Genomic DNA, 127,984 nt, shown 5'->3' with positions numbered 1-127,984 from the left:
ATGTAGGTAATAATAGACAGTTTCATGCCTTGAAATTGCATTTGGTTGATTGTCTTTAAAGTTAATGTTGCAGAGTCCGATTGTAATTTTGGGGAGATATTCGGTAATAATTATATGCATGTGTGTGGTTTTGTGAGTGCGTGTGAAAGGTGAGTAAATGCGGCAATATTTTATTTTGAAATATATCACTTTTAGATCTAGGTCGGAGAGGGAAATTCCTACTTTCCAGAAAATTTATAACAGAATGATAAGATTTCGGAATGAAGAAAAAGAAATTGCTCTAAAAAGAAATAAGTTGGGATTACATTTGCTGAAATGGGAAAATGTTTCTGAAACAAGGGCCTAAGTATTCTGTTTTCTTTAGTATTTATCATTGGTGAAGGCAATATTATGTGTTATTGGCCGCGCGCGGGGATGGGTAAGCTGTTGCTGGCAAAAAGTTTATATTGATTTTATCAGCAGCCATGAGTTTGATGAGTTGTTTGACGAATTTGGAGCAGTGCTTGCGTGCGGGCGGATGCTGCTTTTATGCATACGGTCCATTACGTTTTACGTATCAACATTTGGAAGTCGTTTCATCAGGAAGGAGGGTGGTATCGGTTCGGGTGTGTGTGTGTGTGTGTGTGTGGGTGTGGGTGTGTGGGTGTGTATGTGTGTATATGTGTCGGTGTGTGTGTATGTGTGGGTGTGAGTGTGGGTGTAGCTTAGGTTTTGGTGAATCGGGGTTGGTGGGATGGGGATTTGATTTGAAGAAGGATAGTTATAGATTGTATGAAAGATATTGGTGTGATTTAATATTTAGGATAGATGTAGATTTGTTTTGGTTGGGAGGGAAAGGGTTGGTTGGGGTTTTTTCATGAATGATTTCATTCTATAGATTTGTATAATGTATTATTGGATTTTTTTATGTATATGCCCTTGTAAGTGAGAATGAGTTACATGAGTCAATATATTCAAGGGATATAGGTTGGGTACATGTCAATACTTTCTTGTGAAGAAATGGTCAGTAGGGTTGGTTTATAATCAAGTTATTGATTTTGAAGAGAGATTATTTGCAGTATAAATTGACAAATGGATTTGTTTGTGTTTTGAATTGCATTTGTACCGTTTTTGTTCATGTTACACCCATAATGGGTTAATTTATGAATGATTTGAATGAAATCAATAAACATCAAGGAAAAACAAAAACAAAATATCAAGTAGAACACAATAGTAAAGTTTGAGGGAAATCATACAATCCTTTTAATAGCTATGACTTTTTAAAGTTTCCGTGCTACATTTCGTGACGTCATTCATGGACAGTGATGTAAACAAAATATGAATAGAATTCCATAAGATTTTATCCTTTTTTTAATGATAAGTTCACATTCACTCCTCTTGATACAGAAATGTATAATTCCCCTGTTTTCTGAAATAGGTGAGCCAAATGCTTTTTAATTCTGTAAAAAAGAAAACAGTTTGGTGTTAGGCGTTGTTGTGTCCTTTTATCTGTGATTGAAAAATTGACTGAGCGAGATATAATTCAAATGAATAAATGTGGAAAATTATATTCACTGTAATCGCTCCTTATTTCAATGTACTTGTATTAATGATGTTTGCATAAAAGAATTTCGTTTGCATGGGGTTTAGTCCTTTGGAATACTTATTGATGACAGATTCATTGTATCACGCACATACAAAATTTGCACTAATATCTTATATATATATATATATATATATATATATATATATATATTGAATTGAATTGAATTGAATTTATTTCCTCTTCATGGGGTGGAACACCCTGATCAGCAGAGCTGGTTTCCATAGGGGTCCACATACATACATACATAATGGTATAAAGCGAAGAATACATACATCTAGAATTAAAACAAAAATCATGTACACGCAACAATACAAACAGAACGATACTAAACACATAAACAAGCTTAGATTCAAAAGTTAAATACATGTAACACAACTGTAGCAACAAATTTTTGGCAGTTACACCTTGATAAAAATTAAAAAAAACAGTAAAAACTGTTAATTCCATTACAGTCCCTAAGATGAATGAAATATATAATATACTGCACATCATTAAAAAAATGGATTATAGATACATCATGAAAGAAACAGTAAAAACTGTTAATTCCATTATAGTCCCTAAGATAAATAAAGTATATAATATACTGCATATCATAAAAAATGGATTATAAATACATCATAAAAGAAACAGTAAAAGCTGTTAATTCCATTACAGTCCCTAAGATGAATAAAATATATAATATACTGCACATCATTAAAGAAAAATGGATTATAAATACATCAAGTAAAAATTTAAATAAAAATCACACAGAAATTGCACAACTGAAAACAAACTTTCAAAAGCGAACGCTAAACTGAAATAGAGTTTAAAAAAAATAAAACCATATAGAAGAGAACGATAAAAGCAAATTTCACTTTAACAACGGGGCAGTCATAAAACACAGATACCATAAATCAAACATAGTTACAAGGCGATAAAACATCTTTAGTCAGTGTATTTATATAACGCTTAAATGCCTCCAATGACATGGACGGAGTTACTGATCTTTCAATTTTGTTCCACAGTTTAGTGCCTCTATATGCGAACCTACGCTTACAATAATTGGTTTTGGGTCTAAGAAGCTTCAGCTGAGAATGTCCAGAACGTGTATTGTAACTAGCGTCACGAGGAATAAAGAGTTCACTGATGCACGGGGGGCCAATCTGCCTCACAGCTCTAAAGAGAGAGTGAGCTAATTGTTTAGACCTGCGAACGTTTAAACAATCAAGACGTAAAGTGTCATACAAATCGTTCGAAGGAAACATAGAGTCAACCTGCAAAACAATTCTTAGGGAACGGTTTTGAAGAACCTGCAATTTATCACAGTTACGCTTTCCTGTATTCCCCCAGACTACATTACAGTAGTCAAAATGTGACTGTATTATAGATCTATAAAATAACAACGCAACACGGAAATCAATCATATTGCGTACTCTCTTCAGAAGATATATATATTTGGCAACTTTCTTATGAAGGTAATCAACATGAGCGTTCCAATGCAGATTCTCATCTATCACTACTCCCAGATATTTACACGTATTTTTCCTTTGAATTATACAATCATCAATAAGCACATTCATTAACCTGGCATTTGATTCAATTTTCTTTAAGCGTGATGGCGTACCAAGAAATATAAGTTCACACTTCTTCTTATTCACAAATAGTTTGTTATCCGATAACCAGTGCGATACCGAAGCAAGATCCTCATTTAACTGTTTAATAATTTCATCAGGTTTCCTAGCAGAACAAAATAAACAAGTATCATCTGCGTAAAGCGACAATTCACTATGCTTGACAACAGATGGCAATTCATTCACATACAAAGAAAAGAGGACAGGTCCAATCAGGGATCCCTGTGGTACACCACAGTTTATACTTTCCTTATCTGAAACAAAACCATTCGCATATGTACATTGCGTCCGGTTCGACAGATAATTTTCAAACCATCTTACAGCATTTTCATCAAAACCATACATTTTTAATTTTTTAGTTAAAATACAATGATTTACAGTGTCGAAAGCCTTTTTTAAATCAACCATGACTACCCCGACCATATTACCAGAGTCAATGGCATCAAACCATTTTTCTGTTATATTTAACAATGCATCTTGGGTGGAGTGCTTCGGACGAAAGCCAAACTGTTTATTTGTAAGAATGTGGTTTTCAGTCAGATAAGCCTGAAGTTGGTCATAAGCGACTTTCTCTAAGATCTTGGCAAAGATTGGGGTAACGGAAATAGGTCTATAATTGCCGATATCATCCCTGCTTCCTCCCTTGTATACAGGTGTAACACGAGCCTCCTTCCATTCATCAGGTACTATGCCCTTTTGTATTGACAGGTTTATTAGAATAGTTAGCGGGGGAGCAATCAAGGAAGCAATGCAGCTCAGTAGTTTGGCCGGTATGTTGTCCGGACCCGTGGCACGATCCATGGGTAGTGACTTTAACAGATCGCACACTTTCTTATCATCTATTGTTTTGAGGGAGAAATTTGCTGCAACCTTCGCTGAAGAAATACATTCCGCTCGTTGATTAACTGCTGAACTCTCTCTCTCTAATTTCTTCCCTATGTTAACAAAATAACGATTAAACAAATCAGCTAAACCTTTACCACTAACTATCTCATCATTTACATTGATTGAAGAGATTTGTGAGTCTGTTTTCTTTCCTGGTAACACATACCTCAAAGATTGCCAAATTTCTCTCGTACTATTTCCAGCTGTTTCAATCTTATTCATAATAAATTGGCGTTTAACTTGACGAATTTTGAAAGTCACCTCATTTCTAACCTTCTTATAGTTTTCCCAGTCCGAGGGCAGCTTCGATCTTTTTGCCTTTCTTTTAAGCTTGTCCCTATCACGAATCAGAGCGAGGATGTCACTTGTCATCCACGGAGATTCTTTTTGTTTAACGCGCACTTTACGCATTGGTGCATGGCGATCAATGACCTCGTTTAACAGTGATATAAACCTGTTATACATCATTTCTACATCGGTTGCTTCATACACAGAGTCCCATTTGATATCTCCAATGTCTTGTATAAATGTTTCTTCATCAAATGTCTTATAACTGCGAACAAATTTGCATTTATGTACTTGGGGTTTATCTGAAGTTTTACCTTTACTGTACACACAATATATCATGAAATGATCAGTCATAGCCAGCTCATATACACCGCTGGATGCTAATTTAGATGACACATTAGTTAATATCAAATCAACTGCGGTTGAGGAAGTTTCAGTTACTCTCGTTGGGCGTGTTATTAATTGGGTACAATTATATGCTTCCATAATATCAAATAACTTCTTCGTTTGCCATGATTTACACTGACTCAAAACATCACAATTCAAATCTCCAATTACTATGAAATCATAATATGTTTCATCCAATTTCTGCATTACACATTCGAAGGCATTAAACATTTCTAATGACGAATTGGGGGGCCTGTACCAGCAAGTCACTAACAATGGTTTTTGTTTTACCAATCTCAATTCTATAACAAGTAACTCAATCATTACGTCTTTCGTTATATCACTTCTCACAACAAAAGAAATGTGATCTTTTATATAGAAAGCCACACCTCCACCAAATCTATTCCTATCTCTTCGTATCAAAATATATCCAGGAACATTGATTTCACTGTCATCAATCTCTGCACAGAGATGTGTCTCGCTAAGAGTAAAAATATCCAAATCCAACCTATGAATTGTTTCTCTAATTTCATCAATATGTTTCAACAATGACAGACAATTCAAATGGGCTATCTTTACCCCTTTCATTTTAGAAATATCAAGATTAATCGCGGATGCCGATTGAGAGGAAGGTGCTGGTATAACACGCCCAGGCACATGATTAATTACCGTTTCTTTACAGTTGCCATTACTGAAAACCTCATCTTGTGTACAATTATTACTTGGTAACAGTTTCCAAACACACAAATCACATATCCAATCTTCATCTGATTTGAATACATTATCGGATATGTTTGCGCACTTCAAGTGACTCCATTCATTACAGTTTACACATAAAATAGCATCCTGATTATTTCTGACTGCTTTATCACAAAATAAGCAAGGAAATTTACAATGAGGCATATACAAAATACGAATTAATCACTCTACCAAAATTCAAAAGGTGTGATGATTAAACACCATAAAAGAAGACCTGTTGAGCAAGTAGCCTCAGATCAAAACAAAACGAAAAAAAAAACAACAACAACAAAGCATCAAATCAAAATTAGGTGTGAGGCAGACCGGGAATGGGGGTGGGGGGGGGGGGGGGGTGTGGAGTGAAGTCAGACTTACAGGGATTCTAAATCTGCAACGTTCCTGATCACCCTATTGATGGTTCTCCCATTCGTCGCGTTGACTCTAGCTATGATCTTGCCGTCGCTTGACCAGGCAGTCACAACTTTTTTTGCTTCTCAGTGTCTCTCTCAGGAGTTGTTGGTTTTGTTTGGTCAGTTGTTCCTGTATCACAATGCCGGTTCCTTTCAGTTTGCGTCGCTGGGAGATAACGGATTGTCGCTGTCGGTAGGAGACGAACTTCACGACAATTGGACGTGGGCGCCTCTTCGCGGAATGGTGCGCGGAGGTGTTCGATGTCTGCTGTGCAGATTCGCTCGTCGGATATCCGGTCCGGTGTGATCTGTCGATATCCGCCTTTGACAGCGTCACTCCAAGCCGGGCATTCGCGATTTCACATACAATGTCGTCTGTGCACTCTTCGCGATTCTCAGGGATTCCAAAGATCTGTAGGCAATTACGTCGACTGTATTGTTCCAGGTCTGCGATGGAGTTTTGAAGATTCTGAATGGTGTCACATTGAACGTCGACCGTGGCTCGGAGTTGGGCAATTGTTGACGCCTGGTTTTGTTGGGCTACTTCCAGGTCATGAATTTGCCCTTGTTGCTCGTCGAGACGGTCGAGTAGCTTCGTGAATTCCTTGCTTACAGCTTCGTGAATAGTTGCATTGATGGATTTCAGCATCTATATATATGGGGCAGAGGAACTGTTTATGGGGCAGAGGAACTGTTTAGGGTGGGGGGGGGGCTTTATGGTCAATGGTACCCTCAACACTTTCACGAGAAGATTCTCGTGGAGGAACCCCCGGGGTGCCATGGGTTCTGCTGTCATCTATATTTTTTTTTTCGATCATTTCTTCTTTCTTTTCTAGAGCCAAAAGTGCCGGGAGAGGTGAGAGGAAGCCCCCCCTCTCCCGTTCCACGACCCCTGCCTAATTACGATATGCACGAACACATTACAGACGAACGCGTAAAACGGTGCCAGTGATCATAAAGAGGTTGACGTCACAAAGAGACTGACAGATGTGCTGTCATTATCCAGAAACTGGACTATGAAATTCCCATCATTATTACGTTCTCTACAGAATAACGTAAAATGCTATCATGTACAAAACGGAGTTCATACATCGAATAAAATCTTGTCTTGTGCGTCGAAACCAATACTCTTGTTTGCGTCGATATTTGAAATACGGTCCTCCTTTACACTGACAGAGATAAGATGGGGCATTGTCAATAGTATTATTTCCACGAGATAAGAAGGGCACGGGGCGTGTTATTGCACACTAATTAAGCGCGTTTCCAACTATCTATGGTACAAATCGATATACCTGACTGAGCTATTTTCATTTCACACATTAATTGGTGATAATGAGCTTCATGTTCTCAGCATGATCAGAATATCTATATACAGCTAGTGCGCGAACAGCTTCATAATTATACTTGTGACGCCAGTGTTAAACGATTCGAAGATTTCACTCCCGGAGTGGTCAGGCAGACTGTTCGCAAATGGCGGTGAACTGCCCCACACTTTGCAGAAACTGCCTAAGCGGGAACTGGCGGCGATATTCCCGGCACATCTTCGTGGTCGTCTATCTTCTCCTGACCGTCACGGCGTTGGCGTTGACGATATGGGTGACCGTACGGTTCAGCGACGATTCCCAGGTTTACTTCTGGTTCGTCGCTGGTATTTCAGTTCAGGTGGCCCTCGCCGTATCACTGTGGAACATATTCAATCACCTTATATACTACACTAAACCAACTCTACAGAAATACATCGTAAGGTAGGTCCCTGCTAACGGCATTATTGTTTTTACCACTTCTAATATCGATGACAATCAGTAGTCACGTGGTAATTTCTAGGAGGAACTGCAACATTGTACAGGAGAAATTCATGCCCGTTATTTGTCACCACCTTTACTTTCATCCTTGGACACAAAAGTTTTCCACATAGGCTATATTGTCAGTATGTCCCTTACTTATCATTCTAAGCACAAGTGGCGCCTGTCTTATTCAGATCGGCATCTTTCTGCCATTCGTAGGGCACCACTGATCTCTACCGGCCCGGACTGCGAGAGATCAGAAACGCCCACCGTAAACACCTCCGAGAAGTCCTCTATACTCTCGTGATAATTGGAAATCTCTGCGGCATCGTAAACAAAACTCAAAGATTGCCCTAGACTGGTTCAGCTCGTACCCGTTGGTTGGGTTCATCTCTGAGCTTTAGAATACTAGTATGTTACAGACTATGCTGAGATATGATGACAGTTGGTTGTATACCGGTATTCCCGATTAATGAGACCACAATGTGAACGTCACTGTTAAACCAAGGTAGACTTAGTTTTGATCGATATTCAATGTCAACCTCATCTAGATTTAACAAAAAAAAAAACACCTCCAACATGATATTCATTTCATAACCTCTAGGGTTTGCTAAGTGTCACCTCAAGTTGAGCTATGATCTCTAAGAGTGACATGTCATGTATTTGCAAGAGCGTTCCCAATAAGAACATGTGTATATAGACTTTCCACCTGTTCATGGAATGATGTTCTCTACTTGTCAACTTTCGCTTCTGGGATTTCCCTTTTGTCGCATCACAGACTACCCGAGATATACAAGAGCGTATTTTTACCAACTTGGAATTCAGCTTTGCGGTTACTGAAATGGCGCATATAAATTATCCCACTGAAGACGAGTACCGGTATACACAATGACAACCCAACAACGTTTTGATAAACGGCGCATAACATCCATCATGTCATGTTCTATGCGTGTTTTCCTTGATTTTCTTCACTGGAAAGAACATGTAATAATTCAGAAATTATCAAGCATGATCACTCCACCATTAATTAGTGCGGGAATATAAAACTTTGTGAAGTGTTGTCATTTTGGTTGTGGTCAAAGTTAAAGTGTTATGGTCAAAATTGATTATTAGTGGATTGATGTTAGTGAATGAAACGACATTATAGTCTGCAGAACACTCACATATGATTATAGAGTATATGTAGGCCTACAGAGTAATAGTTAGCCAACAAGAAAACCTCCGATTTAACTTTGAACTTCAATCGGCAGACATACCGATTAGAGTGACAACCGTGTGCTAAAGACTACTTCTGTTTTCTTTGCATACTTAATTGATAACCAATGTGGACTTTGTCCACTTCTATAGGACTTAATTGAAATGGCTGTCTCTCTCTCTATCCCTCTCTTTCAGTATATGATGTGTGTGTGTGTGATGGTGTTTGTAAACACAAAAGACTCTTAAAGCGTATATTGCTCTCCTGATTCTGACTGTCATAAAGCCGTTATGGAAAAGACTTGGTAGATCTTAGTAAGGATTTTTCTTTGTGTATTATTTTGATTCTCTTTCCAGAATGGTTGGGATAATCCCGGCTCACAGCATCAACTGTGTAAGTAAGCGGGCATTAACATGGTATTTACATTAATCTTTATATCTTCACAAAAGAAAACAAAATCAATACATATTATGACGAACTTGCATGTACACAAACGTAATAAAACATCAACAATAGCATCCATTAACAACTATAATACGTAACACGATAATATATTGTACACACACACACACACACACACACACACACACACACATACATATATATATATATGTATATCGAAACAAAGAGAGGGAAAACTGACCAGAAACAAATAATAAATAGTGAAAACTTTGAGCATAGAAAATCGGTTTTCATCGGGATTTTCATCCCGATGAAAACCCATTTTCTTTGCTCAAAGTTTTCACTATATATATAATATTATATGTACATATATATATATATATATATATATACATATAAACATAATGGTGATGTGATAAGATCATTACATGAATGATGAAATGTCAAACAATGTGTTTGTTTGAAATTGGTGTAAAACTTTTGATATCAATACAAAATATTTACCTCCGGAATTTTCAGCTGTTACCGCTACATCCTTCATCAGCGGAACGACCCGTTTTCGCCCTGATCACGTGACGGTCAATAAGCGGGTCATAGACTTTCGGAAACTAGTTTGTACCCCCACCATCTTTGTTGAGAGAAGGTTAGGCCCTGATATAGATTAATTGGTACCTTAACTCCCCTTTCAAAGTATCGAGGTTCCCGGTCTAGAAACTCCACCTTCTCCAGGTCCACGTGATGGCCTGGCGATTCGATGTGGATGTGTTGTGATACTTCAGAGGAGGTGGAGCTGGGTCGTCTGTGTTCAAGAAATCTGGTCCTAAAGGGGGTATCTCACTGAGCGGCGAACGTTTGCGAACGTAGCGAATTTGGGATTTCGCCAGGGTTCGTAAAGGGTTGCAAAAGGTTCGTTAACAGTCGCAAGAAAGTTCGCAAACGGTTTTTATTGTCGCAAACAGTTTTTCTTGTCGCAAAGAAATGTTGAACATGTTCAAAATTTCTTTGCGAACATTTGCGAAATTGTATTTTCGCTAACAGTTGCAAACATTTGCAAAACACTCGTAAGAATTCGCAAACGGTCGTAATACGGTGTCGCTAACATTTTTATTTGATTCGCCACTGCTAGCGAACAAGTAACCATATGGTTCCTATATAAAAGCTTCTGAAACAGACAAGGTTCCACTCTAAGAAAGTTCTTGAAGCTCTTGACATCTCCATCATGATTGTAATTGCTGCAAAAGCTTTTCATATTGACCAAAGTCTGTCCTCTGCAACAACCACTCTCTGACCCCAACAGTCTTTCTTTTCTTCTTCCTTTCTTGTTTTTCTTTATTTTCTTTCTCTTATGCTGCACAATAGCTGTAGCAGCAGCCAGACAAAGCAGCTCTTAAAGGATAGCAACACGTTGAGCCTCTTCTTGGCAGAAATTTATTTCCATATACTGGAAATCCATCTTGAACGGTTGTCACAAGAGATCTGAATTCAGGGGAAGGTTTTACGTTCATTTTATGGGTCTGACTACTCGCCTGGTACTTATCTAGGTCCAAGAACATTCGCAAATTGTCGCAAAGGATTTGCAAACAGTTGCTAATATTTGCAAAAACTGTCGCTAACATTTGCAAAATTGTCAACGGTCGTAATACGGTGTCGCTAACGTTTTTATAGGATTCGCCACTGCTAGCGAACAAGTAACCACATGGTTCCTATATAAAAGCTTCTGAAACAGACAAGGTTCCTCTCTAAGAAAGTTCTTGAAGCTCTTGACATCTCCATCATGATTGTAATTGCTTCAAAAGCTTTTCATATTGACTAAAGTCTGTCCTCTGCAACAAGCACTCTCTGACTCTCTTTCTTTTCTTCTTCCTTTCTTGTTTTTCTTTATTTTATTTCTCTTATGCTGCACAACTCTCTAAAAAAGAAAGAGTGAAAATGTTCACTCTTGAAGGAGTGAATTACAGAAAAGAGTGAGTTTTGAGTGAAATTGGAGTGAATTTTGAGTGAAAATATCTATTTTCACTCATTTTGGAGTGACCTCAGGGATCACTCGAAAATCTTGGAGTGATCCCTGAAGTCACTCCAAAATGAGTGAAAATGAACATTTTCAGTCCAAAATCACTCTAATTTCACTTGAAACTCACTCTTTTCTGTTATTCACTTCTTCAAGAGTGAACATTTTCACTCTTTCTTTTTTAGAGAGAATAGCTGTAGCAGCAGCCTGACAAAGCAGCTCTTCAAGGATAGCAACACCTTGAGCCTCTTCTTGGCAGAAATTTATTTCCATATCCTGGAAATCCATCTTGAACGGTTGTCACAAGAGATCTGAATTCAGTGGAAGGTTTTATGTCGTTTTATGGGTCTTACTATACACAATCGCCTGGTTCTTTTCTAGGTCCAAGAACATTCGCAAAATTGTCGCAAAGGATTTGCAAACAGTTGCTAATATTTGCAAAACTGTCGCTAACATTTGCAAAATTGTCGCTAACGTTTGCAAAATTGTCGCTAACATTTGCTAACATTCGCTAATAGTCGCCACCTGTGTTCGCAAACACTTTCGCAAACATTCGCTAAAGGGTTGCTAATTGTCGCTAAACATCGCTAAAAGTCGCTAACTGTCGCTAATGGCAGAAGCGAACTTTGATTTTTCGCAAACATTCGTCAGAAAAGTTGGCGAATCTCAAATTCGCTACGTTCGCAAACGTTCGCCGCTCAGTGAGATACCAGCTTTAAGGGATCGTGATCAAACTTCCGAAAGTCTATCACCCGCTTATTGACCGTCTCGTGATCAAGGAAAAGACGGGTCATTCCGCTGAAGGCTGTAACGTTAACAGCTGAAAATTCGGGAGGTAAATATCTTTTATTGAGATCAAAACTTTGACACCAATTTCAGTTGAATTTCCAATGAAGATGAGCTTCTACTCTAATTTGTTTGTTTATCAATGAAAGAATATAAAGAAAGTAAGATTGATATCATTAATGACCCTGAATTGGCGATAAAACAACTTTTGCAATCAAAATGCAATTTGTGAACAAATAGAATTATTTCAGTCCCACTCAACCATTGACAAGCACCATGTATTACCAATGTGAATATGTATATTTTCATTCATTACTTTCAACGCTTCATTTTTATTAGATTAATCATCAAATTATGTTTACAAATCGCATCCACTAAAAGATTATTCTTTAAAAAGGGACAAAATCTTTAAATGGTTTTATTTGCTCACTTCCCCCGTCAGTGGTTAGCGATTCGCTACAAGGGGACGACACTTTACCTGGATACCATTCGTAACTTCTACCAGGCTCTGGTTATCTACAGCTTTATGTCGCTTCTCCTGGGTTATCTGTCCGAGAATTACGATGACCTGTCGACTGTCCTGGCTAGAAAGCCACCGTTCAAATCGAGACCTCCATGTTGCTGTGTCAAAGCCGTCCCTAATAAGCGGTAAATGATACAGCTTCTTTACTCAACTCAGTAAAGCTGTTAAGCCCCCAAAATCATGAGAATTATTGTGCGAAATTTGACTAATTAAAGCATGAAACTTTCACCAGTGTTAATATATACCATAAGATTAATTTCAAGATGGGGAGTAAGTCTGACATGACCTCTGATGACCTCCTGAGGTCAATGAACTTTAAATATCAGAATACTAGCTGTATTGATGTTTGGAGGCATTTGTGAATGGCTATACAATGAACTAAATATGCTTTTGTATTACAAAGAAACTAAATCTTCCGATTCCACAGGACATTGACAGGTTTCTACCTTTGACCTCTGATGACCTCAAAGTATCATAGTATCGATCTGTGATGTCATTCTTTAATGATAAACATGGTTAAGATGTACAGAACGAGCATATTTGTTTTACAATAATGAAGTTGTCTTCATATATTCCAAAGAGCACAGACAGGTTTCTATCTTCTACCTCTGATGACCTTGAGAGGTCAATGACCTCAAAGTATCAGAATATTGATGTTTGGCATCATTGATTAATGGTAAACATGATGATGTTCTAGAGAGCTTAGGTATGTCCTATTTATTAACAAGCTATTACCTTATGACGTATGAAAAACACACAAGGTCAAAGACCTCCTAGTCTGTGGCCTAAGGCAGGGCTCGACACTAACGGTGGCCCGGTGGCCCGGGGCCACCAAAAACGCACGTCGGGCCACCACAATTTTAGAAATGAAGAATTTGGTAGCCTGATCGGGCCACCAAAAAAGGTCGGATATTTGCCTTTGGGCCACCAAAAATAAAAGTTAGTGTGGAGCCCTGCCTAAGGGCATGTATAGGGTGTTTAGTTCAGATTCTTCCAAAAGCACCAAATTTGGCCTACAGGTCTCTTATATTATACTTTTTGCGATTTTTGATGGGCGCCAAGACTGGCACCTCCTGGAGCGGCCATATTGGTTAAATCCAATATGGCCGCCATCCACGCTAAAGGTCAATTGTAATTGCCAAACTGAGCTTGTATTAGAAATATTTCCACTGAAGAGGGGTTTTGGTGTTAGAGAATATGATTCTTGTATCATTTCAACAATTCAAGGTCAAGTAAAGGTCTCTTTCAAGGTCAAGTCTGGGTCAAGTCAGGCAATTTGAGGCAATTTTTAATGACCTCTGGTATGTCACATCCTTCCGCTGAATAAGTGGAACTCCTATTTGCCCTAATTGTCTTCTTTTTACTCTATACTCCTTAACAGTGCATGGAAAAATGCATGGAAAAATCAAAATACATGTTTATGTATTTTACATGGCATCAGTTCCCGTCTGTTGTCTTGTCAGAAATGTATCAATCTTGTAATGTTGTTGTTTACTATTTTCCCTCTCCATCACGGGTAAATAATATGAAATGTGTTGATCAAAGTTGGTGTGATGTCGGAAAATGCGAGGCTATATTGCAGGTTGCCTTCAATTTGTTTTTCACAGTATATTGGCATGTTTTAACAGACGGTACTGTAACACACCCGAGATGCCTTTTGAAATATTTGATTTCTGCTTGATTTCACATGAGCAGATGCTTAGCAGTAGCATTTTTGATATCATCTCGTGTGAAACGAAAGCATTGTTTCTCTTCAAAAAATAGCGTGCCAATAAATCTGCACTTACGGTTGTGTGGTGCAGAGCGGGATCTTAACATCTCTCATGAAGCGAGACTTCTCTTTTTTCTTTTCTCTTCCGCACTAACAAATAAGTTTAGCAAGAAACATAGAAGCATAGAAGCACACTGCTATTTACCGCTAAACCAATATGGCGGCCATATTGGATTTTACCAATATGGCTGCCCTTGAGGGTGCCCTTCTGGGCGCCCATCAAATATCAAAATAGTATGGTTTTGGCTACATGTGTGCCAAATTTGGTGCTTATGGAAGAATTTGAACCAAAAAGTCCATTACGCCCTCCATTATCCAGACATGAGAATAATATTGATATTGCAATAGTTAATTGTTTATAGTGTAGGACCCACAAACCATGCATTTCTGTTGGGAAAAGAGTGGCGACTCATTCCACAGAACTTATTTGACATCGGGTATGTGCACATAGCAATTAAGTGGTGTCCATCTGTTTTCTCGTTGGGAGGGGGGGGGGTGAAACTTGGAAAATATGTGCAAGGGAGGGGAGCGGAGGGGAGGGTGTGGGTGGGGTCGGCTTTTTGATCTTTAGAATTCAAATCAAAATATCCCGTAAACACATTTTTCATAGTTAGGGAAATTATCAATCCTTAAAGTGTGCTACATCTATGAAAGGTACCAAGCAGGAGGAAGGAGTCAATTGGAAGGAGATATCCCCTCTCAAAAAAGGGGGATTTTGCATTTTCAGAATTGAATTTCAGCAATCTGATGCACATTTCAGAGTATAAAATTTGGGCAGTTTTCTCTCTCTCTAAAAAAAAGCAAAGCAAAAAGAAAAAAAAATCAACATCTCAGGAATTATTGGGGTGGGGATCAAGTGCCCCCTGCCAACACCCCACCCCTCCTCCAAATCGACGCCCCGGTGTGTGCATGAGTGTTTTTTTGCATTCCACTGGTTGAAAAGAAGAGAGAATTTTAAGAAACAATATTGTTCATAGTGTTCAATGTGAACAGTATGTGCGAATGCTTCAATGTTTCCTGCCAAACTTATTTGTTAGTGCGGAAGAGAGAGAGAGAAAAAAGGGAAGTCTCGCTTCATGAGAGATTGTTAAAATCCCGCTCTATACCACAACTAAAACGCCTACGCTTTTAGCACCAGCCGTAAGTGCAGATTTATTGGCACGCTATCTTTTCAAGAATAGGAAAACGACTAAGTTGTAACACAAATGAATTTTATTACATCGTTATCATGTTTATCATCAAGCAATTGCTCTAAATATCAATATTCTGATAATTTGAGGTCATTGACCTCTGGAGGTCATCAGAGGTCAAAGGTAGAAACCTGCCAAGGCTCTGTGGATCTTTGAGGCAATTGCACTGTAAACAAAAATGAGTTTTTAGTACGTCATTACCATGTTTAACATTTAATCAATGACGCAAAATATTGATTTTCTGCAATTTTGAGGTCATTGACCTCTGGAGGTCATCAGAGGTCAATTCTGACTTACCTGCCGGTCTTAAAATGAATCTTATCGCATGTACTAACACTGGTGAAAGTTTCATGCTTTAGTCAAATTTTGCACAATTTTTCGGCTTATCTGCTCTACTAATCAAGTTCAATGTCAGTTGTAATGCGTCTTTAGCAACAACGGATTATGTGGTTTGTTGTTTTGCTATTGATTTCGCTTTTTCTTCATTTCTTCCCAGATCTTGATTGATTTATCACTTTTCGCTTTCATCATTCGGCTTTTAAATTAATGCTACAAGTTTTATCACTCTACATTATCACAAAGTTCACATTTCTGCTAACCTATTTGATGATCGATACGGTGACGTGTCTCGATTTAGGACAACCTGTAAACATATGACTCTATTTAGGATAGATTTCGTCTGGACGAGTTTCAATGTGTGTATTGCAAATACTAGTATCGAGTTTTAATGTGTGTATTGCAAATAGTTAATGTAATTGATGCTAATGTGTGAGGGAGTCATGTTCTAACCGTATCACGCTATCCCACATCATCCGATTGCTTGAAATGTCCATCAGTGTCCTGATATAGATAACTTAAAGACTATTTGTAGATAGCATACAGATGAGACTCAAGAAATTAATTTGATACGAGTTGATTTTGAAATAGTAATTCGACTAAAAGCCATCGTGGCCAACAGCCGAGTTGCGACACATGTTGGTTTCTTTCTTTTTTCAGTGTTCAACAGGAATAGAAAACATAAAAGATGCAAGAAAATAAACATTGTAAGTTGACAAAGTTACTAAGAAGTCCTTACGTTTACTGGCTCATGATGTTTTGCATTGCGACAGGTTGATCAGCAGGTGTCGAGCTGGAGTATTAAACTACACTATTATTCATCCTATCATCACCATCATCGCCATGTGAGTATAAAAAATACCAAGGTTTCTCTCTTTTATCATCTTCTGATGACCTTTGAACTTTTCAACAGTCACCCACGTCACCTGAAAAAAAAGCTACCAGAATAAAAGGGTGAGGGAGTGGTAGAAAACTGTTGTTTTTTCAGAACCCTATTTCCTTTCATTACGGCAAAGAAGATGGTAAAAGCTTTATATGTGGGGAACTATGGTTGAAGATCGTTATTCCGGAGGTACGTTACATTCCGAAGGTCCGTTTATCCTAAAATGAAATAAGGTTCGTTATTTCGAAAGTAAAATAAGGTTCATTATTCCGAAAGGATCATTATTCCGAAAGTGAAATAAGGTTCGTTAGTCCAAAGATGAGGTGAGGTTAGTTAATCCGAAAATGAGGTAAGGCTAGTATGCACATTTTTTACATTTTCGGATTAACGAACTTTTCATTCTCAGATTAACGAACCTTCGGAATAACGAACTCTGCTATACATTGTACCTGGAAAATACAATCTAGACGCAATCCCTTGAGAAACCTGTAATCAAGGACATTGATATCTATGTATTTGTTGAAGGAATACATATTTCAGTAATCTATATTCCCATCATTATCATTCGCTCTGTCGCCTCTTTTGCAGCGCCACTGAAATTACGGGTCACTACGTAGAAGGTAATTTCACCGGTTTGTGGATCTGGCTCACCATCGTAGACGCCGTGTCGCAAGTTGTACGTAGTCCAGGACAAGTCAAACTCGTTCCTTCATTGTTGTTGTTGTTGTTCTTTCTCTTTTTCTTGTTCTTGTTAAATATATATAAGTAATGCATATACATATCGAGGGTTCCATGGGTCTGGAGTGTTCATTACTGAAATAAATGATGGTCCATTTCTTTTCTAACCTATAGTATTCAAGCCTATAGCGAGACTTAAAAGCGTAATGGTTTCGAGTAAGCGATTATGATGGCCATGTAGTATCCCATGAAATCATGACACTTTAAAGGCTTTGAAGTAATCTCTGTAATACACCGCTGTAATTTCATTTTACGATTATTCTTTTTATCAATACTCTTTAGGTCTTTACCTTTTGTTGATGTAAAGAAATGAATATATATATATATATATATATATATATATATATAATATGTATATTGTGAGATATGAAAAAGGAAGGAAAAATTGGTGCGTAGCTTTGACATCATTATTCCTCTCACTATTCCTCCTTTTCGGAAAAGTGCAAGAGTTGAAAAATTGGTCTCCGCCGGGAATCGAACCCGGGTCTCTGGCATGGAACGCCAACGCCTTAAACCGCCTTAAAAATGTATATATATATATATATATATATATATATATATATATATACATATATATACAGTGTATATGTGTGTGCATATACCTACACACACACACACACACACATATATATATATATACATATTATATATGGCCTGTAATAGGGTTTTTTTCAAATTAGGCCTTGACCCGTTGATGTACCAATAAATGAAGTACAATAGAATGAACAAGACAGGATAACACTTGAACTACTAGTAGTATACTGTCATTAGTTCCATACAGTATTTCTTGTGTTTCCCCTCCCATCCCGGCTTTGATATCCTCCCGATCAGTGGGCCATGTACTGTCTGATGATTTTCTACCGAGCCACCAAAGAGGAGCTACAGGGGCTGAAGCCGATTCCCAAGATGGTTGCCGTCCAACTGACAGTCTTCGGATCCTTCTTCCAGTCCTTCATCATCAACCTCATCATCGGTATCGCCCAACCCACGCTCAAGCCGGCCTGGGGCTTCGAGAGCGTCGAGGCGTTCACCAGGTTTATCCAGGTGCGTGCTGATCTCACCCGTGAATCGTGCGTTCATTCACTTCGATTTCTTATCGTACAGTATTGAACGCAGACATTATGGGGTTTGTATAAGACAATATTGATTGTTGTTTGTGGCCATACCTCTTGGCCCTGGTGAAGCGATAATAGAATAATAATGCAATAGCAAATGAAAAAAGTCTCAGATTTCATCTCTACCTCTGATTCGATCTCCTTTTCTCTGTCACTTGCTTGCCCGTATCAAATAATGTACCGTGCTCGCAAGATGAGACACCACATATATATGTCCTATGAATGGCCTCTTACAGTATTTTTTTTCATTCTATCAGCCCTCCTCCTACGAACCGATCTTTGTTTTAATGACAATTATTATTATTCTCTTCTAGGGCTTGCATTTCACTCTTGTTTGTTATTACACAATAAAAAAAAAAAAGATATACCAACAGACATGCATGTATGACGGAGAAGCCCTGCTGTACTTGTCTTTGTTCCAAAATCGAGGATATCTAAGACACATTCACAATGAAAACAACAAAACTACATAAAAGCTACATCTCCACTTTCTTTTCCCTCGTCTTAAGTTTGGGGTGCTAGTCTCCAAATTCATGAAATAAATCTTGTATGACAGCACTCCCCTGGATGTCTCCATCGTCTATACCTCTCCGTTTGTCTCGGCCTCTTTCAGGACTTTATCCTATGTGTTGAGATGAGTCTGTCAGCTGCAGGTCACCTGTACGCCTTCCCCTACACGCCTTACATCCAGGAGGGTATCCCCAGCAATTTCTGCAAGTCTTGCATCGCTTGTTGCTCCGTCACCGACATCACTCAGGATGTGTTCGTCCATGTCAAGAAGATGGCGTGTAAGTCAGGGATGGGAAATTGGCGTGGGAAGGTGCCGGGGATTGTCTCCTTGAACTCCCAAAGTACGGGGAAATTACCAACAATAGCAATGTCATTGTCACTGTATTTTGATAACCGATCAACTAGATTACACGAAAACACAAGGCGACATAATCGAGAAGTGGGATTGGCTTCGTATACACGTGAAACAATACGCCATGCATACATTGGGGAAAATTGATTACCTGGTGGAGATGGGAGCAAACATATTGCACACGAATCAGTTCTGATTATTGATTTTTATTCATTGATTTTTTGATTTTTTGATTTATTTATTTATTTATTTATTTATTTATTTATTTATTCTATTTATTTATTTTTTTTATTATTATTATTTATTTATTTATTTATTTATTTTTTTTTTTGGGGGGGGGGGGGTAAAAAATCCATCTATCAGAATGGCAGTCTTAAGAACAATTTGAAAAATGCGATAGATAGGCATTCCACGAATGACTCATCGCATCTTTTCGTAAAATTGATTTTTTTTTTTTTTGGTCATGATTCATAGTTGTTCGAATCTTCTCCGTTTCCAGCTCAAAAATCAAAAGTTGCACGAGACATCGAATACGATGACGATGATGAACAGCCAGTGATCGAATTAGACGCCGTGGCGATGGTCGTCCAAGAGGACCCGGGCCCTCTGGAGGTTGACGAGAAAGCCATCGTCATATCCGAGGGTCAGGACACCACCGTTCCCGAATCAAACGAAATCAGCGTCAATGACAAGGCGGACGACTCGCGAAAAGCAGATGGCGATGTCGGCAACTCACAGGATTGTGGCGGGCTGAGCGTGCGACGAGACAGCGGGGCGTACTCGGCGACCAGTGATACCGAACAGGGAGACGTTGACGGATGGGCAGAGGCGGGGATATCACCCGTTACCGTGACTGTCGAGCGCCATTTAGACGCGGATGTCGAAACAGAATCACGCGATACTGCGGCCACGCCACACGGAATCACTTTTAGTGCGAATGGCGATCCCGTCGGGAATCCTAACGAGGAGTCGCTTGCGTAGTAGGCCTACACTGTGTGAGGACTGGTTCAAATATGATAACATATAGCAGCTGTAGAATCATCTGTTGTTTGTTAGCTCGCTTTTTTATTTTTAGGCAGACTGCCTTCAGTCTTGGCTATAGAAACTGACATTAAACGTTCGGGAAATGAATGTTGAGGGTCATTTTTTCTTTCTTCTCAATACACGAAGCTACGTTGATTTAATTCATATCAATTTTCCATTCATATAAATCATGGGGGAGAAGATTATATTCTAATTATAGTATGTTACCTGTAATACCCTGTGATAAACAGGGAAACGTAGGTACGTTAAGGATGCCCGTCGGAATCAGAATAAATATTCTTTTAGCTAAAGAATGCTCGGTTGGAGTATCCCTTTTCATTAAAGTGCACTGAAGCTCATCAGGTGCAAACACATTACAGGTATAAGGCAAAAAAAAAAAAGAGTTCGATATTTTTCTTACATATTTAAACATCGAAAATGCTGAAAGATTGCTTGTTGAAAATAATCTCAAGCAAAAGTCCTCGTCAAATATCCATGGATGTCCGATACTCGTGCAAGCATTTTCTTCGCCTGCTTTTTAATTTGTGCTTGTTAGAAAGCGGAACGCACATAGAAACGAATCACAATCGGAATAATGTAAGAAACGAGACCATGCGACTCCCTTGCATTTACGTTAACAGTCGTTTTTTTTTTCCCATTGCATTTTTACCATTATTACATGTCAGTAATATTGTATTTTGTTGTTAGTCTGCATGCATATACATCAAAATGTTTATGTGCTTATAAACGTATCTAAATTGTATATATTGTAATGCTTTAGTTTATGCCGGCATAAGCATTAAGAAAGTTAAGTTAGTATAAAAATTGAGGTGCCTTTTGCGTGCCTCCAACTATTGTAATGTTATGATAACAAATGCATATTTATAAAAAGAATAAAAATGATAAAACCTGCATTAAACATCGGGCATTATATTCAATGGCCTTAATATAACTGAACCTTGTTGTAGTCGTGTATTTGTGTCTGTTCGCGTATTGGTGGTAACATTACCATGCACCTCCCGTCATAATGAAGTTCTGGTTCCTTTCGTTCTATCAACATTTTGTTTTAACCAAACAATTCAGTATAAAGAAAACAATTTACTTCGTTGGAACGAGATTTTCATTATGACCATGTTTGTTATAACGTGAGTGCACCTGGCAGAGAAAGGAAAAATTAAGAAGAGAAAGATAGAATTGGAGAGCAACAAAGACATGGAGGTCGGTATATAGACAGACAAACAGATAGATAGATAGATAGATAGATAGATAGATAGATAGATAGATAGATAGATAGATTAGATAGACAGATATAGGTAGATAGATAAATTAGATTGACAAATAATTATATAAATAAACCCATAAATATGTAGATCAGTAGATAAATTAGATAGATAGATAGATAGATAGATCAGATATAGGTCGATAGATTAGACAGATAGATGAATATATAGATAAACTGATAGATAGGTAGATCAGTAAATATATTAGATAGATAGATAGATAGATAGATAGATAGATAGGACAGACAGATAAATACATAGAGAGACAGATACAGTGGAAACTTAGTACATAACGAGATCCATTTGACCGAGACAGGGTGGGATATAACAAAGCCCTCTTACAAGCTGATTTTGCAAGCCCCAACGTTTATATTTCTTTGTTTTTGCACCCCGACATGGTGAGAAACTTGATTATTGCCATGGTTTTTAGGCCTTCATTTTTTTTTGCAAACAAGGTTCCCCTGTAGATGGATAGATAGACCGAAAGAAAGAAAGATAGAAAGACATATATATATATGTATATAGATAGATAGATAGATGGATAGATAGATGGATAGATAGATGGCTGATGGATAGGTAAGTAGACAGACAGACAGATAGATTGCTGATAATGAATGAAGAACAAGACGGAGGAAACAAAGGCACTACAATATATCCAACACCACAATATTTCCGTCAGAAAACAGGGTAATTATGTCGAAACCCTGTTATAGATCAACACTGGTTTACTTCATAAAGATTTTACCCCTTGAGCACCTGAAGACGGTCAACAGTCGCCCACATACATATTGAACGGATCAAAGTAGATGCTCACAGCAGGGCCTCAAGACCCTCTAAATTCGTAACTACATGTTTGTCTTCTGGTCAGTGAGGATCTGTGTCTAGTTTTCAGAGAGGTTAGAGCCGAGAAGTAATCTCTTCGTAGAATGCGTGCCCTATCTAGATTTGTAGGCACACCATTGTTTACCAACTCCTTGTGTTCCGTGATGAACCCAGTGACTTCTAATTGGGAATTGTAAAAAAAAAAAGTAAGTTGATACATCTTACAAATCTCACCAATCTTGACATTATCATACCCACTCTATAATCACACAAACACACCCCTTGAGAAAAGTCACTACATCAATAAGCAGCATTGCTCATTTTCTTGATAGGCTTATCAACTCTGAATGGGCGCACTTTGTGCACTTTGCCTTCGTGTCATTATATGTAAACTGTCAATACAAATAACCTTTGATAAAAAAATTTTGTGTTCAGTTTTTAAACGGGTAGATTGTGATATACATGTATATAGCAATCTGTCATAATTTGAATGCGTCAGACACAAACCATTCTTGGTTACACACATAAGGGATGCTTACATACAAACACATTAGTTAATATACTTAAGAAAGAAGCACCCATTCAGTATCCACACAAAAACATTCACCTGTGTATTCACAAACTTGGGACCACTAAACCTGGCCTTTTCCTTCACTTATTCCAGTACAGTGGTGGATCCAGGGGGAGCACACCAGGTGCACCCCTTCCCCCTTTATTTTTTGTTTTCAAAAAAAGAAAGAAAAAAAATAGGAAGTGCGTGCACCCCCTTTAATTTTGTAAAGGTGTACCTAGTATTATGATCTTTTCCAGGCCACACAGTGTGGAGAAAATACTAGGTTTCATTCACAATATACCTCCAACAATCAATTAAGCATTTGCTTGCAATTTTAATCAACAAGGTAATCTGACACGCACAATTGTCTGATATTCAGAATATCAACACAATACATGTATTCTTTTCAAGCAGTGATATATCTCAGCAACAGTATATACAATTTCAAAGCTCTACTAACATGTAATTTGCACACATTCCTGAACACAGACAGATTGCAAAATATGACAAATTATTATTTTGTGCTAAACAAACCCTCACACAACCATTGAGGACTCCATGTTGTCAGAAGCGGATCTAGAGGGGGGATGCAATCCCCCCCCCCCCCAAAAAAAAAAAAAAAAAAAAAAAAAAAAATCCAGGGACCATTTTTTTTAAAATCTTATCTCTTTTTTTTAACTTGTAATTTTATTTTTTTCTATTTATGTATTTATTTCATTTTTCATTATCATTATTATAAGTGGTGTTTTAGATGCAAGAAAATGCCATTTTCACACACAGATTTTCAAAAATTCTCCCTACTGTGGGAGGGGGGACACCCCTCTCCCACATCCTCCCCCCCCCCCCCCCTTTATAAAAAGCTAGATCCGCCCCTGGTTGCACTGGCATGTCTGTTCACTGGCAAGGAGTGTGATCATTTCAGCAATGTGTATCCAACTGTGACAAAAAGATGACCTATAATTAATATGTATAATCATATTATTGGGCTTGAATGTAAGTAAGAAATGGCTGACTGCATTTTATGGTAGACCCAATTAAGCAGTCTGGCAGCATGCAAAAAATCCATTCCTTTTGCAGTACCTGCATACAGTGCATGTATGCAGGAGTGAACGCTCCATGCAAACGCAATGAGCTGGAGCAGATTATTTCTAAATCATGTATATATATGTCATAACTACAGTTTAAGCTGCATATGGTGGAAAGTCAAGGGAAGCATACCAAAGTTGACCTTCAAGGACAGGTGTCTGCTACAAACAAGTTGGCAGCCATTTTGATTTTATCGTGTAAAAGCCTTAAAGTGTCATGCACATGCCTCCAATACACACACTCCTGCAAAAGGTCAGAAGCTACTACAACATGCAGACCTACATGTATTTGCCATTTCTCAGAAAAAAAATATGAGTGCAAGAAACTGTGTATAGATGCTGGTTTCTTTAATTTTCAGCCAGCAAATTAACAATATGTGAGATCCAGAAACTCTGCCAAATATAGTTGGTAATCAGTGCAGTAACAAACAGGACTCGACCTAGAGTCTGTAGCCACTATGCACAGTGCAATTTTGATCACAGAAGACTAATTAATTGGCCATTGGCTGGCTGCATCTAACAAGAGTCTGCTCTGCAAGATTTCTAATTCCACATGATGTCTGCCAGTCACTCTAGACAGGTGGCTTCAAAGTTTGACTGTGCCATGTATACACTGTATTCTGGCCCAATTGCAATCATCTACACTTTGGCCCGAATTCACGAAGGTGGTACAAATGAAACCATGGTTTAAACCAAGGACAAAAACCATGGAGCGCCAAGTGTCGCATGGAATATCTCGTTACAAAATCAGTCATTTTGTCGATGAAATGATTACTGTATTTTGTAACGAAATGACAACATTTTGTAAGTAAATGAACATTTCGTCCTCGAAATGAAAATTTTGTTAACAAAACGGTCATTTTGTCGACAAAATGACCAATATTGTAACGAAATATTCCGTGCGACACTTGGTGCTCCATGGTTTTTGTCCAAGGTTTAAACCACGGTTTCATTTGTACCACCTTTTGTGAATTCGGGCCTTTGCTTATCTAATCAAGAACGACAAGAGCTGTATGAGGATACAAAGCAAACTGGAAATTTGCCCTTGCAACAATTAGGACTGTTTTGCAAGAGGCACATTTTCAATTATCAGAGCATTAAATAAAGTTCAAAGTACCAAAGATGTCTGTATATCTGCTGCTGCAAGCAATTCTGAGAACAGATTGTTGATATCTACACGGGCTGATGCAATGTAGTGGTGTTGAAGTGAAACGAAGCTCCTGCAGTTTTTCATGGCCTTATTTTTATATATCTCAGAAATTGATTTGAGAGCACATCTATGCCAGATAAGAAGACTGTCATGTTTTTTCAAGATCATCACTTCCAGGGTATAATGAAATCATGTATCTCTAGTTCATTATATTTCTACTTCTTTAGAGCGCAAATTCATTAAGTATCCTCAGGAGGATCTCACAAATGCAAATGGCTTCCATTGCCGGGAGAATGAACTGTTGATTTGGGTGTCGTATCATTCGATTTCATGCTTTCATCTCTTTGACTTGCTGGTCTTTTGCTTCCTCTGCCTGCTGGGGCCTTCTTTGTGTCTGAAAGTGATGCACTGTAAAGAGACAATGTAAAAGAAAAATGACAACTAATGAAAAAAGAAAAGACACCGAAAACTCTTCGGCACAGAGAACACACCAACAAATGACCTCTCTATGACAGGGAGTCACTTTTATACATAAATAATTGATGGTAGGCTTCTGTGTGTATTTGTGTATGAAAGAGTGCATGTGTGTGTTATGTCTGTATGAGCGTGTATATGTGTGTTTTATATCTGTATGTGATAACCTGTGTGCATCTTCCATCGACTGTTCCCTATGCCAAAGAAGCCACACATTACCCAGTGTACATCTTTAATAGCAAAATAATACTGTTTGCATATCTTCCTATGGACAAAATTCCAAGAATCTAGTCAATTCTTTTTTATGTCATTCAAATTTTTGTCACATTTTTTTTTTTCAAATGACAATATTAATAACTAAATCTCTGATCCAATCATTTATGTTCAGCTTGCCTTTAAAGGACAAGTTCACCTTCATAAACATAAGGATTGAGAGAATGCAACAATATTAGTAGAACACATCAGTGAAAGTTTGAGGAAAATTGGACAATCGATGCAAAAGTTATGAATTTTTAAAATTTTTGTGTTGGAACCGCTGGATGAGGAGACTACTACAACTTGTGAGTCATATACGTACAACAGTATAAAGAAAATGTAAAGAAAATTCAACATATTTTCACTTTTTTCGCATAATAAAAGAGCACTTGACTTGACTCTTTCTAAAGGCAGGGGGAATAATATTACCCATAACATTTGTCGGTAACGAGTCGGGGGAATGTGTACTTTTTGCAAAAGATGAAATTTTGTGAAATTCTCTTTATATTTTCCTTATATTGTTGTACGCATGTGACATCTAAGTTATTCACACACTGCAGTAGTCTTCTCATCCAGCGGTTACTGCACAAAAACTTCAAAAATTCATAACTTTTGAACGGATTGTCCAATTTTCCTCAAACTTTCAATGATGTGTTCTACTAATATTGCTACATTCTCTCAATCCTTATGTTTATGAAGGTGAACTTGTCCTTTAAGTCAACACAACATAATCTGAACACTACATTTGCTGATTGGAAGTCATGTCAAACTAGAAATGTCGCTAGGGCGACTGGTATGCCTCCGCCATGAGGCATGGTTCTCCTAATAGGTCTATGGTACATGTAGACAATGTGTGATTACATTTTCACAAAATTGGCAAAATATTAAAATGACAAGTTTGTCACAAATGTGTTATATGCTCACCTTCCTTGACCTAGGTTTAATTGGATGAATAGGAGAGCATGTATTTGGAGATTTAAGAACTTAAACTTGACTTTGATCCATTCATAAGTTTATGCACTAAATAATTTTCAAGGTATGGAGAAAAAGTGCAATTTCTGTATTGAATAGTAAATTGTTGCCATTTTCATCTGGCCTTTGACCCTAAAATTCATATTAAGATAATCACTGTCAGGCAGAACATGCATAAATATGTAGTAAGTTTCAAGATAACTTGAACCATTTCCTAGATAGTATTATGGAGGAAACAGTTAGTTCAGCACTTCACTTGATCTTTGACCTTTTGACCTTTGAGGCAAAAAAAGAAAAGAAAAGAAACTTAACAGAGAATCTCTATTGGGTTATACATGCATACACTAAGTGTAAAAAAAAAAAAATCCTGCTGGCATTGCAGAAATATGAGGGAAATAGTAAAATTTTGAAGTGTTGCCATTGACCTTTGACCCCTGACCTTTGACCCCATGAACCCTAAATTCTCCAGATAATCACTGCCAGTCAGCACATGTATATATACAATGTTCCATGAAGATACCTCGAACAATTTCAAAGGTACAGAGAAGAAAGTGAAATTTTAATATTTTTACTTGACATTTTGACCTTTGACCTCGTGACCCCAAACTTTCACCAGAGAATCTTAATTGGGTAATACATGTATACATTAAGTTTGAAGAAAATATCTTCAGGCAATGCATAGATATGGAGGAAATAGTGAAATTTTATGTATTTAACCTTGACCTTTTGACCTTTGACCTTGAGCATGTGCACCCAAAAGTTGATAGGCACAACTTCACCCCCTAATATACATACATGCCAAGTTTCATTAGGATACCTCTAAAGGTTTTTTAGTTACGCTTGCCACAAAATTCATTATGGACGGACGGACGGACGGACGGACGGAAGGACGGACGGACTACCCGAAAACATAATGCCTCTGGCACCACTTCGCGGTGGAGGCATAAAAAAGGAAATAAATTATGCCACCAAAAGTTTGCAAGCACGCATCATGAGCTCAGAATGAGAACTCTGATAACAGAATGTGCCATACCTGACTATCAAGAAAATCCATGAGCTTGACTCTCGAGCATGGAATCTTGGCTTCCTTCAGTTCTTTGTACAATTCCTCCAAATTCAGGACCTTGGAGAACAAACACATAAAGTCAAATGACTATCATACAGTCATAGGCATTTGGTGCATTCTCTTATTTTCCCCATACATGCATTCTCATATATGAACATCTTCAAAAATGAAAATATACTTTAAACATATTCGATTTTGACCTTAAAGTTCCCAGAAGCTCATCTTGGCTGGTTTTGAATTAGTGGATTCGCAAAAGTTTGAGAATGACATGCAGCCATTCCGTATCTTTCTGAATAAAAGCAGTACGTGCAAACATTACATGTATATTGCTTGCTCCACTGCTACATTCTAACCCATAGGAGCACAGTAGCAAGCGTTGTGTATCATGAACGAAAACAACTGTCTTGGTGCGTAACTCTTGAGTGGCATATTGCATACTTGTATTTGATTCACTTTTCAGTGCAACATGGCCATTGATAAATACCACTCAACACCTAGTTATACATGTGACTATCTAATCTTAGGTTTTGACGTTAACTCCAGCTGTCAGGAGGTTATTCAGCTTTTCATCTGAATGCAATTTCTGCAATCCCAGGCAGACATACAGCTGTCTTCTAGGAAAATAGGAACTCACATCCTGCTTGTACACAATGAGATATCTTTGGCGGATCCAGAGGGGGGCGCAACTGGCGCACGCCCCCTTTATTTTTTGTTAAAAACAAAAGAAATAAAAAGAAAAAAATGAAATGAAACCCGAAAGTGGCACCAGTAATATTAGTTGCGCCCCCCCCCCCCCCTCCCCTTTACAGAATTCCTGGATCTGCCCCTGGATACGGACTGAGAACACTCAGGGTCTAAGATTATTTGGAGGTCAGGCTCCCCTGTGGGACTCACGAGAAAAGAGATTTTGTGTTCCTCCTCAAATCTTCAATCTTTGCTAGGTTTATATCAATGCACAGTTAAAATACAACAACTATTGTTTATTTCCACAATCTTGAATGATCACTCACCTGGTATGAGAGGATTTTGTGATGCAAGTCCTTGTTGCTCCTGATGTAAGCAGATACTTCTGCGACCATATCTCTTACCTGAGGATCAAAAAGGCATTTTACTCATACATAAGTAGAATCACATTCACAAACTAAAGTAAGGCAAAGTTTACCAAATTTTGTCCTGGTGTTCCTTCAAATTCCTTCATATTATAATAAAAATGGGTAAGCATACAATCACGGCTGGGGTATTCCGAGGACAATATTTATTCATTATGATTTTGATATAGAAATTACATACAATTAATCAAGGGAAACGGATGTATGTGATTTACAGTCTTTAAATCACTTGAATTCTATGCTAAATTGTAACTAACCAGGTGTTAATTTCACTGAAATGAATAATCATTACCTGTCTAAAAACTTATTAATCAGTGTTAAGCAAATAACCTCATGGATATAATAAAGTGCAGTAAAGATGACGAATAAATACAAAAAGTACAAGAAGAGAACTGTGGTATATTGGATGAGGATCTGAATTGTCAATATTCAAACAGTAGGTTCCGAGCTAAAACCCTGCTTTTGTCTTAACCATTATGTCCCACTTCACTCAGGTGTACATCATAATTTCATCTGCTTCATACTTTACTTCAGGAGTTAAGCTGAATAATCAGCTTGCTAGACTCAGCCACTGATCTCTACAGGAAGTATCTAGATACCTCATCGGCCATTTTTGCTGTACAAATGATCAAAGCCACTGGACTGCCATTTTACCACTCACACTCTATGGGGACATACACTTAATTTCCAGCAGAGACTGTCACTAAGATCACATGATGTCATGAGCTCTGTACACAAGTGTATGGGTGATGTGCATGGCAAGATGGCGGCATCTTGACTTCAAAGTGATTGGCCAATGAGATATCAAGGTATTTCCTATTGAGATCAGTGGACCCCGCACAAAGGACTCCATTGGATGGATGGTGTACTCAAGGGGCAAACCAATGAGGCTGTCAAATCATTCTTACCTGTTGGGATGCTAAGATGACATCATCCTCCTCGCCATCTTCATGGCAAATGCTCTCTCCAAAATCACTCCTGTTACTGTAGTGTTCAATAGAAAAAAAAAAAGGAAAACAGTTCACATCAATATCAAGAGGCCAGTACAGTAACAAGAATCACTCGTCTTGTTCACCTTTTATCCTGCCAGGTAGCCACAAAACCAAATACCTGAACACAGACATACCAACTTCCATGCAAATCAGTTGTTTTCTAACATGTCCCTCAACTTGGCACAAATGAAAGCTGTTTGAAGGTCCTTCGGTGATGACAAAATTCATTAATTCTCTGACATTCTAATGCTTTAAACTTTCCCAACAATTTCCAAACTTGAATAAATATTGAGCAAAAAAAAAAAGTGATGACACACTGGAATCCAAAGACACAAAGCACTCTCAACTGAACACTGCTAAACACATCATTATGCTTTGGAGTGGAAAGCATCAAAAGATCACTCCTTGCACACTCTATGGCAATTCATTAATCACTGCTCATCAGTACAATATCCTCAGTCATGACAAGTAAATCACAGATAAACACTTCTTAGGATCTGAATGCCCGGGTGATGTCTCTCTTAACCCGTTGAGGACAGACTGATTTTACAACAACACGCATTTCCCATAGACACCTGCCCGAGTATACTCGGGACTCGTCCTCAACGGGTTAAAAATAGAACATGACATAACAAAACAACACAAAACAAAACAATACCCTAAGCCTTCACATGGCGTGGAATCCCGCTGCCATCAACACTTACCTGTCATAGCTCGATTCAGTACTAGTCTGGCTGCAGGAGAGTGCATCTGACCCTCTTACTTCCGGTGGTCCCATCTCGTCGTCCTCCACATCTCTCACATCACTGCCAGCAGATGATGCCTTCCTTGACGTTGTTTCCTTGGAAACCACACTACAGGTTCCCTCCAACCTCTGAGATGCCACACTGCTCCCAATTCTTGCTCTCTTGACGGGAGTGTCACCTTTTCCTTGCTCGCTGGACGTCTTCCTTTTCCTCGGCTTAGAGACTTTCCCGTTCTTGGACGTCTTTCCTCTGCCAGGTTCTTTACTCGTGGATGCCTCATCCATTGCAGTCAAGTTGATCTCAGAAGCAGCTTGCTTTGGCTTCTTCTTGCGCCCCGCTTTTCCTTTTTGTGATTTGGTCTTTGGCGGGTCGGGTTCAGACTGGATCTCTTCATCTGACATGTCCTCTGGATTGACTGGGAAGCAAAAATAAAACCCATCATTTCGTAATGGGCCATGCAAATGACTTTGTGTACATATATTCTCTTTTTCAACAGACAATGTACCGGTACAGAAGAATTTATCTTTCTTTTTCCTTTAACCTGAAAACCACTAGGTTAACCCACAAGAATAAAGAGAACTGTCATTACCTTCTTATCATGCAAACACACAGTGAGTAGTATAAGATATTTTGAGCCATGAGATAATCAGTAGTGTTTTTTCTCCCCTAAAACAAATACACAAACAAACAACAAACAAAGCCTTAATACAGATATTTCAATGCTCTCATTTTCGTCAGATTTCCATAACAATTATTTACCCTTTACCAAATACTTTTTTTTACCTTTTTGAGTAATTCATTTGCTTGTTGGAACAGTTATTGACATTCACATGTATTCATACAACATAAGCAGGTTACAAAAATGAATAAAACAAGTTTATTTTTATTTGTCCACTCGCATTTCCATGAGAATAAACACGGCTGCAATTTGTGACACATTATTTGCCAAAACAGTCAACTTAATTTCACATACACCTGTCTCCATTACTCACCTTGGTGAAGATAGGAGAATATTTCAGAGAGGAGCAACCTGGCCTTTTTCTTGCTGAGCTGCTTAACCCCGAATTTCCTCAGCTCTTTCTGTGCAATAAAGAATGTATGAATAGAATATGCATGAAAATTAATATTTAAGCAGTAACTGTGGTTACAGCATCTGTCAGACATCAATCTGTACACAATTTTTCATTGGCCAAGGTGAACATCAAAATACTGTGAGAACATTTAATATCTGAGTTACACATATTGCATACATGGATATCTTTTCCAGGGCCCCTGAAAATATGTTTTGAGCTACAAATTATTGATCTTTACACAAGTGAGCCTAAATGTGAAGTAGAAGTGATCTTGAAGGACTTAAGTCTGACCTTCAAGGCTGGAGTGAGCATGGAGTTGTAGTCAGGCATGGGTGTGATGGGAGCTGGTGAGTAGTATTCATCTCCCGTGGAACCCCCTCCAAGGAGCCTGGGTGTCCCCATTGCACCCCCTCCAAGGAGCCTGGGTGTCCCCACGGCACCCCCTCCAAGGAGCTGGGGTGACCCCTTGGGACCCCCTCCAAGGAGCCTCGGTGTCCCCATGGCACCCCCTCCAAGGAGCCTGGGTGTCCCCATGGGACCCCCTCCAAGAAACCTGGGTGACCCCTTGGGACCCCCTCCAAGGAGCCTGGATGTCTTCGGTGTAGCACCTGCAAATGACCAAAAAACAAAACAAAACAAAACAAAACAAAACAAAATGATAATAAAACAACCCAAACACACAAAATGTTAGGTGAGCACTAACTGGCAAAACCCAATCACCTGTTAACATCAGCATTAGATTTTCAATGAAGCACAGACCAATCCACTGAATAGTCTAAACAGTTTTAACCCCAAGGGGGCTAAGGGAGGGCAGGGGGCTCAAGGACCCTCCCTTCCTGAATTTCTCTTGCTCTATCGTAATTGCTACAGCTTTCACATTCATCTTTGATGACTTCTGTCTCTGATGTTTCCCACAAGTATTGATGCCACATTAGTGGGGGATCGGACAAATAGTATCAGCTATCAAGCTACAAAAACTGAGCAGTATCTATTCAAATACAAGTGGTACGCATTTACCTGTGTTGCTCACTTATATCAATACCACTCCCTGAATCTCTTGAAAGAATATTCATCGGTTGGTGAAACAAAATATCTCACTGATAATATGCCAAATCAAGGGCTAGTACAGAATTGGTTGAGGTAAGGATTCAGCTTTTAACTCTTTGCGAAATACTTAGAAGCCACTTTATGAAATGCTAAAGAGCATACAATTCTAAACGGAATTGAAATTTTACTTGATGAAAATCGGTATTGAAAAGACTGAGATATCCAAAAACAAAGTTAAACAAACTAAAGGGATCCTGGTAAAAGGTGGGTCCTACCTTTTATTAGTGTAACTTTGTTTAGGATATCTCATCCATTTCAAAACCAATCTTCTTCAAATAAACTTTGAGTTCATTTTAGAATTATATGCTCTTTCATATTTCATAAGAGGTTTTTCATTACCTCAAAAAATTATCAAAAGAAGTTGGAATCTAAAGCCCCATCTCGACCAAAACTGTACTACCCCTGTAATGCAGGCTGAAGCAACCATTCAAATGATCCATGGGCCCTTGGGAGCCCCCCGCACCATAGAATGCTTAATCTTAATCTTTGACTGTCTCTTTCATAAATTGTTTTAATGCATGGATGTACATACAACCACTGGTATATCTGGAATACGGTTCAAAGTCCTACATACTCATACATGTTTAAGTTTCTTTATTCAACAGCACCTAGACTCATTCAATACAATAAAAAACAAAACAAAATGGAGATGCATTACATTCTCTTTTAAATCATTAGCAGTAGAAATTATATATTTTGAATTAACTATGAGAAAGAAGGAGCAACAAACCTTCATCAAAAGACCAGTTAGGGGAGGTGAGCTCCTGGAGAAGGTATGGGTCCAAAAGCTCAGCTGGTCCTTGACTTAAGATATCTCCATCCTGCTGCTCCTCATGAGGCTGTGAAGTTCTCCTTGACGTGAGGTTATCTCCTGGACGCATCTTTGATCACAAAAATCAAAAGCTAATTATCCAAGTGCTCTATACAATACCCATACCAAAAAGGCTACTGTTCAGTACCTCTGGTCCCCCACCCTTTATGCAAGAAATAATGGCCAGTCAGGAATTCCCTTTTATGTCTACTACAGTCTCTTTCTGCAACACCAAATCCAACAGTTATAATAAACAATGAAAAGATTTATATTTCCCAACCATATCCTATCCTTTATTGCCTTTGATTCCATAATATTAACTATTGTATATGCTGAATATATTATGAGGTTTTTATTTTAACGAATTTCGCCAGTTAGTGCTATTTGCGAATTTAAAAACACACGGAAATATCAACTGTGGTCCAGACATGAATGTGACGTACACACATACATTTCTCCATTCAGTGACTGTATTTCACAATCGTGAATTTAACCACTCGTGAAATTGTTGGGAAGTCCCAATTCGCGAAAAATTAGACTCACTAAATATACGGCATATACAGTATGTGAAGGCAGAAATCAAGTGTGCTGTATTCAAGTCTTGTTACAAATGTTGAAGTTTGTGTTTACAAATCAGAGACTTAAAATCAGACATGAAATCTCACCAAGACATTTTCATCATCAGCTCCATCGACATGTGATGTGGTATGATCACCGTGCTGACCAGTGCTATATTTCTCCTCCTCCTCCTCTTCCTCCTCCTCTGTAAGATCTATACTGCAGTCAGCAGGATTTTCTAAGTTCATCACAGCTGGAGCTAACCGATCACCTGCCCCTCTGCTACCAGTGCTGTTGTTCCCTATTTTCCTCCTCTCACGGCCTTTTGAAGCTTCCAGGGGCATCTCCTTCACGGATTCTTCCAATCCTCCAGAGCAATCACTCTTCCTCTTTCCCTGTTCAGTTTCTGACAAACTGCTATCAGCTACCAATGTGTCGCTCTTCTCTTGTTGAATTTTATTCTGGGCATCATCTGGTAAGGCGTTATTCCCAACAGCATCAAAATCACAGTACACATCAAATTCATCAAAAGTGCCGCCCTCTTCCACATCAAAGGCAAATCTCTCCTCCATGTGCTCCTCACTAGCATCAGGGGACAAGATCTTTAATGAATTGCCTTCTGGAGTGGGTGATGTGGTCGTCACAGGCAACAAGGGCGACTCCTGAAAAGCCTGAGGGAGGGGTGATGATGCCTGACTTGCAGGTGAATCCAAGTTTGATATGTCATCTCTGGTGTTCTTGACCTCTATCACATCATGGGAGTCACTGCTTCCACCTGAGTTGGTATTCGCAATCACTTCCACAGGCTTGCCACTGCACCTTTGAGTTTTTCTCCTCACAATCGATGCCGATAGAGAAGAACTTGAGTTCACTCTCTCTGCGGAGGGTGACTGTACCGGTTGTTCCCGTTTCTCACAATCCTCCTCAACAAGTGTCCCCTTTGGTCCACCGCCGCACCTCTCTCTTTGCTCAGGTTCTTGTGGAATTTGTAGCCTGTCATTGCTGTAGCTAAATGCTTGAGCCTGTGACAGCTGAGATGCTCTGGCGAAACTGCCGAATGTGGGCGAGGGTGTTGGTGATGGAGAGAAGATGTCATCTGACGTATTCCCCAGGAAAGATACGTTCTCTGTTCCATGGACTGACATGGGTGAACCATCAACTGCAATTACCTCACACTGCTTTCTGTTGCTGGATGAAGTGTCGATCTCTTGAGCGGAGGTGTCCTCTGTGGACAGCTTGGAGCCACGGCCTCTGCCATCCACCTGATCTGAGAACCCACTATTGCTTGCTACACCACCAACAATGTCATCTTTGGTCTCAGCACAATTCTGCTCCTCAGTGAGCTTAATCTTGTGAAGAACTACTCTTGGGGAAAAGGATGAATCGAGGCACATGGATCTACAACCCATACTATCATGTTCATGTTTGAATGATTTTTCATCAGTACTTTCATTGTCTCCCTCACAATGACCCTGTGGCAATGACAGTTTCTCTTCGGTCCTCTCAGGTGACAGGCTGCGAACCAGTAATGGCTTCCCCCTTATTGGGGTTACAGTCACAGCTGCGTCTCTTCCATTATTCTCATCCTCATTCTCATCAACAGAGAGATCGGTGACAGCTTCACTGGCATCTTCACTCACCCTCTTCCTCTTCTTCAACTTCTTCTTCTTATGTTTCCCCTCATCATGAAGGTGTTCCTTGATCTTTAAATGAGAATTCCCGCAGGACTGGTCGGAGTCACATGTCAACAGCACCACTTCATCATCTTCACCCTGTGAGGTTCTCTCATGGTAGGACGCCTCATCATCAGACTCCATGAGCTTGGGTGACCCCGGCTGATAGCACCTGACGTCATTGTCGGTAGCAGCATCGATTTCTAAACTTTCAGGTAAACTTGCTGTGAAAGAGTTTTGGATGTCATTTTGAGTTGAATGCAAGAGGGATTCCTCTTTTGAAGTTTCCATGTGGCTTTTGGTTGTGTGGCTGCCTGTTTGTCTCTCACGCAACTCTGTCCCTCCACCATCTGAAACAGTTTCTGATGGTTTGAGGTTTTCATTGCTGGGTAATCTATCATGATTGGAGAAACAAAGATTTCTCCTTGAAGAAGGTTTGCTCATATTCTTGTCACTCCTAAAACCAAACTTTGGTGAGTCCTGGGCATTTATGCTGTGGCCTGTTGAAGTTGCGACACTTGAAACTTTATTGTCACATGCAGTATTGTCAGTTTTCCTTTTAAAGTGAAAACGCGTTTGAGGAGAGCTGTCCTGGGCATCTATGTTCTGTTCTGTTGAAGTTGCGACACTTGAAACTTTATTGTCACATCCAGTATTGTCAGTTTTCCTTTTAAAGTGAAAACGCGTTTGAGGAGAGCTATCCTGGGCATCTATGCTCTGTTCTGTAGAAGTTGCGACACTTGAAACTTTATTGTCACGTGCAGTATTGCCATTTTTTCTTTTAAAGTGGAAACGTGTTTGAGGAGAGCTGTCCTCAGAAATGTCCATTGGCTCCTCTGATGTCTCCACTCTCCCTTGGTCATCCACCAATACTGGCTCAACTCCCATATCTCCATGGCAACCAGTATCATCTCTAGAAAGAGATTCTCTGCCTTGATTTTCTTGTTTAGGAAGTTTCTTGTCTCTGATGACAGTACTAGTGTCATCATCATCACTTTCATCATCCTCATCTCTTCCTCTGAACCTATGAGGTGTTCTGTTTGACACTGACCTATGGACATTCTTCTCACTAATGAGAGTCTCTCTTTCCTGTTGATCCCTATCTGCACTATAACCATCACCATTTGTTCTGCTTGACGCATCTCTTTGGCTCACCACTGAGTCAATAACCATCTCCTCATCCAGGTTCTTGTCATCATTTTCTGAACCACACATGCCCTTGGTGTCACTAGATTCCACTTCAATGACATCTTCACTTTCACCACACAAACGGACCTTGCTGGCGAGATCGGCACTTTGTTCATTTCCACATGGCAACTCGTTCTGAAGAAGTTGCATGGTTGATGGTGAAGCAGTGCTGCTTTCTTTGCGGTCGTGTTGCAACCTCTGCGTCAATGCCATTTCATAGATGTCACTGAGTTCTTCATCATCAAAGCAATTATTGCAACCATCACTGTCCGATGTTCCATCCCCATCGCTACTCCCATCCCTCTCCTTCACCTCGTCCTGCTCGTCCTCCCAGAGACTGTCGATGAGCTGGTTCAGGTCTTTGTCCACTATGTCCAGTTCACTGCGCTGACTGTCCTTTCGAGATGTCTTCGATTCAGTCACACTCTGCAGAAATGGCTCACAGTGTGCAGCCAGGTCAGGCAAGTCATACCTACAGAGGAGCAGGGTATCCATCAAGAAATCATGTCAAAGTGGCATTTCTTTTCTCTGATGATCCATGGACACACATGGAATTAAGAATCAAATCTAACTGTCCAGGAAATCTAATTTGAACCCACATCCATAGCAGGAGGTAGGACTACACCCCGCAAGCAAACAAGATGGCAAAATTTTGGCATATGACTATCAATGACTAAATTCTGGAAGTAAGTCACAATATTCAATTCAATTCAATTCAATTCTATATTCAGTCAATAGAAGCAGTATATGCAGAAATCATTTCAAAACAAAATGCTGCTAAATCAAATCAGTCCATTACAAGTTTGTCTTTTCCAGTATGCTCATACAGTATTTTGTATCAGTTTTTATTACACACTAGTACTGACTTTCTTCCATTTTAGTATTCCATTCAAGTCTACACAGTAATTTTAAGCCATTGAGAATCAAAATTGATGTATTCCTGGGGTCATTAAAGTGTTTCTTGCATATATCAAACAAAATCAAGTTGGTCCTTTTCAGTTAGCACAGTTACCTTTTAGCAAAAGCCTCAATTTCGATGGCTGTTCTCTCATCGATGTTGACTTGAGCAGAATACAGGTATGCTAAGATGCTCTCCATTGCCTCATAGGAAATGTTGCAGACTCTGATGACCGGAGTGTTGTCATCATACCTGCCAGAGGTCTCAGCCAATACCTGTGCATTGCAGGTCACAAGTAATTAATGGCACAAATTATTCTTCATCATGGTCTGGCAAACGAGTGCAGTGCAATCATTTTATGTCTATCCATTCATGTAATAAAAGCTCTAGTCTGAAGACAGCTTATTTCCTTACCCACTCCAGGCAACACTTTGTACAAATTATCAAATGATTTTAATCTTTGTAAATCCTTTTCATTATTCATACACACACATTTGTATTACATCATCATCATCACCACCACCATCACTTCCACCACCATCACCATCACCACCACCACCATCATCGTCATCATCGTCATCATCGTCATCATCATCATCAATGTCATGATCTGCCAGTACAGTCACAATTTTTTTCCCTTTTCCTTATCATGACTACTGCCCTCTACCTTTATTTCCTTGTCTTCCTCATTCTATTCTACAGTATATCTTTTTCTGAGACTTCAACAACATAATTATCATACCATAACACAATTCCCTCTGAGCCTACTACATCATAAGACTCTCTCTCTGCTGGTTAAGGACAACTCCATGGAGAGCTTTACAACTACGCCAAGAACATTTAGCCGATGGGGCAAATATTCTTCAAACATGAGATAACAACCAACTTCTACACCATCACAACTGCCCTTGGTCTTCTTACCGAGGCGAGGGGGGAGCATCGAAGCTGTATCAGGAAAGTATGGGCATGCAGCCTGCTCCCATCATCGATCTCAATCAGGACATCGCTCAGTGTGGAGGTGTTGACTATGGAGGAGAGGTCCGCCAGGAGATGGAGCTGGTCCTCTGTTGGCCCATCCATGGGACTCACACTCTGGGATGGGATGAAACAAGAACAACATGACTATCAAAAAATGTCATTTCATGTTTCTTATTCCACCTGCATGAGGGGTATAATGATAAAAATGGATGGAATGAAGATAAAAACTGAAGAAATACTGAGCTTCCATACTGTTGCGTACCACCTTTACATACCAATGTACTAAAACCACTGAATGTACCTTTCTGGCCCTCATGTGTCTTTAAAGGGTAATATCTAGCAATATCAGTTTCACTCTTGCTGTGGGGACAGATTATTGTTGTGATGACACAATTTAACCCATCAGTACTGGGGAGAACTTTGTTTTAGAAGTTCTCATTTGGTCATCATTAAATGGACAAATCTGACCTTCACTGTGTACCTTATGCTGACGAAAGATTTTAGAAATCGGTTTTGATTCATTAAATCTGTATAAAATCAAGCAAGAATCAACAAAATTTCAGCCACTGGAGAAATAGACAATTTAAGAAAAAAACATGGAATTTTATTCATCTTATAAGTGTTGCCAATTCAACAATCGGTTATAAATTTAGCATGTAAGAGGATTTGGGAAATTCTGCAACCAAAGTAAATATTTACATACACACAGCAAATGGCATTAATGAGGGAGTTCTTTTTTTTTCACTCTACATTAACATATACCACACAAAGCCTCCCCTCCCCCTCCCCCCCCCCCCCAAAAAAAAATGTTTTCTGGGACTTGTTGCACTGACAGAGACTCAAGATGGGTACTCACCCTGGCATCCTCCTCCTCTAGAGGGATAAACCCACTTGCTACGGTCCTGTTCGACTCCTCCCGGTAACTTGTCTCTCCATCCTCCACCCCCTCCTCCGCCCCCTCCTCTGCCAAGTCTGCCAGACACTGGATGGTCCTCCCCAATGCCTGGGTGTGGTCTAGGAGGGCATCTTCTGTGCCATCCTGGCTCTGGTCCTGGTGTGTGGCAGAGGGAAGCATTCCTGAGATGATTGCCTTTTTTTTCAATTAATATGTTTTGATGGGTCACACACTGTAATACAATATTTGTATTCCTTTTTCTGCCCAAAGTAGATGCAAATAATAATACAATCATCAATTCCTTTGCATATGTTGGCTTTTCTTCACACACTGCATTTAGATGACTTAAAGGCATAATTTACCATTTGCAGATGAAACAAAAACCCAGCATTAGTGCTTTATCTTGGGGGGAATGAGCTTTCGCTCACGCTGGACCAACACTGTGGAATTCACTTCCACGTGAGCTGAAAAACTCAAGTTCCATAACATCATTTAGGAGTAATTTAAAATCCTATTTGTTTAGCAGTGCATTCTGAAGACCAGTCCCTTTTGAAGACAGACTTTCATGTCCTTTTTTTTTTCTGCTTCTTCATCTTCTTCAATCATGGTGTTGTACTTGCATCTTCAGTCTTTTCGCTTCGATTTAAAGCGCCTTGAGCATTTAATTAAAGTGGAAAATGGCGCTATAGAAATTGTATGTATTATTATTATTATTATTTAAAACAGTTCTAAAATGTGAGTTAGGGATAAAAATAACCACTGTAAAAATTTGAATCAGTAAAATCGATATTAAGTATTGTTAAATATACAGAATGTGAACAATAGTTATAATAAAAATATTTCCAGACTAAACCGTCTACAGTTACGGTTTACTGAGAAAAATACAGATATCTCCCTATATTTTAGGCTTTATCGCAAAAATTTTACATGATAGGATGTTTTGTGGCACAACAGACCTACACATATGCATTAAATGACATATCTTGAAATTTTTTAAAATCACTGTTCCCAAAGGTAAACAGGACCTTTAATGCACAACCTCCCGCAACTACCACATCACTCCTTAATGATTTCCAGTTGTTTTTGTTTTTAATGTCCTGAATGCAAGACTATGCAAAGAAAGAACAAATGAAAAAAAGACTAACTTAAGTAGTTAATTCCACATTATTATTATTCAACAATTATGAGCTCAATGCAAAATGAATGAGTATGAACAATATCAAGTATGGCAACAGCTGCGAGCCAATTTTCCCTGAATAATTTCATACCACATACCAGAGAACTCTGGCTTTGTCTGTGGATAGCCTTCCGTGGGGTCTTCCTTGGAGATTTCTCCGGACTGCGGTGCATTTTCTGTTCTTGAGGTGTGATGGTAGACTCCAGCTGCTTGACATAGAAGGCGCGCTCACTATTTAACGCCTCTCCTGTAACTTCCCCTGTAGCTTGCCACAGTTTGAGACCTGCTTGAATCTCTCAGAAGCAAATAGAAAAGAAACGTTAACCAATATAAGACAGGGATATCAGAATAGAAGAAAAATATCTTGAACCATAGTGCACATGTCATAACACACAATATTCATATGTCTCTTACATTTTTCACACATGCAATTTTTATGACTTGTGATTTTTATCTCCAGTTAGCTGAAATACATTTACTGAAGTTTCAATGATATCAAAACGATTGGTATAACATTCATAGCCTTAGTATGATGTTATTTTGCATGTACAGGTTATCATATACGGGTAATCTTACAAAAGCAATCTCTTCCCCACTGTGTTGAAATGTATTCCTGCAGACAGAGGGAGAGAGGGAGAAAAAAAGTGTTCCTTTTATCTACAGAGTCTTGTTACTTTGCTGGACTCATAAGTATCATTTTGCTTCTAACCGTTCTAAAACTAAAACTCATGTTTTCCTTAAGGACAGGACTGGTTCTAGTCCTTCTGTACCAGTGATTGTCCACTCCATGAGCAACTACTTACCAAGATACAGTCTGGGTATGACTCAGAGAGAGGAGCATGATTGGGCTGGGAGCTATCGTACTTCAGATTAATCCGGCTGCTCTGCTGAAGATGCTGTGAGTCTTCGTCCTCCTGAAATAACATGAAAGCCCTTTAATTTTAAACGCATAGAAGTATTCAGGCAACAAGGAAACCTCAGGAAGCAAATATGAATGCCATATATTATAAATTTGTTTTAACTATTCAGTTTAAAAACTGGTGCATATCCTACTACTGTTTATAACATGCTTCTTACATAGCATAATAATGTTGAACTACTATAACTACCAAACGTTCAGTAAAGACATTCCTAAATTACTGATATTAATGCCCTTTGAAATGAGGCAACATTTGAAGCAGATTTACCAACAGAAAAGTAAAAAACCTTTACCAAATCAGTCAAATGATATCCACTAGCACTAAGGAATTAAAATAGCTTTCAAAGTGTTACACATCATCAAAGACTGTGAGGGTGAAGAAGTTGGAATTGTATGTTTTTGTATAATCTTTTCATTTTTTGAGTGCATAGGGACATTATCACTTTGTGTTATAATGCACTATATAAGCACTGTCAATTATTATCATTATTATTATTATCATTTTGTGTCCTGTCTCTTCAGACTCATTGTTCTGCTAGTTTGGCCGTATTTCTACTTGCCACAAGTCTACTCATAAATCTCCCTCAACCAAGATTAATTCTCTTCATTGGAAGAACTTTATTCCTTCCGGCAGTTTCTACAGATGACAACTTAATATGTTTTTCTTTTTGCTTCTATTGTTCTATTCAGGTAAACAAAATAGTACATCCTCCTTTATCACTGTATGATTAATAAAACACATGCAAAGGTAAAATAAAAACAACAACAACAACAACAACAAAAATGGCAACAACAACACTGGAGGCAGGTAACAATAACACAATAAGATAACAACAAACCCTCGTCTACACATACCACTGTGTGGATGATAATTGAATTGATGCGCTCTGAGAGAATGTTTTGGCGTTCCTCGTCTTGTCTGGTCAGGAGAACCGGATACCTGAGAAACCAATCCAAACAGACAGGATGAATATTGTGAATAATGAGAATAGAGCCAGACAAAATGTATACAATTCTTGCACACTGGCACTGGTCCGACAGTCCCTGAGCAGTAAAAATAACTGACGGACCAATAGCCTTTTCAAGAATAAACCAGTAAAACATGGAAAAACTGGGTACCTACTGGTCTGACATACAGGTCGACCAATAGAAAAAATGTGTAAGTGTGTAGCCCTGATGTATAGCATGAAGCATGCTCATCACAGGGAAAAATTTGTGGCCATTGAGGTGTGATGAGTGTTCTACTGAGATAATTGAGACAACAGATTTGACCACACAAATCATAAATTCAGGCAGCTAGCTTTCCATGGAGAATTGTTCATGTAGCTGTGATGACCTCCGAAAAATGTGACATGCAAAGTAAATGTATCACACTTACTCTTGTCCTTTCTTCGGCGCCCTGCGTCTCCTCTTTCCCTTGGTCTTTGCATTCTTTCCAGTCTCTTCTGAATCTACATCTTGACCCAGCCTCCTGTTCCTTTGCCTGGTCTCCTCTGCCAGTGAAGCCGAGATCGCCATGGCGAGCTGAGTATTGTCATCAAGTTCTTCCCTGCCACAACAAAGCAATGTAATAAAAAGTTGAAGAAAAGGGAAACAGAAACAAGCAAAATTACAGTAATAGACTTGTTCTGTAAGGACTTCTTGGTCAAAATGATAATTTTGTTTTACACGCACAATAACATAGAATGTAAAAATGTCATTAATGGTCAACACATCTTCTTCGATGTGTGCAGTCGCGCGCATGAAAGGTATACAAAAATAAACTTGTACTATACTAGACTTGTTACAGTAGTTTTGTGCTAGTAAAGGAAGTAATTTCATTAATGGAAAAATGAGCAAAGAAAATGGGATTCCATCGGGATTCAACCCGAGACCCCCGGAGAGCTAGCCCGGTGCCCTACCGACTGAGCTATAGAAAGCCCTAGTTCAGTGTTCTTCCCAGAAACACTGAATTCTCAATAAGGAACTACATAGTTTCCATACCCAACTTTCTTCTTCCTGGGTCTGCCTTTCTTCTTGGGTTTCTGTTCTTGCTGTTGATTTAACAGGTTGACTGGTGTTTGGTGATGGCTCTTTTCCACCATAGACATGGAAAGCGCTATCGCCAGTTGTGTTTCCTCGTCCATGTTGACACATCACCATAGAACCATTAACCTGAAAATCACCTACAGACAGGAACATAAAACAAGTGATGTTGTTAATCAAAACCTCTTTACAGAGATCTATAAAAGATGGACAAAGTGGTCATTTAAAAGTACAGGTGGCCTTTGCACACAGGTAGGAGCCTACATTAACATGGGAAATGACACACACGGAAGCAGCTTCAATGGTCTCACAGGACAAGTGGTTTCTAAGCCAGGTCTGACTGGAAGTGTTGGTTGTAAATTCAAAATGAAAACACCACAATAATGAATTACCATGTCATAATCACTGGTTTGATCTTAGACTAATAGAACTGTGAGAACTTGACACGAAGACCATCTGTATAGACATATGTCAGTAGATGACACAAATGCTATCTGAACAAGACAGTCTTTATAACAAGGCTACTTTCAAGGAAAATACAAGGAAAAGTAGAAATTACGCGGTGCGTAATATATGTCCCCGCCGGAAGTAGCATTTTGTAGCAAAATGTACAATATAGATAAAAAATCAAGGTCAAAGGTCAAAGAAGTCAAAGGTCAAAATTCTGTGTAGAAGTTTTGAAGCGCTCACCTAGTGCCATCACATAAAGCAAACGGAATCAAAATCGGGTAAGAAATGGCGAAGGAGTAGCATTTTGTAGCAAAATGTACAAAAAATGTAGGTCAAAAATTAAGGTCAAAGGTCAAAGAAGTCAAAGGTCAAAATTCTGTGTAGAAGTTTTGAAGCCCTCACCTAGTGCCATCACATAAAGCAAACGGAATCGAAATCGGGTAAGAAATGGCGAAGGAGTAGCATTTTGTAGCAAAATGTACAATACAGGTCAAAAATCAAGGTCAAAGGTCAAAGAAGTCAAAGATCAAAATTCTGTGTAGAAGTTTTGAAGCCCTCACCTAGTGCCATCACATAAAGCAAACGGAATCGAAATCGGGTTAGAAATGGCGAAGGAGTAGCATTTTGTAGCAAAATGTACAATATAGGTCAAAGGTCAAGGTCAAAGGTCACGACTGAAATTCTGTGTAGAAGTTTCAAAGCTCCCATGTAGTGCTATCATATAAAGCAAACAGAATCAAAATTGGCTCATAAATGACAGAGAAGTAGCAAATTGAAGATTTTGATCACACACGGACGCACACACGGACGGACACACGGACGGACACACGGACGGACACACGGACGGACGGACGGACACACGGACACACACACGTACGGAGCCCGTTTCATAGTCCCCTGCTCGAACTCGTTCGGCGGGGACAATAACAATGCCATGTTAGTGAGCACTTGGGTACTACAACAGCTCCCCCCCCCCCTTTTTTTTTTTTTTTGCTGGTCTGGTCAGGTAGAATGTTCCAGTCTTGTAGTAGTATCTAATATAAAACTTGATTTAGCCTTTTAGGAATATACATGTATAAGTATCATATGATATCATATCAATATCATATTACATTCTAGTATAAACTAATAGTAATGATGATAGTGATAATGATAACAATAATTAATACTACTACTACTAATAAAAATAATAATACATTAGGGTCCCTATGTGCATGTGGAAAATTCTGGGATGGGAAGGGCCTCTGGCTCTGAAAATTCTGAAATTTGGATGTAGATAAGCATGATGAAAACACATGTAAATATCAACAGCACGAGATTGATCACGGACAATATTTCTTACATCTACACTAGTTTACTCTGTCTCTGACAATCACAAGTTTATTCCTGTGGCCTACATTTTAGTGTGGGATATGGGCAAGGCTGCCTGTACCTGTGGGACAGCTAAAGAGAATGTGGACAAAATATAAAATTACGTGTTGGAGACTTGGATGTTGACATTTTAATTCACTGTAAATTTAAATTACATTGATGGCTATGGCTGCATAATAAATGTGCCATTCTTTTTGTCAGACTGCCACCTCCATTGCTGCTGTTATGTCAGTTTGGCTCAAGTTTGGGCTACTAATATTACTAAAGTTAGACTAGAGTAACTGCGGCAGTAAGTGGCCGTGCAGCCGTTCGCGGCAGGTACAACATACACGGTAATATACCGCTAAACACAGCATTGCACTGCTACATGCACACTACACATCTACTATAAACATGCTAGCAATCAACAAAAACCAACCGATAAAATGGGCACAATCTCTGACGAAAGTGAAATGTTCTCACCTAAACGACAACATATCGCATCCAAAATAAAATTTTCGGTACTTCTTAACATAACAATTAAGGAATAATGGTTTTCCCGATGCTCATGGATTTTGAAAACATATCCTCACATAAAATAGAACTTTCACGAGCCGATGTGGGCCGCCATTTTAGTTCAGAAAGTGGATGTTACCATAAAAAAATGCAGAAAAACACGAGAAAGACATCAACAACACCGCCAGAATTGCGATCTTGTTTGCGGCCAATGCACATGCATGTGCGCCCGCTATTTTCATGTGCTCTCGCAATGGGAATTGGTGCTTCCGCAATGTTCGCGAGACGTGTGAAGGCGTTCAGCTAAAGATCGCGGAGCATGCGCATATTGCATAGGGATTGTACATCGTGCCGCAAGCAGAAATACTACGTCACATATCGCCCTTATCGGTGAAAATTGTGCCGGGTTTTGCCCTGGTAAATCATGAAAACTGCGTTGGTCAATGGTAAATTTCTTTTATGAAAACAATTGCATTAATGAATAATCTTGTCTATGATATATGAAATGGTTGAAAATAATTTGCCTGATTTGTTTACAAGTTGGAAAAAACCTTAACAATGCTTAAACTGCCGCAAACGGGATATTTTACTCTAACGTTAGACCAGTGTAGACAGTAACGTTAGACTCTAGATCTAAATTCAAAACAGATATAAATTATATTTAGATCTAATTTTTAGCCTTTACTAGGTCTAGTCTAGACCCTACCCCTATCTATTTCAATAATTTCTTGTCTTGCTTCAATGTTTGTGCTTCAGGTTAGCTGGTAGAATGTGGTAGTAGTTTGTTAGTAATCTATGTCGGCTACCTCTCCCGCACCGCTAAAAACAACACAAAATTACGTGTGTGGGACTTATAACTATATGACAACACAAAATTACGTGTGTGGGACATGACTATCTCGTGCCACTGCCCTGTGGTGTTTGTCACATACAGAAAAACTGAACTTTTTATCAATACGCAGATGAACGGTAATGCCGGAAATTGCATACTAAGAAGAAGAATCATACCCGACAGACAAAAGAGCATGAATTTCAGAAGTAATTCATTGACGAGACATCTCACGCCGCCCAGGGCAGACAGGTTCAGTTAGACGAGATCCTGGGGCCCTCACATTCACAGGCCTCAGAAGTAACTAGTAAAAGTATTCAATTACGGGGAAAACCACTCACGATCACTATCTGTAAAACGAGAAATTTTCGCGTGCATATTAATTTCGCGAATTTCGCGAGCGCCAAAATTCGCGAAATTAAAATGCACGCGAAAGTTTTTGTCTACACTACATGCATTTAACGCCAGTGGCAATTCGCGAAAGTTTCATGCTGCGAAAAAGAATGTCAGCTCCAATTCGCGAAAATTTCATGCCGCGAATATATCATGTTTTACAGTATATAGCAGATTGGTTGTTGTTGTCGTTGATGTTGTTCTTTTGAGTTTATAGAGCTCTCTGCCGGGTGGGCAATTTGCTCCAATTAAGACATACGCTTAATTGATTAATTACCTGTACTTAAATTTAACTTTAAAAATCTACCCCAAAAAAAAAAAAATTATTGGGGACAGCACATATCTCTTGTATCTACGAATGCAAACTGTGGTCTCTACAAGCGGTAATCACCTCTTTGATCCTATCATGTCACAACCCCTACCTGGGCCTGCCTGCTGACGCTGCACTGAAGATCTCAGCCGTAAACTATCAATTGATTGAATTATTTAAATTTATATAGTTTATAATGAAGTACCAGCGACGGATGATCCACCGATATAGCTTTTGGCTAATTAACCCGTGGGGGGTTGACCCAATGACAATTCTCGTCAACTCGATTGACAAGCCCCCCCCCCCCCCCCCCCCCCCTCAAAAAAAAAAAGGGGGAGGGGTTTTTCACCTTTTTTTTTTTTTTTTTTTTGCTACCACTTTTCTCCCCAAATCAGACTATCGACTCACAAGCAAAAACAAAACACAAAAGCATAAACAAAAACAAACAAGCAAAACAAAACAAAAACGCGAGTCATGCGACCCACGAGTTCGTCATACAGCCCATGAGCTCGTCATTTAGGGCCTAGGCACTGAGACCCATGCATGAGTCCGACAGTAGGCAAACAAGGCCCACGAGTCCGACACTAGACAAAAAGGTCCATGAGTTTGACACTACATTTATAGGCAAACAAGGCTACGAATTCGACACTAAGCAGCAAGAACTTCGGGCCCACGAGTTCGACATTTCGCGCGAGCCCGTATGTTTTTAAAGTGTGTTTGTGTTATTATTTTGTATGTATGAAGGTGAGGGGAATGAAAAGTACAGATTATTGAAGTTCCCTGAGGGCCAAATATTTTGGTCTTCCAAATTCATCGATTAGGATCATTCAGCGAGTTTAAGTGTCATTACTTTTCTTGTGACATTTGCATATTATGCTGATATAGGTGGGTAGTGCTGAAATCTTTTTAAAAATGATATTGCCATTCGTGACTAAAGTTGTTTAACAATATAACTAATTTTTGTTTGCAGTGGAGTATTGTACAAAATTGTGGGTTAATACAATTTCAACAAAAATAAACCAAAACAAAACAAAAATTTATTGAGGAACCTACCTGAGAATCACATTTTGTTCTTTCTCTATGTTCTCCTGTCAACATCTTTATTTAATTTGTAAATTCTCCTTGGCAGCAACAACAGATGCGATTTGATTTTACTTGCCTTCACTTCATAGTATACAGCACTTCAACTTACGTACGTGTTTCAAAAGTAGAAGTCCATGGCCATGAGCTATATGAGAAATTTCGATAACGTGATTCAAACATCGTCGTTGGTCGGTTTGACGGTTTAAAATCCTTGAAATTTATTTTCACCGATTAAATAAAAGAAAAACGCTGCTCGTATACCTGAAAGAGTCAAATTACCTATACGTGACAAAGTGAAAAAAGTCAAATTATCTAATTGAAAAATAAAATGATTTTCACGACCTACTTTTTGCGAGTGTCTCTAAAGAGTCAAATGCATAAATTCGCTGACTTTCAAGAACTCCTGAGGTGCAGCTGTAATCTTATTAATAGGGAATGTCCATCTGATGGCGGCACGCTTCAATGCGTCAACTGATATCACAAACTATAATACACCGATGAGAAAATGCAAAATAAAGTGAAACATCGAAAGTTACTTTTTTTTCCTTTAAAACATCTTTACATTTCAGCATTTCTGCATTTACGAAGTTTTCTGTGTAGTAGCTGTTGGATATACAGGCCGAGATACAGGCCTACTTTATAGTATGTTATTGAGCCTCATAGGGTTTTGATATGAAGTGTAAGCTCATTGAAGTGACATCATGTCATTAAAAGCTCTTCCGCCGTGTCAAAGTTTGCTGTAAAAACGAAATGGGACTCGGTGGGGACGAAAGCCTCTATTTTAGTCTCTCCTCGAGTCTTTCAGTTATTAAGGCGTTGTGCAACTTGTAGAAAGTAATAACTTTTCTATATACATAGTGAGCAAATTTACAAGAGTATAGTGAACAGTAATAGTCCATACTAAATAGTTTCATCTCTCGTATACCTCTCCTCATTCATGGAACTGAAATGTCACACGGATTAATATTAACTATATCAACCTACTTTATTCTCATCGTCTTTGAAAATTGTAGCTGTTTTTTTTTTCTCATTAGACCCCATACAGAATTTAACATCGAGAAACTCAAGTTGAAAATTTGAAATTTCTTTTGTCATCTTTTCTTTTTATACTTCCTATAAACTCCCATTTCACCGAACACAAAACCATTAAATCATTTGATGTGGAAACAAGAATATGTATATGTGGAATGTTGTTTGTGTACATTGTACCTTTCATTGAGATATGTAATTGTGATGTGAGACGTGTTTGTATTGTCATGATTATTTTGGTACAATGTAATGTTAATGGAAACAAACTTTCTGTGTCTGGCATATCGACCAATAAAGATGAATGAATGAATGAATGAATGAATGAATGAATGAATGAATGAATGAATGAATGAATGAATGAAGGAAGGAAGGAATGACGAATGAATGAATGAATTGAAGAAATCAAGTTTGAGGCTGATGTTGCTCTCTGCTTTTCCATTTAATCAAGATTTCAGCCTGTCATGATCATGACCTTCATTAAGATCTACCAACAAAACACATTACAATAATTATCTAGATGGTATATTGTGCCATGATGTAATCAGTGCAATATAATGTTGTACAGTGTAATATCATATAATCGTTAATACAGTAAAATATCATATAATCGTTAATAATATAAATCTTCTAAAATATTACCTTTGCACAAAGCAATCATTACAATGTACTTCAACACAAAAATGTTACATGAACATTATATCTCATCTACAGAAGCATATCGTGTGATATACAAGAATCAGGATCGATCCCTCGCCTATACATCACTACGAGTGGTCTCCTCCCACCTCCCTGCATATTCCAATGTGTGCTTATACTTGACGTTTGACTCTCTCCATGATACCAGATACCGTGTGTGCTCTCTATAACTCTTCCTTGTGCGTCTTCTTCTTCTGTTGGTACAGAGCTATCATAAAATTGTCGTGGGTCGAGATCAGGAGACTTCTGAATGTTAAATAGTATCTATCTCTCAATCTCTCTTTATTATCATTATTTCCAGGATTCGGTGGCACTACAGATTGTTTTTGTCTAAAACTTGTCATGCTCCAACCAACTGTCCTCATTAATCACATTCAACATTTTTAACTCACGTGCAAATCACTCTGAGAAAACAAGTTATTATACAATAAGTATACGCATCCATAAAACAAAGCACGTGCAGGTCTCACGTTCACGAATATGAACTCGACCCTCCCCCCCCCCCCTCCAAGTCCAGTGTGACACTCTCGTGGGAATCGTATCAGTTATCAGTTTTATTACACTGCAAATAATATCAACATAATTTTTCACTGTTGACACAACGGGGCCAAAGATTCATACCCTTTGTCCTTTTTTTAATCTTCTTTGATTTCGACGTTTTTTTTTCCACACATTTTTTTTCTGTCAGTTCCTTCCTGTATATAGTTTTCTTCTGTTTAGATTGATAATAAGTTATTCTGTATATCATAGGCCTATCTTTTCCAGTGCTTCTGTTTCCTTGTCAAAATCACTTGTTCTGTCATTTCAAACATTATTTGAGAATGGTGTCAATGTATGTCGTATTCAATGTACTCTATTTGGAGATTTCACTTCCTTTACGTAGTTATACGCACTTTTTCGGGTTGCTTATTTTCCGTCGTTAAATGTTTCTCATTACATTTTGTGTGATAAATTTAGATATTTAGAGGACAGTTGCTTCTTTTGTTAGGTAAAATTGCGCGTTAACACGTATTTACTGATAACAGTGGGATCAATCCATTAAACGTACATTTTTTTTTTTTGGGGGGGGGTGATTTGACCTATACTCTTAAGGATTTTGAGAGACATGATAGATAGCTGGTTGCTTGTGCTGTGTGTTTCTCGACTTTCCAGTGGAATCAAGCGTATTATCAAAGAGCGCTTTGTTTCCTCCTTTGGATGTAGTCTTGAAGATATCGAGAATTGCTCTACGGAACTTTGGGTAGCGCGCTGCGTAGATAAACGGGTTGGCGCAAGAGTTGATGAAGGCCAAAAACGTGAAAACGTAATAGAGTGGACTGAAAAGGTAGGCCGAGAGGTTACCCCTGAGGAAGGTGGTCGTTACAGCTATCTGGTGAGGACCGATACTCAGCAGATATACGAGGACTACAATAGCGGTCATCTTCACCACACGGTTGCGCGCAGCGATGTGGCGCATCGGAGCTCCTCCATCCTTGGTTGCCATGGAAATATGTCGGTTTGCTTGGCGGTGGAGAAACACGGCCATGATGATGTGGGTTAGAGTCATGGTAAGTGCAGGGATACCGATGCGAAGCACGAACAGGTAGTTGGTCACCACATTGCGGTCTTGGCGTGTCTTGGTATCCTTGCACCCCTCGTCCGACACTTCGTAGGTGATGGTAAACAGACTCGATGGCACTGCGCACATCCAGACAGCCGTGATGTAGATGATCACTCGTCGACGAGTGACCCACTGGCTGAATCGCAGCGGGAAGATCACGGCCAGGAATCGCTCAACAGACATACCAGTCAGGGTGTAGGCCGAGGCGTGGATGGACATCCACATCAGAAAGCGAGAAAAGATCACCTTGCAGTATATGGCTCCTCCCAAAGTGTCTGGGACTCCCTTCGCCACCGGAAGTGGTAAAATGAACACCGATGTAAGAAAATCTGCCAGCCCAAGTGCCCCTATGAAGATATCCGTGGTGTGGTGTGTAGCACCACGTTTGAATAAGGCCAGTAGAACGAGTAGATTGCCAAAGATTCCCAGCACGGAGCATATCAGCTGTAGGACTGTCGACCAGGACCAAATGAAGTGCCACACCCAACCAGATCCCTTTATGACACGCACTGACGTCACAATGAACAACGTCGCATTTTCTACTGTTTCCACTGTCCACTGTGTATTTACACTGATAGATGATAGTGTGAACGAGATCAGTCCAGCCGTTTCATTAACTTGTTCACTCATCATCGTACGTTGTTGTCGTTGTTGTTTTTTTTTCCAAAAACGATTGACACTCTGGTTATAAGGTGAAATACACTCTAAGGTATATAAGATACGACTGGCACAGCGTGTATTCTGAAATGAAGAGAATATTGATGAAAATAGGTCAGGAAATTAAAAAAAAAATGTTTCTCTTCATCAACAGTTATCATCTCATACTCAATAGAGCAGAGATTTAATGATTGATCCCCTGAAAATGAATATCTTACCCACATTTAGGATATGAATATTTTACCTTGGCGTACGCTGGCAATATTATGCAGTTTGTGAGCCACTACAAACCCGGAAAGGAGATACAATAACTCTCACTATTTTGATACTGACTTCCCCTTGGATTCAGTTCACTCTTTCAGACCTTTAGCAACATGTTCATACGCAATATGAGTATAGATTTTAGCAGGGTGGTCCTGACAGAGTTAAAGCTGATATCGGAGGTAGCCTCCGGGATTCAATCGTGGATTCACACACCAAAGACTTAATGACAGATTATAGGGGGAAATTCCCTAATTCGAGACCTTTGCAGATATACTATGAAAGTCTTCCAAATTCAAAACAATTACTACATCGCAGGATCGATACGTGCATGCGTAGAGCATGATTCTCTAATTTCTCAATTTTGTGAGGCAACACAGTGAAAACTAAGTTCAATGATGAACTTTGAGAAAATTCAAGTGATGTTTTCAAGTCTTGTTGCCAAACTAAGGCCATCATTTATACATTCAGCTTGATTACTAGCACATTACGTGTACATAATCCATACACTAATGCTTGCCATTGCAGGATGGCACTGAGATGACCGGCCTGAAAGAAAAGAATTAAAGTGTCCCTATTGTTACGTAGATAGCAAAAAAAAAAAAAAAAAAAACCCGGATGATAGCAACCTGAGTAAATATACGAATAAAGTAAACGCTATAAGGGAACATACTATGGTAAAAGTATCCTAGATGATGATGATGATGAAACAGCATTTATATATAGCGCCATTTTATCTGTAGAAACATTCAAAGGCGCCCGGTTCCCACAATATGTCACACATCATTCACAATATGGACACGTTATAATAGTCTACTCGAGCATGAGAGGAGGAAAGGAGTTGTAAAAGTAAAAGCCAAGCTTGAAACGACATACAATCAATCATCTGACACTCTCACATAAAGGTGACGAAAATTTATGATCTGATCGGGAAGGCTGCTGTCTAGAAAGTTTTCATGTTAAATATAATTATGGACCCTACCTTTCGCTGCAGTGGCGATTCTGAACAGAGCAGTTCGGTAAATTCTGACCGTTGCGGAGGTTGTCGAGATATTATGCTCGCTTCGGTTTGATTTGAGTCTTTATATCGAAATTTCAAAACCTAATGAGAGACCAACAATGGTGCGTTTGCTCAGGATCCTAATTCAATAATTGTACATCGTTGACCTATATAAATATCGAGTATACATGTATAGGTAGCCATGCACTTATTGATATTCACATTTGAAACATGCACCCAATTAACCCCTTTGTGTTACATCTGTTCCTATTTCTTTCATTCATTTTTGTAATCATTTTCAGGTGAGTATACGGTAATTTATTATTTGATTGTTGTGTTGTAGAACAATGTAAGAATAAAGTCAGATTGTATATAGACCCTATTTTCTGTTTCTCTTTCCTACTCGACCGTTACCGTCCTTCATGATAAATAGGAAGAAAATTTTGAATTGTTTGCTTCAGCACAGACATGTATAATCGTGGTTGAATTGAATCTGACTCTGTTTCTCTGAGAAGTATACATGGCTAGGAAATATTATGGTCTATTTCTCGCGCGTTCCACTGCTGATTGTCCTATGCACTGAAAAGGAGCAACAATATTGAAAGATAATATCAATTAGACTCTGCAATGGTCATTATTAGCAACCGAAGGGGAACTTCTGTGTTATTTTCGCAGTGTGTGTGTGTGTGTGTGTGTGTGTGTGTGATCAAACAACATTAATCGAACTGATCAACTTGAATAATACGATGTAAGAGCTTTGTAAGCATATTGCTGAGTGTCTTCATATATTTCTTTCTTTGCATATATTTTCATTCCTTACATTTACGAATCTCTAAAAAACAGCATTGGTGAGTGGCATACTCGCTGGGTCATATTTTCTTTGGGGACATCCCACGATCTATGACATTGAAAAAAAAAAGTCCATGAGTCATACAGCCTCGAGTCATCACAGCGCAGGAGTTCAAGTAAAACAGGCCCACGAGTTAGGCACAAGGCAATATTATATACATTGTATCCAAGTTCATGGGTCTGTTTTTTATATCGATCTCTGGGCCCTGTTCACTTAGTGTCTATAATAGTTCGTGTGCTGTATGACTCGTGAGTTATATAAGTCGTGATCATGGGTTGTACTCATTGGCAGTATAATGACTCGTGGCAGTATTGCTAGTGGGCGGTATCAAAATGACTCTTCGTTTAGTTTCGTGTCGTTACGAAACGACTCTTGGACTTTTGACTCGTGGACGTCTAGCTCGTGACGTGCAACCATTTCTTGTGTGTGTGTGTATGTGTGTGTGTGTGTGTGTGTTTGTAAATATTTCTTTGTATCTTTGAATTAAATTCGAATGAAGTCTACAATATAAATTTTTATGCGTGAGTATGTGTTTTTGAAACATACTGTATGAATTATTAAAAAAACCCCCCAAGAACAACAATAACATCAACTATACGTCAACCACAAAATCATAAAACAATAGGAACATTATTATAAACCTGAAGAACATGTTGGAAGCGAAGTGTCTGAAGAATATATCGCGGTGTCGAGTTGGATGATAAGCGCCCTGCTATATAATCAATGTTATCAATATTGTCACCCTCTGCATTTTTATGATCGCAACTGCTGATCTACAATCTAACAAACATGTCCTAAAAAAGAAATGAAACCACTGGGATTCACTGCCATCCACTGCTTTCCGGGCAGCGACACTATATACCACCATGGTATCCCTGCTTGCCTGCATGCAGTGACGCGATGATCAACTTGTTGCATAGATGTCAAAGCTCCGAAATTTCGACATTATTAAATATACAGTCCGAGGCAAAGAGACTGTTAAGCAGAGGGTGAAGATAATGGGGTATGAGTTTTCTTCAATTTGTCTCCCTCTGTACAAATCAAATATGTAAGATCACAACTGCTGATTTACCAGATTTTTTTTAACAAACATGTCGGGAAAAAGGAACCAGAGGGAATCTCCAACCTGTCATCTACTGCTTTCCAGGCAGTGACATTGTACCCCCAGGATATATCCTCCACCCCACACCCCACCCTAGCCTCCTGCTCTGTCACTGCGCCTATACATGACACTATAGTGTTAGCTGATCTAAATGAGAAATCACACTATACGACTAAATAAAAGAACTTAGTTTGTTCTTATTTTTACCACTGGCTTTTGCAAATTGATAGATAACCAAAGTATCGTCTTCTTTTCTAAATGAACAATTTTCAAACATTCAATCCAAGGCATGCACCAGATTGTTGACTTTCACTTCTAAACATGCAACACGTGGCTCCCGGTCGTGATCCCCCTCCCACCCCCACCCGCTCAGTCGCTGCATGCGCTTAAATATCACTTGTATAGTTTGCGCAGTAAATGAGAAAGTCACGCAACAATATTGCGGAATTATAGTTTTTGAGGTATTTCTATTTGCAATAGACAACAACCGAAGTACCGTCTTACTTTTCTTTTATTTGCATTTTCTAGATTTGCTAATATACCCATCGCAGGGCAGCCTCTCAGTTCTGGCGGCTTTCCGAGAGGGTCCTCCTATTTTATCTGATTTGTAAGTATTGATCTTGCGTTTAAAGTTTCCTTTCCATTGAATTTTAATGGAATTTGAAAACTTCAGCAATTACTACATGAAATGGAAATATTACCAAGTAGGCCTATACTAAAAAAAAAAAAAAAAATCCAATATAAGTCCTCTACTTTTTGTATTCAGTTGTTAGGTCTATACATATAATAATAAGTGTGCAACGAACGGATTCAGCTTTTGTAAATATTATGCTTATAATTTTCCTATACAACATATGTGTCAATCTAGGGCTGTTTGTTTATATGTTTGTGTGTTGTTGTGTGTTCGTTTGTTTGTTATAGGTGAGTGCCCAATTGATGCGAGCTGTGCTGTTTGATGCCACGCCCCTTTCAATATAAATTTTCATTGTCAGCTGATCATGTAGCGATCATGGTCATTGAAGTGTTGAAGGAAATAAACGTCACTTGAAATGGAAATTGTTGTCATTGTATGAGCATGGATGATGTATACCATACAGCCACTGGTGGTTTGTTTACCCCATGGAGGTAGGCCTATAGGTACTGTACCTCGGGTTTTCCCTTCACTCCCGCCGCGGTCAACGCTCAGATCCATTACAGCGGAACCCGTCGGTGAGGTTTGCACCATGGCACTATGATAACCCCCGTTATCATTGTTGTCCTACAATCGACTCGCCAACATCTTCCGCATTCGGAGATCTGCCTGAAGTTAGCCACTATATAATAACGACAACGTACTGGATTATTGAAATAAGTACAAAAACAAAATGGCAATGTCACTTAGATAGCAACTGATGGGTAAATTAAACGTTTGAAATAAAATAATAAAATGCTATTACTTCACAAAGCTTGAAATAGATAATTAACCGTGGATAATTTGCGATTACTTCCTGATCGAAAATTTATTGCTAACTTCAGTTCTGTCAATCACTGATCTATGAGATGTTCGCATAGAGCGTCGAGCAGACCACACCTGTGACCTGTGTGCGAGTCTGATGTTCTGCGGGAGAAGTAATCGGCAAAAATCTCTCAAATTGATGATCATTCAGAAACACCAACATGTCTGTCAGAATGCCAACCTCACAAGGGCAGATGAAGCTGGCTGAAAAGCTGACCATTCTGAATGATCGCGGTGCAGGAATGCTTGCTAGGCTATACAACATCAAAAAGGTAAGTCCCCGCCGACCGCCTTGCTTTGCTGAGTGATGATGCTTGCCTGTGTACTGTTCATATGTATTACCGCTATGCCTATATGGCGCTTCAGCATCAGGACAGTCGTACAGCTTCATAATGAAGGGCCAAAATGGCCCACACTCAAGACAAGGGTACAGACTTGCCATGCTATAGACCCTCTATATGGTCTATCTATTGAACAGTGCCTCCTACACCCAATTTTCACACAGTTATGACATGAACTTAACCGCAGCAGCGACCCCAGGCAATACGTTGTCGTTACTGTGTTACAGCGCCCCGCGCCGGGGTCATTATGAACTAGCTATGGTATATGAATAAATTTATATGGGTTGACTAAATGACTATCCTAGTACAGTTACTAGTAACGTTAGATCTTCGTATTACCTATAATTCTCCATTAAATTTAAATTTTCCAAACACAAAGTTAACACTCCACTTAGTCTAGTATAATTGTGTTAGAGGCTAGAGCCTAGTCACTAATTTACATCAAGCTCAAGACATAACGAACGGTAAAATTTATGTATGCAGTGAGTAGTGACTTGAAGCTTTAAATTTAGCAAACAGCTGAATAAATGTAGAATCTAGACAAGGGAAGCTCCGGAAGATAAGTTTTATTAGGCCAAGTAAAAAAAGAAAGTAGTTTCTCGTCCGGGTTTTTTGAGCAAGGCGATGAGGGAGGTCCTTACTATTTGATATTTTACTATTTTTTCGAGGATTGTCAAAATGAAAGTAACATGCGTTTCTCGTCCGGTAATTCTGAGAAAGGTAACGAGAGAGGGCTTTACTATTTTCTATATCCAATTTATGAAATGAAATATCACTCTGGTATGCGGTAGCTGCGTTATGAGAGACCACTGGTCCCAAGTGTATGTCTTGCCAGCACTCTGTGCATTTTCAAACAAATAGATATAAATATTATGTACCATACTTGAAATGAAACTTCATGCATGCAGAAATACATTTGCTTTTCCTTTCCACTACAGATGTCAAGGGAAAATGACCATCTTAATACTGGTATTTAGTGTTGTAATGGCATTTCTGATACCAGTGTACTTGCAATTCTGATGTATTGTGCTATTAATTGAAACAGGTATAAAACACTCTATCAACAAATGTACGACTGAAATAAATTCCATGATATTCAAAACACTGCTTTATTTATCATTGGTGTTTGTGACTTTTTGTGTCCACACAGCTGCGCTGTAGGCCTATCTGCATCTCTTCACAGTACAATGTAGCACATTCAAGTGGAAACTGGCTGGTACAATGGATGTCAAAATGATACTGTTATGGCATTATAGCATTAAACATTTAAAGATGTTTCTTCATGTTCTAAAAAGACATTTGATAATCACTCATCATTTGGATGATGAATGATTCAATCAAACTACAGGTGATACGACTCACGGCCGTGTCCATGAATTTACATCGTATAAAGAAAAGTATCCCGCAGAAATACGAGACAAACCAGAATCCGTGGAAGAGTTATTCATTTTGTAGATACACCCATTTAATAATTCTACATTTGCTGGAAAAGCGCATTCATATTCTCTTCAAAATAGAATACTAGTATAAATTATATCGCCGTCAGATGCAACGTTACAGAGCAGAGTGTTTGGGCCTTTACACATTTGAATGTGTTCATGCGTGCGTGCAGACAGCTGACAGACCAGGGGGATGGGGACCCTGACAGCTACAGTACAGACACGCATACGCGGCCGGCACGGCCACTAATGCACTGGCACCGTACCTTCCGACACTGCACACACATGCACATAGTCACAATGACATGAAAATGTATACATACAAACTCGATACAATCCTCACAAGCATTTGCACAGTACAATTCATCCGCTTAAAATATGAGAAACGGGGAATAATACGGACAATGCGCAAAATATGCGTGGAATATCAGCGATTGTTCGAAAAAAAAAATGTTGCCGCTATCGCGTTCACAATGTACCGAGTGCGCTGTACATTGCACAGCCCAGGTCAGGCCCGCCGCGCGCCCATCCAACTACAGTTCGACTGCTTTGTGGGTCATTCCTTCTTGCCGAGCTCGCGCAGTGTGAAATGCATGCGTTACGCACTACAGAAGCTACAGCTGTACTAAGCAGAGGACGCAAGGCGTATTTAGCAATGAGAAATCACAATTGGTAGGTGAATTGTCGATATTTTTTTTTTTTTCGGCGGCCGAAAAAATAGTAAATATCAAAAAAGTCGATGCGGCAACTGAAATTCGATGCGGGCGGGGAGCGGGCTGGGACGAGAATTATGAATTTCTTGGTATTTTCAGCGCCATTTTGAGAATAGTAAATAGTAAAAAAATCGATGCGGCGGCCAAAATCGATGCGCGCGAGGACGAGAAACTGGTTTCTTTTTTTACTTGGCCTTAGGCTGAATGTGCAAAATTTGTTGTAAAATTTACTATTACCGGTACTGATGATGGTCTAAGTCAAGTAAGTGCAGTGTTAACCTGTTCTTTGCGGGAACCTGGTGGCCTGTGTATCATTATGTCTATGTGTGGGGATTTCAGAATTCAGTAGGGAACAGGTTAATAGTGTAGACAACACCTGGGCACTGTTTCATCAAAGTTGTCAGCCCTGACAAGTTGTCACATGTCAGTCTCCGACAATCGCCACAGTAATGGCTACATGAAGTATACTTGAGTTTTGTTATAATGCAGAAATATGTTTAAAGCCTAAGGACAAGTTCACCTTTGTACACGTGGGTTGAGTGAATGCAGCAGTAGAACACATCAGTGAAAGTTTGAAGAAAATAAGATGATCTGTTCAAAAGTTTTGAATTTTTGAAGTTTCAGTGCCACCAGTGCTGAATAAGAAGACTAGTATTACAGCTGTGATGTCACATGACATGCATAGACTGATACAAAGAAAATATAATGAAAATTCAACATATTTTCACATTTCTGGCATCATGAAAAAGCACTTGACTTGCCTCTTTCAGAGGGCAGGGAGAATAACATTACCCATAACGTACATCATTAATTACAAGTCGGTGAAATGAGTACTTTTTCCAAAAAAAGAAATTTTGTGGAATTCTCTCTTTATATTTTCCTTATATCATTCTATGCATGTGACATCACAAACTATACTTGACACTTTTGTAAGATGCTCAATTACATATATTGTATGTAAAATTTCTTAATATTCATTGATCAAATGTTTATAAATATCATAGAGCATTTCAGTTCTAGCTGAGTGAAATTTTAGCATTGTACCATAGTTCTGCAGTTTGTCCAGTGCTTCAAAACAAGTATAATTTCACCAACATTATGTACAAATGTTTGAATAAAAGGAAATGTTTTTACAGTGAGTAGGGGAGCAATGTTTCAAATCAGCTCAAGCATTGCAATACATACACTTAAATGTATGATAATCATGACTGATGCAGCCAACTTCTTTGTATCCATGCTACTGTGGGTCCACCCTTACATCTTTTCTTTGTTTTATACTCATTTTAAGGTAAAACATAGTTTCCATATGCCCGAAGTGGTATTTTTTGCTGTGAAATGGACACATTTTATGTGCATAAGAATTGTGTGAAGTGATGCGGTGATAAGTCAGTTTAAGTTGGGTAACAATAGAAATGTGAAATATCAGCCTAATATGTAGCCAGAAGTACTGCAATCTCAGAGCTTACCAGATCAAGGTTGCCACGTACAATAGAAAATGTTTTATAATTGACTATAAATTGGGCCATAGTAGTATCCATCGATGTTCCTTGTGAGAGTGAATCACATGCAGCTTGTTGGTAAATACTTCTGCTAGAGAGCATGATCGATCATCGATTCACATACTGTACAACATTGTACTTACCCACTACCAAACAGGGTGGGCGCTTCAGGAATAGAAGTCATTTAGTGCAGTCAAAATTGTTCCTGCTGTTCTGATCTCAAATTACTTCAAAATAGCTCATTATTTTGGCAAATTGGATCAGCCAGACAAGTTTCTTGGTAGACCCTTTCAATATATTGCAAGCAAATTCCAAATAGTAGAAGATGAATTTTGAGCCCATCTGAGGATTATTTCTTACCTTTAAGTCACAAGTGGATGCTTTTGTGATGATTGTGAAATGATTTGATGTCGTTCTTACACTGTACCTACAACAGGCATGTCAAGACCCGAAGTCCAGACCAGCTTTTCTGTCAGAGAAAAGTCTGGAATCCTGCCTGAAAAACATAGTCAGGAAGTTTCCTCACACAGAAAAGAATTCTCATGTAAGTACCAGGCATTGTGCCAAATACTCCTAATTCTTTTCTTTCTTTCTTTCTTTCTTTTTGAGTTTGAAACAGTGTTCATGAGGTTAAGGCATAATGATAATGAAAAGATATGAATAAGTTACATTGTAATTGGTTGAAACAAATGCATACATTGTTTTGTGTTTCCACTGTAGATCAAAGCAACAACTGTAATCTGTATGTACATGCAAAGCCATTATAAATCTAGGTTGGTCTCCTTGCTAAATGGCAGTGCAAATAAGGGAAAGACTTATCGACTAGGTTAATATAGCCATGCATAAGGTGCTTTGAGGAAACATTTTTGTTTGTTCTCTCCAATTACTAAATTATTGATTAGTGCAGACTCCGGTCTGCAGTCAGCACAATGGGTACACTGTGCATGGTGAAAAGGAAGTATTCCAAATTTGTAATTTAAGGAACAACCCTCTAATGATCTTCTTGATGTGATGTACAATGATCTGCTGACCTCATGTTCAAAGAATGCATTCGTAGATTGTTTATGTGAGTTCTTTTTACCACCCACAGGGTCAGTTGAATCCCATAGACCACCGGAAAGCAGAGATTCTCAAGGTTCTCAGCGTCTACTACATGACATTCAGAGATGTTCTGGACTACAAGGTAAGATTATGGGTATCTCACAGGGGACTGTAAGCAGGACTGATTGTATCTCCCTGTCCCATAGAGATATAGTGGTGATGTGGTATACTGCCTGGTTAGTGGTCATTAGATCACAAGTTCAAATCCCAACCAGTGCAAATGCACAATATTTGATTAATGGAAATTTAATCATAGATATCACCATCTTTATTACCAAAACATGTGAATCTGAGTCTGATTTTGGTTCTAAAAACACCTTCTGAATGGCTATTTCTGATTATTCTTCCCTAGCATTTTGGAGAAAATGTATGATTAAGTGTAATGAATCAAAGGTCTGCATTGTATAACTTTCACAAAGCATTGTATCTTATATTATGAAGAAATCCGGTAGCATTTTAATAGGAATAAGCAGAGCTCAGGCAGCTTTGATGAAAGCATCATACATTTTTGCTAATTTTGTTTTCATGTATTCAATATCATGTGGAAGAGTGAATAACAAATTGAAAAGCAGATAAAAGCCAGTGATGGTCTGAAGTATTCTATAATTGCTCTACCTTGTATTCAGTATGATGTAAATTTCTTTCATTACAGATAGGTGTTTACTGCATTTTCTTTGCTTGCATTTCTCTGTTCATGCAAATAGTCTTAAAATGTTATCTGCTTTCTCACAGGATCATGTATCTGAACTCCTCACTGTTATTGCAACGTGCAACACCAACCTGGACATTGTGAGTATATTTACGGTGTGAACACACCCCCACTTGTGACCCTTCAGAACTCATTTCATTTTTTGGTGGTTTTAAAAATGTTTGAAAAAATAAAAAATTGGAAAAAATATTGCATGTGCCTATTTCCATTCATATTAGTGTGTTTACTCTGTATTTAGATTTAAATCTATAAGAGTTTGTTTCAGCGTACCAATGTACCCATTTTCACTTGTAAAGTTGTGGTGGATTAGTGGAGGTTAGAGGAGAGATCATGCAATTCTGAAAACATATTTTTGTGGATTAAGAGGATTTCATTAATATTCCTGGTGTCACTTCTGACTGTATTTTGTGGCAGACCTGCAACTTTGACATGACCAAGAACTACCTGGACCTGATAGTGAAGTATGTGTCCATTCTGCTGCTCCTGGCTAGAGTAGAGGACCGTAAAGCCATGCTGGGTCTCTACAACACTGCCTATGACCTGGCTAACCAAAGGAGGTATGTGTGCACGAATTTTGCTCTCAGCTAAACTAAAGTTAGAAACTAGACTTTGAAATTTGTGAAGAGTGACAAATGAGGTGATCTGTTCAATCTGTGATCGGGGGCAATTGGACATGTAATTTTTTTAGATGTTCATTAGAGCAGATTTGACATATAATCTTAATTGCATATCGACAGCAACATATCGAAAATGACTGTCATAGAAATAATGCATAAAACAGTCAAATTTACAAGGTTCATGTCAGTTGAATTTTTCTTTTTAACAGTCATGATGTCATCAAATTAATTAATAAAATCAATGACCCTAATTTGCAAAGCCAAGATGGCATCTAATCAAGGAGATGTTATCTTATAGAAAGATTCATATGACATTGTCTAAACAAGTACAAAGTATGAGAACAATAGGCTATATGAAATGAACAATATTGTGTGAATATAACACAGTTCACAGAGAGTTGGCAAGAAGTTCACAATATGAATGTTGATCAATCTCTGGACAGACAAAAGCAAGTATGCATATATTTAAAACTAACAGTGGATGCAAAATTGTGTGAATTTAAAGGCCGTGAAGGAGCGAAATGTGAGAAGAAACTGTAGGCCATATTTTGGAGATGAAGACAAAGAATATTACACTAGTTTATATGATTTGTGCTAAGAAATTTTATCCTCCGTTCTTCATTTCAAAGTAACCCTGTCAGAATCTACTCTATTATATTTATGTCTTATATATGTGTTATATATGACACAAAGCTTGTTTTGTCATGGTACATGGTGTTCGAAATAATTGATTGATGAAGCACTGTTTCTTTACTCCATTCCGTAGTGAGCCAGCCTTTGCCAGACTGGGCACCATGATAACAGAATATGAACATCCGATGAAGAAGCTAGCTGAGGAGTTCATCCCTCTTGAAAGGGTAAGGGCGGTATGCTCCAGTGAAGGTTGCACTTTGATCTTCAAGTGTGACAGTTGACACTTCTGTCATTGAGTGTATCTGCAAGTGTATAGTCACTTGGTTGAAGTGTTTGCAGGAAGTTGTACATGTAGATAATTATGAATCAGGAAATTGAAGCATGCGAGGCATCTTGTAGCAGTTTCTCTGGTATGATTTTGTGTTTTTTTAATACCCACTGCCAGATTTTTCCATGGATATTCTGTTCATTACTTAAATCAATGTATATGGTTATTTGAATACATTAGTTTTTGCTTTATAAGCTAAAATAGACTACCAGGTTTAGAGAGAATTTAAAGTGCCTGTTGTTTGTTTTGTGACTTTGAAAAACGTGTAAAGAGGTTTTCATGGAATATTTTTGAAGCAGACTTACAGTTTATTTCAATGTTCCTCACTGTTCCGTCCCCCAGTGTGTAGCCTCTGCCCTGTTCTCCCTCCTACACCTCTACCCGAGGCGCAACCTGACTGCAGAACAATGGCGCTCCCAAGAGATGCTGAGTCTGGTAGCCAAGCCTAATGTCCTCCTCAACCCCGCACAGAGTGAGACGGTAAGGATTTCTCTAATCATGTACTTATTTTTGTTTATCTTGAACATGTCAAAAACCAGCACTGCTTCTATGTAGGTTGTGTATCTTATCAAAATATGGTGTGTGGTTCTCTGAGTTCACTGATGGCCAGCCAGATGGTACAATGTAGTAGAAACCGTGTGCATATACTGTCGTGCCATAGCAGAGTGTATATTTAGTATGTGTTTTGTCAATTGAACTGGTTGCAGTCTTATCTTTACATTGAGATACAGTTATGGGCGTTTCCCACAATTCTTTTGATGCTGTTAGAATTTTCCTTCTTTTATTTTCATGGCACTGATGATACACTGATGTCATAATGAAAACATAGTTGATTGGTCTATAAACTGAGGTAAAAGCTTCTCTCTCTCAGCTTGAATGTAGAGGATAGCACCTCTCCTTACAACATGATTGCACTTTGACTAAGATTACAGTATTTCATCTTTTTCATGACAGATGAGATGTGAATATCTGTCTCTGGACACATTGGAAAGGTGGATCATCAGTAAGTATCAACAATGTAGTGGTAAAAACTAGTCAAATTCTTTCCAAACTAATAAGTAATAACACACAAAATTGTTATGAAATATTGTATTGAATCGATCATTATTGTTTTTACTCTCTGTCCAGATACTCATTGACTTGTACGTTATGAGCCTCAAAGCTTTAATAGATGACAGTTTGTGATGTGATTTAAATAGAATAGTGATTACTTTACATGTTCCAATTTCCTTTTAGCTATTTGTTTTAAATAGATATTGATATGTATTTATTCATTCATATGTTCATGTATGCATTCAGACATGCATCCCAAATTACCCAAAATGTTATTACTACTTTTGTGTGTGTGTGTGTGTGATCATTTGTATTACTGTCTAGTCATACATTTTTAAAACAGAGTCCCTGTACTCTCTGAAACACTCAGTGATTGTTTTAATGTGTTATCTTCTCAAAAATAGCATCATTTGAATGTTATGATCAATAGAAGGTGCTTGATTGCAAGTTATAGCCACTAACATTCGTCCTAAGATGTGCAGATATATGGTGCAGTGATTTGCATCAGAGCAATCAGCTGTGATTCTAACCATTCAAATGATAACTACCAACCCCACCCCCTCATTCATGAATTCACAGTTGGGTTCATGGTGTGCCCCACCCTGCTGACTACCAACGAACGTGCCCTGGCCCTCTGGCGCCCCGCCCTGCAGAGTTCCTACTGCATCACCCTGTGCCGTGATGAGGTCCTGGTCTTCCACAAGTACATTGAGGTCTTCTTCAACTCCATCAAAGGGTGAGGGGAATCCCGTATGGCCTTCAACTCACTTGTAGCTCCATGGAATCCTGGAGTCTGTCATGCTGTTCAAGACTTTACATTACTATATACGCTGAATATTTCATGAGGTTTTTATTTTTGTAAATTTTGCAAGTCAGGTGATATTCGTGAATTAAAAAACGTGAAAAATATTAGTTCTCATCCCGACATGAATGTGACATGCACAGATACAATTTTGTGTTCATTACTGTACTTCACAATCGCGAACTCAACCACTCGTGAAATCGTTGGAAAGTCTCGATTCATGAAAAAATTAGACCCACTAAATATATAGCATATACAGTATTTAATGCATAAATATCCAGCTGACCAATCTTTGTGATCCTGATGAAGATAGCTAAAATAAACATTTGGCCCCTATTGTATCTTCTTCAAGAAAAGAGATGATTACCTCTGTTCCAGTCAACACCTTGTACTACATCACACAAGGGTGGCAGTAAGTCACTGGTGAAGTTGTCACAGTATGAGTTGTTCGTAGCAGTCAATAACACTACTCCAAGGAACCCATGTCTTTAAAACATTACAATGTAGTGCACATGGTCTGACAGCATGCCCCTCAGTGCTCATTTCAATACACAATATTGAAGGAGTGTAGGTGGGAGTGCATTACCTTACTCAATGTGGCCTGTGGCCAATAATCTGTGTACACTTATATATTGAGATGATTTGAGAAGACTTACTGTCATCGCTAGATCATGTTGTATGTCTTTCTTTGTTTTGCAGATTCAGTAAGAAAGCAGCAGAAGTGAAGGATGCAGCTACTCATGCTCTGTCCAATGCGTAAGTCATATCACATCAACTTCTCATTTTTAAAGTTTATTTACGTGAATCTAAGTCATGTCACATCAAATATTTCAAATATTTTCTACTTTAATCATAGTCATTATCAGTTAAATCCAAGTCATGTCACATCAACAATTTGAAGCGTACTCGGTATTCTGCTTAAATCCTTGAATAAAGAAGGGTGAGTCATCCTGTACATGAGCATTTGCCTACATGATACACCACAAAGAAAAGTATGGAACTCCCTGTTTTGTTTTGTTTTTGTTTTTTGTATTTTTATGTTGTGAAAACTTCTTGTTTTGTACTCTGTGATTATGCGTAGTCCACAATCTTAGCGTACTTTTCTTTCTTATGAATGATTAATAACTTTAGCACGTAGAATACAATATTCATCTTCTTCATTTGTACCTTAATGATATGTATCAATTACTGTTCATAAGGAGCAGCAGAATCTTTTATGAACCTCAATTTTTTTCATCATACTTGTTGAAATACACATACTCAGAAGTACTCCACTGTCTTTCATAGATACAAAGTACCTCAAATTGCATTTATTCTAGTTTCTTGGAGTGTTGTATTATGTCATTAAAAAAAAAAAGACAAACACACAAATATGACATTTCTTTGATATGAATCCTATGTAGCCCCAGCATGCACAAGGAGAGAAGGAAGTTCCTGCGGACAGCTCTCAAGGAACTGATTACCATCATCTCTGACCAACCTGGTCTTCTGGGGCCAAAGGTCAGTGACAGCCATCTCACTTTCAGAGTCACTGCTATCACTCCAGCCAATCAATATTTTTCCCTTCTTGGTTTGAACTGAACATGTACAATGTATGTTTGGTGCTGTGAGATTATTAGTGCTCTTGATGAGTTCATTGCTCAGATATCGAATGGGATGAAGAGCAGGTGAATGTTAAAGTCAGGATGTGATGTCTTACAGAATGAGAAAGTCAGCATAAATATTTTTTGGTGTCATGGAAGATGTGGTAAGAACAAAGACGATGATTCTTACCAAAAGAAAAAAGTGATGCTAGTCCCCTCTTTGTGCTTTAATAGCAGTCATTGTTTACTGCAGTCCTTGCAATGTGGAAAAGATGTTGTAGTGGTAGTCGTGTCAATACAGTGTACTCCCGTTATAACAAACAAGGTTATAACGGAGTTCCGGTTACAACGAAGTAAAAATTCAGGCCACAACATTATCCACTCTATGTATTTTTATTGTTTATTTGTTCGGTTATAATGAAATTTCGATATAATGAAAGAAAACTGCCGGTCCCGAGGACTTCGTTATAACGGGAGTCCACTGTAATCCCAACCATTATTCTGCCATGACTTCAAAAGGAAAACCTCAGAGCACAATTGCACCACACCTCTCAAATATCACGGCAGCACCAAGATTTAGCTCTTGATTTTTAAACTAGAGGTCCTGGGTTTGATCTCCTCCTGGTGCACACAGCCTGTTTCCTCTTGACCCAGCTGTACAAATGGGGTACATGGCAATGCTGGGGTGATGGAGTGTAGGATTCATGGAGAGAAGCGCTCAAATTGATGAGGCGATCCTGAGTTGTAAGAGTCCATACTATTATTACAAACTTTGCGTCTCTCTTTCCCCCCAGGCTCTGTATGTCTTCATGGGTCTCGCGTTTGCCCGCGATGAAGTCCTGTGGCTGGTGAGACACACTGAGCACCCCCACCCCAAGATGAAGAGCCGCCCCGTCCTGGAGGATCTTGTCGACCACCACCTCCCTGAGCTCCTCTTCTACATCGAAGAGCTACGAGGTGAAAGTTCGACTTCATGCCCAAATGATCCTGATTTACATTAATACTCATTGCTAGATGCTAACAAGAAGGTATAATGTGTAATCTTCCAGAGTTATACTGCTACATTAAGAAACACTGAAATCAGATGTATTGAAGGGCTTCCATTCTGATCACGCTAGATTGATAACATGATTGCATGGAATCTGAAGTTGCAAGATTTTTATTTCTACCGTTGATGTACAAATATCAAATGTAGGTAGCGTTTTTTAGAAGAGGAATCTATACTGTTGTACATGTCAGCATGTAAAGTCTCTTAAACTTTATACCCCTCTCAATTGTACTTGAAAGTTATTTTATTAGAAAGTGTACCACTGGATGCTGAGTTATTTAGAGGACCTGCCCCCTACCCCCCCCCCCCCCCCAAAAAAAAAAGAAGAAAGTGCAAAACAAAATCATAACAACATCAAACTGAACAGAACAATAACAAAACTAAACTAAACAAAATAAAAACAAAGTTTCAATTTCGTGTCAAACAATATGTATAAACAACAAACCTTACCTGCTATTTTCTGTAAGTTGACAATTAACTGCAGGACATTTGAAATTAATGGTGCATTTAGATATATTGCCAAAGCATTAAAATGTATTGGCCTATTTCTTCTGTTTCATTGAGTGAACTTATCTATCATGAGCCGCTTGTCTTATTGAATAGTGCATCATGTTTTCTTGTAAATTCTAGCTCTGGTGAAGAAGTATTTCTATGTGCTCCAGGACTACTACATCCAATACCTCAATGGCTACGATGCCATTGTCCTCAACAATATAGTGAAGGTGAGTTGAAATGGAGCTACCACCACTTTCAGTTCTGAAACATTTACAAATGCTTCTTGGCTTGGAATGACTTCATGATTTAAAATTATGAATCGATGCTAGAATACATTTTGGTATTTGCCTAATTGTGCCATCAAAAGTTATGAAGAATTTCACATGTTAATGAAATATGAGTAATATTTTTATCTGTATCTGGAGCTAAAAACAAGGCAGAAGATGATTGGTTGGTTGTGTTTGAATACAGAAAGTTGTGATGCATGGTTGATATATTTAATGGAATGAGACAGTGCCTATGTCTTCTCTCTGGTCTGTGTGTCAATCATGAATACAGTGCACTCCTGTTATAAAGAACACAGTTATAACAAAATTCCGGTTACAACAAAGTGAAAATTATGGCGCAATGTTATCCTCTCTATGTATTTTTATTGTTTATTTGTTCGGTTCTAACAAAATTTTGATATAACGAAAGTAAACTGCCGGTCCAGAGGACTTCGTTATAATGGGAGTCCACTACATCTCCCCCTAAACGAAGGCAATGTTGATCATCTCAAGGCAGGCTATTAAGATTTAAGCATTGTTCACACCGGGGCTGAAGAAACAAGATGGCCAAGCCTCGATCTATTTCAATGATTTTTATGATTTTTTTGACAACCAGAGTCTGACGATGTGTCCAGAAGATGAGTCCATCATCCTTTCCTCTTTCGTCCAAATCCTGGAGTCCCTCAACGTCAAGCAAGGTCTGTTTCCATGGATACACATCGTTGTAGTCTGTTATCAATCCAATTGGGCGCGGAAAGAGCTCTCCTTCTCACATAGTTGTTCAGCCTGAACCTTTTGCTACCAGAGCTGAGTGACTTGCAATTTATTTGTGTATGATAAGAAAATAAGAAAGCTTTAGGATCACCTATTACAGTTCTTCAGACGTACAAATACAAAGACTTTGTTAGCAGATAGCTGTGGAAACTCAATTTCAAACAAGAGACAGTGTGCATATCACTAAAATCTGTGTGAAAAAAAGTGAAGAAAGAAATTACATGTATAAGATGGTTTGTGTTCACCAGTGCATTGTGTTTGGGTTTCTGTGAGTATTAAGTAATTTCTTAGTTTGGTTTGTTCTGTAACTGTTTTGATACACTTGATACACTTTATATGGAACAGGGATGTGCACTGGGCTGAACCAAATGAAGAATCATTATTTACAAAACCTCTGATTCCACAGTGAAAGACGGCGCAGCCCCGGACTTCACAGGGTTCCGCCTGGACTGGTTCCGTCTCCAGGCCTACACCAGCATCAGCCGGGCCACGCTGGTCCTGAGTGACAACACAGAGCTGGCCAGGACCATGAACACCATCATCTTCCACACCCTCATGGTGGACGCCGCGGATGAGGTTCTCATGGAAACCTCCGACCTCAGCATCTTCTGGTGAGAAAGACTTGGCTCTTCCCTTGAAATTTCTGCCTTTGTCACGAAGTGCTGGACAGTGCTGCTGTTAAACTCAGTACCAAATAGCACAGTATGCTCTTGTGTAAATGAACGGCAGAGGAGCAGCATCACATGGACAGTATTTAGTGAATCACAATATGTGTTTTTGTCAAGCCATGATGCATTTTTGTTGCATTTTTGTTACATTTAGCAGAGGAAAAAATTGCAATCATTCACATCAGCGCTGTATCTCCGTGTAGGGTCCTCTTTGACTCCTGGTAGTTTCACTTGTCGTTGCCTTTCAATGATATATACAGTTCTCCAAATTGATTTTCCTTTGGATTTACTATTGACAGCCACCATAGCCGCATCTTTGAGCGCAACTTTGAGATGGCTTTGAGCTATCCCACCCAGTCCCGCTTCTCCGTGGCTTTCCCACTCATCTGTGCCCACTTCATCAACTGCACCCATGAGCTCTGCCCAGAGGAGGTAAGTGAAACTACTGAAAACACCTTTACTTCTGGACAGGGCTAAAAGACACTGCTTCCATTTTATTTAGACACATTTCCTCTTGAGGCTTTCTCCCTGGAAAGGAGTTTTGCTAGGACATACATTGTAAGTTAACTGCTGCTTTGTGTTCATATCAGGTGGAATTGATGACTGTACCCAGCTGCGTGTGCCTTTAGGAGCTGAGAATCAAGCCACTTTGTCATTCTCCATAATCCCCATCGCTTTTTTTTGTTGCATTCACAAGTTTGTCCATCCCCAAATGTGTCATTGTTTATCTGGAGCAGAAATCGGTTGCTCAGACCCTGCAGAAACTCTGTTAGTAATAGCAATATTTGATCCCATCCCGTACAGGAGCAATTTTTCATGGTTTTTGCCAAAATTAGAGCATTGAAAGACAACTTCATCTGCCCCCTATCTCAAAAATTCTGAAAAAGGGAGAAGGGGTATGAAGACATCTTGTTCACACAAGGACTGGCTGAGTGATCACAGTTTCCTCTGTCAAAACCCAAGCTTCTGTCATTGTTGTTATCTCTGTTAAAAATAAGAAATCCTCAGTTATGAAGTTGGTGTTCCAGTCCTGCAATATTTCATGTTGCTCTTTGCATTACCAATCTCTCTTCTTTCATCTCCAGTATCTTTCATCTCTTTTCCACTCTTAAACTTTTGTCTCTGGGTTTAGCTAAAGACATACATTTTATTGGAATTTGAGTAAAATTTTCATGCTTAACAGTTGTACCAATGCAGTCACTCTAATCTCATGAATTGTTATTAATACTGAATCTGTAAAAAAAAATGACATTGACATTTGACATATTAAGTATTTACTTTCAGAACTTATTAAGTTATGTTTCCTTCGATAGAATTTCATTACCTTGTTGGTGTTTATTTCTTATTTTTTAAATCTTTTTGTAACTTACTGGTTACAAGGGGAATAGACCCAAAGTATTTGTAAAAATTATAATACTGATTGGCTGTGATTTGCCTTGAAAGATATTTGGAGAATTCTGCATGCTATCAAAACTTTTTAATAAGTATACCCACCATGACTTACCTTCTAGTCTGTTACATGTACTATTCTGAAAATGCTTTTTGTGTGAATGAGATTAATTCATGCTTGGCATGTCTCGAGACTTGCCCTCGTTGCTATCAAAGTCTTACGTCGGGCAAATATTGAAGTTTTTCCACCCAATTTACCCGATTGATGATTTGATCACAGTTTTGGCTGCAATATATTTTTTTTTCTTCTTACCAGTGTGGCATGCAAATATTGTTTGCTGCCTCTTACTTCTCCCTTGTGGTGTTGACTGGTTGTTTTATTTTGTGTCAAAATTTACATTGTGCAACATCAGCATTGATTTCTGTCAGTTCATCCCTTGTATGTAAGGTTCTCCTTAACCTTCTTTCAAAATACTTGTTTCTACATGTGAACGTGACTGTGTATGCCTCAATTGCTTGGTTTCCATGCATACGGATGTATGCATGGAACTGAAAGCCTGTTTTCCTGTCATATGGGACAGTACTCTGTCATCCTTCCATTGGCCCCAAGCACCAATGAATTTTGCATATCCTGTTGGGGATATCCTACAGGGAAAATTTCTTCTAGGTAGTGTAATACCCTCTCATAATCAAAGTGAAAAGATTGGCATGTTACTGAGATGCGGAATTTATTACCTCCACTTCCAGATATTTTCGTAACAATGATGACAGTCTTGTACAACATGACCTGTTAGAAAAATTTTTTTTTTTTAAGTCAAGTATTGTTTTATCCCCCCACCCCCATGAAGTTAAATTGATGCCCTTGTAGTCTGTTGTTAATGTGTATCTTTTAATGTATATTTCAGACCCTAGCTTTTGCTTTGTGATCCTGAAATTCATTGTGTGCCTAAGGAGAATATTGTTTTTACAGACACTGATGTTAATAAATGCTACCGTTAGTCATATGTTTTTGCATTGAATTCAATAAAGAATGTTTTCACATAATTTTTTTTTAAATTATAAGTAACCAATAGTATGAAATATTTTTCACTCTTTCATAATCCTCATGTTCACCCTGCGCTATTGAAGAATTAGGTCAAGGAGCACATTAAACCTTTTTAAGCATTAATCATCCTGAAAATCTGTTGCTGTCATTATTCTGCAGTGGCTATGTGCTCATCCTCATCATCAAAATTTTGCCGTCCATCGAGCGTAGAACCATCAAATACCCACTATTTTGCTGACATCACACCGTGCACATACTTTGTTCATGTTCCTCTTTTATACTTGTCTCTGATTTCTCTCTGATTTTTACTCTTGATCGGAGCCGCTACTAACCTAACTCCAACTAACCCCCCTTCTCCAGATAAATCCTCGCAACCATCGCGAGACCATTGTGTATTTCATGGACAGGGTATGTAGGGTTGTCCAATGTAGCATGACCTGTTTTTTGCTTTCTTCTCTATATCTTTGTGTGGATGGTTGTGATGTGTGTCCATTTGTGTCTTTCCCTTTCCATGTTTTCTGTCATGTATGCCATGTCTCTGTGACCATTCATGATTTCATATTTCCAAATACAGCAAATTAGTTGAATTCAAGCAGAATGTACATATTGAAACAGGGGGATTAAAAAAAAAAGAAAGATCAGTGCCATATTTACTTTTACAGCCATCTTGTATTTATTTCTTTCATGCTATGGAAAGCTGTAATAAGACTGTGGATAAAGATTCGTTGCAACTGTCAATCAGTTGTAATAGAAGCAACTTGACAGAAAAATCATCAATTTGAAGATATGAACCTGCTTTACATGTCCATGAGGAATTGTAGCACATTGTTGGAAAGCTGTTGTAATCTTTTCCAGCTTTTAAATCTTAATAGGTGTAGAGGTCAAAGGGATTTTGCAGCAACTTCTGCAACAACTGCATTTTGCCCAGCTACTGATAAATACAGGCCAATTTAGTTATGTTGAAGCAAACTTTGTGGCATGAAAGAAACTATTGTATAATCAGCCTTGATGCAAATTAAAGAGATGCATTTTAAAAGAAAGAAAGGAAACAAAGTGTATTCAAAGCCCAAAGCATGCTCCTTCCTTGTGTCTTCAGTGTATGTTGATGTGTCTGTGTCTGTGTTTGTGTTTGTGTCCGTGTATGTGTCTTCAAAAGGTGTAATGGTGTCCTTGCATCATTTGACCCTTGTGGCTCTTATTTTCTCCAAAACATTTCCACAAAAAGTATATCACTCCCCTGTACACCATAGATGTGCATGTTTAGTGTCAGGTGTCATAAAAACCCAAATCTTTCAAATAAACTAGTGTATCAACAGTTCATTCCTTTTATGCACAACATCAAGACAATATCCAAACTCATTGATAACTTTACACTAAGTCTTGGTGAACACTTTCTGGTGTAGGGAAAAAATTGTTCCACGGTAACAAAATAATTGTCCATGGTTTTGTCACATTGCTTCATTGCTGTACGCTTTGTTGTATATTGGTATTCACAGCTGGGGTATCCAAAGGCTCTATATAGAATATTTTCTATAAATTTTGGTCCATTTTGGTGTCATTTCTATCCCGCTGTATGATTTGCCTTTCACTTCACATCAGACATGCTGTTTTATTTATAATTGCTTATATCTATTTGCCATACCTTATCATATTTGGTATCTTTTTCCCCTGGAATTTCATTTGTTAGAAAATTAATCTTACTCTTTACAATGAGTATCACCATCAGAAATTTCTTTGCAAGGGTGAAAATGTTCATGCTTCATGTTTTAAAAGCCACACTATCAAGATGTATTGTGTTAGTTGCTGTGTCTCAAATAGCGTAGTGCTTTCTATCCCAACACTCTGCTTGCAACATGATGCCAACTTGCTGCCATTTGGTGTATAGTGCATTGTCGCTAGATCAGATCAGTTTGGAATATTTAGGAAACAGATTGACATTAACAATTTGTAGTACCTAAAGTGTGAGAATCCCCTCATGATATCATTCCATCTTATTTTGTAGAATTAACTTTCAGTATGCATTTGGTGTGGATCAATATTGAATGAGATTAGTAGTATTTAAGAATTTATTTTTCAGCTTCTGCAATATAAAGCAAAAAGAAACGCTATTCAAGTAATCTCCTTGATATACCCAGATCTTTTATTATTGTTATTATTGTTATTATTATTATTATTATTGCTGTTATTATGGCTTCAATCTTCCTGCTCAGTTTGTGTAACAAGTCATTTGATATTATAAATTACATTACTTGATCATCTAACTGAATAAAAGGTATCTTTGAGATGAAGTAAGTCTGTTGACTGCAGAACCTTGACCATAAAGAGACTTCATAACATTTTTCAAATTGATAAACTTTTTCTGTGCAGAGGTTCAACCGCATTGCACAATATATGTAAAGTCAAGGCTCATGAAGGTATTCTGTAGTCTTGAGATACTTAATAAGTGTGAAATGTACTCTATCCTGAAATTATCATGCTTGGCTAAGCTTCAAATGTGAACATATGAAAAAAAAAATCTAAACAACTACAGTGTATTGATATGAAGGTCTGACATGCACGCAAGTTTTGAATCCTCTCGTCTTATGACTCTTTCAATAGATATGCCAAATCTTTACTCAATTTACGTTAGATACTGTTTACTTGGTGTGTGTGTCATTATGGAGAGGAATAGATGTTTTAAGCATAAGATTACTATATCTGATCATCTACATTCCAGTCAGTAGAATACTGTGGAATATGTTTCATGGCATATTTAGTAAATATGTAGATGAATGTGATAATAAAATATATAATCCAAACAAATTTGTTTAAAAGATGTCAAGGGAAAATATCTTTCTTTTATGATAATGCAATTTGTTTGCTTGTTTGCTTTTTTTTTCTCCTGTGTAATCGTGTGTCCTGAGCAGAGATTCCATGTTGGTGAGCGGAGTCTGTCGGTGACCAATGCCTTCCTTGACCGGCTCGCCAAAGAGGTGAAGGACGTGGTGACTAGGATCTGTTCCGAGCAGTGCAACCTGAGTGACCAGGTGAGGACCAAGGCCAGTCAGACTCTGCCCTGAAGCCTTCAAGCAATCTTGTTATTATACTCTTCCAGTGTTCAATATATGTGTACACACACATACACATGTAACGCACAAACAGATGAATCATACTGTCTCTTTTTTGATATCATTAATGTGATCGTCTATAATTCATCATATCCTAGGCCTTTTTTTGTGTATTCCAGATGGAAAACCCATTTGGAAGGTACTTCATGTATTGTATTGCCATTTTATGATATATTTATTCCAGCTGCTAAATCTGTATGCGTAAAATTGAGTGAGGGCGCTATGCCGAGAACAGGAGAAAAAAGAGCACAGACGGATTGCTCTCAGCCGAGGACAGGGGTCAAAAGTTCATGCACTTGTCATTCACATGTACGCTCCCTCAATATTCGAAGGGAAAATCATTAGCATAGAGCTATTGATCTGGACTCTTTTCTCCTCTAGTTCTTGGGATCATGTCATTACTTGCCTTGATGCATACAGCTTTAATTTGGCAACTCAAATAAAGATATCATAAATAGAGTCCAGAATCTGGGCTACCTTACAAGCTGACAATACGCCATAACCATGTCATGGAGATGAATCATTGGATGCGTTGGCTGCTTGATGATTAAATATGTTGCCATTGCTGAATGGATGACTTGTCTCTCCATCATCTGACAGCTCCTGCCCAAGAATGCTGCCCCGATCCACATCAAACATGAGCTGCAGCGCAAGAGCAAGCAAACAGTGGACAAGAACCGACTGAAAACTCTGGTGGAGAACCCTATGCCTGGCACAGAGAGTTTCCGCAAGACCAGAGAGAATCTTACCGAGTAAGTCCTCACTTTTTGTTATGAGATGCAGCAAAGTTGAGCAGCATGTAGTTGCAAGGAGTCTGTTGATTGTTGCAAATTGTGTGCCTGGAGACAGTCCTTTAATTATAGATAGAAGTTGAAACCACTTTGCTAAATACATGACAGATGAGAAGGTAGGCCTACAAAATGAGTATTCATCTAAACCTTTGCCAGAAGTGATCCTGGAGTAGAAGGATCAAGGTACAAGGATCCTTTGGTAGAACATCATGATTTTCCTACTGTGCAGTTTTTCACAGTGCTGTCATTATGGCAGGAAGTCACTCAGAGCAAGATGGCACCCTGATGGATTGAAATTTCTCCCTCCATTTTCTCAGAGCCCCTTGAAACCACTGAAGTCATGACTGCAGATGGTTTATTTATCAACACCACTTGATTTAATGTCGAAGCACTTGATGGATAGTCTGACAATGCATTTGATGAAACATCTGATACACTATATAAAGTTTGTTACAGTTGTACAGTGGGTATGTACCATTTACAAACCATAAGATTTTAACTGCATGTAGAACTCAGAATTATGACAGCCTGTCACAAACTACATTGGTAGGAAGATGACCAGTTTAGGAACACAGCCATCCACATCTTGTCAGTGAAGAAATCAGTATCACATGACTTCAAGCCCACATATTCAAGTTCTTCTCTGAGCAATGTTTTTGTGTGTAGTTAATACCTCATATTGGATGACAGGATTAGCAGGAAATTGATTGCATCTGGACCACCAAATCATGTTGATCTGGTTGTTAAAATGTTTATTGGATGTCAAATTTTACTGGGGAGATGGCATGAGTCCAGTTTGTTCACTGTGAAGTAACTGTCCAGCCCTGGTTATCCCATTCACACATTGTGACACGTGATTACGTTGGCTGACCCACCAGATTTGACCGTCTTCACATCTCCCTGTCCGAGCTGTGTACGGCCATTAACCATGCCTCCAAGATCCTGGTGTGGGACCACACCTTTGCCCCTAGAGAGTACCTCATTCAGCATCTGGAGGCGAGATTTGCCAAGTAAGTCTGTCAACACATCTAGACATGGTTTCACCATGCATGAAGCATATTCTGTTATTCGCTGGTATATTTCCTATCCATTCTCTATTGTTAGTTTGTTGGTTTTGTTTTTGTTTTTATCTTGGCAGACCATGTGATCATTAAAGAACTTTTGTCACAGGTTTTTCCCTGCTCATTTGCAGTCACCATATCCATTGTAGCATAGCCCCTCGTGCTGTTTATGATAGCATGTTTGGTTATAGATGATGAGCACTGTGGCCATAAAAATCTCACCAGGTGGGCTATTAAATTCTCTTCTCTTGGTTGAGTTCCTACAAGAAGTGAAAAAAGCCTCAGTGTCATTATTTTTCAGACAGGGCTGCTGTCTGTCATTGAATATTTCCTCTTGATTGATACTCATTTCTTTCAAGAAATCTCGCAGTTGAGAAAGAATGTCTCAAAAGTCCCTATCAGGGCTCTTGACTCTGTGTATGTTTGAGTGTGTGAATACGTGTGTTTATTGTGGTGGATTATTTTCTTTTTTGTGACAGAGCCCTCGTTGGCATGATGATGTACAGCCCTGAGACTAATGAGATAGCCAAACCTTCGGAGCTTCTCACCAGTGTTAGGACATACATGAATGTCCTCCAGAGCATCGAGAGCTATGGTGAGTCCCACGATGAAGTCTGTAGATTCCTCCACGTTTCGTGTTAAGGTTGAGCATTATGCAGAGCTTGCCACACCCATGACTTATGTATTCCTTTATGTGGTTCATTTTGAATGCTTATGCTGAAGTGGAGCATGTAACGGTTAATTGCAAGTATGAACAGAGACTATTATTAATTATTGTGCACATTCCTCAGTACCAGGACTCATTTGCTCATTCACATATTTCAAAAGTATGATAATTCTAATCATATCTCATGGACTAGATCTACGTGGCATGTTTCCAGAGATGGACAGATAACCACAAAATCTGTGTAACTGAAAATATTGGTGATTTCATTGATTGGAGGCACTATTTAGATTATGAATGTTAATCCACAATCTCTCTCATGTGTTAAATTCTAATGTAATTATTTGTGTATTCTGTCATACTATGAATGTAACGCTTGTCGATACTATGAAAAACCCTGTTTCTCACTTAATCTAATCTTTGCAATTTGTCCCCAGTCCAAGTGGACATTACGCGAGTCTTCAACAACGTGATGCTGCAGCAGACACAGCAACAAGACAGCCATGGGGAGAAGACCATCACTATGCTGTACACAAACTGGTAGGAATTACCCTCAGAATCAACTCGCTATCATCATCTACCATGTGGAGTGCAATATCTCTGGCACATTGAAGAACCAGTCAAAGCAAAAGCTAGTCTGCAAATGCTTTAGCTCAGATCTGTGTGGTGATCTATCAAGAAATTCACTTGATAGCTTTTATACAAGACTTGCCATTAGCAGTGGCCCAATAGCCCAAGGCCACTAAAAATTATTGTTGGGCCACCAAATTTATCTTTTGGTAACCCGATTGGGCAACTAAGATTCAAAATGGGTTGTTACTCTTGCTTTTATTTTGGGCACTACATATCTATGTCGGGCCAACAAAATTTCAGATTTATAGATTGTGGTGGTCCAAACAGGCCATCTGAGAAAATAGTTAAAGTCAAGCTATGAAAAATATGTGTGTGTTTATATAGATATATATATATTTTTTTTCCCTATGATTTTTGGTTGAAGTCACATTGCCGTAACTGCAGACTTCAATTGAGTTGATTGGCTTATCAGTTTTCAGTTGCAAATTTCTTTAAAAAGATGTCCTTTTCTGCTACAAATTTTTGTCTTTTGCTGCAAGATTATTGAAAGATATTTCTTTCCTTTGCCATCGCAGGTATCTGGAGGTGTTCCTACGCAAGGTGACCACGTGCCACATCATCTACTCCCCTCACCAGAAGGCTTTTATTAGTCTGGCCCCTGACAAACAATTGCCTTTCAATGCAGAGGAGTACACCGATGTCACAGGTGAGGGACGGAGCTAGATGACGACGGTGGTGATTGATACCCAGAATACCGCTCATTTTTGTCCATGTCTTTCATTTGCTATCAATATTTACTCATCAAGTTGAAGATATCATATGTATTTTGATTCTGCATGTTTTCTATTTGTTCATTGTCTCAGGTTGATTCATTCTTTACAAATGATCGTCATTGTATATTGATCGATGTAAGCTCAGGTACAGAGTGCCACAGCAAAACTGTTCAGTAATAAAAAGAGGTAATGCTGTGATCAGATGTGAAAGTATGCACTGTGTGCTGTGGATTTTGTAATGTTTTCCTCTTTTTTTGTCCCCGCCGAACGAGTTCGAGCAGGGGACTATGAAACTGGCTCCGTACGTGTGTGTGTCTGTGTGTCCGTCCGTCTGTCCGTCTGTCCGTCCGTCCGTGCTAACGAGAGTATGCTTGTGTGGCTAGGAGAACAATAGTGCACAATAGATGGTCTTTATTCCGTCAGGCTTGTGTGGCTAAAATTTTTGCTTGTGTGTCTATTTCAACAAAAGGGAGAACAAAGGGGTAGACACACAAGTATATCACCGTGAGGTCTAACGTCCGTCCGTCCGTCCGTCTGTGCGTCCGTGTGTGATCAAAATGTTCAATTTGCTACTCCTTCGCCATTTCTAACCTGATTTTGATTCTGTTTGCTTTATATGATAGCACTACATGGGAGCTTTGAAACTTCTACACAGAATTTCAGTTGTGACCTTTGACCTTGACCTTTGACCTATATTGTACATTTTGCTTCAAAATGCTTCTCCTTCGCCATTTCTAACCCGATTTTGATTCCGTTTGCTTTATGTGATGGCACTAGGTGAGGGCTTCAAAACTTGTACACAGAATTTTGACCTTTGACTTCTTTGACCTTTGACCTTGATTTTTAGCTCACCTGAGCCAAAGGCTCAAGTGAGCTATTGCGATCGCCCTTCGTCCGGCGTCCGTCGTGCGTCGTGCGTCGTGCGTCGTGCGTCGTGCGTCGTCCGTCGTCCGTCGTCCGTCGTCCGTCGTGCGTCGTGCGTAAACTTTTTACATTTTCATCTTCTTCTTGAAAACCCCAAGACCGATTTTCATCAAACTTGGCAGGTAGCATCCCTAGGGGGTTAGGAACTCAATTTGTTAAAATGGGCACCATGACCCACCCAGGGGGCCCCCAGGGGGGCCCAAACCCCCCAAATTTAAGGAATCTTTAAAAATCTTCTTCTCTAGAACCAGAAGTGATAGAGCTAAGTTAATACTATGAGTTAGTTCATTGATGACTGTAGTTTCAAGTTTGTTCATGGCAGAATCAGGGATGCCCCCCTTGGGACCCAGGGGAGGGGGGTGGGGAGGGGTTCTAATGGGGCCTAAATTGTACATTTTCATCTTCTTCTTGAGAACCCCATGACCCATTTTCACCAAACTTGGCAGGTAGCATCCCTAGGGGGTTAGGAACTCAATTTGTTAGAATGGGCACCATGCCCCACCCAGGGGGCCCCCAGGGGACCCCCAGGGGGCCCAAATCCCCAAAATTAAGGAATCTTTAAAAATCTTCTTCTCTAGAACCAGAAGTGATGGAGCTAAGTTAATACTATGAGTTAGTACATTGATGACTGCAGTTTCAAGTTTGTTCATGGCAGAATCAGGGGTGCCCCCCTTGGGACCCAGGGGAGGGAGGTGAGGAGGGGTCCTAATGGGGCCTAAATTGTACATTTTTATCTTCTTTTTTAGAACCCCATGACCCATTTTCACCAAACTTGGCAGGTAGCATCCCTAAGGGGTTAGGATCTCAATTTGTTAAAATGGGCACCATGTCCCACCCAGGGGGCCCCCAGGGGGGCCCAAACCCCCCAAATGAAGGAATCGTTAAAAATTTTCTCTAGAATCAGAAGTTATGCAGCTAAGATAATACTATGAGTGAGTACATTAATGACTAGTTTCGAGTTTGTTCATAGGAGATCCAGGGGTGCCCCTCTTGGGGGCAGGGGTGGGGGGGGGGGGTGGGGGGGGGGTGGGGGGGTGGGGGTGGGGGGTTGGTTAGGAAGGTCCAAATGGGGGCCTGAATCGTACATTGTCATCTTCTTCCTGAAAACCTCATGATAGATTTTCGTCAAACTTGGCAGGTAGCATCCTTAGGGGGTCAGGATCTCAATTTATCAAAATGGGCACCATGCCCCACCCAGAGGGCCCCAGGGGGCCCCCAATCCCCCAAATTAAGGAATCTTTAAAAATTTGGGCCCTTATTGTACATTTTCATCTTCTACTTCAGAATGCCTGGTCAAATTTTGGTAGAGCTGTGAATAATTTAGATTAGTGACTGCGTGAAAGGTGAACTTGCGATACTCAGGTGAGCGCTAGACCCGCGGGTCTCTTGTTTACCTATATTGTACATTTTGCTACAAAATGCTACTCCTTCGCCATTTCTAACCCGATTTCAATTCAGTTTGCTTTAAGTGATGGCACTAGGTGAGGGCTTCAAAACTTCTACACAGAATTTTGACCTTTGACTTCTTTGACCTTTGACCTTGATCTTTTTACCTATATTGTACATTGGCTACAAAATGCTACTCCTTCGCCATTTCTAACCCGATTTCGATTCCGTTTGCTTTATGTGATGGCACTAGGTGAGGGCTTCAAAACTTCTACACAGAATTTTGACCTTTGACTTCTTTGACCTTTGACCTTGATCTTTTTACCTATATTGTACATTGGCTACAAAATGCTACTCCTTCGCCATTTCTAACCCGATTTCGATTCCGTTTGCTTTATGTGATGGCACTAGGTGAGGGCTTCAAAACTTCTACACAGAATTTTGACCTTTGACTTCTTTGACCTTTGACCTTGATCTTGTTACCTATATTGTACATTTTGCTACTAAATGCTACTTCCGGCGGGGACATATATTACGCACCGCATAATTTCTACTTTTCCTTGTTTTTTTGGTTGAGATTTCCAAGTTAACTGATATTTGCAAAAATTAGCGACATGCCACATTATTGCCTCCTTATACATTGCAATGTTTATTTGTCTCTAGTATAGAGAGTCAGTGACTTTTCATATGAAAAGAGACACAACTTGAATTTTTCATTCTGCCTTGTGCTCTTTAATGTTGGTATATTTTATGTTTGTCAACAGAGCTACGGTCCCTTGCTGAGCTGATTGGAGCCTACGGTATGAAGTTCCTTCATGAGAGTTTGATGTGGCACATTGCTAGTCAGATGGGCGAGCTCAAGGTAAGTGAATTCCCAGCCGGAATCCTATCAGAGATCGCTTCCAATCTTGCATCCCTGGAAATTGGGAGATTTCAGCAATTTAGTTTGTATTGTTGTAACTTTTGTGGTTTATTACAATAGACCTCCTTCATTGCACATATTTTAATTCTTCATTAATGGAAATAAAAAAATAAATGAATGAATGAATGAATGAAAAAATGAATGAAATGAATTCTACACATCACTTTTTGTGTAATTTTGGTGTATGAATATCACTATGCCAGATTTAGAGTAGTGACATTTTGACAATATCACAGGCACAAGTCAGTAATTGTAAGTAGGCCAAGGTCCTCTGAGACAGTATCCTAGTATTCATGGCCAGTGGTTACAGTGAAAAGGGAAGTTTTGCCCTTTCGCCGGTAGCTCTCAAATAAGTACGAAGAAAAGGTAGTCCCTAGACGAACTTTATGATGGTCTTAGGATTAGTTTGATACAAATTGGCATGCACTGAATTTGTAATTACAAGATATGTTCATAAACCAAATAAGAAACAGAACCCCGTAGTATTTGCTTTAAGTTTGGAACTGTGAGAGAGAAAGGAGCTTAATTTGACCAGCACAGAGTCAATATTTGGCGGGGAGGTAACGTGTGATGTATGCATGTATTGCAGGCAATTGTGGCTCTGCTCACTCAAAAGCCATGTGGCCACCCCCTTTCACTTTCTAACTCACCAGAAACTCGTGATCGAGAACAAGGATGTGCTAGCCCAACTGAGAACCAACTTCGACAAGCCGGACATCATGGCGCAGCTGTCACAACAACTCAAACGTGAGATTTTACACCTGGGCAATCCTTGCCTTAACTCATCACGTCCCGGAAACTACATTTGCATCATTTTGTGCTATATCTTTGTACTGATACTGTTGCTGTTCATTTTTGGCATTTCACAAGGTAGAAAAAAAAGGGAAAAACTTTCACATGTTAATCCTTTGTCGTCTATATATCATAGTTTGTTTCTATCGTAGAGATTTCAAAAGCCTCATACTATCTAAATTCACAGCTGATTCTTAACTTGGCAACACATTTTAGAAGATTGAAGTTCTTGTTTCTCAAATTGGCAAGTGATTGGAAATGTCATTATTATTATCTGTGCAGAATTAATATCTTTAAACAATTCTTGTCAAGTCTTCCCCAGTTTATTATATGCAGTGAAATTCAGATGTGCCACTTTAATGAAAACAGGACAGTTGTCGTCTCTGAAAGTAGACATCTCGTATGAATGTATAGACATATTCTCTATCTCTCTCCATCTCCATTCCTATACTAGATGTGGACAACCTCTTGATGCGGCTCAACATCATTGGCATCATCCTAGCTTTCAAGGCCCTGACCCAGGAGGCACTCAGTGAAGTAAGTCACCTGCTGATCGAGCAGATAGGAGTCAATGTTTTAAACCACAATGTGTCATCAGTAAACTGCACTGGATTTTTGTTCCTCTGTGTCCTCCAATCAAAATGGCGTTAACTCCAGCCAGTCGCTGTTCTATTCAAATGGTCACCTTTCTGCAACCGTGTAGCTAGTTATGCTATGTTACAGTTCATGTGATTTCATCAAGTACGCAGTCAACATTAAATGATCTGTTTGGCCCTTTACTTACAGGGACCTAGAGTGTTATTAATCAAATATATGGCAGGGCTGGCCTGTTTGAGTCACCAAAAGTTTTGAATTTGAAATGTTGTTGGCCAAAAAAAAAAGAAATAAAGTGCCCCAAAATGAAAGGAAATATGAAATCTCATTTTGAATTTTAGCTGCCCAATTGGGCCACCAAAAGATAACCCTTTGGGAAATTAGGTGGCCCAACATTCATTCTTGACCCCCACTAATGTTGAGCCCTGTGTATGGAAAATTGCTGCATCGCAAGTGCAACTCCAACAGGGAGAAACTATGTGAAACATATTGCAATTATTATTCTGTTTTAAGACTGTATTGCTTTTATCAGAGAAATGAGTCATGTGGTGTGTTTGTTCGCTCTATCTCGTCAGGTGCTGTCCCGTAGAGTACCATTCCTGTACAGTGCCATCATTGACTTCAAGGAGCATGTAAGAGCCGCGGGACAGGACGCCATCACTGTTGACACACTGGCCAGCAGCGTAGGGCTGTCCTGTAACGTGGACCCTGCCTTGGTCAGTGCTCTGCGCTCAGAGAAGGAAAGTAAGTATCGTTCTGCAACCATTTTGCCGAGAAAGACAGGAAATGTATTCTAGAAGTGTTGTAAATATGTTTCAGTGCTATTACAAGGTTGACATGCCCTGTATGTTTTATGTTATTTGATGTGAGCATGTCATATACATTGTATTTTGACTATAGACTGGGCAATATAAAAGACTTCAGTTGCTCACATGCATACCCACATCAATACACACTGCCACTCACAAACACACTCTTTACTGGTGGATACAGTCTGGTCATCTTTCTGTGCATAGAAGAGAAAATTCTTTTCTCCTGTGCATTAAAATTGCATTGAAAACAAGTACTCTCCTTTTTCCTCCACATCCCCCTCCTGTCCAGTTATTGATGTTTCTTTCGATAATGCAAAGTTCCATTGGAATATGCTTTATGCATGCACCAAGGCAAAATATGAAAGGTTTGGAAAAACAGCTGTATAGGTTGTATGAAACAGACTGTTGAGTACTTACAGCTGTACACCAGATGATATCGTAACATTTCTCACAAAGTTTGGTGGTGTTTCAAGTATTTTTATTTATTTGTTTTTTTTTTTTGTTCTTTCCCTCCAGTTGACCCTGATCAGGATTACAACCTCTCCTGTCTCCTCATGGTCTTCATCGCCGTCTCGCTGCGCACCCTTGCCCGCAGCGATGGCACCATCTACCACCCGATGTACGACGCCCACCCAAACAACTGCCATTGCTATGCCAAGGCCATCAATGCCATTGCGGGGGCGCTCTTCTCTCTCCACGGACGCGGGGACATTGAGGACCGGCTGCAAGAGTTCTTAGCTGTAAGAAGATTATTGATCTATAACCATTTACTGTGCCATTAAGTTGCTGTCATGCCCATTTTTTTTTTGCCACTCAAATTAGATCAAATGTTAAAGGGATGGTATAGTATTGGTGGAGATGAGAATTGGGCTTTTAACTTTTTGCAAGATACCAAGAAACCACTTATGATCATGCATCTGACCAGTCATTTGAAGGTTCTTTGTAGAAAGACAGAGTCTATTTTGAAATTGATTTCCAAATTTAAGATAAGTTTGCAGTTTGCGTAGGTGTAGATAAGCAGACAGTTTTGACAAATATTATTGTATCAGTGTCAATTATTGATGTTGAGAAACCATTCCACGTAGTAAATGCATAAGTTTGTTTAGATTTATGCTCTTTTGACTCGACTTTAAAACAAATTTCAAGCAGTGGCTTGACATGGCTGTTTGACACTTCAGTTTGACCTCTCCTTCCCCGTTTGTGCTCTCCAGCTGACCTCCTCAAACATGCTGCACCTTGGCCAAGAAACAGACAAGCAGATCACCATCAAGGGCCGGGAATCCCTCCATCTTCTCCTGGATCAGGTGGGTACACACATCAGTCACATGACTCTCCTCACTAGTCACATGACTTTCCTCACTTGTCACATGATTCCTCCCATCAGTCACATGACTTAACCAATAAATTGTAAAAGAAAACATATTGACCAGCAGGAAACATTTGGAAGTAAATTGGCTCAAGACTTAAGTTGTTGCTGTGGTTCCTCTTTCTTGTGGTTGACCTGATGACTATCAGTGATATTCTGAAAGTATTTCACTTTGTAGTTCCACTACTGATAGTGTTATGCTCTTTCTCCAACTGCTCACAATATATGCCAACAAGTGTTATATTAATTGAATGTGATATTCAGTAAATGATATGTATTTACATGATATTAGTTTTTGACACTTTGCAGAAAGCAAATAATAGTAAAGATAATAACTGTACTAGCAAGTAACAACAGTAATTTGCGATGAGTAATGTTTTCCTGTTAACGGAATCTGCATAAAACTTTCATGATTCTTTGATAGATAACTCAAAGAGTGTATTTAAAAGGACAGATTGGTTTTGAATCAACTTGTCTTTGCTCTCTATGTGTCTGTGTGTAGATTGTGAAGGAGTCACCATTCCTGACCCAAGACCTCCTGGAGTCTTGCTATCCGTACGCCCTGCTGAGGAACGCCTACCACACCGTCCTCAAGAGGGACTGAGTGAAAAGCGCAAGACAGGAGCAGTTTGTCTGTACATGCACACATACACACTCACATACATGCACACACACACACACACACACACACACACACACACACACCCCACACACACACCCCACACACACACATACGCACACATATCTCTGCTGAGAAACACCAAGCATTTCGCATGGGAACTGAGAGAAATTAATCTTTCTTCTCTCGTTGATTTTCTTGTGTTCTCGTGCCGTACAGTAGAACAAGTTTCTCTACGGAAGTGGTTAAAAATTACTGAAGTGACCTCTGTAAACAGATGGCCATAGTGTAAAGGTTGCTACAATATGTATGTGATTGGACCTTTAATTCTTGCGAGGGAGAACCTATTATGTGCCACGTGAATCCTGTAGTGTAATGCATGGATAGAGAAAATAATGGATTTTAAGATTTTGTAAATGTTGCTACTCTTCACATACCATGCATCACAACATTTATGTGTAGAAATCAGCAAAATCACAATGTACTCATTACACTGTGTTCTGTATCATTTGTTTATTGGTTTGTGTGCCTCTGTTATTTGTGAGTAAATGAAGAGAAACATAAATCCCCCTCCTCCACCACACCATCCTACCTCTCCCACCCCTGCACCAGCCTCATCCCTACCCTTCTCTCTTCCACCTTCCCTTCCCACCACCCAATTCCATCCTTTCTCCCCCAACTCTTCACAAACCTTTAGCTTACCCCTTCCATATTCCCCTGCCCCACACCATCCCTCTTCCCCCACCCCTTCCCTCCTTCCAACCCATTTACAAGCCCCTTCTCCCCCCCCCCCCTTTCTCCTCCACCAGCTCCTACCCCCACCCCTTCCCCAGTCCACAATGGCTCGTTTGTGGTAGAAAGGTCATAGGAGGGGAGTTTTCAACGAATTGTTCTCTTCTTTACATTTTGTACGCCACCACTCACAAATGCGATTAATCTGGACTTGGAACTGCTTGGGCTGAGACGATGGTAAAGTTGACCCATATGAACCATTTTCTATTTTCCCGTGCCCCCTCCACATAATAAGTCTGAGTGATGAATGGTAAATATATTGTATGTTTACACCAACTCATGCATGTTACTGAGAGTGCCTACTTCAAGTAGTTAATTGGCGCCCAAATCAACAGTAAATAGATGTCCAAAAATATCAGTTGATATTCTCAATATTCTCATATTTATTCATTGTGCTCCTTAAAACATATTTGGTTTGCTATTTTTTTTTCCAAACTGTGCTTTCATATAATGCCCAATGCAGAAGTGATTTTTTTGTACAATACACAAGCCATTTTTGTGTTCTAGCTGTAAAAAGATACAATAAGATATTAAAAAGAAGATAATGTATTTTGATATGGCCTATGAAATACATTTGACATTTAATTGTATATTCAGCATCACATATGTATATAAGTTTCCAACAGTTTCTGTTGCCATTTGCCTGTTATTTTGTACCTATGAACTATTGTAGAAATGTCTATGTATGCCATCCTTTGATATATAGAAGAATTAAGAGTGTTTAACAGGCCAGGTGGCTATAAGTCTGTGAATATTTGAACAAGGGAGGCTATACCAGCTTGCATGCTTTAATTCTACCTTCAGTGGCTAAATGTAAGATTCACGAACGTGATGAATTAGAAATGTATTTATTCTGTTGTATAAATGCCACATTGAAGCTTTTCTTGTCGTCATTATTGTAGGAGGTGGACATACCAACCAAAGTGGATATGCATGCATCCTGTAGCTGTTTAGAGCAGTGCTAGTACTAGGGAGACACAGTGACCAAAATGTCTCCACAAGATGGAGTGAGATAATTCCACATGAAGTATTAAGTAGTACTTTGGGCCCATATTTATGTAGAAAATTTATTAAATAGTCTACTTTATTGTCATACCAACACTCATTATGGTCACTGCATTTCATAACAAAGACTTAGAGTTGTTTGATATTTTACCTTTCCAAGCATGGCTTCTCGTTAAAGATGCAACACCCGTAGATGCTCTGGAACAACTATGTGAAGGAATATAATTAGGAAGAAGAAGCTCAGGTAGTCGTATCACATGATACAGCGGAGCTGTTTCACTGGTGTATTTATACTTCTCACACATGTTGCATAAAGGAAGATTTGTGATTAGAGCTTGTTGTCATGATACTGGTCAGTAATTAGCTTTTCACACTGTAGAGAGCTCCGCAAATTGTTAGAAAACATCAAAGTTCTTTTGAAGCGTCTTCCCATATTTTTTTTATATTCCCTTTCAGCTCTTTGGTAGGATTATGTCAAAGTCTTCTTCCAGGTCCCCCCCCCCCCACACTTTGTGATCTCTCTCTCTTTCAGCTCCATCTCTATCACTCTGTCATGGTCAAACTCCCTTTCAGCATCTTCAGTTCGTAAATTCTACTGATTTCTGGGAAGTGCATATAGATGGAAATGATTACCCCTTGAGAAGAGACTTATACTTAAGACATTATAGCAAGTAAGATGATAGGCCATCATGCATACACAGATGTATTTTGATACGGAATCTACCCTGTGAAAAGAGACCATGTCGGGATGTTCTTTAATTGCAGATGCGCATACTAGATTGGAGAAATTCTGATGTGAAATCATGATCTGAGGAATGGCTAAATGTTGCAATTCTTGGTTTGAACAAAAAATTAATGATGTTTATGGAATCATGAATGGCACCATATCTAAGTTATTGCAACGTTAACCTTTGGAGTAGCATTTACTCACAGAAGGTAGCAAATGTTGAAGAAGACAGTTTGCAGGTTTCTTAACCCTGTTATTGTTATCAGTATGCCATTTGTATGCAATGTCTGTGACATTTCTTAATGATGGAGCTGAGAGGGTTTAAATCAGACTCTTTTTGAAGCTGCATCGCAGGGCATTATATTCAGATATCCTCTCCTCATTTCAAAATCTCAGATCTAGTCCAGAAGGCAATTGTGTATTGAGATTGTTGGCCGTAAGGCCTGAATATTACTCAGTATATGCATCACTTTGTAACGACTCATGGTGAATTCTGATATTAAGGTAGTCAGGAGTTCGGAAATATTCACAGTAATGTATAATGCATTAAGCTTGATTTGTATCAGATTAGGACCAACCATGTTGCTGCATCAGGTTGACCATTATAATCCAGCAGAGTCATGCATGTATCAATCAAGTCATTTATTTTTTTTATTTTTCATATTTCCATCCTGGTATAGTGATATGATTGTGTGGTTTCTCAGCAAACAAACACAGTGCAATCATATGATAGCAATGGAGGAATTTCAAGGCTTTGCCTTCTCATTATTTCAGATGGGGCCACCCAAATTTGAAATTTAGTAATGACATGCGTCACTTTTTGTCCTTTTATTTCATTCAATCATTAGTATTGTGTTCTGTGAGTCAGTGGAAGGATGGCAGCTGGTGAAGACAGTGCTGTCTTGTATTTGATTAATTTCACTCTCTTTTTTTTTTTCATTTCAGAATATGGCATTGAGTAGATAGCTTTGGATATATTCCATGTGGGATGTATGAGGGAAAATGTCTCGTTTCGTACGTAAACGTCACAAAATTTGCTCGGTGAATGTCAATCTAGTGAATTTTATTTGATATAAATATACTTTATATGAAACCTATTGCATTTGCCTTTTGAAGACTTTGTCTCTTGTTATAAGCTTGGTGTGTGCATTTAATGCTGTCTATTTCTTCATAGACATTTGTTACATGCAATGGTCACATTTTGTTGCATGTTCTGCAGATGTTGTGCTCTTGTCAGAAACACACAAATGCATACACTCAAAAGCACACACATACACACACAATGTTAAGTGCTAAATCATTTGATATATATGTACGTTTCATATTGGATGTCCAAAAGCCAGAATATACAATATATGATGTACAATTATCTTTAATGAAAAAAAGATGACTAAATAAGGTTATTATCTGTATAGCACAGAGATATATTGTAAACATTCTATCATACAATGTACAGTATGTCTGAATAGTATTCCCTCTGCAAAGCAGTATAGATATGTGTTTCTTCCCCAAACAAGGAACATGGTAATAATACTTATCTCTTCTTGTGTTCCCATACTGCTATTCTTCACCATTTTGAAGCACAGAGGGATTAGAACTATGGGAGTGAAGTCATATTATAGATTTATAACATACAGAAAAATAGGAGTATCTTTCCTGAACTACCATATTATACAATATTGTACATAATCATGAAAAATCTGTCTACCTGTCACACCCAATCAGTTAAAATGAAACTTCACTCCGGGTTTAATGTTGCCTATAAATAAAAAGAAATAAATAAGGCAGAGTACACTGATGTTAGTTTCAAGAAACGTGAGGACGGAGTGGGGAATGACAAAGCTGCATGATATGTGAGTTTTGGCTCAGTGGATATAAAACCAGGAACTACTGATCACAAGGTCCCTGGTTCAAATCCCCATTGCCTTTATTCCTTTATCAGAGGTGACTTATGGGCGTGGGTTTTATGGCTGCTTGCTTCCCTGACGGTCACATAAAACAAATTACTTCATAATGAGTATATACATACAAACAGACAGAAGGGGGGGGGGGAGAGAGATGAAGAAGGAATTCTCCAGAAGTGCATACACATTTACTTATGCCTTTCCGTTTTTATATTTCACGCAGAGAAGTTACCATGACATCATTCCCTGCTAAAGGAGAGTTCATTTAGTAACAGTTAACAACAATCCTGTAAGATAAAAGACATCAATTATTTATATATGATATTCAATTTGATTCCTGCACAACGCTAAATGAAACAAACGAAACTGCATTATGACAAAAGAAGTTGGAAAGAGACGTCATTGTTGTTTTTGTTTTTCTCGTACTGTATTCTGTCTCTCGTTTTACAAATGAAAATATGTTCTCTCGTAACCATCAATCTCTACGAAAGCAAATGAAAGCACGCGATGAGAGCCGCAAAAATCCAGAGATATAACGGATATCGACCACACAGCTGAGTCGCGCCTGATCCCAGAGCCCCTGCCGCAACCGTCTGAGCCTGCGTACTTTTTACTGTTGAGGACGACATGACCATTTCGGTTGTTTTCCTGGTTGCGGTTGTCGAGGCCTTTGTCGTAGTTTCCGAGGGACACCCCGTCTGCTGTGCGCGAGATCGAATGTCCGATTTCACTACGTCGTTGCAATTATCACATTCGCAACAGTGCAGGCAGTTTTCGAGATCCGACGAGGGACTCAAGCATGTATCGGAGCATGCCGATCTGGTGCCGAAGCAGCCCCGAGTGGTGACGAGGTTACCCGAAGCTGTGCTGTACGATACCTACCATTAAAAAGAATGCGTTTTGATTTTGATGTTGTGTTGATAAATCTATTTATACAGTTCTCAGGTATACATTTGCAATCTTTTTCTTTGATTTCCTATAAAAGTCATTTCCGCTTTTCTTTCAACAAACTTGGACATCTCTGCACTCTTTGTATGTGAGATGACGCGTAGTGTAATTGAAAGCAATAACATGCTGTAATACAGCGGTTTGCCCTTATATCTTATGTATGTATGGAAATATGAATTAAACATAAATGAAAATGAAAATTAATGAAGAATAAAGATATTAGAACAAATCAAAACATAGAATAGATAGTCGCAGAGATTTTTGGCAGGCAATCTTTTTTCTTCATGCATTTCTTTGCGTGAATCCTAAATGATACGATCGTATTATCAATCTTGTCTGAGATACTCATTCTCTGCATCCGGCAAACTTTGAAATGTGTTCTTTGTGCAAAGTGAAGGAGGTCTTGAGGTTTAGTTGCAGTCTTTTATCACACTTACGTAACAAACGCCACTGCAGGATTCAATAACCTGAAGTCTATCGGTATCTGGAGCGTCACTGCACGGCTGGTTGGCTGTGTAGCCGCTACACTGGTAGCATCTCACTGCTATCGATGTGGAGACAATACCTGCAGAATAGATCGAGAAATAATGCATTATTTTAGCAAAAATGTATTTGTTTCACTCTACTTAGGGCCTGCAAAAGTGAATGAGCGGCAAATTGACTAAAATTAAATTAGCATTGACTATGCAGCTGATTAAGAGTACGACCCGCTATAGCGACTGTTCTAGCAGGGAGGTTGAAACCACCTCCCTGGTTATAGGAGTGTCTATAGTGAATGAGGCTTTGTGTCAACAGGTTTCGGTTTCGAATCCTTCACAGTGCGTTGTTCCTTGGAGCTACATTAGCCGCAGAGAACTTGAAGATCGCGATCTTTTGCTCGTGTGACCGCGGCTAATGTCTCTCTGGACCCAAGGTTTAAAATGGGTACCTGGGGACGCTGGGTGTCGTGATAATGGCAGAGACCTCTTAAAAGCACTATTAACACTGAAGATACCATGGGTATATGAAACTTTAACATTCGGATGTTAAAAAGCATATGTAGGTTAGATTTGATGTAATGATTATCAAATTTGCGTTGCAAGCTATATATCGTCTCTTCGGTGTTTTCTATATGCTCGCCAGCATTCTCCCTCTTTATCTGATCATTTCTTAGCTCTCCGCATTCCTGCACTAAAAGGGGTTGGAAACCATCCGGTTCTGTATGCCGGCGACTGCAATTGCCAGCACACTGACTGGGGATATGATTACTGCACCTCGAATGGCGAAGAGCTATGCAACTGGGCTTCAGAACTCGACCTTAACCTGCTATTTGACAGACGTCAACCTGCCACTTTCTACTCCAGTCGATGGGACTCCTCAACCAACCCAGACCTTGCATGGTGGCAAAGTGATTCCTCTGAGGCCCCTGAAAGACTAGTGCTGGACAGCTATCCTCACAGCCACCATAGACCTATCATTATCAGAGGCACACCCCTAGTGACTCCAACCATGACACGCCCAGCAAAAAGATGGAACTTCCGCGAGGCAAACTGGAACATCTATAAGGGAGAGACAGATAACCTAGCAGCCAATCTTCCTTGCCCATGGACCACGGACATCAACAAGGCATATAGTGCCTTCCTCCAGGCAGTCAGTGCTTCATCAAAAGCAACCATCCCACGAGGCTGTCGGAAAGAGTACATCCCTGGATGGGTCGAGGAATGTGAACGGCTCCACAAGACTCTCCAAAACTCCCCAAATGCTGAACATGCCGCAGAGGTGGCAGCCCAGCTGAAGTCCCACCTTGACGATACGCGGAAGGCACGCTGGCGGGAAGCCTGTGAGAGCATCGACTTTACGCACTCAAGCCGGAAAGCTTGGCAACTAATCAACAGACTCACTGGGAGGACAACCAAGAAAAAGGCCTGCCCCGTCACGCCAGATGCAATAGCACGTACTCTCATCAACAACGGAAGATACCCTTTCCCTGACAAGGACTTCTCCCGCGATGTCAACAACAAACTGAAAGAAATGAGAAACAGTCCATCTGCTGATCGTGGTCTCACAGTAGCCTTCACCATCTCCGAAATGAAACAAGGACTAGGCACTCTCAAGCATGGGAAAGCCCCTGGCCCTGACAACATCCACCCAGAACAACTGTTACACATTGGCCCTCGCCTTAATGACTGGCTCAGACACTTCATGTCACGATGCCTCTCTGATGCCAAAGTCCCCCTGCTGTGGAAGAAGGCCACTGTTGTAGCCATTCTAAAGCCGAACAAACCCAGAAATGACCCTAAGAGCTACCGCCCCATCTCACTTCTGTCGGTGCCCCTGAAACTGTTCGAACGACTCATTCTAAACAGGATAGAGCCTATCCTTGAGCATTTCCTACCAGATGAACAAGCAGGCTTCAGGAAAGGGCGTAGCACTGAAAACCAAGTGCTTGCAGCAACCAACCAAATCGAAGCTGCCTTCGAGGACAGGAAGAAATGTGGAGCTGTATTCATTGACCTCTCATCTGCCTACGACACAGTCTGGCATCGAGGACTTACCCTCAAGCTCCATCAAGCACTACAAGACAGACAGATGGTCCAAGCCATCACAAACATCATTTCAGACCGCTGCTTCAAAGTAATCATTGACGGCGCATCCAGCAGAACAAGGACCCTCAAGAACGGCGTCCCCCAAGGCTCGGTTCTTGCACCGGCACTCTTCAACCTGTACACAGCAGATATCCCCCACATCAGCAGCTCTAAATACGCCTACGCTGATGACCTGGCTATTCTCTCCACATCAAACTCCTTTGAAGAAGCTGAACACACCCTCACCCAAGATATGCAGTCTCTGCAGACCTACTACCACCAATGGCGGCTAAAACTTAATGCACAAAAGACCATCTCTTCTGTGTTCCACCTGAACAACAAGGAAGCAGACCGCCAACTCCATGTCAAACTTCAAGGAACCGATCTTCCATTCTGTGCTACTCCAACTCACCTCGGAGTGAAACTCGACCGCTCACTCACCTTCCGTCACCATGCACTGAATGTAGCTGGGAAAGCATCTGCCAGAGTGTGCCTTCTACGCAGACTATGCGGCCATGACTGGGGAGCCGATTTTACCACCCTCCGCTCCACCGCCCTCGCCCTTGTCTACGCTCCAGCGGAATACTGTGTCTCTGCCTGGGGGCGTAGCTGCCATACCAAGAGAGTGGACACCCAACTCAACTCTGCTCTCCGCACCATCACAGGCTGCCTGAAACCAACCCCCACCCACCAGCTCCCTGTGCTAGCAGGCATTCCACCCCATCACCTCAGAAGAGAAGCCGCTACAAGACAGGCAGCACTGAAGGCTGACACGGAAGAACACCATCCCCTCCACACCAAGATGCACGCTGCCCTCCCTAGACAGCGCCTCAAAAGCAGGAAGCCTTTTATCAGGACTGCACAAGCCCTCTCCTCAGAGAACAGGAACCTCAGTCGGAAGGCCTGGCTCAAAAACAAATGGAAGGAGCAACAGCCTGCAGGCAGACTCACTAACATGCTGCCACTTACATCTCATCCCTCTGGCTGCGACCTCCCACGAAAGGACTGGTGTCGCCTTAATCGACTCCGCACTGGAGTCGGGCGCTTCCAAGCATGCCTGCACCAGTGGAAACTGTCAGAGACAGACAGATGCGACTGCGGGGAAATACAGACAGCAGATCACCTGGTAGAGGACTGCACCATCCATCGCCTGGCGTGAGGATGGACTGCCCTCCCTAGCCTCACCCCTGCTGCCAGGTCCTGGCTGCGGGACGCAGTCTTCACTGCATAAGACTCAAGATGACAGATCAGACAGACAGACCACAAGCAAGAAGAAGAAACCTCGGAGAAATAACAACTAAGACGGGTATAAAGTGGTACGCAATCACAATGATGATGAGTTTTTCTTTTGCATTTCGTGTTATTTGAAATAAATTGGTTAAATTGCTGATTTTATGCACACTGGTTCCAAGTAGACCTACGTCAAAATGTAATACATTATACATAATAACTAATCGGGGTTGCTTTCGTGGTTGTTTTCGTTCAATATTCATGTCGTAGGGAGAGGGGGAAAGCAAGATATATGGAGAAAAATAAAAGAGGTCCAAGCTTGGAGGGAGGGAGGAAGCCGGGAGGGCGAGGGGTGGGAGCAGGAAAAGAAAGCGGGGGGGGGGGGGGGGGGACTTTTCATCAGGAAATAATGCCGAATGTTGTCGCATGTTTATTACACAGATCATTATTTGGTGTGTAGATGAACGGTTGACCGACAGAGCGACTGACAGCTCTCTCCGGGTACACGAGCCGCGTCGGATCAGGATATCGTTTCACTCGATGAACATTTACGCGGGGCACCCGGAGTGACATGGGGGAAACATTGTTGAAACAAATGGGAAAGGTATACAACAAACACACTTGCTATCTAATCGAACGCACCGTGAACACAAAACACAGCATTCAGATCTAATACACTTATAACCATTATACTAGTATTAAAAATAAACCCGAAGTCAAAATATTAAGAGGACTTGCATAAGATATCCCTTTCCATGTGACTTGGATAACCTTGTAAACAACGATTATGTGATCGGAGTATTCTCGAAAGAGCATCAGACAATCAAAATATTCTACAAACAAGCAACCGGCGGGACTGAGTCTGTGACGTACATTATTCATCTCACATTACGTTTGTGTTCATCGACCAGTAATAGCTGTCCAGATTAATGCAACTGTCTATATAGCTATGGACGGTAAATATACTTATCCAAGGGTTTATTGATCCCCGGCCGTCTCGTGAGTGATATACAGTGAATATACAATCATGTACAAATGTCTATATAACAAAATGTGACTTCCATCAGATGTACATGGCGGGACAATTTAATTACCATTATATATTATGTTTTTAGGCATATATCATAAAGGAGGCATAATGGCTGATTGCGAAACTAAACCTTAAGTATCGTAATAAAAAAGAAACTCCCGGGCATATTATTATTATAATACTTTGTATTGCTGTATTTCCTCTATCGAGTGAATGCGCAAGAAAGCTAAACAAAACCTTGATGTTAATTATTGGAAATGATTCGTTACGATCGCATAAGGGGGTATCTCACTGAGCGGCGAACGTTTGCGAACGTAGCGAATTTGGGAATTCGCCAGGGTTCGTAAACGGTTGCAAAAGGTTCGTAACATTCGCAAGAAAGTTCGCAAACGGTTTTTATTGTCGCAAACAGTTTTTCTTGTCGCAAAGAAATTTTGAACATGTTCAAAATTTCTTTGCGAACCTTTGCGAATTTGTATTTTCGCTAACAGTTGCAAACATTCGCAAACATTCGCAAAACACTCGTAAGAATTCGCAAACGGTCGTAATACGGTGTCGCTAACGTTTTTATATGATTCGCCACTGCTAGCGAACAAGTAACCACATGGTTCCTATATAAAAGCTTCTGAAACAGACAAGGTTCCTCTCTAAGAAAGTTCTTGAAGCTCTTGACATCTCCATCATGATTGTAATTGCTTCAAAAGCTTTTCATATTGACTAAAGTCTGTCCTCTGCAACAAGCACTCTCTGACTCTCTTTCTTTTCTTCTTCCTTTCTTGTTTTTCTTTATTTTATTTCTCTTACGCTGCACAACTCTCTAAAAAAGAAAGAGTGAAGGAGTGAATTACAGAAAAGAGTGAGTTTTGAGAGAAATTGGAGTGAATTTTGAGTGAAAATATCTATTTTCACTCATTTTGGAGTGACCTCAGGGATCACTCGAAAATCTTGGAGTGATCCCTGAAGTCACTCCAAAATGAGTGAAAATGAACATTTTCAGTCCAAAATCACTCTAATTTCACTTGAAACTCACTCTTTTCTGTTATTCACTTCTTCAAGAGTGAACATTTTCACTCTTTCTTTTTTTTTTGGAGAGAATAGCTGTAGCAGCAGCCTGACAAAGCAGCTCTTCAAGGATAGCAACACCTTGAGCCTCTTCTTGGCAGAAATTTATTTCCATATCCTGGAAATCCATCTTGAACGGTTGTCACAAGAGATCTGAATTCAGTGGAAGGTTTTATGTCGTTTTATGGGTCTTACTATACACAATCGCCTGGTCTTTTCTAGGTCCAAGAACATTCGCAAAATTGTCGCAAAGGATTTGCAAACAGTTGCTAATATTTGCAAAACTGTCGCTAACATTTGCAAAATTGTCGCTAACGTTTGCAAAATTGTCGCTAACATTTGCTAACATTCGCTAATAGTCGCCACCTGTGTTCGCAAACACTTTCGCAAACATTTAAAGTGTTGCTAATTGTCGCTAAACATCGCTAAAAGTCGCTAACTGTCGCTAATGGCAGAAGCGAACTTTGATTTTTCGCAAACATTCGTCAGAAAAGTTGGCGAATCTCAAATTCGCTACGTTCGCAAACGTTCGCCGCTCAGTGAGATACCAGCTTTAGGTGTAATGAGCTACTCAGTGTCATCATAATAATTATTGTATACTATTGTAGCATGAGTTCAATAACCATTTTTCGATGGTTGTTTTTTGGTTTCGGTTTGTTTCATGACATGCTCGAACTATTGTGTACAATGAAAGACTTATTCTTGGTTGACTTCATAACAATGGCACTGGCACTGACGACAAACCTGGTGAAGAAAATTACAATTTTTTTTTTCTTTTACAATCTGGACAAAAGAGTTTGTCGACATTCTTATTCCATTAGAATAAATGTAACAAAGGACACATCTATTCAGTCAGCAAGAGACATGTAGAACGCTCTTAATGCTTCGATGTGTTCAAAATCCGAATATTTTAGTTTCCTTTCTGTTCCGTCGGTCATTTATCGATATTTAAACGTCAGTCAGATCATGCATGACCAGCGTAATGACCACACGCATGATGTGTATTGGATTCTGTTTATGTATAATAGTGATCATTTCATTCTAACACACACACACACACACACACACACACACACATACACACAGACACACGCACACACACACACACATAAACACACACGCACACACACACACAAACACACACACACATTCACACTCTCCCCCTCTCTCTCCCTCTCTTTTTCACCCTCTCTCTCTCTCTCTCTCTCTGTCTTTCTCCGTCTAATGTAGAGCTGTTACTTCATGTTTACAATGGTTTGTTTGGGTTACATTCTAACAATGTAGTCTTTATGCGAATTTCATGAATCCGCTTCCCCATTTTTTTTAACCTTACAATGGAATGAATGTGTTATATCTGCATTTTATGTTTTGAAGCGGAAATGGATGAACTGCAACATGCCATCCCATCTTAATAATGGCTTGGATTATGAACAGGCTGTGATTCAAAAGTATTTTCCTGAAATTTCTCAGTCATTAATATGGCCTGTATACACGCGAGTACAATTGGAGGCAACCCTCAATAATTTTTGTACAGATCTGATTGTCACAGAGAAAGGGTAGCAGAGCGTAGGGGTTGTCCAAATGATTGAATGTGTGGCATTCCGAGGTATACTAAGCCATTTAAAATCCTTCTTTTGTTAAACTGACATGTATTTTGGTCTTTTTAGGTCTGCTTATTTCTCTTCTTATTATAATCTGTTTTGCACTATAACCACGATAGCACGAAAGGCCCGAAATGCACTGCACCAAGTGCTTTTTATTGGCCTTCCCAATTCATTCTAATGAATGTCAGTCGCTTGAGAGATGACAATTTTGGTGTTGTTTGTGGCAGTCTTTTGTTTGTTTGTGTGTGTGTGAAGGAAATTAGGCTGCTGTGACAGACAAGAGCGTGAGATGCTATTGTTGATGCAAAGTGGATATAAGTGTCTGTTTATACGTAAGGGATTTCTTTCTTCAAAATGAAGCAATTTAAGGATCGTTTTCCATCGGACCTCTAATTGACATTCGTCTCGTCAAATACCTGTAATTCAAGTGACTTTTCTTTCGAGGATGGTTAGACGAGTTTAGACGAACCCTGTTTATAATAGAGGTTAGAAAGAGAGAGCCTAACTATTACCAGATGGATAGGCTAAACAACACGAAGGTACTAGTACCTGCATTCTAAAGCTGACACTTTCTCATACATCATAAAATTAGATGCAGTCTGCTAATAAGATCGAGACGGATATAGAAGGTGCATATAATACAATCTCAAAGCCACTATCTCTTACATTGCAGATGAAAAAAAAACAACAACACATAAGTGCCTCAAAAAAGTTCTAAAATGTGAGTAAGGGATATAGAAACAACTAACGTAAATATGTTAATCTGTATTATCAAAATTACGGATTGTTGAATATACAAAATGAGAACAATTATAGTTTTAGTGTATAGTTGTACAGTTATGGTTTACTGAGAAGATTAGTGATATCTTCTTATATTTGCGGCCTTATTGCCTTATTTTGATATGGTAGGATGTTTTGTGATACAACTAACTTATGTATCAAATGTGATAATTCAAACTTTTTTAAAAAGTGGCTTTAAGTGAACTTGAATTTGAATTTTGCTTTTCTACTCGCAAATAAAGCTCATTTTGAAAAGGATAAAACTGCAGCCATGCATGCACAGAAATAAACCTTTTATCAGCAAGTTTTAAAGAAGTCAAATTGGAGGTCTATGATATTTGATTGTATCATAGACATTACCTTTTCCAACACGCATTGGGCAAACTGAAAGACTTTCAATGAGGAATATTGGAAGCCTGCCAAATTTGCTATCAAAGTAAAAAAAAAAAAGTCACATTTTTAGGAAAGGACGACATGAGGAGTGTAAAAGTTAGCGGCCATTTTCTTGCCTTGCCACGTCGAGTGCTCAGCTTCATCGCACGCACTTTGCAAGAAAACAGTCACGTATGAAATGGGGCATATTGTTGATGGCAACTCGTGGATATAATTACAAATAGAGTTTCGCTAATCGCGACAAATACAGCATTATGCCCTGCAATTGTGTACTCGTCAACAAAAAATCCATGTACCTATATAATCTTCCATGATGTGCACTATGATTACTTATCAAGGAATGTGTCGGCCATGACTCAGAAGTGTTGTTGAGGAACACTATAAGAAAAGGACCCCGGTAGAGACCTTTAGAATTAGAGTTGAATGAGGCCAGTAATTGATACTAAATCAGAGGGGATTTAGATTAATTCAGTAAAATTTACCACTGCTTGCTTGGATTTCTTACAGCTCTCTGGTAGATCGGAATTATAAAGTTGGTGTTTTGTCCCATCAATATTATAATTTCTACCTTCCAGCTTGTAAAAATCGTAGATAATCGATAGGTCTTCAGTGGTACATGTATATTGTCTATATATGCATCACACGCTATATCCAGGGGCGGATCCAGGAATTCCGTATAGGGGAGACGCCTTTACAAAATTAAAGGGGGCACACGCGCTTCCGTTTTTTCCTTTTTCTTTCTTTTGTTGTAACAAAAAATAAAGAGGGGGCGCGTGCCTGGCGCGCCCCCTCTGGATCCGCCACTGATATCAATTCCAAGCAACATGTTTGGAAACTACTCGTACATGCTAAAACTACAGCTTTCAGAAGTGAATAGCTATCGTTCCAAGGGAGACAAAGATTCTTTGAAATGGACTTTCTTATATTGAACACTCGTAACAATGGTCAGATATCAGCATTGTTGGGACTTTTTTTGGGGAGGGGGGGTGGGACAGAATTTTGTATACGTACTTAGATCCATTGTATTTCTTTTTTTTTCGGAGTGATGTACAGTGTCAGACGATAATTTCGATTTCGTTTATTTTATCACAATTATTGTGAAATCCAAGTGCACTCATGATGGGTCTTTGAGGGATATTGTCATACCAAAAGCTATAAGTTGTGCCGAGTGTTTGCAATAAGCTGCCTATAGTCTTGTCATCCAGAGACAACCATAAACCTAATTTTTATTCTATATCAGAGCGTTACACTCCTCACTCAGCCCCCCCCCTCCCGATTTAGACGTACAGGGGCCGTAGAAGGGGTGGGGTGAAAAGTTGCAACCCCCTCCCCTTCCCCCTCCCCCCCACACACACACTCTGTATTAAAAAACAACAACAACAATAACTAAATAAAAAATGGGGGGGGGGGGACTAACAACTCATGCACTCAAAAACGGACCCATGACTTTCCGAGGGCTTCGTCCCAAGGTTCTTCCCATTACAGAGGGAAATCCAGCACGTTTATTTTCATATTTCAGGGCTTCACATCTGTACATGTACTTAACGAAAAAAATACAAACAAACAATTAGCAAGATACTAAATAAAGTTGACCATGACAAGAGAGTGTGTCAGCATACGTTATGCCATTATGGACTCACATGATTGTTCCTATAATACTGTAATCTGATATGTACAAAATGCTGGGGGGAAAAAAAAAATCTGATGTCAAATTCGATACGCCCAAAGATTTTATTGACATACCTTTAAAAACAAATAGATGCAAACCTTTTTTTCTCACTTGGTCATATTTCAATACAAACAACTTCATTGATCGCTCTTTCACGTCATATACAGTATCCTACCAAATGTTGCCGTATAACCTTCAATTCAGTGTGAAGCGTGTACACCCAGGATATGTAGGCCTATACGTCTTCATAGACACGCTTTCATAAAACAATGGCAAGAACGATGATATCTAACACACACAATCATACAATTACAGATTTACACATATTATGCACCCCCACACACACGAACGCTCACAAATTCAATAAACAATCAATATCATGTGTATGCTGTGTCCACGCAAATCACCAGACGAATATAAACGCTCGTCGATGTTATGATGCGATAAAGATATTGTGATATTATTGTGATTAATTCGAAACATGAAACGATTGGGCTTGATACCATATTACCTGTATCGTAGCGGGAAATTACTAATTTGAGATTTTATGATCCGTTATTACTTTGTTTACTTACTCAGAAAGTAGACCAACTGCTTCGTGAAATCCATCATTGGCAATGAGGAATGTCAGCTTATCATTAACCACCTGCAAATCCGCGGGAGAAATATCCAGAACTGTATAGAAATCCAGCGCAAAGCAAAGTGATTAGTTCAAAATTGAGCTGCAGGCTGATATCCGTGCCAGAATTCGCATTAAAAACGGTTATCCACAACCGAGTTTTGACACTTATTGACGTTACCAGCGAGAAAATCCTGGATATTATGAGTGTGTCTTGTAGATATGAAATGAAGCGTGAACCAGAAATACAAAAGCCGCACGCAACGCAAAATTCCTATGATTTTAATCCGCCCGACAGAATCAACGCAGAGTAAGATGGTCTTTGGGTCTGTCATGCAAACTGTCACGGTTTACTCAGTTCACTCAGTTCACTCCATTCACTCAGTTCATTCAGTTGAGGTGGAAAGGGGGGTCGCGGGGAGGGGGAGGGGGGGGGGGGAGGTGACGAGGTATCAGCGGAGGTAGGCATGATCGAGGAACTTGACTACTTATATCGGTAATTCGTGAAATATGTAATCTATTATGCAAATCATAAGGATTTTTACAATGTAAAAGGTAGCAAATAAGAAATACGTACAATCGACTCTCCAAACCTCTTGGGAGGGGGGGGGGGGGGACATTCAACGCCTGCATGAGGACAGACTTTTTGGCTGCACTTGTTTTTTCATTCAAAAATATATCTGGAACAATATATACAACCGGTTTGTGTGACCAGAATTATATGAATAAAATTTTGAGGACATTCACCCGACATTCTTTCTTTTTCTTTCTTCCTCTCTTTACAAAACATGCATGAAAATATATGGGCAATATTGGGTATTAACACGCTCCCTCACGTGATAATTATGTACGAAATTATACGCACACGCTCGCTGGCTAAGCATGCAATGTGTTTGAGTTGCCAGTTATAATCCTCATAGACCTATCATCTCCAGTTTGTTCTATAGAATTGATATCAAATATGAACAGGTCACAGTGGTACTCACAGAGTTAGATTGCCCTGCAACCATTCCAACTTTCAATAGTGAGTATTGAAGATGATGATAATGGAGCCCGCTTTATTAGTACTCGTATCAGCGCACCACTCTCTGAACTAACTTATAAAAGCCATTTTGATAAAGGTTCAAAATTTCTCGGTATGATGGCTGTTCCGCATGAAAGCATCATTCAATGAATTTACCCGAGGATTGCTCGATCAACTCGGACACTGAAGGCGAGTCTTTTTTATGTTCAAACTAGTGTTGTCATTCAACTTCACTACGACTAGATATTTATGATAGTAAATACTCATAAAAACGAGACATTATGGAAATATCCAACGTGATTTTTTTTGATAAACGCCGTCAAACCACAGTGATAAAGAAAAACATAATGATCAAAGACTTTAAACTGAATAATAAATGGAGATGAAAATAACCAATAGTTAAGCATCCTCAATTATATTTGTGTCATTTTGCATCTCGTCAGCTTACAGATCGTCCGCGTATTGAGAGTACAACTTTCAATGATTTACAAATAATTTAGTATTGTAGGCCTAATGGTTGTCCTTTCTTTAATCTGTTCCTATTCAAGTCTCTTCTTCTTCAAAAAAAAAATCATGTACTTAGGCCTATCAAAATAATTACATAGATCAACATTATATATCAAACCCAATTACATTTTTAAAGTATTGTTATACATAAACGTAATTAGGAGGATAACCCTCACGACTCAATATCAAAGATTGATATAAAAAACCACGTTCTTACACGGGGTCTATGGATTTAATAGGTTTCTACATAGGCCTATATACTATATTGTATAGTATATTAATCGATGCATATAAATATACACAAGGTTCGATTCCTCAAATCCTATAATGTTATATACTCCTCTCTAAAATCCATATGAAACATTGACCGAGGAACGGAGGGGGGGGGGTGGTTAAACGTTGCCCTTGACCACACCCCAGCACTAACCACCCCATGTATAACCTATACCTTGCATGCACCCTATCCTGTTTGCGGATGAAACTCGTAGGGTTGAAAGTTTAGTTTATCCCCAGTCGAGAGCATGGATCGGGAATTCGAACGTCCTTTATGCTGTTACAAGCTGATGCATGGGTTTATAGCCCTTATCTATAAATGATGATATCAAACCCCTGTATCGATGACCTGACAGCGTTATCATATCATGCTATGCATTCATTAATGGTATACATTTATTTTAGAATCAAAGACATCCATCTCATGTAGGTTATTATGTGGACATATCATTATAAAGGTATAGATTTCAGTGATTGTAAAATTAAAAAAAAAATGACATTCTCCGACCATAATGTGGTCTGATCGGGAGCTATGTTGACACATAATATCATTCTTAGCTGTATAATAATGAGTGTAGGCCTATCTCGTTTTTCTGTTGATCGATTTTCTTTTCTGATTGTAAGACCTATATCTTTTTCAGAACAATGCATACACCATGTACACTAGGCGAAATTCTCTAATAATTATTTCTGTGGTTACATGACTTCTAATGTTTGTGAGAGCAACCTAGAGCAGACATCACCAACAGTCACATCGAGACAGAAAGAGCGGTACCCTTGAACACCTAAGTGAATGCTTGTCGCTGCGTGGATTATTACCACGTATACAAAGCAATGTGCCGACCTTCGCCAGTCACAAAACTCGACCCCGACAGGTTCAGTTATTGAATCTTCTGCCTTTTATCATGATAATTTGTCCTTTAAATCCAAGTCAGTGGAGCTGTACCAGGCCCTTCTATTGTACTATTTACCATGTTTACTTTACTACTGACAATGGACGACGAATTCAACATGTCCTTGCGAAGAATTTTTCACGCTTATTCTATAGTTGTTAAAAAAAAATGTACTTTGTTGCAAACAGTACATTTTCCCGTCTGGACTTTTTACATGACTGTTTCTTATCGCTCAAACTGGACTTTCGGCAAGGACGCCCACTCGGGCTCTGGCACAAACAGTACCCGTAATGTTTGATTTGGATGATAGCTGATTCTTACAGTCTTCCCTGCATGTTGTGTGGATCGAGCTAGTGGTCTGAAGTTTCGAGGGTTATAGATGAGGTTTATCTTTCGCATGCATGGGATTTTCGCAGCTAGGTCTTGTTTGAAAAGGAGGAAAACATACAGACAAACGGACATGAAATTATGTAATTATACCATGCTCTGAATTGTCCATGTCTTTCCATCACTACATGTAGGCATGGACACTATCTCTATTCAAACGATCTAAGTCCCATCTCTAATAATACTGTAGAAATGTCTTTTATTTTAGTGGTGTTTAAAGGTTTATATGAATATTGACAGGACAAGAAAATAAATCATTCCGTATACGGAATGATTTATTTTCTTGTCCTGTCAATATCGAAATGTCAATATCGAAATGTTCAATATCGAAATGTTCATTGCTGCCAGACCCATACCACATGTGTTATAACACATGTGGTATGGGTCTGGCAGCGATGAACATTTCGTAGAATATCATAAGCACTGAGTAGCGAGAATGACGGATTATATATTCTTTCCAACCAGAGATTATTGGAACCGGAATTATATCACTGAAATTTAAAATTTTGAAGTATATTATAAGTTTCATACGGTATAATCATTAAAGGACAAGTTCACCTTCATAAACATACGGATTGAGAAAATGCAACAATATTAGTAGAACACATCAGTGAAAGTTTGAGGAAAATTGGACAATCGATGCAAAAGTTATGAATTTTTTAAATTTTTGTGTTGGCACCACTGGATGAGGAGACTACTACAGCTTGTGAGTCATATGCGTACAACAGTATAAAGAAAATGTAAAAGAAAATTCAACATATTTTCACTTTTTTTCGCATAATAAAAGAGCACTTGACTTGCCTCTTTCTAAAGGCAGGGGGAATAATATTGCCCGTAACATTTGTCGGTAACGAGTAAGGGGAATGTGTACTTTTTTCAAAAGATGGAATTTTGTGAAATTCTCTTTATATTTTCCTTATATTGTTGTACGCATGTGACATCTAAGTTATTCATACACTGTACTAGTCTTCTCATCCAGCGGGTACTGCACAAAAACTTGAAAAATTCATAACTTTTGAACGGATTGTCTGATTTTCCTCAAACTTTCAATGATGTGTTCTACTAATATTCCTACATTATCTCAATCCTTATGTTTATGAAGGTGAACTTGTCCTTAAAAAAAAAACCCCACACAATTAGCTTCATGTCGCCCGTGCCGATTTCTGGATACCGTAAAACTCGTCAATATGCTCTTACTACTGTCAAGTATAAGGGCATACTGAGTATTTGGAAGCAATAATGATAGACCTATTAAAGTCTAGAATTGATAGGCCCAAACAATGAAAAAATGAAGGTCCTGCAATCTTTTTTTTTTATTATTGACCAGAAGAGCATGTGTACTAGGCATAATTTACTTATGCCTTCACGTAAGTGTGTTTATGTGTGTATGTGTGAAAGAGGGCGAGAGAGAAAGGGAGAGAGGAGAGAGGAAGGGAGAGTAAGTGGTGTATGTGTGTGTGTGTGTGTGTGCGCGCGCGCGCGCGCGCCTTTGGAGAATATAAGATGTCTAAAATGAGTTTTATATAGTATGGTTTAGGTACTAGGATTTGGGAATATTGGCGGTATTAATGATGTAGGTTGTTAATAATAATAATTATGTGAGAACATAATCGTTGGTCCTTGTGGGACGAGGTAGAGTTTGGGCGTACGACGAAGAATGTATGTAGACAGGGAGGGTATCAGTGTCGGTTTGTTTTTCACTACATAGTGGAAAGTATGTGCTCACTTTGTTTGATTATACGTTATAATCTCATCATGATAATTTAGTATCAAATCATACGAAACATTTTCAGTTTTTCTTTTCTTATCGTAATGAGTTGATTGTAATTAGGCCAACAGCCTGTCCCTATAATAAGAAACAAAATAATCCCATAAATCCATTATTGTTTGAATCAATTTGTTAACACATTCAAAATAATTGTGTAAATGTCCATTTGCATCATATGGAACCAAAAAGAATATTGGGGGAAAAGCAGAAAAAGTGTCTGTGTGTTTGCGGGAGGGAGCTGATGTCTTCTGCAATCGTTTCTTTATAAATTTTGTTTTTGTTGTTTGCAAACCTTTTTTTTTTTCCATCAGCCATGAACGCTACAATACATGCTTTATGAGTTTATGACTGCATAATTATGCATATCGATTACTCATCTCAATGGCTAGGAATGTTATCATATCCTCACTTTCATCACTTTTCACAAAATATTCATCATACAAATTTTCTTCATCAACACAAAGCCGGTGCATAATGATACCTTGGCAATGCAGTGACAGGGACGCATCACTGATGAGCGCAACATCAAAGTATTATTCAGTCCAGTAACGAAGATACTGGAAAACGCCATCTACGTCGCATCAACAGCTATTGTGAAGAGAGCGCAACATGGCCGAAGAGGACGAAGATTCGTGGTTATACGGTAATGAAATTTAAACACGATTCTCGCTTTCGCCTCGATAGTCCCTTGCATGATTCATGTTGATAATGACATGTTATTAACATTAATTATCTTATGAGAGTTATAGCTGTGAGTTTTGGGGGTTGATTTTTGCCCTGGGGGTTCTAAACATGTAAACTTCTAGCTCAGTGACAGTGGGCAATCCTCACAACCGACATTGAAATAGCACGCATGGGACCGAAGTGTGAGCTGCCACTATACTTTCGCACAAGGTGTCCAGGCCGCGTCCAGGCCAGGGCAGGCATGGCAATGCAGCCAACCAGTGCAGTGCCAAGTGGGTCCGCTTGATCATGTTGAGACAAACCCCTGAGCTCTTTCCGAACTAAACTGGAACTAATCACTGGATCTTGATGATAGAAATGTTCTGTAGAAGGCATACTCGTGAAATAGGCCCCACCACTGCACTGACCACTGTGTCAATGCCAAATGGTGTCCGTACTAAAATCCTGGGGCCGTATTCTGAGAGCTAATTAAGTGTCTGATTAGCACTTAATTACCGAATTGGTATTCTGAGAGCATGATTAAGTAGGGGGTATATTAACTACCATAGCAACAAGCGTTTTGGCGGGAAGGACCTACGTACGCGTTTGCGCGTATCAATGCGCGTGCACCTCTGAGAGGACTTAATCACAGAGTTAATTACGAATCGGTATTCTGAGGGTGTAATTAAGTATGAAAGTTAATGGAAAACTTAATGATACCAAAGAGTGTCATTAACTACTCCGATATCACGCATTTCATCGTGTTTTCTCTGCCACAACGATGCTTACCGTCGTCGGTAACCGAGGAGCGGTTGAATCTTGTTATCATGGTATCCGTAGAATTCAGAGAAAAAAAGAAATATAGCCGATCTTCGAGGAATTTTGTCATTTTATGTGAGCAAAGAGGTTGAGATCTTCGCGTGCGTAGGTGAGGGGTTGTAATCAAATACCGGAGTGTGCGCACGGAGCTCTTGGTTGTAATTACAGGGGGCGTGCAGGAGCGCGTATTGAGGGCATATTTGCGCGTGTAATCATCATTTTGGCTTCTAACAACGCGTTTGATTGGATGGAATAACAATTAGATGGGAGGGACCTAAGATAATTACAGGGGACTTAATCATACCTTAATTACGTCCTCAGAATACCGATTTTGCCCATGATTATGGGCCTATTAACTTCACGACTTAATCACGAAGTTGATTACAGACTTAATTACGACCTCAGAATACCACCCCTGTAATTTTAAACGTAGTGTAGGCCTATAAGTTGATATTTTTGCTCGACTAATTTTTCGCACTTGGCCTTGTAAGATAAGTTTCGCTTGTTTTTAATTCCACAAAATCAAGACATCAACTACTGAACATATGGCAAGCAAAAATATTTGTGTTTTTTAATATTTTCTCGCAAGTTTCTGAATTCTGATTGAGTGAAATGCTCGAAAATTTCAACACCGCGAAAATTTCCACGTTTACAGTAGAACGGTGTCTACTATGGCCTATGCTATGCCGTACAGCTTGCCCGTTATATACTTGTGAGTTCAGTCCCACCATGTGGCGTTCAATTGTACAGAACTTTAAAAGCACAGTGGGTGGCGCTTATAGAATACTCGTGAATGCAGCCCCATCATAGCCCCACCAAACAGCGTTTACGCGCGATTGATTAATTGGCGGGGCTCAATGCCGCTGATTTCTACAGCATAATACATTGATACTAATAATAGCATCTTTTGTCCTTCCTTTCACCCAGTAGTTCCAGTAGCTTGAAAACTATCAAGAACTATTGTGGTGCCCTTAAATGAATGATGCTGGACTCTGATTTTGAATGTGGGCCTGAAAAAAGAAAAGAGAAAAAAGAAGTTTCAGATGCCACACTTAAAAAAAAAACACAACCTAGCTGGCGATGCAGCTTTCTTCTGTCCTGGATGGCTCTAAAACTGAAATCATTATTTGAAATCTTCACCAACAGTTGAACAAGTCAAACACAGTTAAAAGACGGTTTCTGAAACCACATAATATTTATTAACCTTATACTGTCACTGGATGGTTGTTTTCTACTCCAGTGCTTATCCTGGGGTGTTATCTCAAAGTGCTTTGTATCCAGTGAATAATACACTAGGGTAAGGCTACCAGTACCAGTATTTGGTCACCAAATAAAAAAAAAAAATATGTATGTATTGCAGAAAAGATTAAATGACCAGGGCCCCATTGCTAGAAACTTTGCGTTTAAACGCAACTTGCAACTGATTGTCACTGGCCAATCAAAATCATTGTTGCTTGCATGTCTTCTTAATAGGGCAGACCCTGAGCCAATCAGAATGGTTGTTTCAAAATTAGCAATTATTTGCAATTGATTGCAACTTTCTTGCAACGGGGCCCAGAACACTAGGGGTTTTACCCTATATTAACACCAATGATTATTCGTTTCTTTGCAAAGAAAGCATGTGATTTTTTACTGTATTTGAAAAGTAACCCTAAACACTGATGTGGCCATTTGCAGAAAATTAGAAAATTGCAACACACACACATACACACAAATGTACGATAGAATTTCACAGATTGCATGAAATGCAGAATTTTAGTGCAGATCAGATTGTGCACAGTATTAACTTAATTTCATGCATTTCCATGAAAGTTTGCTCTCTTACCCTGCAGGCTTGTGATTGTATATTAAATGATTCAGTGTTTGATTCTTTGTTTTGTAGGAAGCAGTGAAGATCCTGCTCCGGCAGAGTCCACTCAGAGGTATGTACAAAATGGCAGGTGATTTCATGGTTTGCGAAGAGAAGCTTAGATCATAGATTTCTACTTGTTCCTATACATGAGAAGAATACTTTGTTGATTAGTTTACAATAACACTGGATCATAATAATGACAATTACATAAACAGTAATTAACTATGTTGTGTAAAATGTTGCATTCTAGTATTGTACTCGCGTTGATAATTCAGTTTTGGTCATACAACAATGTGTTTAGGTAATGCAGCTAAATTAGCTACTTTGTTTGGGTTCAAAATCTGCAAAGGTTTGTCGGGATAAAAACTTAAGCCCATACTGCTCTCTTGATTCCTGTAAGGGAAAAATATTGAAAGTTTTACTGGATTATAGCTCTTTCTTGCATGACAATAGGACTCTTTAGAATGGCCATGATTACATAGAAGTGCATGCTTTGAGTGTGACTCTTTGTATGCTGTGGACCGTCTTTTCATGAAGAGTTTAGGCATTTTAAAACAGTGTCTGCCTTCCATGATCAGGAATACCAGTACATTGTAATCTAATCCTTGTCATTAGTATGCTGAATAACAGATGTTGTGATGTGATTGAGAAACAAGTGTGAAAAGTTTGCTGAGTAGTAAGTCAATTGACAGTTATATCTTAAGGCCATCATCTTCGTGAGATGTCTTCTTATCCCAGTTTGTTAACTCAGACACACACTTTTCTTTGAATTCAAGTGCGGCTGTTACTGCAAGCATTCTGTCTGCTGATGCGGCGCCATTTACCAGCAAGATTTCTGGTTTGGATGTTGCTGCCAAAGATCAGCTGGTAAGCAATAATTATGCTCATCTCCCCTCTTCCTGGATATGTGTGTCATCTGCTGTCTTTCTATTGCCAAGTTGGCACACTAAGTAAAAGGGAGTAAATATTTGATACACACCCCACCTTTGTATTCACGATACAAAACCTTATGAACATGTGTGATGGATTTAGAACTACATTACATGATTTGCTGATTTAAGATATGTTTGGTGAACTTAATCACAAGGACCCTTGATGTTAAAGATGAAATATAGTGCTTTAAAGGGTGTGTACAGTTCTGGTCGGGGTGAGGATTTAGCTTTTAACGTTTTGCGAGATATTCAGAAACCACTTTATGAGATGTCAAAGAGCATGCAATTCTAAGGGGTATTAAAAGTTTATTTGATAAAAATCGGTTTTGAAATGTCTGAGATATCCAAAAACAAGGTGAAACAAAGATATCCTAATAAAGATGGGGCATGTCGCCTTTTATTATTATCACTTTTGGGGATATCTCAGCCATTTGAAAACCAATTTTCGTCAAATAAACGTTGAATCCTTCTTAAAATCACATGTTCTTTCATATTTCACAAGAGGTTTCTCATTATCTCACTTAGGAATGTTCAAAACATGAATCCCCACCTCAACCACTACTGTACAGTCCCTTTAAAATGGCAGAATTTTATCCTTTTGTCTCGTGATGTATGATTGTAAGGTCACATTTCAGCAACTGGAACTTTGGGCTTCTGCAGGAGCCATAGACAGGAATGAGGTGCAGATTACATGACATGAAACAGAAGGCAGCTGATTTCTTTCCTTTTTCTTTCTCTTTTACCTCTGCTCTGTTCAAAGAAGGTCATTTATTACATAAGGGATAGCCAGTCTCCAAGATTTGTAATGCTCTGTCTCCTTTGCTTTTCTGATCCTCACATCCGCTGGGGTGCTTTGTTTTCGGATCAGCGTGGATGTCCTTAAATTAACTGTCAATGAATAGAGGGATTAAGCAATCCTCGTAATCCATAGATTCACTCTAATGCCCTTATGCTGGACCATTCCATGATAACAATATGTTGATTTTTGTGTTGCCAAAATGCCCATGAAATGAATCAGCCAGGTTGTATTGGTACACAAAGAGATTAATATTTTTAAAAGTAAATTTGTTGTGTATCAATTTATGTCACTGAAGTACTGGATACTGTTTATATAATCAGTGTGTGCCCTGATTCTTTTGTAGGGGTCGGCCCCCATGGGTCAGCCTGAAGAGCTGACCCTCCCTCAAGAAGGCGTTAAAGCTGAGATAGAGGATAGAGGCGATGATGAGGAGGGAGGGGGTGGTGACGACGACGAAGATGATGACAGCGACGACAGCGAAGACGACGAGGTGGAGGTCACAATCGGCGACATCAAAACGGGTCCCCTCAACACCTATGTGTAAGTTGCTGTTGTGTTGAAATGATGTTGGGTGTGAAGAGCCCTACTGTAGTGAAACCATCTCTTGACTGTCTTTAAAAGAATGAATGTGATAGTTTGCAGCAATGCATTTTTATCCGTCAGAAACTGGTAAACTAAATGATGTCTATACTCTCTTTCATATATATATATATATATATATATATATATATATATGTATATATATATATATATATATATATATATATATATGTATATATATATATATATATATATACACCATTTTGTCAGTGTTAAGCTCGAAATAAATACGCCAATTTATGCATGTTTAAAAGTTGAATAAATGCAGCGGACAGGTACGTTTAAGATGCAGGATATGGCTGGCCTGAATATCAAGAACAATGTTGAAGTGGTTTCCTCTCACAGCCATTGTTTGATTCTACTGGATGACAGCATAGATACACTCATCTTGACATGTCTGTAATATTAATAAAAGGAGTTTTTAAGAAGAGTATGTACAATTAACTTTTGTTTGAAACGCCTACACCTGTGAGATTAGATAAAACAAGTGTGTTAGTGAACTTTAGACACATTTTCATGTCAGTGAATTTATCTGTAACTTAAGCAGTCATTTGCCTCAGAATTGTACTTAGCCGTAATTTGGTCTTAATATGTGACTTGTCAAAGTTTATATGTGGCTGATGTTTATTTGTGTTTTTTTTTCCCCCACCATCTGTTATTCTCTGTAGGCCATATGGACAGACTGTCCCAAAGCAATCTCCATACACAAAGGTGTCAGCCACTGCGAGTCAACAAGGTAAGACAACACTCAACTCAATTTATGAGCAATTCATGATAAAGGCCTTGGTACACAATGAATGCCTCTGTTGTCATTTCTGATAAAATGTGGAATTTTGAATTACTGATCATTTAAATATATGTATACTAGTTATGTTTATTCTGAAACTTCATTGAAAAACTTATAGTGTATTTTTCTCTTTTGCATTTCATGCTTGTACCCAAAGAAAACCAGAGGTTTTTTCATCTGCTGCAAAGTTTGCAAGAATACCACATGAGTATAGCGTTCAATCAGAATTATGCTGAAGTTGCTTTAGAAATGAATCAATGAACATATTAACCTACTTATCCTCTGTGTGGGAAACACACTATTGGCAGATATTGTGGTGATTATATGTTAGCATTGAAGAGAGATTGATAAATCGTGAAAATCTGTACCATCCTTGATGGCTTATTTCATGGAAAACTCCCCACAGTGACCCCACCAGCGGCGACCCACCAGAAGCCGGTCAGCAAGGGACTGGACATTGAGGCTGAGAGTGCCATCAATGGCGTCCCCACGTACTCCTTTGACCTGGACACTGTGGAGGACAAGCCATGGAGAAAACCAGGTAGGCTGGAAAATACTGGAGTCAGTTTGTCAGATTATGTAAATATGCTCTACACGTATCTTCTTAGTCCAATGCATTCTTTTATTTCATTTTTTGTTATTCTTTGTATGGTTCATTGCTGATGATTTTTCATAGCTGCTAGATGTCATAAGAATCTCACTTCAGATCTTACATGGGACAATATATCTTGACTGCCAAATGCTGAATCTCTTTACCATAGCAGATATTTCAAAAAACATATATATATATTTTTGACTTAATGGATGGATGATGGATTATGAATCCCAGGTGACAGGCAGTGGAGTAATTGACTAAATGATAATGTGTACAAAACAAGGAGTAGGTCAGTCTGAAATTACCTGAATTTATTCAGCCTGCTAAATTTGTGTAGTTGTGGGATATACCAGTCATGGGTGTCGTGAATGTCACACTGCTTTTGATGGGTATCAACACGTTATGTCCCTTACAGTGCTCATCCAGCAAAGTCCCTGGTATATTTTGTGAATTTCGCCTAGGTGCCGATTTGACGGACTACTTCAACTATGGCTTCAACGAGGATACGTGGAGGCAGTACTGTGAGAAGCAGAAGAGGTTGAGGTCAGAAACAGGCAGTCTGAACATTCCTTCAAAGCCTTTTGTGAGTACCTCGTGATCTGTGATAGTAAAATTGTATGCATGATAGACAGACCAAAACATTCAGAGGATTGGCACTTGAGTCAATTGTTTGTGAATGCACTGTTTAAAATCTGTAGTACAAGCTTGTGTTTTGGACAAAAAGATACATATGATTTGAACTAATGAAGCTGTCTGTCAAGTGTCAATAAGTTAAGATGTATTTTAGATAGTTAGATATCTGGGCTTCATTATGGGAATTCCTTTATAGATGGAAGCAGAACATGGTTCACCCTTGTCATTTTTATGGTAGCAATGTTTGAATGGTTCGCATGTTTGAAGTTGGTGTATGCTGTCTAATGTTGACTGTAAGGAACTGCTTTGGCAAGGGAAACTGTCACATGCCCTGTATGTCATATGTTTCTAGACCTGTGTGGTTTCTCCTTTAACAGATGTAATCAGTGAAGAATTAGTAATCAGATCGACACAATTCTCATGTTGTATTTAGATGTAATAAGGGATTAGTGTAATTCATATGCAGCTGTGTGATCCTTCATATGACAAGTTCAACTTTAGGTACTTACACTTGTGCTCCATCTTATTCCCTAGCTCACTAGTCCACTGGTGATATTGTAGCTATCCTCTCACATCTTGTCTTACTTGTAATGAGCCCAGAAAGGAAATTTGTTGTCTGTACTCAATAATTGTTCCTCTTTTATTTGCAGGGTCAGTATACATCTCCTTCAGCCCCATCCAGAGAACCAAGCACCCCAGATAGCCGTAAGTCTAGAGTCTCCTCACTGCGCCACAGTTATTGTTCTTCCTATCTTAACCTGCTGAGGACGGACTGATCTTGCTACAACACACATTTCCCACAGACACTTGCCCGAGTATACTCAGGACTCGTCCTCAGCAGGTTGATTAACCATTGTTGGATGCAGAGGGCTTTCTACAGCTGCAGTCTTTACCTGGGATAATGTGTGTGCTTCATGGCTGCCTTTGTTGAAAGAGCCAATCCTTAATTTTTTTATAACCATTCTTCGCCACAAATCTCTAAATCACCTGAAAACTGGTTGTTACCAGTGATAGAGAAGACCTAATGATCCATTTTGTACACGTATTTGCCCACAATATGTTCTTTGTAGGAAGTATGTGATGTGAGATAGACAGAATCATGATGCGGTCTTCACAGCACATCTTGATTACTCAAACTCATCTTAGCTTCCAAAGCCTTGCTGCTCCTTGGGGAGTTTCAGCAAATGAATAGTTTTGATTCTGAAGAAAAGTCGAATTAATTATCATCAAATTTAATTGACAAGATCATAGATGAGATACTTACATGTTTGAAAAGATTGTATGTTAACCTGTTCATATGAGATTCTGAAATCTTGAGATTTTGCATATGACCTTCCAGATTTCAGTAGGCAACGGGGTAACATGATTCATCTTTCATTTTCTTTTTTGGTGTGATCAGAGACGTCACATCCACCTCAGTCCTTCAGGCGGCGAGAGAGCACTGGGAGCACATCCAGCTATAAAAGCCCCACCGTGGGCTCCACGATATCGACTGTCGGAGGGAGGGGAGTTCGGCAGCGAGACAACAAGGAAAATATGGGCGGCGCCATCACAGTTCTTGGGTCGTCCAGCAGTTCAGTGCCAAATTTGTGAGTAATGGCATCAGTCTACGTTTGGAAGTTCAGCTTGAAACAGACCCTAATATACCTCTGGTGATTGCTATGATTACAAACTTAATAAGTGCACCATACTGGAATGTCAGAAGATAAGTCATCAGTTGTGAATTGATTCGATCAGACTGAAATCAGTCAGGCAGTTTTGAATTAACTATGTTTGGGTAAAGTAGTTCTATGATTGTGATGTATCACAGATTTGGTGAAAACTCACTGCTGGGAATAGAAGTGTTTGAGATTGAAGAAATGACACTATTCACTTCCGTACAAAAGAAGTAGAATGTGCTGTGAGGATATATGTGACTTGTGCGATATGTAAACATATGAGTTGCAAATTGTGTGTGCCGGAAACAGTGAGAATTTTGGTTTTACTCTTAACTCCACCAACAGCAGTAGCAGTGGAGGAGTCTCCACCAGTGGTGGTGGAAGCAGTTCTGCTAGTAGTACCATGGCAACAGGCCAACCCATCCAGTCTACCTACAGCCAGCCCCCACCCATCACCCCCACTTCAGTCAGCGCGGGGCCCCCGCCCATGTCCCAACCTCCACCGGCCGGCATGATGCATCACAATGCACCAGACTTTTCCCAGCCTCCTCCAGGTCTACCACCCAGAGGTGAGTTTCCCTCCACTCCTCATCAAATGAAGAAATACAAATGAGATGCTCTCCAAGTGTATCAGTTATCCAAATGTATCAGTTATCCTTATCCCTTACTGTGCTCTGTTTGCTAAGTGGCACAGGTGCCTTCTTTCTGTCAAATACCAGGGAATAAATATATTCCCGTCCATGTAGTGTAGCAGTGGCCTTCCAGTTTGACTTCAGAATGTTGCTCTTGAGTAGATCTGTGTGGTTACATCATATTAAGTTGCCATTATGTAAAATTACAGTGCCAATACCAAAGCTATGGATCAATCTAATTTTCCCAGCTCACAGAGAGATACTTAGTTGTGAGCAAGTAGGAACATTTCAGATAGGATAAATGGGGGTAATAAGTCATCAATGATTAATTTGTAGGGCCACGGTGATCATGGTCATGAAGATAAGTTTTATGAGTCTGAATAGTTGGTCTGTAGTCCTTACAAGGGTTAAAAAAGTGGCTCTGTGTCATCTGTTTGACGGTGTACAAGTAGAGATTAAGCCACCAAATTTATTTGATGAATACCATGAAATGTTCCCATATATTATATATTGTTATATATCCAGTAAATAAAAATCTAAGATGTTTTGCAAACCAAGCATGTTAATGTGAGGCACTTTGTTCAGACCTTACACTGATTGTTTGTTTCTCCCTTTTCCCCTGCAGGTCCCCCTCCCACAGGTCCAGCCCCACCCCCTACGGGTCCTCCCCCTCCCATGTCCGGTCCCCCACCCAACATGAATGTACCTCCACCCATGGGTGGACCCCCTCCAAACTTCTCAGGACCACCCCCAAGGTTTGGAGGTAAGCCATGACGTGTATGAGGAAATATTCTACAGATTTGTTGAATGATGATAATGGTTACTGTTATAGCGATATATCCACAGAAGTGTTCAATGTGCTGAAAAAAAAAGTTGAAATGGAAGATGATACAAATAGGGAACATTGCATAATAAACAGTCAAACAATATTGAACAAAAGGAACTACTTGGTTTGAACTTTTGATGCAACGTATGAAATGGAGTCTGATGAGCATAGTTTCCTAAAAGAGATATATTGCTTGAGGAGAAGTATAGTCAGGGGCCAGTTCCATGGACACAATAAACCATGAAAAATAGTATTGTGAATGGAATTTGTACATCTTTGGGCAACAAGTGTAATGACTGAAGCGCAGGGGTATTGTTATCTGGTGAGTGTGTGTGTGGGTGTGTGAGAGTTATAGGGGCAGCTGTATTCTGAAGGCGTGAGAGCTGATTATGAGGCAGCTGAATGAAATGAATGTTACCAAAATCTAGCATAGAGATATGTTTTTCAGTGGTTTATTTGTGGATACTAAACTCATGCTGCTACCAAAACTCTGTCTTGTCTTCCACAGATGTGAGGTACCCACCACCATCGCAGCCTCCGCCCGGGGGTCCTCCACCCATGCAGGGGCCTCCTCCCCCCATGAGGATGCATGGTCCCCCGCCTCCAAACATGGGCCCGCCTCCACCCATGGGCAACATGCCACCCAATCAGATGCCCATGGGGGCTGGCCCTCCTCCGGGTAACATGATGCACGGCCCCCCGCCAGGAATGGGTGGGCCACCCCCTCATGGTCCCCCGCCCATGGGACCACCACCAGGCAACAACTGGAATAGACCACCACATCCCTTTGGGAGGCCAGGTTAGTTTTTAAAATAGCTGTGCTCTGTGCTGACTAATACTTGTCAGTTTTGAGGACTTTTTCACATAAAGTATGCAAACATAGCTAATCGGCCAGTTTATTATATTGCTTTCATTAAGGCAAGGTATTTTCTGGAAGTGCTATATACACAATATATGTTTTGTGCTTTTGTTATACAGATGGTCCACCTCCTCCGTTCTACAACCAGCCTCCCATGGGTCCAGGACCAGGGCCCGGGCCAGGCCCAGGTCCAGGTCCAGGCCCGGGTCCAGTGCCGGGAGCAGGGCCCATGTCCATTCCTCCTCACCCGCCTGGCTCAGGACCCATACCGCCCCCATCGCCCATGCCGATGGACTCATCTAGGGGCCATGAAGTGCATGAGAACAAGTCTTACGCACACTTCAAGTCTAACTGGGCCAAGGACAGGAGTGACTCAGAGAGTGACATCAGCTCGTAAGTTTTGTTTGCTGAATTGAAAATTTAGTCCCAATTTTGTAAATCTTGCTTCTTCCATCTTAAATAGAATACCAAAGTAATGATGTCACATTCTTTTGTTCTAGCATAGTACTGGTTTGCACCAAATACCCTTGCACAAGGCTTCAGGCAGTGGGTTGGAACTTGGTACGAGCATGGTTAGCAACCACTGTGTTCATATATACTCTGGTTCTGTGATGTTGTTTACAGCCAGTTTCCATGGCAATGAATGTCTATGATGTCACACTTTGGTACTCTATTGTGAAAACTGTTTATTTGTTAGTTGCTGAATTGTAAGAATGACATGTAATCCAAACTGGGTGATAGCATACAAGTATATGTCACACAAGGACAGAGGTAAATGTGTGGTAGGAATAAATGTTTACATGTACAAGGCAGAAAGCAACATGTACTCCTGCAGTAAGTGTGTAATTCTCTTGGCTCACTCCTTCACACATCTCCTGTCAGGTCATACACAAGTTTAATTTTGGAAAAAAAAAACTGTTAGCATCAAGTAGTACAGCATTTAAAGCAGTCCTTATGTCTCTGCATGTTTGTGTTTGGTTTATGAGAGTCACTATGTGTAGATCTTTGTCTGAGATATTGGAGACGAGTTCCGAATTCCTGTTCTTTGCCACTGTTGCCTCGAACTAATTTTCAGATGGCGCATTATGGTCAGTGAGCATATATCGCAAACCTTGTTTTTATGTCTGAGTATCTGAAATACAGTCAACCTTGCCTAAATTAATCTGTTTAGATTGAAGAAATAGCTTTGATGTAGAGAAAACTTGATTTATGAGGGATTAAAATCAATAGAATATAAAGAGAAGAGGACTTGAAAAGACCTTCAACTTAGGCAATGATGTCACTTATGCGAGGTCAACTCAGGCAAAGTCGACTGTAATTGAATATGTTAATTCTTTTTTTAGCACATGAAGACCAGAGTTATTTTTATGTTGAAGAATGCACAAAGTAGAGCCTTTCAAAAATGAAACTGAAAAGAAAGAGTGGTGTTGTGTTAGTGATTTACCTGAGTTTTGTTTTCCTCGTCTGATCTCCAGAGGGGAGGAGGGCAAGAAGGAGTCTGATTACGACAGGGACTACCGGGAATTCAGCAGGTTTCTCAACAGGTGGGTATTAGGTCCCGTCGCATCCACACCAATGGTTCCCGCCATTGCATAAACAAGTACAGTACTGTAAATAACAGTGTATTAATTGCATCAATGTTTTAACCGCATCCCCTTTTTTCATCCATCAAAAGAAAAAATGACAGTTCACTGACAGCGTGGACAAGGAGCGTGGATACTGTCATGCAACAGGTGGAGATACTGCCAACATGGTGATTGAATTGAGTGAAGTGTTAGGGGGAGAAAAAGTGTGGATTTTTGTGCCATAAAAAAAGGAAATATACACTAGAATGCTGACTGAAAAGAAACTTATTTCAGACATTGAACATTGTTTGCACACTTTATGCAAACGCTTGGTAGGTATTGGCTGTAATGGTGTAGAAACCGCACCCTGAATTTTGACCTTTTTCAGCGGGAAAAAAATTGTGGTTAATACACTGTTATTTATGGTAAGCAGAATCAGGTGTTACTCCATACAGTGACACAAAGAATTATTGAAGCGTGATAATTTCCTACACTGATTCCTCTCTATTCATTTTGTGAATACCCATCTTTGTAGCTGTGCAGGTTTCTAAATGGGAACATGAAATAATAATGGAGAGAGTGTAATTTGAAAGAGATGTGGCCGTTCAAGGAAAATTATATAATGAGAGGCTAGATGCAAGACTATGAACCTCTACTCTGTTTCATCATCTGGTGTCATGAAGATGTGTGAAGGCTTGTTTGTAATTGTTTGTCAGTAGTTGGGCATTTATATTTATAAGTGTGGACCCAACCTGCTTTGTAGTACTTCAGTTGATGATATCAAAAATGTTAATTATCTTTGTCTTTTCTTTGAGGTCTGGAGTTGTGCATCACTAAAATGAAAATCAGTTACACAAAGTAGATATTATGAAAGTTGCTGCCTGCATTAATGACCTATTTTTGTTCTTGATATTGGTTGTGTCATTACTGTAAGCAGTAAAATTATGTTCTTGTCATTGTTGTTGTTACTAATATTATAATCACAAGAAGAAACTCGTTATCGTCTACCATATGACATGAAATCTGACTTGTATTGGCTCTTTACAGGGAGGCAGAAGCAGATAGGGCCAGGGAGCTAAGCAGGGAACACAAGGACCGCAGCAGAGACCGCAGCAGGGAAAGGACCCGGGACCGGGAGAGGGACAGGGACAGGGACCGAGATCGGGATCGAGATCGGGACCGGGATCGTGACAGAGACAGGGAGAGGGACCGGGACCGGGATCGAGACAGGGAGAGAGAACGGGAAGACAGGAGCAGAGACAGGGACCGGGATCGGGAGAGGGAGAGGGAACGGGACCGTGGAGAGCGGGAAAAGGAGAAGAGGTACAAGGAAAGAGAGGGGAGCAGCAAGGGGGATAGTAGGAGCAGGGACCGGTACAAGGATGACAAGCACAGATCATCACGGAGGTGAGCTTTGATAAAAGGTTTGTCAATATCATTCTGTCCTTTCTTGGATTATCTTGTGACACGTTTGTTAATGACTTCTCAGGAAGCAGTTAGAAAAGGTCATCTCTTACAAATTACATGAAATTCAATTTCTCTAAGAGGTAATGGTAATCATTTTGGTGAATCATTTCTATCGGTCAGTGTGTACCATTGTATGCTGAAGAGCCATCTTGAATGCTTGCAATACCATCTCTCTTGGAAATTTAATTAAAAAGAAAAGAATGGAAACAGCTAATTCTTTCCCAGGGAAGCACTTGCAATAGATCTGTCTCTGACATATGGTTGTCCTTTGATACAAGCCAGTGGTTCAGCAGCAGTTGCATGTGATTAATAATACTGGATGTGTATTCTTCATAGTATTCACAGTACTGATACACCCAACTCCTTACCATGAGTAGTGTTATCATGTGGGTTCCATGATGTTTGTGCTTTGACTTCCAGGAGGCGAGACGAAGAGGACGACCGATACAGTTCCCGTCACCGACACAGCAGCAGCAGACATTCTCGCCGTGACCGCGACAAGTCGGGCGACATGGGGGAGGAGTACGAAGTGATCGATGCTGCCAGCGCCGATGAGGACGACATCAACTCTTCACTGGTGGCAGATGCATACCAGTCAGATTGAAGAGAGTTGTCCCCCGACCAATAGTTGCTCCTCGAACCATGTGGAATTAAGACCCAAGTGTTGGTATTTTTCACAACTCTACCTTCACCAAAACTGGGCTGCACGTGACAGTTACACTCCCCTCCTGTTCTCACTGCATGCGTAATTATTGTCCTTGGTACCTTGATAGAATGACAATTACTTGGATTTCTGTAATGGCATCATGTAAATACATAATGGACCCATGTTGGTGATAGAAGGAATTGTAGCAGGAAAACAGGAGGATGAAGGAGAGTTGTAAAGAATTTCTTTAGTTTCATTTCCTCCCCCCCTCAAAAAAAAGAAACAACAGCCAAAAAATCAAAAATAAACAGACAAAATGAAAAATTTTACAAAGAGACTATACAATGTCAATGGGATATAAATGTTACTGAAGTCATGCCATCAAATTGGAAGAAATACCACTCCATCCAAAACCCCACTTAATAGGGTTTCTGAGGTTACGTTTTTTTTCTTCAAGTAATGCAATTGCAAATGAGTTTAAAAAGGGGGCTGCTGTTTAACCAGGAAGATCTACTGTTGTTTACAACATGATAAAAAACTGTAAACTTAGTGATGGGAATGCATGAGATGAGGATGAGGATACTGTAAAACGAGGAATTTTCGCGTGCACTTTAATTTCGCGAATTTCGCGAGCGCCAAAATTCGCGAAATTAAAATGCACGCGAAAGCTTTTGTCTACACTACATGCATTGAATGCCAGTAGCAATTCGCGAAAATTTCATGCCACGAAAAAGGCTGTCGGCTCCAATTCGCGAAAATTTCATGCCGCGAATATATCATGTTTTACAGTATTATAAACTGTGTTCTATTTTAGTCCTGAGGTTGTCTTATAACACACAAAATCCATTCTTGGAACTCAAGTTAGTGGGTATGGGACGCTATGAGGAAAATCTGCTTCTGAAATTGTTCATTCAATTAGAATTTTGATTTTTGAAAGTCGGTGTAAACCTTGTACTAGTCGGACATTCTCAGGGTCATGCTTCGTTGAAAGATGGGTCTTGCTTTACATCAAGATGACTACACCTGTAATTTACATATGTATGTGCATGCTAGCATTCCACAGGCATTTTCTGGGGCGAAATATTCATATTTTGTAAATCATTGATGTCCACAAAAATAATGCTCTGCATGAAGATTGTGTGAGTTGAACACTTATGTAATGATAAACACTGATGGCACTGATGGGCATGGTTTTCACTATCATGTATTCAGAAACCCGGTCTGAATGTCAGGAATATAGTGTATGCACTTCAAGTATCCACTCTGCTTGTTTTTGACGAGTGTGTGTCTGAAGAGGATATTTGTTGTCGTATGAAGCAGAGCTGACTGCGTGCTACACCAGGAAATTTGTTGTGCAGTTGAAGAGCAGAGGTTTGCAACCTTTGAACAGGGAGAAGATGAGGAAATTGCACAATAAACATGAGCCAAACCATGCATTAAAGAAAATGAGAAAACGAGTCATGTAAAATATGTAAATGAAGGGATGTTTTGAGGCAGGTGCCAATTGATATTTATAGCGTTAATAGTCATCATTGTGGAGTTTGTGTAGGCACTGTGCACTTGTACTCCAGATCAAAATAGTTTGTACTGCAGTCAAGTTCATTGGGGGATATTTTATATTCAGAATTTCATTCTTTATTTATTCTTGTTGCTCCGTTGTTGTTTTTTTGCAAGTCTCAGTGCATTTAAATGACTGCTACACATTTCATTTCAGGAATGACATGTCAGTAGAGTGTGGTTCTGTTGTCATTGCTATTATTTTGAAGCTAGGGCTTCAGCGATACAGTTGGATGACACATCTCACGAGATAATACAGTAGACTGTTAATATCACATTATAAACTCCTTCAGCTCCGTGGAGTCCTTTGAATCAATTCCTTGGTGAATACAGGCAAATTGTGATACTACAAACAGCTTGGACCTGGCAAAATAAATTGTTACTACAAGAGAATTTGATAACAATTTTCAGCATACATGCAAAATACACATTGACCTCTCCATCACACATGTATGTGAAGTTGCGGACACATGGTTCATACCCAGTTGAATAAAGTAACATCCATTTCACACAGTAAACACACAAATGTAATAGAAAACATTCATATCGTGACAAAGATGGGCCTAGTGATGTTTGTCGCGAAAGGGAGACAATGTGTACTAGCAAGTGATAGTGTGTCATTGTAAAATTGTTACCTCAGGATACCATACACGTACGTTCTTGTGTACATGGGAAGTTTGAAATTTGGAACCAGAAATAACAGGAAAACTGGAAAAACAAATGCATACAGAGAATATTCTTAATGGTAATGATGGTAGGACTTCTGGCCCAAGTACATGTATTTTGAAGGTAAACAAAAGAACAACAAAATTAGTTAATGTTTTCAAAAGCATATGAAAGGTTTCCTTTGAAAGTTTATTCCCCACTCCTTTTTTGTGTGGTTCTAATATCGCTTGATATGCACTTGAATGTTAATGCAGGTTTCATACACATAGATGTAGCTCTCTTTGTCTTCATTTGTCTCCTTGACAGGGTCATGACAAGCTGTAGTCTCCATCACAAACACACATTTGTCTCTGCACACCAAGATACAAAGCAAGGACAAACCCCCCCCCCAAAAAAAAAAAAAAAACACCAAAAAA

The 127,984-nt window shown here is 39.3% G+C and overlaps 5 protein-coding genes across 5 annotated transcripts; 3 read left to right on the top strand and 2 right to left on the bottom strand.

Moving 5' to 3' along the window:
- The first annotated feature begins 7,373 nt into the window (after positions 1-7,373).
- On the top strand, positions 7,374-20,477 carry LOC139733082 (transmembrane protein 184C-like). Its single transcript, XM_071643924.1, has 8 exons — positions 7,374-7,648; positions 9,239-9,275; positions 12,521-12,726; positions 16,672-16,743; positions 17,370-17,457; positions 18,351-18,563; positions 19,248-19,422; positions 19,996-20,477. Exons 1-8 carry the CDS (start codon positions 7,374-7,376, stop codon positions 20,475-20,477), a joined length of 1,548 nt encoding a protein of 515 aa, XP_071500025.1.
- Positions 20,478-25,745: 5,268 nt separating this feature from the next.
- LOC139733081 (uncharacterized) lies at positions 25,746-47,768 on the bottom strand. Its single transcript, XM_071643923.1, has 18 exons — positions 47,650-47,768; positions 44,284-44,465; positions 43,679-43,849; positions 43,156-43,240; positions 42,185-42,295; positions 41,480-41,674; positions 40,166-40,360; positions 39,253-39,423; positions 38,446-38,606; positions 34,680-37,905; positions 33,934-34,084; positions 32,388-32,704; positions 32,016-32,103; positions 30,982-31,438; positions 30,194-30,269; positions 29,187-29,264; positions 28,144-28,233; positions 25,746-25,817 (listed from the first exon to the last, which is right to left on the bottom strand). The coding sequence occupies exons 2-18, from the start codon at positions 44,424-44,426 to the stop codon at positions 25,746-25,748; spliced, it is 5,787 nt and encodes a 1,928-aa protein (XP_071500024.1). The 5' UTR covers positions 44,427-44,465; positions 47,650-47,768.
- A 4,300-nt stretch (positions 47,769-52,068) lies between these two features.
- LOC139733080 (galanin receptor 2b-like) lies at positions 52,069-57,676 on the bottom strand. The gene is made up of 2 exons (XM_071643921.1): positions 57,598-57,676; positions 52,069-53,033 (listed from the first exon to the last, which is right to left on the bottom strand). Exons 1-2 carry the CDS (start codon positions 57,674-57,676, stop codon positions 52,069-52,071), a joined length of 1,044 nt encoding a protein of 347 aa, XP_071500022.1.
- Positions 57,677-58,005: 329 nt separating this feature from the next.
- On the top strand, positions 58,006-88,863 carry LOC139733036 (nck-associated protein 1-like). Its single transcript, XM_071643880.1, has 29 exons — positions 58,006-58,218; positions 62,375-62,482; positions 63,029-63,121; positions 63,772-63,828; positions 64,163-64,305; positions 65,132-65,222; positions 65,669-65,806; positions 66,281-66,329; positions 66,959-67,115; positions 67,881-67,937; positions 68,585-68,681; positions 69,559-69,721; positions 70,443-70,534; positions 71,190-71,271; positions 71,754-71,958; positions 72,315-72,447; positions 77,356-77,475; positions 78,157-78,308; positions 79,226-79,357; positions 79,888-80,003; positions 80,510-80,612; positions 81,221-81,351; positions 84,493-84,590; positions 85,304-85,397; positions 85,897-85,979; positions 86,612-86,780; positions 87,365-87,588; positions 88,060-88,152; positions 88,717-88,863. The coding sequence occupies exons 1-29, from the start codon at positions 58,108-58,110 to the stop codon at positions 88,816-88,818; spliced, it is 3,393 nt and encodes a 1,130-aa protein (XP_071499981.1). The 5' UTR covers positions 58,006-58,107; the 3' UTR covers positions 88,819-88,863.
- Positions 88,864-110,621: 21,758 nt separating this feature from the next.
- Positions 110,622-125,599, top strand: LOC139733079 (uncharacterized). Its single transcript, XM_071643920.1, has 16 exons — positions 110,622-110,655; positions 113,377-113,416; positions 114,123-114,213; positions 115,421-115,617; positions 116,346-116,413; positions 116,871-117,005; positions 117,521-117,642; positions 118,343-118,397; positions 119,092-119,281; positions 119,696-119,919; positions 120,608-120,745; positions 121,317-121,607; positions 121,787-122,060; positions 123,143-123,211; positions 124,280-124,639; positions 125,120-125,599. Exons 1-16 carry the CDS (start codon positions 110,622-110,624, stop codon positions 125,301-125,303), a joined length of 2,472 nt encoding a protein of 823 aa, XP_071500021.1. The 3' UTR covers positions 125,304-125,599.
- The last annotated feature ends 2,385 nt before the right edge of the window (positions 125,600-127,984 follow it).

Source organism: Diadema antillarum, unplaced genomic scaffold, assembly GCF_040938485.1.
Source record: "Diadema antillarum isolate AM-2024a unplaced genomic scaffold, OU_Dant_1.0 seq00000460_RagTag, whole genome shotgun sequence".
Taxonomy (NCBI): Eukaryota; Metazoa; Echinodermata; class Echinoidea; order Diadematoida; family Diadematidae; genus Diadema; species Diadema antillarum.
Note: the sequence above shows the minus strand (reverse complement) of the source record. Positions and strands in the feature narration are given on the sequence as shown.

What these genes read in the sequence shown, in the direction of transcription:
- LOC139733082 (XM_071643924.1), top strand. Translation starts at nt 7,374, where the DNA reads ATGGCGGTGAACTGCCCCACACTTTGCAGAAACTGCCTAAGCGGGAAC. An exon ending in AAAGCCGTCCCTAATAAGCG is followed by an intron (nt 12,727 to 16,671) that starts GTAAATGATACA and finishes GCATTGCGACAG; the next exon opens with GTTGATCAGCAGGTGTCGAG. An exon ending in TAGACGCCGTGTCGCAAGTT is followed by an intron (nt 17,458 to 18,350) that starts GTACGTAGTCCA and finishes CCTCCCGATCAG; the next exon opens with TGGGCCATGTACTGTCTGAT.
- LOC139733081 (XM_071643923.1), bottom strand. Translation starts at nt 44,426, where the DNA reads ATGGACGAGGAAACACAACTGGCGATAGCGCTTTCCATGTCTATGGTG. An exon ending in TAGAGGAGGAGGATGCCAGG is followed by an intron (nt 39,424 to 40,165) that starts GTGAGTACCCAT and finishes ATCCCATCCCAG; the next exon opens with AGTGTGAGTCCCATGGATGG. An exon ending in ATTCTCCTATCTTCACCAAG is followed by an intron (nt 31,439 to 32,015) that starts GTGAGTAATGGA and finishes TTTGCTTCCCAG; the next exon opens with TCAATCCAGAGGACATGTCA.
- LOC139733080 (XM_071643921.1), bottom strand. Translation starts at nt 57,676, where the DNA reads ATGGTGCAAACCTCACCGACGGGTTCCGCTGTAATGGATCTGAGCGTT. An exon ending in GAGTGAAGGGAAAACCCGAG is followed by an intron (nt 53,034 to 57,597) that starts GTACAGTACCTA and finishes CCTGGTCGACAG; the next exon opens with TCCTACAGCTGATATGCTCC.
- LOC139733036 (XM_071643880.1), top strand. Translation starts at nt 58,108, where the DNA reads ATGTCTGTCAGAATGCCAACCTCACAAGGGCAGATGAAGCTGGCTGAA. An exon ending in ATTGGAAAGGTGGATCATCA is followed by an intron (nt 66,330 to 66,958) that starts GTAAGTATCAAC and finishes ATGAATTCACAG; the next exon opens with TTGGGTTCATGGTGTGCCCC. An exon ending in CTACATCGAAGAGCTACGAG is followed by an intron (nt 69,722 to 70,442) that starts GTGAAAGTTCGA and finishes TGTAAATTCTAG; the next exon opens with CTCTGGTGAAGAAGTATTTC.
- LOC139733079 (XM_071643920.1), top strand. Translation starts at nt 110,622, where the DNA reads ATGGCCGAAGAGGACGAAGATTCGTGGTTATACG. An exon ending in CGAAGATTCGTGGTTATACG is followed by an intron (nt 110,656 to 113,376) that starts GTAATGAAATTT and finishes TTTGTTTTGTAG; the next exon opens with GAAGCAGTGAAGATCCTGCT. An exon ending in ACATCCCTTTGGGAGGCCAG is followed by an intron (nt 121,608 to 121,786) that starts GTTAGTTTTTAA and finishes TTTGTTATACAG; the next exon opens with ATGGTCCACCTCCTCCGTTC.